Here is a 100,982-nt window from a genome sequence, read left to right on the forward strand (position 1 = left end):
TCCTCTTTCTGACGCACTCCAAACCACGGTCTCACAAGACGTGACCTAGGCCAGGCCGGGCCGGGCCGGGGATGCCGAGGGCGCCCGGCCGAGGCAGGCAGGCAGCCGCCAGGCCGCAGAGCTCCACCAGCCCGGCGCCCGCCGCCCAGGCAGGCCCGCCTAAGCTGCCCTGAGGCCGGCACACCGCGCACCACCGGCGGCGCTGGCACCGCCGCGCAGGCCTCGGGGCCTCAGGGCCGCTCAAGCCACCTGAGGTAACCCCGCACCCGGGCAGGAGGCCGCCGCCCTGCCGGCGCTGCAGCACAGCGCGCCTGAGCCGCTGCTGGCACCCGAACCCCCGCCGAGGAACCAGCCTGCCGGGACACCGTCCCACGACCCCAGACCCCCGACTCGGAGAAAGGAAGGGGCCGCCCGAGATCCCCGACGGGGCGGAGGAGAGAGCCCCCCCGCCGGGGAGGTGCGCATGCTCGTCCGTTCCGGGTGGAGAACGGCAAGACCTCCTGGCCGCCAGGGGGCGCCGCAGCTCGCCAGGTTACCCTCGGTCCCCGCCCTGCGGATTGTGGGAAGGGGGAGGGGGGCGAGGGCGTCTCCCGGCCGGCGTCACTCCCAGCATGCAGCGCGGCCCGCTCTTGCCCCTGCTGCCGCTGTCGCCGCCGCCGCCGCCGCCGCCGCTGCTGCCGGGGGGAGAAGATGGCGGAGGGAGGCGCGGCGGATCTGGAGACCCAGCGCACGGACGTGGCGGCGCTGCTCAAAACCGCCCTCCGCAAGGGCGACACCTGGTGAGGGAGGGGCGGGGGGAGGGTGGGGGAGGAGAGGGGATAGGCGGCTCCCTCCGCCCAGCCAAACGGCACCGGGGGCGGAGGGACCGACCTCCTTTCCCTCAGCCCTCCCGGTGGCGGCTCAGCCCCCGCGTAGCGCTGGGGGCGGCCGGGAAGGGGAAGGCGGGTGACGGGGAGAGGCGGGAAGCACCATTCCCTCCCTCCCCACACACGCTTCCTTCCCGCCGCTTTCAGCCCCTGTCAGGAGGGGACCGTCCGCCTCGGTGCGGTGGGGCCTTGACTTGGGCCTGAGCCGGGCCGGGCCGCGCCGCTGAGGCGCCCGGCGGGGGCAGGCACCGAGGTCAGCTCCCCGCCGGGCGGCGGGGGAGGGGAGGGAGCGGCGTGACTGGCGGGGCGCGGTGCCGGGTAGCGGCCCCGCATGGCGGCCCCGGACAGTGAGGGGCCCGGAGGCCGCGGGGGGTTGTAGGGGGCGTTTGTTTGGCCTCTCGGCGAGAAGAGCTGAAGGAGGGATTGAGGCGGAGGAGGGGGAAGAGCTCCGCTACCAGGCGTTTCTTCCATTATCTGGGCTGAAAGGAAGAAACGGCCCTGGCGTCACCTTCAAGTTGTCAGAAATTATATCTGTACCCTGGGTGGGGTGCCCTGAAGCCCGCCCGCGGCCAGGATAAACCTTAAATTTAAATTTTGTTTTGACCGTGTGTTAACTACCTAAGAAACAGCCCCCGAAGGTGCAAACAGGCCCTTATGATACCTGTACCACAATAAACGTTTAAAAAGATATGTTTTCCTAGTCGGTCAGAAAATATTTTTTAGTATGCAATACAGATTTTTAACAGGGTAATCCATGGTTGAGAAGAATTAGGTTAAATAAACGCATCTTTCTAGCGTGTATTTGGTAATTGAGCTTCTGTAGTTGTAGTTCTCCGAGGCTAGGAAATGGGACTTTTTTTTACAAGGTGGGGGGAGGGAACTGACACTTTTTCTACCACTCAACCTCTTCATCTCTTCCTGTGTGAAACTGTCGCCCAAAGACAAAGGCTGAAGCCTTAACTTACTGAAAACTAAGTATGAATACACAAAAGTAGAACTTGCCCACCTCATTTCAGCTGTCATCTCTCGCTGTTCCAGTTCTATAAAAGACTATATTTAACAGTGTTGATACTGCAGCATGTGTCAGAAGCATACATTCTGATGCATTATTCAAATACTGCTGAGTATATGTTCATTTTTGGCATACGAACAGGCTGCTCTTAAATTGAAAAAGTATGAGCAACTAGAAAAAGGAAATCAATTCACGTGGTAGTGTTGAAAATGACCAGCAGCAGTAAAAGGGTGCTCAGGTTTGTAATCTTCTACAAGATTTTTTTTTATTTTTTTGTTTCTGTTGGGTACTTCCCAAGTACTAAAAAAAATGTGTCAAACAGTTAATATTAGTCAAAGTGAAAGTAACTTTATGACAAGTTTACACGATGACTAAACTAGTAAGTTTACTGTGCTATATTTTTTTCAGTACATTAAATATTTTAACATGAAAAAATGAGTTAATTGGAACAGGCTTCTAAACATTCTCTGAAAATAAACGTATCTACCTGTGATTGTGACACTTTTATTAATCGAGTGTTTTAGAACTGAATAAGCTATGGCAAAGTCCTACTAGCTTTGACTAATCAACTATTAAATCTAACTACATGAATATGTATGCAAGTGTGTTCATAGGATTAGTACTTACAGCTATGTGTTTAACTTCATAAATTGAGGGGTATGTTTATTCCAAAGGCTTTTTTCAGAGGTATTTTGTCAATAGCTTTTTGATGTTTTGGGGCATCAGTAAGGAAACAGAACAGTTAAAATAATCGAAGTCATGATTCAGAGTTGCAGTTTTCATTCACTCTGTAGTAAATATTGCTGAAAAAAAATATGAGCAATGCCATGTCAGCTCATTCTGCTTGTTGAGTTTTAAAGCGCTATAATACAGTCCTTTTAAAATCACTGGCTTCTACTGAAAGTCTTGTCCATGCTCTTCGTAATTTAGAGTGTAGAGAACAATAAGCCATATAAGGAAAGTGTAAAGCTTTGGGGGTTTTCTCTAAGAAAAAAGGGAACTAGAGAATAGGGAAAAGAAAGGCAAGTCTTGTAATATCTTTAAGGAGGGCACTGAATTTCTTCATTAGTCCTTCATGTGCACTGTAGAGAGAAAGAAATGAAGCTGACTTGAATTGCAATGTTTTTAGATATTGGAAAAGAATTGATAAAATCGGGAAATATTTGAACAGGCAGTTTAGTAAGCTGTAGAATTTGTTTCATTGAATGTTTTTAAGAGTAGCTTGGGGATAGCATCAGTTAAAATATATTAGTTCAGTTGACAGAGACGACTAGTGTCTTTTGACTCTTCTGTCCTCGGGAGCAGGATTCTGGGCTAGTTTGTCTCAGTGGTCTTTTTTGCATTCCTTTATGGACAGTTTATAAATTAGATTACTAAACTAGGAAAGACTGAGGATTCTTCCACCTCTCCTTTTATCTTATTTTTCTAAACATACATTAAATAAATAGCAAATGTAAGCTTTTTCAATTAAGAACCTCCTTCATTTATTAGTAGTTTTAAATAATGTTGACTACTTTTATTAGTGAATTCAGCATTAAAAACCACACTGTCATTCCACGGAACTTGAATTATATGTAATTCTTTCTTCTTGCGATATTATCCAAAGGACCTTCAGGTTAGGTGGTTGGAGGACCTAGGATTTTGTTTTGGAAGAGAAGAAATGCTATATCTAATTGTATATCTCACATTTTAGGATCTGATATGATTACTTCTCAGTGTTTTGAAATTCTACTGATGCTTGGCAAATGAGAATTTTTGTTGTTTATAGAGATTTTTATCTCTCATTTGGAAAGACAAAAAATATTGTTACAGCTGCAGACTAATTTGAACTCAATCAGTGTCTTGCTGTATCTAGTCTCAGAAAGTGAAGAGCTGTTAATGTTCATCAAATTTTTAGCCACTGTATAATTTGCATGACCGACTGGTCTTGATGATGTCATTTAATGCCTTTGTAGCTGCAGTGGTATTCTTGAGAACCTTGCCAATTTTTTTTGTTTTTACAGTGTCACTGAGGTACAGTTTTCAACACTGAAAGTTATTGATCTTGGAACAATTTTCTTAAAGAAGTGATGAAGACTCTGTCAATTCTTCTGTGAATATCTCTCTAATTTCCTCCCCATATTGGCGTATTTCTTGTCTTTAAGACCACTTTCAGTCCTGCTTACCCTGTAGTTCCTGTTCTTCTGTGGCTCTCTTAGTCAGAGATGTTGTCTCAGTTACTTAAATATGACATTACAAACACTTTCATACTGTTTACTTTGCTACCTCTTAGGCATGTTGGCCCTCCATGGTCTAGAATGTAAGACCATGTTTCTTGCCATTAGGTATCACTTTCCAATAAATGGTTCATGTAATAGTGCCTAATAATGGCTAACAGCACAGCCTTAGCAGTCAGTTTCACCAATTTTTCTCTCTCCCAGAATTTCCCGACTGTGCTGCTTTCATCTGCTGCTTGCTGTAGCAATTTGTGAGCAGTTGAGAATATAGGTGTTATTTGTACTTTTAAAAGCAGTAACTTGGAAAAGAATTAGGATGTTGCAGTGGACAAATAACTGTCACAAGGAATTTATTTGGTGGCTAAGGGAACAAATGCAATCTTTAGATGTTTGAACAGGGAATACTGAGTAACAGTACAAAGATGTACTCTATACAGTAATATATTAGTTAAATCATTCATATTGTCCAGTTCTGCTGTGCACATGTCACAGAAGGGGCTCATTTGGAATAAGCTAAAAAAAAAATCTCAAAATTTAATGGAGGAGATGGAAGCTTTGCCTTTCAGAGAAAAGCTTTAAGAGCCTTTGTCTGTTTTGCTAGAATGTTGAGTCCTGCGCTGAACTACTTATATAAGAAGAAGATGTCTTCTAGGATAAGGCTTTTTAGATGAGCAGATAAAAATTTAAGACATTTAAGGAAGATGTTGATTTCCAGTCTTGCTAGCCAATGAATTTTAGTGCCAGTCATCATTTTACGGAGTGATGAGATAGATGCTTAATCTGTTCTTGATTTTTAAGACTTGCAAATTATGAAAACTACAGAAGTATAGTATTTTGTCTTCTTTCAGCTCTGTCTCTGATACGCATAACTTCTGAAGTTCTGGTGGGTCTAGAAGGAGTACTGTTGTTATACATAGAATACATTTCTTAGAAGGTTAAGAAAATATTCTCATTTTTTGCACTGTGAGAATTTTATTGTCTGTTTAATTGTAAAACTCAGTCACTGAAGAGAATAAGTAAAAATTTAAGTGGGGTAAAATTCCTTCCCAGTGAATAATAATAAGTAGATATGAAAAGTTCACCCCGAAAGGATTTCCCTTCCAGAAGTGTATTTAAAGAATTTCTCCCCCAAAAAATGTATAAGCATTTTAATTCTGGTTGCAATAAAAACTCGTGAATCTTGATGAACAGGCATACATAGCCCTACTTGAAAACCCTGCAGTGCCCGTCATTGATGATAACCTTGATGCTGAAGTGCTTAGCTTTAATAGTATTTTACAATGTGGTCTTCTCAGTGTTTTCCACATTTGATCATCCATCATTGTGCTGTACATGAACAGAATCTAGATTGAACATTAATGGAAGATTTTACTTGATTTCACTGAGAGCATGAGGAGGTGTCATGGACCTGCACCTCAATAACATTTGGAATAATATCCTAAACTGTTCTGATGGCTTCATAAAATGAGAAACAAGAACACTACGTCAGTGTTCCAAGGACAGAAATGAGAATTGGCTGCTTTTTTTTTTTTTCAAAATGAGGTCTAAGTTGCTGATCTTTGACTTTAAGACCTTGTGGTTGAAGTTTTGTGTTAGATTTGTCTCACTGCATATGGAATGGTGCAGCATTTCACCAACAGCTTATGAAGATATACAAAATATTCTGTTTTAAATTCTTCTGGGAGGATACTTGCAATGAAAATGTGTAGACAAAGATTTCTTAAAAATGGGAGCTAAGCGATATGGTTTTTTCTCTCTTTGACCCCTGGATTTTTTTCTTGTGGACTTACCTACATTTTGATCAAAATGATGGTTTGGTTTGTATGTGATAAAGTCAAATAATTATCATCATCTTGAACTTTCAAGAACTTGTTAATTCTGAAAAAAGAATTAATTTCAAAAGCATCTGTTAATCGTGAGTGTACTTAGTCAAGCAATTTTGGTTAGCCTAATCAGAGTAGAAATACAGTACAAACCCGCTCATACCTTTCTTATTTTTATAGTTGCAATTGTGCAGGAACAAAAATCGGATGCTGTACCTTTAAACAGGAGTCCTAATTTGCTTTCAGCAACACAGTTGTTCCACTTTGTTCTCAGCATTGCTTAATCTGTACTCACGAACAGTGAGGAGGGTAAAAAAAAAAAAAAAATCCTCACCTATCTCTCTGGACAATTTGCACAGTTTTGCTGTTAAAGGTGAGGTAGTTTGTGTTCAGAAGATACCATGTCTCAGCAGTACACAGTGATAGAATGAGTGACTCTCTGTGAGGTATCTTTATTGCATATTAGAGTTAACTGGTTCGATTTTGAAGTCAAAGGGCTGACCTGTCAGTCAATATAAATAAACCTAGGTTACGTGTTTTTTAATTCTGTCTATATAGAACTGAGAAATGCGTTCAGAATGCTGTTGACAGCAATGGAAAATACCAAGATCATAGTCATACTGTTCAAATATTTTTCTATCAATCTGGGTGTAAAGGTAAAGAATGAACACCGTTGTACTCTGTGATGTTGATGCTGTGTTAATAAGGTTTATTAAATCAAAATGTGCAGTAAACCACAGGTGAAGTTAAATTACGTGAAAAATTTACAAACCGTGAGAGAATTTTAGAAATCAATTAGCGACTTTCCTGCTGGTACTATTATTTTCGTTTGTTGAGAGGGCAATATCCATACATGGTCATGCATCTGTGAAATTTTAAAACTTGCGTAAATTTACTACTGGTTTTTATTATTTGTTGAATTTTTGTGTAAGAAATGAATGTGCATTTACAAGTGTAATAGTTTCATTCTTTTGTTCATGTAAATTAATTTACAAAGGCTGTAAGTAATCCCACTTTGGGCTGTCCTAAGTTTCTATACATGATTATTCATCAGGATAGTCTTTTGTTGGTAATTTTAATTGACTGGCCCAATATGAACATTTATTTGGATTTAATGCATGGCTGTCCGCTGGTAATTGTGTTTTAATACTTGAATATTTTGTATAGGAGTAAAAGGACCAAAATATTTGTTGCTGCTATGACTATATTGTGAAAGATAATAAAATAAGTACTCTGTAATTTGTAGATTATATTGCAGAAACTCTAAGTCCAGTAATTGATGAGAACACAAGCAGGAACCAGGCTAATGGCCCTTAATCACAGAGATGAGCAGTCCTTTGTAAATGCCAGAAATAATCACTATTTCATCACACTCCAGTGGGACCCAAAGAATAACAATACCTGCAGTGAACTGTTTTCTCAGTGTTGTTGTCTATAGGGGCTATATGAGGTTGGAATAATTCATCGAAACTCATCCTAAAGATAGATTTAGTCTGTTTAGTGTCTTCAGCTACATCAAGTTTAAAGTAGCTATGACTTTTAACTTTTTAATGTTGGTTTACAGTATTTCTAAACAAACCTGTTTGCCTCAAACCATGAGAATAAAGTAAAAGATCACATGTTTTTATATAGCTTTGAGGGATATAGTCTTTTACAAGAAAATAATATTAACTAAAAATAGTTTAAGGTCAAATGTAATCTGTGCTTTGAAAACAACCTAAGCATAGGAAAACAGGAAGAGGAAAGTAGATTGAAATGTTAAGCATTATGCTTTGTCAATACTTGCCAAGAAATTGTTCAACTAAAAGATTGTTTTTTAAAGAAAAGTTATGCTTAAATGGGAATATAGTATTGAAAAATAGCTTCTGTGTGGGATGAGCTAGGTATGACCAACAGTTATCATTGCTTTTCAAGGAAATGAAGTGATATGTAATATCAGAAGATATCAAAGAACATTCTAATTCTATTTTTCAACCCCTTTGTGCGATCAATGGACTCGTGCTAGCCTGAATTAAGATTGGGAGATGAGCAAATGCAATCTGTGAGGACCCTCAGACCTCAAGTTAGGCTTTTTGTCATCAGACACTGGAAGGAGAATGTGGTTGTAGCTTATATTTGCAAGGTTCAGAATTTCATCTTTTTATTCTCTGCAGTGATAACACTGAATCCATATGATATCAAAACCTGTTTTGTATCAAAGGGAGAACATATGCTTTGGTAAAATATGTTGCAATGTGCTGCACTTGTGATTGCTTAGGTTTTCTGTGTCTTTATGTTCAGAACAAATTCCACTGTTGTGGAATGTTCTAAACATACTCTGCAAATTCTGATGTGTTGCACATCTGTAAAGGTAGTATAGACCATGGTTACACAAGCTCCTCTTGTGCACTGGAAGGATATGAAATTTTCATAGAACATCTCAAGTTGGAAGGGGCCCATAAGATTGTTGAGTCCAGCTCTATGCTCCTCACAGGACTACCTAAGGCTAAACCATATGACTAAAAACATTGTCCAGATGCTCCTTGAACTCTGACAGGCTTGGTGCTGTGACCACTTCCCTGAGGACCCTGTTCCAGTGACCGACCACCCGTTCAATGAAGAACTTTTTCCTAATGTCGAATCTGAATGTCCCCTGATGCAAGTTCATTCATTTTTGTTGTATTCAGTATCTGGCATTTCAGGGGACTCGAGTATAAATTGTCCCTTGTATGTTATAATCTGCTTCAGACAGGCAAGAAACACTTCACAGATGAGAGCAGATATATCTGGTGAAGAGATCTGAAGGTCCGCTGTGGAGTGAACGCTGTGTACCGAAGTAGGCCAGACTTGACCTGGGAACATGTTCACGAACATGTTCTATAGTTTTTTGATTCTGCTTGCTCAAAGAAAATTTCAATTGCTTTAAGGATGCATGGTACAACTATGAGAAAACACCTGAAACTAATTAAACTGTACAAGTATTTCCAATGTTATTAATACCTAAAATATCATATTTAAGTATAATTTTCAGCAAATCATACATGTATAATTTTGATTACTTTTAGGTTGAGGTTTGGGGTTATTCCAGTCTTTATGTATTTCTTTTATCAACTTGTTGTCTCTGAGTGACTTTAGTATAATCAAACTTGGTTGTACTGTTTTCATCAAGCACATCAAATAAATCAGTTTTATTTAAAATGCCTATAAATGTCATGCTGATTTAATCAGTTCACCTTGTTGTGAAGTCGTCTTAGTTTTTAAGGTTTGCCCCTCAAAACATTATATCCAGAAATTTGAGACAGATCTCTCCTTCAATCTCTGCTACAAATCCTCCAGGTGTGTTTTACCTGTGAAGGTGGGTTGGTTATCTTGCTCACTGGCTTGACTGATGACATCTGAGAGCGCAATACTTGTGTTTCCTGCTTGAGTGAAATCTTGATTCCATCAGAGTTAAGTAACAAACATTTCTTAATCATCGTTTTAAAAAAGGAATAGGCCATATTTTTTAGCTTTGCTAAGGTGTCCTGGGGTAGATACCTGTAAGGTCTGCAGTTCAAAAACTCGTATAACATTAGACTGGTTCGGAACTCTTTCCTATATTGGGTAATAGTAACAAAAATAAAAGCAAAACATTGTACCAAGTTTAATGTACAGGTATTTTATGTCTCTGTTTTACTAATGCATGGTATGCTATTCTTGTATCTGGGACAGCACATATTCAGTGAAGCGTATCTGGTCTCAAGTGCATGCTACAAGTTTTTAATAATTTTCCCCTAAAGAGTGATCTAAAAAGTGATCAAAACTTATTTAAGAAATGAGGTTTTAGCACATGTAGTTCTGTTTACTTGTGGTATGTCTTTTCCTCTTAAATTACTGAATGTCCCTCTTAGGTATTACTTAGTTTTCAGGTGGTGAATTGTATCATGGATATAACAGTGATGAAAACATAAATTAAGTTGCCTTCTTATGGTTCGCCTGTTGTGTAGATGAGTGGTCTTGTTGATCTTGGTGAGAATGCTATATTGAATGTGTTTGTAGCATGAAAATCTATGGTCCATACACTTCTGATTTTTATTTTTTTTCCTTAATGCTAAGAAGGCTGGATTTTAGCTATGCACTTTAAGTGCTTCAGCAGTTTGATCCCCTAAGCTGAGTGTGGTGTAATTGCATTAACTTTTTTTGCAGCATAATATTTAACATGGTATATGCTTTTTGCGTAAAGATGAGGGAAGTGTATAGCATTTGAATGCAAATTTGTTTTCCCTAAAATGTTATTAGAAAAATAGTGTTTCATCTATTGATTAAGAACAAGTTGTTGTAAAGGAGGAAGATTACAGCTACTGTGACTATATTGCGTAGTAACTCAAAATAATTTCTCTTGCCTGTATCGGATTACTATTGAAGTAAAAACAGCAGAATGCTCATTAAAATGCCTAATATGTATAAAACGTATATATACATGTTCATATGTATGCACATACACACGTTAATTTACTGTAAGAATACACAACTACAGTGTTTGTTAGCATTTTTCAAAATGTGATATACTGAGTTTGCACTTGAGAACATCCGTCTGAGAATAAAGACTCTGTACTTCTTTAAATTAAGAAGTCTAAACAATGTTGGTAGATCCTGAGTCAAAAGCAGTTATCTCTAAATAGAAAATAAACTGATTACTGGACTTACATAAGTATTCTGCTTACTTTTGTTTATAAAGGATGTTAAAGAGCTGAATATTGAGGTAGTGAGTAAGGCAGTACTTTCTAAGCTATAATCTGTGGTCAGCAAGTAGTTCACTAGGCTCTGGTAAGACGTATAGTAATATATCGAATATATAATAGTTTTGTTTCAGGTTTGATTATTGGAGTATGATGTGGTCTGTAAGAAATCCTGAGAACTGGCAGTGGCCCATTTGCTCCTTATCCTAATAAATTGATCTACCTGGTTCATTGTATTTAAAAATTAGTACAAAGAGATAAATATATACTCTTTCATATCACAAGCAATATTAACCAAAGTATTAAGCTTTGCCCTAGAATGCACACAAATTTCATTATCTTCCCTTTTTCAGTCTTTTCATTATTCTTCAGTAGAATGCATCTTGCAAAAAATGCATGTGCACTCTTATTTATCTGAAAGCAATCAGTTTAATTATGCTTTATAGATATTAACTTATTTTTTCACAGTTGTAGAATTCAATCTTACAATAGTGTTTTGCACCAGTTAGCTTCTTTTTTTAATTGTTCCCTGCAGCTTTGTCCATATGTCCAAAATATACCAGTCTAGCAAAGTCTAACTCGGTGAATTCAAGTAAGAAAACAGGAAAGGACAAAGTAAAAGACAAAGTAGCTTTGAGTAGCTTTCAGATTTTTGGTGTTCATTCATTCTTCATTTTGCTTTTCTCCATTGTACTACTGGACAGACTTTGCTCAGGGAATCTCAAACTTCGTGTGACTTTTTTTTATGATTTGGTTGTCCTTCAGTGTTTTCTTTCCAGGACAGGAACTTGACTGTGCTGTTTAGTTCTTATCACACTTACATACTTGCATAATTTATAGGTTGCCTTTCAACTTTTTTATGCTAGAAGTATTAATCTTTTATTTGGGCATGTAAGTACAAATTCCTAAATATGAAGAGAAGTGATGTAAGTTCTTGCATTTTATGTTAGGAAACAGAAATGTTCCAACTTTTCAGTTAGAGAGGGCTGTAAAGAGACATTGCAGAGCAAAATTTGGTTGGTGGCAAAATTAATTGGATGTGCAAGAATAAAGTTGATTAACTGTTGAAATAGGTAATGGTGAACACTTAAAATCTAGGAACAGCGGGCCCCAAGCTTTCTTGCACTGTTAAGTCCAATTATCAAAATTTTCTGTAAGCCACTGTGTTACTGGTGTATGATCAGACATTTAACACGCAGCATTTGAAAATGAATATGGTTCTACAGGAGCAGTAATTTGTTAAGCATTAATTAAAACCATGGTCACTTTGCCTATATGGTAATTTCCCTTCTGTGTAAAATGATAGCTTTCCTTCTTTAAGATTCATAGTTCGTTCAAACTTAGATCAAGAAAGTAGAGGCTATGGGATCGAGTAGGGGGCAAGGCAGGCAGGTTTGGTGGTAGAATGGATGCCCGAGGGTGACTGCATTCATAACCACACGTAGTTACGGCTCTTACAGAATAGTGCTGGATGGCTGCAGCAGAAGAGAAAGGTGAGAACGCTGCTGGCCTTGAGTATGTTCATAAGGCTGAAAACTTTGTGTATAAAGCAAAAGGCAAGATTAATCAAATTCGGTATCCCTTTTTTCATTTACTAAAGAAAAATGAGTCAAATATTAAGAGGCTGTTATAAAAGGAATTGGGATTTGTACAGGCAAATGTGGGAAGAACTGCTGCTACTTGTACTTTAAAAAGAAAAAGACACAAATATCAATGATTCCATTAAAGTAACATCAGGCTTGTTCTGGCAAACTCCGGGTAAAGGGAGAATTATCTTTACTATCGGACTTCTATATTCAATTACATATGCACTGCGTAGAATAAAGTCACTTAATTTAACGTGGTCATACCAATTCAGACTTCCGGGGAGAGTCTAGTGTCTGCTTTTCTATTCCATGAAATGGAAGATAACACTCATTTAATTGCAACAGTTAGTTATTTTTTGGTGAAAATTTGTTTGTAGAGATCTGATTTTTCTTTCGTAATTTTCAAGTGACCTATCTTTGTGGTGTTCACTGAATTCTTAAATTCGTACTCATGTAGTCTTTAAATTAAATAGGCTAAATTGCCTTTTGCAGGCTTCTGTCTGCTGTATTCTCTTCCCCCCTCCCATTTCTGGGTAGTAGATGAATGTGGCATACCTTGGGCATGAATTGGACAGAGAATCTGTTACACCAAACACTTTAAAACCTTCCTGCATTCACTGTTGAGTCTGTACCTTCAAAAGCATTCTTTTCTTCATTGAACCAGGTCATATCTGAAGACATCTGCATCTGATCATTGATTGTGGAAAAGGAAGCGTGTCTTACCTCTGTAAAATGTAAACCTAATGTGTTTCATTTTTTTCTCTCCTTCTATTGCCGAATTACTTAGGAGGACTTTATGATAGTAAAAATATAATAGAAAGCTTCCAGTAACAAACACGCCAAATATTTCAAAGCATACTGGGTAGCTGTTAACGATGTTGCTTCACTTCCTTTATCTATTACATGATGGCAAACATGGTGTTTTCAAGGGACTTTTCAAGTTTTAATCTTTGTATCTTTGCTTTCATTTGATATTTAAAAAAATAATCATACTCTTTTGGGTTTGGGTTTGTGTTTTTTTGGTTTTTTTTTTTAGTGGAATGCTTGTTTAAACAAATAATAATGCCAAATTTTAAATTACATGCAGGTATCATGTAATATGCCTGTTTTCACAAACTGGTAGGTTTTGATAGTTGAAGTTGTTTCTCATGTGAGTTCTCAAACTCACAATTTGAGGTTTGTCGTTTCATAGGTTTTGCTGCAGTGATCATTAAATCTGCTACAGTGTTAGGAGAACCTGAAAAGTTAAGTTCAGAAGAGGCTTTTACATAAGACAGTAAGGCTTTATTTTGATACTTTCTTGTGTTGCAAAATGAGGTTTTCTGTACACAAAGATCTGAATTATTTTGATAAGCTCATTGCTTTGTTGGGTAGGTCTTGTAACGTCACTGAACAGCATAGACAATGGAAAGTGGTCAAGAACTCAGTGTATTCTAACTGAGTGAGCTTGATTCTTGAAGTGTGAAATATGTGTGGAACTGGAACTTACTCAGATTTGAACTAGGTAAATTTTACCTTTTTTTTCCAGCATTTATGAAGTTTAAATCTGTTTGGGTTTGTAATAGCCTGTTCTTATCTTTTTACTGTGTTTCATCCCAAATTTCACCATCTTTAGTGCAGCTTAGCCATGTCCAATCCTGTTTCCTATTACATCCTAAACATGCTCTAAACAAAACATGTCAAGGGAACTCTGCCACAAAACTGAAATAATCAGTGCTGGGCCAGGCTATTCTAGAATGATTCTCTATTGTCAAATCATAGTGAAGTTAAATATCTCGTCTTTCTGTAGTAGGACTTCAAACGGTGCTGTTTTATTACCGATTTGGTGGGACGCATTGTGGCCAAACCACCCTGCTAAGTCACTGTCTGTTTCTGAGGTTGGTAAGAGTGGAAAAGGACATTTTTGTAGGAAAATACTTTTCATGTACATTTCCTTAATAGTATTTAAAACTGATTTTTCTTTAATATATAATTTTGGTTCAAAAAGCAGTTTGAGGGTGTTTTCTGACTGCTTTAAGTGTTTAAAATTTCAGAAAGAAATAGTGTGTTGCAAGTTCAAGGACAAAGTCGTGTACAGAACAATTTCAGAAGAGATGGCAACTCGTAGCAATTGATGACTCTTGAGCAGTAGTAACAGGTTATGAAAGTAGAATAGATACAAGACCAAGTGTTACTCTGTGTGGTGGTCAAGGTACATGCTTCACAGTATGGCTGGCAATGGTGAGGGAGAAATTTGGTCCCTAACCAAAGGTCTTACACTGGCACAACTATGTCTGTAGCAGTTGAGACATGGCTCTGCCTTTGCTATTTATGTTGTTTGCTTAGGGTAGTTACAAGCTAAGGCTAGGAGTAATTTGTTCACAGACTCATTATTACTGTTGATGTAATCATATTTCGAATCAAGATTGTTTACCATGTGAATTAGGGTGGTGTTGTCATAGATGTTGTAAAGGTGCCTTTGAGACCTTAGTCTTTGATGTCTTTGAAGGATTGTAGGGGAAGTAAGCATCCAAAAGCCTGTGATTATCTTATGTATAGCTTTCTAATGCCTTCTTCCTCTTCCTTTCCAAAGGACTTTTACCTAGAGATTAACACTTAAGAATACGTTCTGTAGAAACTGAAAAATTGGTGCTTATTGAGAAAAGAAGCTGATAAGTTGACTACAAAGGATCCCACTTAATGGGATTAGTAGTATTTCCTTCTTTACCAGAAGTTTGCTAGCAGTACTTCTGGAGGCTGACTCCAGGCTTGATCTGTGTGTGTTAGAGAGAAAAACTGGACTTGAGAAGAAGAAATAAGTCAAGATTTACGTATCTTAGGTTTGTTAGTTCTTACTGTACTTAACATCATTTAGAAACACAAGTATAAGGCCCCTCTGATGTATTTTTTTTTTTTAAACCTATTCAGTAAAATGTATACTCAAGCAATGTGTGTATTTCTTTGGTTACAAGAGTTGTGGGCGTTAATGTTTTTGTTCTGTGTTTTTCCATGGTGTTTGTGAGTAACTCCTACAGAATGATTGCCTAATAACACTATATGTATTAGCAGACTAGTATTTGAATCACCAGGAAGTTCTGGTGTCTCTTAAAGGTTCAATAGCATATTATTGGTGTGCTACAAATAAGAGTTCCGTAGTCCCAAAGAAAAGAATGAGGATTACCTGTTATGTTTATAGTTTGAACTAGCATTTCATCCTGATAGTAGTATTCTGACATGTACTAGGGTAGTAGCAAAAGGGTTGGTACAGACCAGACAGAAGCAGGTGGATACTTTTAGGGAAGAGAAATAACGAACGTGGTGTCTTTTAAATAAAATAAAATCTGAGGATTATTGAACAAATCTGATATCTTGATCTTAAAGAAATTTTGGACAAAAAGATATAAAATGTAGGTATTGCTGGACTTCATATGGCAACAGTTTAATCAGGGTAGAAACACTGTGGAGCTGAGTTTAGAGATAGCCCTTTATATGTAAGTGTGAAGTTGATAATTATATGTAGGAGGAACATCTAGTACTGCCTCAAAAGCAGAATGTTTGCTGCATGTGTTGATGCTGACTCAAAGGAAGAAAACACTTAAGACTGTAGTTCTTGACAGGACACCAGAGTTCTAAGGTTTTTCAACTAGCATATGAATGTTATAGATAAAACTCCATCAGGAAAAAATATTTTATTAAAAGTTATCTCTCATTTTTTAAAGGGCTGTCCAATTATACATATTTAAGTTGAGTCTCCTGAATTCACAAATCGAGAACAGGAATTAAAGCTGATGACATTTCATGCTAAAAAGGGAAATGTTTTTTGAACTTGCCATTCTTCTACTTCTGATATGCTGTATTGGCAGTCTTGCAAAACTGTTTAGCTGCTGTGATTAGTGGGATATTTAATTGCCCACAATTAAAGTCCTTGTTGGTAGGATATGCTGATGATGGTTAGCAGTCCAGACAAAAACATTCTTCATTTTGCAAGGCTGATGGATACAAGTGCATTAATACGAATTAATTGGTACTGTAAAAAGTAGTAGCATGACAATAATTAACTTGTATGTCTTCTTCTATTTAAGGTATCTAGTGGATAGTCGCTGGTTCAAACAATGGAAAAAATATGTTGGATTTGACAGCTGGGACAAATACCAGATGGGAGATCAGAATGTGTACCCTGGTCCTATTGATAATTCTGGACTTCTCAAAGGTAACTGCTTCTGACTGTATAATAAGCCAATGCTAACCTTTGGTGCAGGTTTGTCACAGATTGTTCGTCTTTTGTAGTTGATTGTGCAAATGAGTCTCGGCATTTATGAAGGTGAAACTTTTTGTTTGTTTGTTTTCAGACCATGACAAGGGAACTGGAATAGATTTCTCTAACAAATTACAACTTTATAAATAAAATTATTGGGACTTCTTTGCAATGGTAACAGAATATTTAATAATTTACAAATTACTGGTTTAAAGTGATATTTTGGGAGCTGAAATTTAGTGAAGTTGACAAATAGCTAGCGCGAGTTCACTGAGATATTTTTTAGCTTAACTAAATTGGTTGATTTAAAATAACATTTTTTAAGTTGAACTCTAAAATTTCATTTTGTAAATGAGCCCCAAGCCCTTACTTTGATTCTGGAACAATTGAAGAGGTATTATGCAGTTCAGTGATAATATAAAGTAGTCTGAAGTGATAGAGGATAATTTCCACATTTTTTATGGTCTTCTAAGTATGGTTAAACTCTGTCACTGTAAGTACTCGGGTCTGACTGCCTTTTCCTGAACTGTAGTCAGCTTCTTGGACACAGGTCTCAGAACACTTTCCCAGATATTTTAATCCTTAGGTCAAATTCTATATTTAATATCTGGTGTTCAAATACCATTAGAGTCGTTAATATTTAATCTGCAAAATCTAGTGGATACAAAATCTAGCAGATGATTGGTTTCCTTCTTTGCAGTTGCAGGTAACGTAATAGTACTGCATAATTTCTTTGCACATAATAATACAAATTTTTACAGCTTCATGGGGTTTATGATGAACTCTGACTTTATTAATTCAAAACTTTTCAACTGTAGTTAATATCACATTATTTTACAAGTTAAAGATGATTGCTTCTTTCATAGGACTTGTCATACCATGTTGCACTAGTTGTCAGTGTGAGTGTGCAAGTCTGACAGTGACTAGTATCATTGCCTTTGAAGAAGGTCCTGTTTGTCATGCACGTCTGTATGTTCTCTTCCATCCACAAACTTAAAAGTCGTTTGCTCCAGAGGAGTGATGTGTTTTGTTTTCTGAAATGTGAGTATCTAGATCTTTCATACATTCTTGCAGTAAATCTAGCAGTGAGGCAGGCATGTTCAGGTGATACTTTTCAGTTGAAATCAGATGTGGCAAGGTTTTTTTTATCCTCAGTGAGGCAGTGTCAGTTTATTCTCTCTTTTGTGTCTACCCACTTTTAAAAAAAAGGTGATTTCTAGATGTGCAAAGAACTGTGTTAGTTGATCTGTATTATTTATAACTTGATCTACATACGTGTTCAGATTACTGTGGATGTGAAGCCTATATTAGGGTTAGCTGGCCAAATCTAGAGTCATGTTAGCCATTTTGCTAAAAACTCCTGAAAACCTGTGTTCTATCATTTTGACACTGCCAATACCCCTTTCAAAATAAACACAGCATCGAGGTTTATGAACTTCACTTTTTGCTCATTCATGGTTCTAAAACTATGGCTCTGCATTTGACAGTGATACCGTGCATCCAATTACTGTCTGACATCTACTGTTTGGTATGAAGGCAGTTTTAAAATTAAGGGCGTTAGTGCTCAGCAAGTAGTAGCTGTCTCCTTCACCTGCTGCAAATCTATGTACTAGGTTTCCTATGTAGCAGAAATTGAACCTGAAAATGTCTAGTTTTTAATGTGCCTGTCTTTGGCACATAGTATGCAGTAGTTGCTTTCATACTGCCTTCCTTAAATGTTAAGTCTGAAAATTTGCAGCTGATTTAAAGAATGAAATAATCTAAAATGGGCGTGCTTTCTCAGATATTCTGCAGTGTAATGCTCTGAAAAGGAAAACTGTTATTAATTTCAAGAAAGAGTGATTCCAGGAAACTGAAGCAGTATGTTGTACTGATATTACTTAAATGCTGCTCCCTTATTTCCACAACATTTGAATGAAGTGAAAGCAGTGGAAATTAACAGGTAGAGATTCCAGTTAATTTCAACATATGCAAAAAATGTTGTTGAGTGTAATGGAATGCACACGTACCATCTTCAAAAGAAAAGCTACATAGTCAACTTCAGGTTAACAAAGCAAGCACAAGAAGTAGTCGTTTAAAGTAGCTGATCGTTCATCATAGAAAACAGTGTTGAGTCGTCAGAGGACCTCTTTGAGGGAATAAAGTTCTGAAAAAAATTATAAACCACAGAGCCTTTAAACCAACTGAAGGTGCATCAAGTGCAGGTAGAGTAGGGAGATTTCTAGAATCTTGATAAGCTGAATCTTGTTTACTCCTCCCACCAGGAAGTGAACACATCTCTTAAATGTCCTCAGTAGTGTTGCCTTCCTACAGAAGAGGCCATGTTGAAACATGTTTTGTTAATTTCTAATACAGGAAAAAAAAAAAAAGCTGAGTTGTTATTATTAAAGGACCTTTACTTTGTAAGTGTGCCTTCTTTAATGCTCAGGATAATTTTTTTAACTGAAGTCACATTATGCTGTGTTTGTTCAATCTGCAAAGGAGAAATGAGCAGTACAGAAATGTGGTCAAACGAGAGGACCTCAGTACTTCTCATATGCACATAGCACCCACATATTTTTGTCCTTGCAGAAAAATTAAGGTAATAGTATTAGTTTCCTTAGAAGTATTACTTAAAAAAAAATCAAGAGGAAGACCAATACTTGAAGTAATTTGAGATTATTTAAGGTGACTTTTATGCTCAGTTCTAATTGTGCAGTGTAATTCTGCAGTTCATCCACATAGGACAATGAAAATAAATAGACTGTATATTTATTGCAGTCTTATTTATTCTTTATATGTAGTCTGTTTATTTTCATACCTCATTAAATGTTATCCTTATTCATTCTTTGGAGCTTAATGTGTGGGTCTCACTGTTTGATATCCCTCTGTACAGAGGGGTGTTTGCTGGCCTGTAGTTGGGTACTTCCAAACGGGAGACGGCTGCCATAATTGTCTGAGGCTCACAGTGGCTCAGATCTGAAACTCTTCCACTTACCACTGTAATAAGTATTGAACCGAAGGTAATAGCACGCTACTTATGTAAAGAGGTTGCCAAGTTGTACTTCTTTCAAGTGCTGCACTTTGCTGCCGCTGTGAAGAATTTTGTAGGGACTGTGTTTCCAGAGCACGTAGGATCCTTTAAGTAGGAGGGTTGTACCATGTTATTTTCCCAGTCTGACATTTGGGTCACAACAACCCCATGCAGCGTTACAAGCTTGGGGAAGAGTGGCTGGAAAGCTGCCTGGCAGAAAAGGACCTGGGGGTGTTGGTAAACTGCCAGCTGAATATGAGCCAGCAGTGTGCCCAGGTGGCCAAGAAGCCCAACAGCATCCTGGCCTGTATTAGAAATAGTGTGGCCAGCAGGAGTAGGGAAGTGATCGTCTCCCTGTACTTGGCACTGGTTAGGCCTCACCTCGAGTACTGTGTCCAGTTTTGGGCCCCTCACCACAAAAAAGACATTGAGATTCTGGAGCGTGTCCAGAGAAGAGCAACGAAGCTGCTGAGGGGTCTGGAGAACGAGTCTTAGGAGGAGTAGCTGAGGGTGCTGGGGTTGTTTAGCCTGGAGAAGAGGAGGCTGAGGGGAGACCTCATTGCTCTCTACAGCTACCTGAAAGGAGGTTGTAGTGAGGTGGGGGTGGGTCTCTCCTCCTAAGTAACAGGTGATAGGACAAGAGGAAATGGCCTCAAGTTGTGCCAGGGGAGGTTTAGACTGGATATTAGGAAAAGTTTTTACACTGAAAGGTTTATTAAGCATTGGAACAGGCTGCCCAGGGAAGTGGTTGTGTCACCATCCCTGGAGGTATTTAAAAGACGGGTAGACGTAGTGGTTAGAGATATAGTTTAGTGATGTTTTTTTGTCAGAGTTAGGTTGATGGTTGGACTAGATGATCTGAAAGGTCCCTTCCAACCTAGGCAATTCTATGATTCTTTAGAGTAAATGACTTCAAACTTTGTCTTGTATCTACTGTAACTACCCATTTCTGCATTTTCAGTGAAGGATGCAACGGTAGCATGAAATGGAAGTATCCATGGTGATACAGGAATATGTGTGAAGTGGGTGGAGAAATGGATTGGTTTCTCTGAAGGCTATGATGGTGTGTGATAACAAGTTAGGTGCTTATGATTGCATGAGGATATGGAGTTGTCACTTGGGTTCGGGAGTGTAGGAATGCTACCTGTAATAGGTGTGTTATGCATGAACTGGATAGCTTGCAAATAGTTTCAGAAGAGTTTTGCTTTGAATACCATAATACTGAGAACATAACTGTGACTCAGAAATTTTTTTTTCTTCTATTTAGTTGAAAAATGTTACATTAAAAACTCAAATAACAGAATTACAGCATTCAAGTAAAAATATCTTTCCCTTACAGATGGTGATTCTCAGTCTCTCAAGGAACATCTCATTGATGAGCTGGACTACATCCTTTTGCCAACTGAAGGCTGGAATAGGCTAGTTAGCTGGTACACACTGATGGAAGGTCAAGAGCCAATAGCACGCAAGGTACTCTTAAATTACCCACTGGGATGAATGTGACTCAGATATAATCCTGCAAATATGCAGGACTTGCATAGGAATTTATTAGAAGATTGTAAGTCCTTGCCTATGATAATCGTAGACAACTCCTGCTTTAGTTGTTTATAGATATCTAATTGTTATTCACATTTGAGAGGCTTAAGTTTTTAATATTGAGAAATGAGGATGCAAAGGATATAATACTTTTCTTTTTTTTTTCCTCTAATATTTCAAGAAGAACTTGCTTTAGAAGCTTCTAAGTCTATTAATGCAAATGCTTTTGTAATTAAGTATAAAACCCTAAAACTATATTGACTATATTAGTGAAAAGCCTAGCTCTAATAAAGTTAACGCTGGTAGAGTAATTGGTAGTTCATTTTCTGATAAGCAGAGTCTTCTATATTCAGCAGCTTGCTAAGGGATTTTTTTCTTTAAGCAAAAAGCTTACCTCAACACAAGTAGTAGTCCATGGTATGGTGGATACTGTGGCCCTCCATCAGTATGAGATACTTAAAAAATTAACATCTTTGATGTTAATTTTTCTTTTTTTGCTCCAGCACATACTGTCCTTATTAAGGTGATAGAACTTTTTACCAGTTTATTGATCAGATAATCTTTTTTGTTTGTATTATTTCTTAAGATTTTCAGGTTAGTGATTACAGTTGCATCCTCACTTGACTGAAGTATTTAAGTTTTAAAATATATTTTGTTATGTTTGCCATTTCTAAATTGACCATTAGGGCATATTCTTTCAGGTACAGGAATCTTTATTTTAATTACTGTAAAAGTGCTGAAAGAATATTATGACTAGAATTTAGTTTGATATGACTTATGGTGTTAATACAACTATTTTTGCCTCTATGACATGAGCATGGTCTAACTATGTGCATGCTGGTCACTTACTTGAAGTGCATTCCTTTCAAACAAGTGCCACATTTAGCCATAGAAGAAATCTTGTGTCCTCAAAATTAATTTGGTCAGCAGTATAAGTAGTTTGTTGGGGTTTTTTTAGCATACTTTTTAATACAATAAAAGAGATCTCTTTTGAGAGAGACATCCCTGGAATGTCTCTTTCTTTTTCTCTAGTTCTCTAAGAGCTGAAATCCATTAAAATGGCATGGCTCTCCTTCTTTAAAGATATATCTGTTATCAACTTGTTACTGTTTTTCCTGAAGATGGATTTCAGCAAACTGAATGCCCTTCTGTCATCATGGTAAAGTAAAAGTTCTGTAATTTTTTCACTTTGGGGGGAAAATGGAAGGAGAGAGAAGGGAAATTAGAGTAACTTGCCTTCTACTTGGAAGGAACTCACTGGAAAAATAGTGGAATGTAATGAGTGGTCAGGTAAACTGGCATAGCTTCAGTATTTTCTGCCAATATGAACAGTAGTTATCCTCTGAGATGCATATTCCAGTTTAGAATTTTTCTTTCTGATGCTTTGGTCATTTGGTCATGATTCTTTCTCCTATCTACCTTAATGTTTTTTTCATAGAGGTGGGATGATACTTTTCTTTCATCCAATTTGTTGCATCAACTTTTTTTTTTTAAATGTGGAACCAAATTTTAAATTGATACAATGTTGTATTTGATCCATGTCAAATAACATTATGAATTTATTTAATAGGATTAACACTACAGTGTCAGTTTTATTCTCAGAAATGTCTTAGCCATACTGCACAGTTTTGTTTACTTCAACTGTTTTGTTGTTACTCTAGTAGCTGAAACCCTACTAAGCTGCTCAAACTAAGACATGTTTTTGTTTAAATGTCATGGTTGTCAGTCATTTAAGCGAAGGCAAACTACTGAACAGCAGTGAAATCATTCACTAATATTTTTTTTTCCTATGGCACATACATACAAGTTATATTTGTGCAGCAGATAGCAGATCTCTCCTAGCAATTAGCTGGTAGCTTGTTGGGTTTTTTTTACCGTATTTGTCAGAAGTATCACATATCAGACTGATGGTTATTTTTGGAACAGTCTACATGACTAAGTACTGCAGTTACACTTTGGAAGATCAAAGGGAAAAACATTTAAGAGGTGACCCTGAATATTTCTTTCTACATTTTACTTTTATTAAAAAAATTCCTATATGCTTAACTATTTTGTAATAGGTGTTACAAAAATTAATATATAATAAGCAACTGTAATGAGTAGGTGAAACTTCAAATTAATGTATTCATTATCAGAATATAAGTGGAAGATTTCTAGGTCTTGTTTAAATACAGGATTTATTTAAAAATGTGACATCCAGATTTTAGTAGTGTGTATTCTGTTTTTGATAAGTATTCTTTAACTGTGAAAATTAGTGAAAACTGTGAAAACTTCCTCTGTGTTTTGAGGAAGTAGCATACAGCAAATGTGGTTTGAAATAAAAATAACTTCTGGTGTTTTTTTGTCTTTTGATCAAGTATCTTATCTTTTGGTTAACTGTATATTTTTGATTTCCACTGTACTTAACACTTTGAAAGACATCATCATTATGGGAAGAAAGTACTTTTTTGTTTCCTATATTTCTAAAAAGCTATGGAGACATTTAGTTCTCATTTTTGGCATTTGTTAAGTGTCTTACATTCGCTGAACTTCAGTTTCTTGAAGAGTTCTCAAAAATATTTTGAAGTGTGTATATGAAAACATATTTGGACTGATACCTGATCCCAATCTGTTTTTCAGGTCGTTGAACAGGGTATGTTTGTAAAGCACTGCAAAGTAGAAGTATATCTAACAGAATTAAAGCTTTGTGAAAATGGAAATATGAACAATGTTGTCACACGAAGATTTAGTAAAGCTGATACAATAGGTATGCACAACTATCTTTAACAATATATAATTGTTACTTGGTTACTTGTCTTTAATAATAGTACTTGGTAGCAAGTACTGAGTAAGTAAGTCTCTAGGTAAAATGATAGATGGGTATTGTAACCATTAAAAAGGATGGGACTGGTCTTGTTTGGATCAAAATTAAAAGATAAATGATTTGGAATGTTTAGGATTTTTAATAGGATTTTTTTTAAACTGTATGTTTTTATTATCTAGGTGTCTTGTGTTACCTCTAGAGGTTTGCACTTTTCAGGAAATGAACAGTGTGATATTTTTCATTACCTTAATTGGATTCCATAGGGCTTTTTCTTGGCTTTTGGTGTGTAAGAAATGCATTTTTTCCTGTGTTTACATTGATGACTTTCATTAGTGAAAACTTTTTTGTCCTGTATATAAAGAGAAGAGTATAGTACAAAACACAAGAATGGATTGAATTTTTGATTTAATGGCTAAAGGTGACCTACAAAGGCATTATTCTTTGGCTTGTGAAGTGGCAGGCCAGGCACTATCTTTTCCAGTACCTGACTCCTGTATTAAACCTTTCACTTATCTTTATTTGTAGTTATTTTGCCTGCTCTTTGAACATTGCGTCATTGTTTGAAACCCTATTTTGATAACATACATTTGTCTCTGAAAATAACAATCAGAACGTGTGCAAAGATACTGCTGATCATATAAACTAAATTTTTAGTGTATTTGTGCATGTGTATCTGAGATAAGAGTCTTTCAGTCAGCTATATTTGTGCATTTAGGATTGTACTTTATGCCCTTGGCACTTTATGCCCAGCCATTACTCCTTGTTTACATTCTTTGACAGCAATGTAGCCTTTTCAGGTTTTGACAATGTAGTTTTTTCAGGTTTTGCTTCTCTTTATGTTATAGGTAGTGACTTATACTTGCTACCCTTTAATGCTTTGCAGGTTGCTTGCTTTAAAAACAGAATCATTTTACTTTGTTAAATTTTAATCTTTAAGTAATCATCTGCTTGTATTAGAATAAAAAGTTAAAAATTATGAAATTTGTCCTTGAAACAAGGCTTCGGTGTTGCATGTTAATTGGCCTTTTTGAGAGCTGGTTTAACTTGGGAAGATGTACTTCATTATTCTCTAAGCAAACCCAGAAACTTAGGAAAACTAATTTAAGATTATCCTTCCCTGAGGACCAGATATAAGCTATTTTGCAGCTATACTGGATTTAATTGTATCATTAGATTTATAGGTAATGGATGAATTTCCGATATTTTCCTTCTCTGCCCAGAAGTGGGGCATTTTGGAATGGCTGTTACTTGTGGGTATATTCATTTTCTCTTAGCAATTACGAGAAAATTGCCATGAAGGGTAACGAGAAACAGTGAGGGTCACTAGCAGCCCCTTTCCAGACACTGACCTTACTTGAGAAGTGGATGACATGCTTTTGGAAGCCTTAAAAACATGCTCTTTCTGAAGATGAATTGTCTTATACAGAACACCAAGCAGGGCCGTCCTAGCCATGACACCCGAAAGAGTTTGTATCTTAGAAGAAGAGCTAGAAAAATTAAAACCACTTTTAAGAGTGAAAGAATAACTGATCCCTGCGGTTTTTCTCTTCTCATCCATTAATAAGATGGTGATTTATATTTTTTTTCATATTTTTTTCCTGTACCCTTACCTTAAGTATATTTAAAGTAGTTCTGGAATTCATCAAATATATAGCAGGGATGTTCATTATATCAATAAATAAAATGCAAGAGGAATCTTACGGAATCTTGATTCATTTTTACCCTTCCTTCTATGTGTCAGCCCCACTGAAGTGAGTGGACATAAGGTACTATGGTCTTTTCAAGAAGTTTTAATTTTTCCACCTACCATCATTGATTATATTATTTACTGCCTCAAAAGATCAAGACAAGACCTTCCTTAATTCGCATTAACAGAGAAAGTTTTGGAGCACCTTAAATACTCTGAGCACAATATAATACCTACCAGTCTTCAAATGTCTGTTATTCCTGGAATGCCTTTGCTTTTCCAGTCAAATAGAAGCTAAGCTAAGCTGTTTGTCAATAAGTTAGAAAAAATAATTAAAAAGGGCAGACCTAATAAGGACAGCTATTTTCTTGGGGTGGTACTGGAAACATTTGTTGCGTTCTTTGGACCGTCTTGGGAATCTCTTACAATTGAGGACTCTCTCCTTGGAGTCAGTGTATATTAACTTTGAGACTGATTGTTGACTTACTTTTGGGGTGGTGGTTTTTCAATTCTAAAAAGATAATGAGTTAGACAACAGATGTAGTTCAGACAGCATTTCAGTCTGGTTATTGTTGCTGATCCTAGAGAACAGGAGGGCTTGAGTGTAAATGAGTTAACGATCCATTGAAAAGTCTTAATCGTATGAAAGTATGATGAAATTAAGTCATTGTCTAATGTGTAGACCTTTTCTACCTTTATTAAAAAGTTTTACAAACCACAAAATTACAGGAAGGCTATCCATAGTCTCTATTATGGATGAATAGGGTCAGGTTATGTCTGCAATGCCATAAACAATTCCAAAACTGAGCTGGTAAACTCTGTAGAAGATTATACCAGTGGCTCTGCACCTAATGGACTTCTGGATTTTTACTAGTAAATGATCTTGGCAAATAGCTTTGATTCATCTTTCCCTTTAATTTGCTGCAGAATACAAGAATGTAAAACTTGCCACCCTTGAGGACAATTTATTCTGGCATCTCTGACTAGCCTTTTACCTTCTTTAGGAAACTGGGATTACTGTTTCATGGTATAGATTAACATTTTACTACAGTTTCCTTTAGCCAGTACTTGTGAGCGCACTAGCCTTCAGGAGCCGAGTTGTACTTGTATTAGGGTCCACTGAACTTCTCCAGCGTTTCATCAAGACTCTTCCATGTAATCTTGCCAAATAGTACTTAAATCATGCAGCTGGTTTTTTTGAGGAGTTACCTGATTTTTAACAATACAGGATATATCCTATATGGGATCCATAATCTTTAACTCTCAAATTAAACTATCTCAAATTGTGGCTATATAGCTGATGGAGGGAGAGGCATCTTTAAAGGCAGATCTTACTGTCTTTTTTAGACTTCATCCCAGTACTAATCATTTTACACATGGGATGTGCATGTAATGCTACTAGAGGAGAACCCCATACACAATATGCCTCAGACTGTACCTATTTGAATGTAATGTTTTCATTTATACTGGAACAGGTGCTTTCACTTTGGAGTATAAGCCAGCACTTCAGTGATACTTGGTGGGGGGCAGGGGGAAGAATTATAAAGTGTGCATTGGTTATGCGCATGAAAGTATGAAAAAGAACCCTAGTTTCACAGCCTCAAAACTAGCATAATAGTCAAAGTGGAACACGCTCTTCACGGAGTCTTGGACATAATGTGGATTCATCTGATAGGATTGATGCTTCCTGTCTCTCAACAGTTCTGCAGTGAAGCTGGAATATGTTAAAAGTTAACATAAATGTTAACTTAGTATTTGCAAGGAATACAAGCTGCAATGCTCAAATAAGTAGTTGTCATGGTATTAATAAGATAATGAAAAAATGTCTTTTGTAAATCCTTTTTTTAGTAAAAGTCATTGATAAATCTGGATTTTCTTTTTGGAAAATTGTTGCTGACTAGATTCATTCTTACATTCAAATATAGTTACTTGAAGCCATCGGTTGAGAATTGATTCAGAGACAGTACATGATATTTTTTTTAAAAGTCAATAAATCAAGTAACAGCCTGTTGCCTTGTTTATAGCACCTACCTTGCCTACATATCATCCGTATTACAGAAACAGATGATCGAGTCTAACACTTGCTTTCATACTCAAATACGTGTTAACTAGTATAGAGGGAAATTGTATTCAGCCTACAGTTTCTACAAATATTATATTGGCCAGTTGTCATGTATTTCACAAGCCAATGACTGGATTTTTACAAGGTACTTTGAAGTTTCAGGTTGCATTTTGACTTTTCATATTTAACATAGTGGAAGAGAAAATATAATCTTAAGGAAAATGGAGCAAGGGGAGTGCTAGAGGAGCTGAAACACTGGTGTTTTATCCTGAGATTTCAGGGGAATGTCTCTCAAAGAGCTTAGAGTGCCTATTTTTATAATTGTGTTTTCAGTGATCATCAGGAATAAACTGTACATTTCTTGACTCCTGTTTTGTTTTCTGTGTTATGAGACTTGGCTGCCATGGGCCTTTATGAGTGTACTAATTACCAAAAAAAAAAAAATCTAAGTGAAGTATAGCTATGGTATAGCACTGTACGTATTCAAATTAAATAACTCTTTAACAAACTCTACTTTTGCATAGTTATATACATGGTTATACTACCTTAAAATTATGTAACAGTGATTATATTTCTGTCAGGTAGAGTAGGAGCTGGTAGACCTTTTTATGGCAAATCTTTCAGGGACGTGAAATCTTACATCATCCTTTTAAAATAAATTTATGCACTTCAGTTTTACAGAGTAGCCTGTAATTTCAGTGAGCGTGTAAATTGAAGTTTATGCGTATTTATTGTGGTTGAACTGGGATATAGGTAGTAGAAGAGTAAAAGCCAAAGAGGATTTGATTTAGGGAGAGGAACAGAATGACTTGCACTCCCTGCACCTGATTTTGCTGCCAGGCTCACTTCTAATCATTCCCTACCCACCTACACTCCTGTGTTACCGCACTCTGAGAAATTAGTACATAGGTACCTGGGTACCTCCTGTCATCTATTATTTATCAGCTTGTTTTCACTTGCTCTGCTTTGCTAAGAGATTCAGGAGGGAATAAAATAGTCCTCTGACTGTTTACATTTTAAAGGACAGCAAACTAGAAACTTTCTGCTTGTCATACAACATGATGTAGTTGCATGGCTGTTCCTAAAGTTTAATTCATATTTTGAATATAACAAAAGAGCAGGTGATTCTGATGCTTTCTTCAGCCTTAAACTGTTTGTGTAGTGAAATGCTAAACTTGTGTTCTCTCCCTTTCAAAACAGATACAATTGAAAAAGAGATAAGAAAGATCTTCAATATTCCAGGTGAAAAAGAGACCAGATTGTGGAACAAATACATGAGTAATACTTTTGAACCTTTGAATAAACCGGACAGTACCATACAGGATGCTGGTTTATACCAGGGACAGGTACAGTGTAATATTACTTCTTTTTTTTATACGTTAATTTATTTGCTCATGAAAATGTAGCTGTACTAAATCAATTTTCCTTCTTTTAAATGAAAATTGCCTCCTAATAGATTGTGTTAGGGATAGAGGATTTTGTAAGTAAATTGATCAAAATAAAAATAGTCAGTCTTTGAGTGTATTTTTGAGATTAAAGATGAGTTTAAATCTCCTGGTGAAGTAAAACTAAATGAATGGAGGAAGGCTGACTTGAATTTGGTAAAACCTAGGATCTGGGATATGTTCCTATAATGAAAGCCAAAATTTGAAGAACTTTTTAGGTACTCTAAAAGAATAATGTCTTCTACTCAAAATTAGCTGTCCAGATTTCAGAAAGAAATTAAGAAAAAGTGAAAAGATTTCGCATAAGAACTTACAGAGACAAAAGAGCTTGAAAACCTGCTTTAGCGTGAGACTATATCATCATTTTAAAATTCCTTTATGGCAGGTTTTCTTACAAGATACTTTTTTTATCTTTCCAGATTAATATAAAACATACATATTGGATGTTAAAGCTACAGTAGTAAATGTAGTAAAGCCGCTATAAATGCAAACTGATTGAACAATTTCATCGTTAGAATAATTTTTTAGATTGTTGCATTGATTCTTTGTTTTTCAAATAGAGTTCATTTTCAACAGCTGTAGTTCATGCTGTTGTGCTACAAACATGTATGGATGAAATTTGATGGCAGTAATTGTAGGCAAAATTACATTAAAGTATTTCCTTTTGCCTTGAAATACTTGCCTCTAACCTACTTACCAGCAGTATTTATGCTGTGCTTCAGTTTTCTTTTATGGCATGGAAGGTAAGTAATCAGTGCACCAAAATAACAGCTTGAACTATTGTGCCCTTTAGCTTCATGCTGCATGCACTTAAACCCTCATACAGGTAATTGTAACGATGCAGATGTCCTGCTGGAAGAGCCCACATCTCCCATAAAAGATTTGCGTCAAAGATGTAACTTGCAAATTGCCTCTATCCCAGTGAAACATTAACTATGAAGCGAGCGTGGCCTAATAAAGCCTTTAAAAGATCTCTGGGTGACATCTGTACTTTCAGCAAAACAAATATTGTCCAAAACTGAGTTTAACCATGGTTTCTGAAAATGCTAAATGTCATATTAGACCATGTGTGTTTGGTCAGTTGCACTTGCTGACACACAAGGTTGTTATTTTTCTTGCTTAGCTTCCTAATCTAATTATAGTTATTCTGACTATTAGTCTATCTAACCTAACAGTTATTTTTTAACATGGAATTCTAAACTACATATGTAATTGAGTAAATTAATGTTTTGAATTTACCATTTGGTTTCTAAAGTGAGCCCTTAAGGGGTTTCAGTGAACTTTAAGTCTAGATCTTCACTGTATTTTGTAGTCCCTGGAAGCCAATGGAAGAAAACATGGCAGAATCTCTGTCTTACAACATTCACGAGCAAAGATAGCAGACTGTTTTTTTCAAGATAGAAAGCAGGTCATGATAGATGTCTGGTTTTCAATGTCATGTCTTAGTATATTCAGACTGAAAATGTGATTAAATCTTCAAGTGGCAGCATGACTTGTACAGGTTTTGAACATAAGTACATACGTGAATGTATGTCACTGTGTAGACACATACATAGTATGGCAGTTAATTAGCATTCTGAAACATCAGTGCGCAATTATGCAGAATTAGTTGCATTGGAAATTAAGAGTTAGATTCCGTTTAAATATTGGAGTCTAGTTGGCATTTCAGATGATCTAGGCTATCCCAGCTGTCAATCCAGAAAGGCGTGAGCTTTTTGTAGGTCCTGTGTCATATCTGCCAGCATAGGGCAGATAACCTCAAATACCGAAAGGCGTTTCAAATGGCACTTGATGCCTGTGTTTAGGACTGAGTGTTCTGTGCTCCCTTTTGTACCAATAACAACTTGAAGGAAATTAATCTCATTAGCCAACTGTCCTATTGGAATATTAATATTAGATGAATGCTTTTGCAAAAAATACAGGAGTAACCAGACAGGTATGATTTTAAGGATATTAAGGCAGAAAATGGTTTGGTTTGTTTGGATTTTTTTCCTACCGATCTGTGTTGTGCTTTATGAGAGGCAAAATTCCTTCAGGAATATCCTTCCTTAACAGGGCTGTTGTATAGGTATATGATTTCTATAGATTCATAGATGCTGTTAAGACATTGCAAATCATTTCTGACCTCTTTGATAGGTAAGGTCTTGTCATTTTATCCGTGGATTGTTGAGGCATAGAAATACTAAGCAGCTTGCCCAAAGTTGCACAAACTAAGGTGCAGGGAGAAAAAAGACATCAGTCTTTTCTGTCTCAATCACATGTCAGCAAATCCATTAAAAAGATTGGAACAGAAAGCAATCTACCGGTACTGTTATTTCAGTTTTCTTGTTACACTTTTTGTGGTAGGTACTGGTGATAGAGCAGAAGAATGAGGATGGAACATGGCCTAGAGGTCCTTCAACTCCTAAGTAAGTTGTGAATTTAAGTCATGTTATTCACTATAACTTAAATATTTTCACATGTTATTTTGCTTTAAAAAAAAACAAACCCTGTTCTTAAAATGATGCTTTCAGATGTTTTATCTGAAAATATACTGAATACTGTATTTGTTATAAGTGCTGCACATTGTAGAACGTGACACAATAATGGTGAATTCCTGCATATATGTTGCTTAATTTTGTTGATTTCAGCCAGTGATCTAAATATCCTACTTAAAAATAAATGAAAAAAAAACATAGTAGAAAACTGTAAAACTTAGATAATTTTATTTAGATTTCTGTTTCAAAGCATAGCATATCTGTTAGGTGAACATAGGTATATGTATATTATCAGTATTTTTTAATATGTAAATTTTTTCATGGATAACTTTTCCTTTTATGTCTAAAGCACAATATTTACACATAAACGTTATGCAAATTGCCGTCTACATTGCCAGCGTGTTGCTTTTGTTCTTTGTTGAGCTGTCATCAATTAAGAAGTGCAGTGGTTTTTTTCATTTATATGGATAAACTTTTGATGTTGTTTCCAGAATCTAAATCATGTTCTGTTGATTTTGAAGAACAGTTGAAACTAGTTACTAGTAAACTAACATGATCTCAGCCTTACAAATTGTTAACTGTTTTTTCCCTTTGTTGTCTGATTCTCAAGCATATCTATCATAAAAAGTTCTTTTCGGTTCCTTTTATTCCTTTTGATATTCTGTATTCATGTAGTTGAGGTTCACTGTTGTTTTAAAACATTTTTGTAGTATCATTGCTTATCATTTGAAGGACAGAAATTCTTTGATGTTTTATCTCAAGCACTTTTATTAGGAGCTCTAGCTTCTATAAAGTTGCTTAGTGAAGTCTGAGTTCAATTTAAGCTTAGTATGAGCAGTATAATCTTGCTTAGCAAGATGCTGTGACACAAAGAATTGAGAATGTAGAGCAGCAAGAGCAGAAAGAATGGGATGCAAAATACTTGAAGTTTGATCTCTAACCTCAAAAAGCATCTAATAGGGATGTAAATTCTGAGTCAAATTTTAAATGTAGATTTTGAAGGTTAAAAGAATTTAGATACTCAATGTCACGGATTCTTTTGGAAGTTTTGGTAGGAGGATATTATTGGTGGTGGTACCTGCTTTTATTCTGCCAAATTTCCATTCCACTTCATGGAAAACATTCAGGAGCAGCACACAAATTAAAGAATATCTCCTGGAAAAATGTTTGATCTGGGGACAAATAAAATGATAATTGAGAATACCCGTGTCAGAGGAGGCTTTAAGTAAAACAGCAAATGATGATGAATAGTATTACTGTGAAGCTGGGATATATGTTTTTGAGGTTTGGCACCTATCAGAAAGATTGATTTGAAATTTTATATTCAAATGCATTGTAGTAGTGGAAGTTTGCAAAATTTAGTGGATTTGAATGGAAACTATTAACAAGCAGTGAGGGGGACAGGTTTTTACATCTGTTTAAAACTTTATGAAAAACCTAATAAATGTTTAAAGGGGTAGAAATATTAAACGCTTGCTTTTGAGTCTTCTGTGTAAGATGTATTAGGAGTTTGTCATCACAAATAGTGTACATCCAGATACCTTCCTACAGTCCTGGCGTTGGTTGCACACTGGTCTCGCAGCAGTTCCTGCTGAGACTGCATCTTGTTTAAAAGTAGTATGTGTTTAAAAGAGTACAAATTGAAAACATAAATTCTGAGGACAGAGAATAAAATGCCATATTTAGAAAGGTCAAAATATAGAATATTGGAAAGTATGAAAGGTTTATACTGCTTGAAAAGGGCAGGATCATTTCAGAAAATCAGCTAAGCTTTTCACAGGATCACAGAATGGTTGTGGTTGGGAGGCATCTCTGGAGATTGTCTGGTCTAACCCACCTGCTCAAAGAAGGGTCACCTCGAGCAAGATACTCAGGATTGTATCCAGTCAGATTTGGAGCATCTCCAAGGATGGGAGGCTCCACAGCTTCCCTGGAAAACCTATTCGACTGTTTGGTGACTCTCACTCAGTGTCATACATGTCACAAACTCATCCAAACATGGAGATCGCAGTTGCTTTTGTAGCTTAGTTGCCACTGATCCCAGTCCTTGAATGAAGACCTGTGATCTGTGTGCAGACAATATTTTTTTTTAATACCTGTATCCTGCTGCAGGGGATTATTCCACAAACAGAAAAACAACCAACCAACCAACCCTATTTGAATGGTTTGTTATCGTCAAGAGGATGTTTTAAACTAAGATATAAAAAAATCTAAGGTTGTAGTTCAAGTAACTTAAGCAACTTTACTACAAAATCAAATTAATTGTGTTCAGGAAAAACTACGACAATTAAAATCTTTCATCCAATCTGTGGTTGTGAAACTTGAGACAAGGAGAAGGAAGGAGCTCAAGTTTTGAAGTTCCACAAATTACCAAATGAATAGCCAGGACAAGTTTTCTCTTAGTTTTTGGTTAAGAAGTTGTAACCTGTTTATGTGCAAATATAAAAGAAAGTTAGAGAAACATACAAAGAAGCTATTATTAACTAGAAACTCATTTCCTTCTAATTTTAGGAAGGTATTGTTTGCTATTTTCTAAGAAAACTTAATAAACAAATATTAAATCTATTGATCCATCATAGTCTTCAAAAATACTTCTTAGATGGTAAAAAAACCTAAGAATTAGATAATAAAATTATCAGATTTAATTCTGGTCCAGTTTTTTTAGACTTCATGGTGGAATAAATCATCCTAATCAATTAGCTTACTACTTTGCATAATTTACAGATGGTCTGCTGTTAACTTTAACAATTTTAGCATGTAAAAGGGAATACATTGATTTTTATTTTTTTGACCATACAAAAATTTGAGACTATACACATTCATATTTTTTTTTCTCCTTGTAATAATGAATGTTTTCTTACAATATTTGTCACGTGGAAGTTTTTCATAATTTTTTTTTTGTTGTTAAAATCTGTATACCGTTTTATCTTGGAAAAACACTAAAGGCTCGTACTTGATTCTTATTTGTTCCTGAGCTGGATGCTTTTAATGCTTTTAAGAGAAAAGAAGTCCGAATAAAAAGTGCTTAGCTATCCTTTTTGAAATAATTCAATGCTTGTGTATCCAAGTTTTATAGGAAAAAAATATCCACGAGTCTCTAAAAGAAAAACTGTGTTTGTCTACTGAAATAAAAAGTATCATCTTTAACCAGGAGATTTAAAATCTGGGGTTTTTTCCCCTGAAGCAGTTGATGTGCAGACAGGCGTGCCTTTCTACTGACTTTGCTATAAGAAAGATAATTGTGGAGAATAGAGCTAACTGGGGACTTATTCTGATGTCTTAAGTTGTAAAAGCAAGAGCTGTCAGAGCTTGTCTGCCAGTCAAGAGCTAGACTGCCACTTGCTGATGCATAATAACTTGTTAGATTGTGGTAACCATGTGTCTGAGCCCCTCTGGGTAAACATCAAACATTGGTAATGTACTACAGATGTTTTCAAGTTATTTTAACAAACATGTTCGTTATTATCAGTTAATGCAGGGTTGACAAACTCTTAACAAATGCATGCCCTGAACATTAAAGATTTTTTTGATTGATGAATGTTAAAATATCAACTTTTCATGCACACCCCCCAAGGAAGTATGATTAGCCGAATTAGTTGGTTTTTGTAAGAAGAGAATATTCTAGATGGAAGTAAGTTAAATATACTAAAGCTTGCTTTAAGATACTAAATTATGTATTAGCCTGATTATAACCACACCATTGCAGAATCAGAGTCCTTAAGAATGGAAGGACCTCTTGAGGTAATCTCATCCAGTCCCCCTACTCAGAGCAGGGGAAGCTGGAGCAGGTTGCCTAGGACTATGTCTAGGCACATTTTTAGTCTCCAGGGATGCAGGCTGCACAGCCACTCTGGTCAGACTGTTCCGATTTTTGACCACCCTCACTGTAAATTAGGTGAGAGTTTATTAGGTTTTTTTTCCCCAACTTTCTTTTTTTTGTTGTTGAACATCATCTCATGTTCAGATGGAATTTCATGTATTCCAGTTCATACCCATGGCCTTTTGTCCTTTCAGTGGGCAACACTGAGAAGGGACTTGCTCCATCTTCTTCATTCCCTCCCATTGGGTATTTATGCGCATTGATAAGATTGCCCTGGAGCCTTCTCCAGGCTAAACAGCCCCAGCTCTCTCTGTCTCTTCACGTAGGTCAGGTGCTGCAAGCCCTTGATCACTTTTGTGGCCTCTCACTGGACTGGCTCCAGTATGTCCCTGTCTCTCTGGTACCAGGGAGCCCAGAAAGTGAACCCAGCATTCCAGGGGTGTCTCACCAGTGCTGAGCAGAGGGGAAGAATCATCTCCCTTGACCTGCTGGCAGTGCTTTTCCCAATGCAGCCCACAAGGTTGTTTGTTGGCCCAAGGACACGTTGCTGGCTCATGTTCAGCTTTTTGTCCAGCAGGACCGGAGGTGCTTCTCTGCCAAGCTGCTTTCCATCTGGGCACCGTCCCCTGCCCCAGTGTGTACTGGTGGCTGGGGTTATTCTTCCCCAGGTGCCGGCCTTTGCATTTCCTTTGATGGATCTTCATGAGGTTCCTGTCTGCCCATTTCTCCAGCCTGTTGAGGTCCCTCTGAATGGCAGCACACTCACCTGATGTATCAGCCTGTCCCTAGTTTTGTATTATCTCTAATCTTGCTGAGGGTGCACTCTGTCCTGATGATCTGGTCATTAATAAAGATGTTAGAGAGTATGGGACCTAGTGTTGACCCCTGGAGCATACCACTAGTGACTGGCCTCCAACTGGACTTTGTGCTGGTGGTCAGAATCATCTGGGCTCAACCATTCAGCTGGTTTTCAATCCATTTCACTGCACACTTAAAAACCCATGTTGTCTTCTGCTTGTTATAGGACACAGTCTCAAAATCCATACTGAGGTTGAGATAAACAACATCCGTTGCTCCCCGCCATCTGCCAAGCTAGTAGTCTCATCATAGAAGGCTATCAGGCTGGCTAAGCAACATTCCCATTTCGTAAATCCATGCTGACTAGCTCTTGTCACCTTCTTGTCCTTCATATGTCTGGAAGTGGGTTCCAGGATTAGTCGCTTCATCACCTTCTGCGTGATTGAGATGAGATGGGCTAGCCAGTAGTTTCCCAGATCTTCTCTCTTGCCCTCTTGAAGACATGAGTGCCACTTGCTCTCTTTCAATCTTCAGGAACCTCTCCCAGTAGCCGGGATCTTTCAAAAATAAACAAGACTCCCATCACAGTAACATCAGCATTTGATGCACCCCATCTGGTCCCATGGTCTACAGTAAAGTCTGGGTTCTAACCTGTCTTTAGTTGGACTGTTAAAATGCTAAACTATAATAAATAATTTTGTGGGTTCCGTTTGTTAGACCATAAAAAGTTACCTGTTATAAAAAGTTATCTGTTACATAGTTCCTGATGTTTTTGCAGCTATGTTGAGAATTTGGTTTACTCTTCTGCATATGAGAAACAAGGCCCTTTAGTGATTATTGGTTTTTTTACAACGAGAGTTTTAAATTTATTATTTTTGTCAAGCAAGTAACTGTATTCTTTGGACATTAATACACGCTGAAGTTAGTATACTGCTAAAAGGTCACATACTTAGTCTTAGAACCTTGCACTTAAACCATAATTGAGTTTTTGTTGCACATTTGATTACTCTTTTTTTTTTTGTAGGAGATTCCTAAGTCATTGCAGTTGTTTTACAAGTAGATACTTTTGGTCATTCTTTTTATACAATTTTAAAGGCAGAATACATATGGCAATACATTCAGCCTTGGCACTTACTGCTTTTTAAGGGTGTTTTATTATCCTTGTTTTCATCTTATTTTTTTGTTTTAAATGGGGCAGGATTTCTGCCAATGTTGTTACGAAGTTTTCCCACAAGTATTGAAATGTATTAAAAGCTGTAAGAGCTGTGAATGAATTCTGTTCTTCTCTGTACTCAAGGTTTAGCAACGTAAGTAGCTGTAAGCAAACAGAAAGGCTGCACACCTCAGAGTAGTAGGAATCTCTTACTCTTTTACATGTTATCATCATTTGCATTTGATAGGAAATGCTATCAAAGAATAAAACTACCGATTGGCATCTTCCGTAAGAAACAAATTAACTTCTTTTTAGTCTTCAGTGCAAAGCAGCCCTTTATTTATGTAGCGTATTCTGGTTTCTTTTAATTTTTAGACAACAATTATACATTGAGCTTTTTAATTTAAAACTGTATTGCATTTAAATTTGGTTTAAATTATGTAAAAAAATTCAAATTTTTTTTTAAAAGTTCAATTTCAGTTCAAAGTGACTCAGTATAAATAGCATCTAAAATAATTGCATGTATGAATGTGGATAAATTCGATTTTGTCTTGAACTTAAGCAGGGTTAAACTTGCTGCAGGGTTAAACTTGCTTCAGTCTTACACCTTTCTTGAGGACGTAGTCTGTGTATTTTAATTCTTTGAAGATAATATTCAAAGAGGATTTAGATTGATAAAATCTACAGGAAACCTTTATGAATGTTGGTGAGAATATTTTAAAAATTAAATAACGTTTTCTTCACATAGTGATACATCTTTTCCTTTGGAAAAGGTTTATTAATAAAAAGTTGAAAATAAATTTGAAAATATCGGCAGATGGTCACTGGTGGTGTCCCCCAGGGCTCGCTATTGGAGCCTGTTCTCTTCAATATCTTTATCAAAGATCTGGACGAGGGGATCAAGTGCACCCTTGGGTCAATGGGCCGCGGCCAATGGTATGAGGTTCAACAAGGCCAAGTGCTGGGTCCTGCACTTGGGTCACAACAACCCCATGCAGCACTACAGGCTTGGGGAAGAGTGGCTGGAAAGCTGCCCAGCAGAAAAGGGCCTGGGGGTGTTGGTTGACTGCCAGCTGGATATGAGCCAGCAGTGTGCCCAGGTGGCCAAGAAGGCCAATAGCATCCTGGTGTGTATCAGAAATAGTGTGGCCAGCAGGACTAGGGAAGTGATCTTCCCAAGTACAGGGGGGAACCCTGTACTCAGGACTGGTGAAAGTGAATCTCCAATACTGTGTTCAGTTTTGGGCCCCTCACTACAAGACAGACATGGAGGTGCTGGAGCTTGTCCAGAGAAGGATGACAAAGCTGGTGAGGGGTCTGGAGAACAAGTCTTATGAGGAGCAGCTGAGGGAACTGGGGTTGTTCAGTCTGCAGAAAAAGAGGCTGAGGAGAGACCTTATCGCTCTCTACAACTACCTGAAAGGAGGCTGTAGTGAGGTGGGGGTCAGTCTTTTCTCCCAAGTAACAAGTGATGGGACAAGAGGAAACAGCCTCAAGTTGTGCCAGGGGAGGTTTAGATTGGATATGAGGAAATTTATTCACCAAAACGGTTGTCAAACATTGGAACAGGCTGCCCAGGGAAGTGGTTGTGTCACCATCCCTGGAGGTATTTTAAAAGACGTGTAGATGTGGTGCTTAGGGACATGGTTTAGTGGTGGACTTGGCAGTGTGAGGTTAACAGTTGGACTCAATGATCTTAAAGGTCTTTTCCAACCTAAACGATTCTACGATTCTATGAATATACTTGGGAAAATTCCCTGTGTAAAAATGTTTATCTTCTTGCAGAGTTTAGTTCTTGAAAGGTGCTTAAAAAAATCCTAAGCATGCAGAATTTCTTCTCTTAATATTGTGATGTGTATTTCAAAGCTTTCCAAGGACAGCTGGAGCTTTTTGCAAACCAGTTGGAGTTGCATAAGGACCACAAAAACATGAAGATTCCTAAATTTATTTGAGTATTCAGAGACTTTTCCATGGTTATCTGTGAAATTTGATCAGAAAAAGAAAAATACACTGCACAATAGTTCTGTATTGTATTTGTTACATTCAGAGGGCCTTTGTGATTAAAATTATCAATATTGTTATTTTTTAAAATAGTCTTAAACAATGGGGATGAGTGATAATGCTATTACTTTTGGCAAAAAAAAATTAAAGGTTATTTAGTATTGTGCATAATATCCTGGATTTTTTTTACACTATTAATAAAACAATTTTAATGAAATGCTTTCATGCTGCTTTTAAACTAACCTTGAAGTATGTATCTTAATAATTTTTGTATCTCATCTCAACATCCATATACAGTTAAATGAAAAATTCAGAACACTTCCATGTTAGAAATTTTACATTCTAGGTTTTAGAACATCAAAATATCTATAGTCATACTATAAACTGAAAATAATTTTTTTAGCACAGTGGTCTATGATTTTTTTTGTTTGTTTGCTTGCTTTTTGTTTCTTATAACTATTTCTTCAACATGAGATGAAAGTTTAAAGTACTGTGCAGCATTTCAAAGTTTTAAAAGATGGATTCCGAGGGCTGCGTGTCCTTGGTATTTTTAGTGCTATGCCCACTTTTAAAAAAATACTTCTTTTCCATGCTTGTTTATATGCGTTGTTCATTTATTAGCTTTCTTTCATAGTTTTTAATATCTCAGCATTTTTATCTAATTTATCATTTTCATATTTTTAAAGGTCCCCAGGTGCATCCAATTTTTCAACTTTACCAAAGATCTCTCCATCTCTATCAAATAATTATAACAACATGAACAACAGAAAGTAAGCAATGTACCTTAAAACATTATTTAATTTAATCACCCCAGTGTGACATAAACAAATTTTGATGTTTTATAGCTCCTAGCTTAAGGATTTTGATTTGTTTTACAATATTTGGATTGTTAATTGTTACTGGTCACTATTTCATAGTGTAGGTATTGTAAAGCATGATACCAGGAATTGAAACGCAGTTAAAGATGTTGGGTAACAGTCCTTAGTAGAAGAGACACTAAAATGAATGTTGAGCATTGTAAGAAAAGACTTCATTTAGAGTTTATCATGCTAAAAAGACATTATTGTTGTTGTTATTATCCTGCCTGAATTTAGATGGACAACAAAAAAAGTATAAAGTACTTACATCTATGGTGGTCAGGTTTTCCCTTATTTATTGATGCTAAGGTATTATAGCAGCATATGTGACATCACACATTGATTTGGTACCACTACAGCTGAATTGGTTTAGCTGTAGTGGTTGTCGTAGTGATTGTAGCCATTGATTAATTATCAGCAACTTAACTTGTGTGTCGTAGTGCTTAGAAGATTTGAGAGAGATCAGTCTGATAGGTGTGCTTGAATATTACAATGAGCAGCGGCTTACTAAAAGAGGCTTCCCACTTTTAAGGGTTTTCTCCTTTATGTTCCAAATCAGAAGTTTAATTAAGAATGTGATAAAACTCTAAAAGAAGAGCTTTCATATTCCAGTGGCCAACTTTGTTGTGTGTAAACTTTTTTTTGTTGAACACAACTGTAAAAAAAGTTGGTGAATATAGAAAAACGTAGAATTATTTCACTTTAACAAATAATGGAGAATCTTTCAAATGCTGAAACCAGAGAGCACTCATCTTTAACGCAAGCTGGGGGAAATTGAAGAGGCTTATTCTTACGTTTCATTCAAATTTAAAATCTTTTTCCAAACATGCATTTTGTGATCAAACATGAAGATGTTAATAAATATTAAAAAGGTGACATAAATATTAAATATCTTATACAATATCTTCCAGTTAAATACTGCATTTATCAGAAGTGATTTTTCCTAAGGGGTGAAGTGTCACTTGTGCTTCTACCAATTGTGAGTAGCCCCAACTCTCACTGTTAAACAGTTGAAATCCATGTATTTAACTGCAGTCTATTGTACTCTGTGTGTGAATGTGTAGTAAATAAAGAGTATATTGTATCTATGATTGTGTGAAAAATTACTTGACCAGAGCTGAGCCTCCACACAAGAACTAATATCTCCTTCCCCCATTGCTTATGCAAAAGACAATTGTAATGCCAAAGCCAAAGTTTAACAGTTAATTTTTCCTAGGGAGTCACCATTTTAAATCAAGCCAGCCAGGCTTTCTTCCTTTTTTGGGGTTTTTTCCTTCTTTTTTTTTTCTTTTTTTTTTTTTTTAATGTTAGCTTCTCCCTGGTGATGCTCTAGTTATTTTTAGAAGTACTTACAAAACCTGATGCCAGCTCTTGCAGCTTTTAAAGATAGTTTCCTCACTTGCTTTAGCTGATTTTATCTGTATTTTTTGGTTTATTTTGGAGCCAAAATGGGAGCTTTTAGAACTTCAGGTAAAATTCTGGGATTATTTTTTGGTTTTTTTTTAATTTGAGGTTTTCAACAGGAACACTTATTTAAAAAGAAGTGATACAAAATTCAGATTTGATAAGGAATTGGTCCTTTAAAGTGCCTGAACTATAACTTAAACACCTGTAAATCAGGTAGTAGGTACATGTTCTCTATAGTGTTATGAAACAGCCGCCATTTTTCTCTTGTAACTCAAAACGCTGTATATCTGGATGTTATTTAAGGCAGGTATTCAGTGCAGAAGTATATGGTTATCCTTACAATGCAATAATCCGATTACGATGAGTTTAAAATAACTATTTAAGAAATCACAAATTAATAATTCACTACAATGTATAATGCGGGAGAAACTTCAGCAGCTTTTCTGTCAGCATATGTATTCAAGATTAACTAGTTCAGTAATAGAGAAGTCATATCCGTTAATACACTGTGTACTTTAAATTATATACTGTTGCATTAGGAATTTTACGCTTCAAAAGCTAAATGGAAAGATAATCTCTCTATTTAATTGCATTGTAGCATTCTGGGTTAAGATGAGTTTCTTTCTATGTTCTGCTTTTCTTGCAAATATCTCCTTGTCTAAGAAAGCGCTTCTTTTCCATTAGTTAATGGCATCTTCTTTTCATTACTTTCTTAATTAACTAACTATGTCAGCTTTGCCTGGAATTTATTTTCATGTTTCTGCCTTATTGTGTCTTACATTGCACGTTATCTTTAGCAGAGTAGCACAAATCATACATTTGTGGCTTTCCGGGATCCACTGGCTCCTCCATATGGACATGAGATGCTGTATGACTCTAAAAGAAATACCAGTATTTGTTTTGAAGATAATTTTAGCTGACAAAGCTGATTTGTAAGGCAGAAAAAGCAAACAACAGGTTGTGTGTAGTAATAGTGATAAATGTTAGTCATTGCAAGCCTGGTTTTGCAATTATTATAGCTCAGCTATAGAGTACAAATTATGTTAAAACTCTAGAAAGTATCATGTTTCTTCATATGATACACATTTTGGTAATACTTGTCTAATCCAGGAGGTGTTCTGAGTAATAGTAAGCCTCAAATTGATAAATACTTAATTGTGTGGTGAGCTAGTCGTAATAGAAATAGCTTGCGCAAATTTTACCAGGTCCAAAGCCTTCATTTCTGTAGATGTGAGTTTACATTTGATGGAATGGAGGATTCCAAATAATTGATCATTGATGTTCTTTTGCCTTTACAGGTGATCTTGTTGAAAGAGTAACATAGGAGGATTAGCATAATATGTGTTAGTGGATTCAGAAGAGCAGGGAGAGACACGCATCATTTAGGTCTTACTGGAATTTCTGTTTATTGCTGTTATAAAGCAATACGTTTCATGTCACATATGGTATTTTTTTAAATTATGTGGGGAAGGGATAAAAAGCATTTGAATAGGGAATTTGCTTGGGGAATTAAGAGAAAAGTTGTTTCGTTTTCATCACTTTTAACCATTGTTTCAGGCTCCTAAAATGACTTGCCTCATCATTCAGTAGTGTCAGCTTATCAGAAGACAGCCAGTTGGCAGCTTTGTTCGCATGCTTGGTATATTTCAATATGCTTATTTCAAGAAGTGTAAATGTTAATTACATCACCTGTAGAATCAGTTTCTTCATGTTGCACCTGACACATAGGCAAATACTATGAGGAAGGTGAATTTTATTTTATTTTTTTTACTTGATTTGAATAGATTATAATGTTATATTTTGCTCTGGAGATGATGATCATGAACAATAACAAAAACAGTACTCTTTGTGTAGTGACATGGAACCCAATTATGGGTTTGTTAAAGTGGCTGGTAACAAAAACACATCGGCAGTGCATTAAGGTGGTTGAGATATTACAGAGCTCAATAAGTGTTCCAAACTTTTAATTTTCTGAGCTTGTCCTTGCAAATCAAATTCCTTTTGCAGCACCTGTTGTTGGTATATGGCGCACTGCTGTCAAATTGTGTACTTTGCAAAGCTAGTGATGCTTTTCCAAACTTCTCCACACTTCCCCGAAGTCCAACTACACAATGAGTGCTCTGGGTTCATCATCATCTGAAAGCTGCTTTGAGGTTTATAGGCAGGATATAGACAGTACATATAAGTAATTTCACATATGGCACATAGAACTCAAAATTTATAGATTTACAGATAATAAAATCTCATTCAGAAACCTCCCTTCACCATTTTCACTACTTCAGGAACCCTGTCTAATTGTTCAAGGGTCCGAAGAAGGTTTCGGTTTTTTAAGTCTTGCATTATTTTTTGTTTTCTTTCTGTTATTGCCTTTACCTAAGCACCCCATTCTAATACTGCCCCTCTGCTTTTCCATGCATTGTTCCTTTGTTAAAGGCAACTTTCTAAAGGTTTTGCAGGAAAAGCAGATGGAGGTTAGGGACATGCTGTCACAAGTTACTTTTTCTAGGGCATTTCTGTTTGAATGAAGTTTATGTAGACTTGCCCTTGCATCTTTGCTTGCTTTCTATTGTTAACCATTTACTACTGACTATTAATAATACTTTATTTTTTGTCCAGTCTCAAAAGCATGAAAAGCAGAGGCACAATGTAATTTAAATAAAAATAATTCTTCCAGAAAAAACTAAGTTTGCAGACTGATAAAGCTGTAGAGAGACATCTCCTAGTCTCCTGCACGTAGTCAGCACTGTATTTTGTTTGATATGTTTTGATAAAGTATCACAGAAACCTGAAAGAAAAATATATAAGTAGACCTGACTCACGGGATGAGTGTGGTAACCACATTCTCTAAACCCCTGAAATGTATTTCTGTGGGCCAGTACAGAAGATGAAGGAGCTCAGAAATGGCTTTCCCTTTTGAGAAGTAAACTCTGACAGTTTGTCCCTTAGAGCAAACCAACACTGGGGATCTATCTGCATTACAATTATCTTGAATTAAATTATCATGATGTTACTCAACTAATTTGAGGAGGTCTTTCATGTGAATGCACAATAGCCAAAGGACTCCAGTTGCATTTCCTAGCTTTCTAGTGTCCCTCCTAAGGTGGCAGTTTGCGAAGGGAGGAAAAAGAAGGAACTGTTGAGCTGGGTCAGGGGGTTGGCTGTATTGTGGAGGTTGCGTTTACCACCAATGGCAAGCTTGTGCTTTTTCTTCTTGGGGGGACTAAGGCTTGCCAACTTAAGGGAACTGGGGTTCATTGCAATAGCTGGAATGCAGCTGCAAAGGGTGATGGAAGGTAATTTTTCCTGGGGATCTCTCATGTGTGGGTGAACCAGGGACTAATGATAGGGAAGGGCTGACCACAGAAGCAAGCTTGAAGGGTGTGTGGGCCCCGAAGTTCAAAAAGTATCTTGTGTAAACGAGGGTGAAGCATTAAGTTAGGATTAATCTGAACAGGCAAAACTAACTTTATGGGGATTTTTCCCAGAAAAATACCAGCAAACACAATGCCACTTAGCTAGTTTGGGGGCCAGCCAGAGAGCAGAGAAAATGCACTTGTATGGAAGAGGGAAGGATTGCTAGGAAAGTCAACTATTAAAAATAAATGATCAGATGTAAAAGTTTGAGAGCAGCAGCTTTATGGACAGCGAAGCTGTAAACTGCACAGATTTCTGAAGCTGTCAGGAGAGGGAGAAACTTTCTTCCCCTTCTGTTTGAAATTTTCAATAAATCTTGTGATTAAAGTAAAACAGCTGTTATTCATGAAAAGTGAGTAATTGTGCACTGAGGGGACAGTTGGAATTCAGTTGGATGTAAAGAGTGTGGTAGCGTTCAGGAATAATGGCTGTAGTGTGCCATTGGGCACTTGCATCCTCAGACTTTTACAATTATAAATCTCAATTATTTATCAGAATTCATTCTTTGCACTGCATATTTTTCCTTGTAATTCTCAGCAACTGGGTTCACGTTGTTGTTCAAGTTGCTTCTAATGTGAATAATGCTTAGTAACTGCAGAAATACTCTTGAACTTTAGCTAAAGCTACTATCACGCAGGTTTCACTACAATCGGTGCCTGAAATAGTTTAAGAAAAGAGTTTAACCTTTCTGGTTGGTTGTTTTTTCTAACATCTGTAGTATTACAGAGCATTCTCTTAGAAGATTCTTTTGCCTTTCTCGTGTTCTTGGATATGCTTACTTTACTGTTTTGAGGGTTATTCTGTATTTATTATTTGCATGATTTCATCTGGAAACAAATTGCCTTAAATCTTACCATTTTACCTATTTCAGTCTTCTCCAGTTTCTCCAAACAGATGCATCATAGCGATTTATAATGAAGTTGTTGCAAGGCATTTTGCGCATTCTTTTGCGTCTCAAGGCTTTCCTGCATTTGCATGCTGGATTGTGCTGTCCTAGCAGGGAAGCTATAAATAGACTCTCTGATGCAGTGAGGCAGCTATGCCACAGTGGCCTTGGAAATCTCAGCTTTCACCTGTAACTCTGCATTCCCATTCCCACCGACCTCACTCTTGCAGTAGCAGGATGCAAAAGGGACGTAAATGATTGATTGCTGCTGGTGGTGTCTAAAATCTGAGTGTATTAAATTTGATGGAGCAATGAAGAATAGAGTAAGCTGTGAAGCTGCTCCTATCAAAAAGGGGTAGGGATATAATAATTACAGTTATTGCAGTACATTAGATTTTGGTGACTTTTAAACTGAAATTAATGTTATTACATTAGTTAAATACTTCTTTAAAATCCTTTCTTGTTCACAGAAGTTACTGTAACATCTTTAATCATTTAAGCTTATAAAGTACTTGTATGTATTAAAGTACTATAGAGTACATGTTTACATTTTGAAAGATGTTTTGTTTTTTTACAGTGTGAAAAATTCAAACTATTGTCTCCCATCATATACTGCTTATAAGAATTATGATTATTCAGAGCCAGGAAGACACAATGAGCAGCCAGGCCTATGTGGCCTGAGTAACTTGGGGAATACATGTTTCATGAATTCAGCAATTCAGGTACGTACTTTAGGATAAAATGAGCTTGTCTTATTACTTGGAAACTAATATCTTGTTATCTTTTGTCATGTTTGGAAACTAATATTAAGAGACTGCGTTAAGTAGCAGGGTAGGATTAAAAGTGAAGAAATAATATATCTATATTGGTATACTAGAAAAGTTGTTTTACATAGCTGCATTCATTGTTTCCCCTGTGTCATGCACAGTGATCAACGTCAGAAAGAGATCTGACCAGCATTCTACATGAGTGAACCCTCACTTGGGATTCTTTGTTTTTTTGTAATGATTGCCATGCATGCATGTCATGAAAAATACTTTTTTATTTTTGAGATGCGCTTGAGTACAGATTGTAGTGCTCAAGTGTCAGAAAGTAGATAACTGGTGCATTAGTGGGCCTTTATTTCAAACTAATTACTATGTACTTTTATTGCACAGGTTAACATGCAGGGAACCTTTGGTCATATTTCCCTTCGACCTTTCCCCTTTGAATAGCTGCTATTTCACGGATGAGATATTTTACAGGAATGTAATAGCGCGTTTCTTTGTTGTGATCGCAAGAGAAATACTAGTATACCTAGTGTTACTCTTACAAAGACAAAAAAAAAAACTTAATCCTTTTAAGTGGAAGCTGCAGTGATAGCTTAATTAATGACCAGAAAGAACTAGTAGTTTAATTTGGCTTTGTTTAGTTCTGGAACTTCTGTTTTGTAATTAAAGCAGTCTTTTAGTTGAGGTTTGCGTTCTAAATCATGTCAGCTTTGACTGCATTGCATTTCAGTTATATCTAGGGAATCAAGTGTTCAAATAAGTTCTGAGAAACTGTAGTGTAAATTAATAAATACAATTTTGCTGATTCACAAGACAGTGCTTTGGGTAAGAAAATGAGGTGTTTATTGAGCAGTGCAGCTTTTAGTTTGGCATGGTACCTTTAGTATGTCGTTGATGGTGTGTTTTTTCAAATGCATTATTTGCCAACTTTCTTAGCAAGGAAGTGTAAAGTATCTTTCAATTCCATCTTCTGTATCACTCAAAGAAAGTATTGTTCAGAGTTTAATGTTCTCCAAGAAATCCACAAAAGTGCTTTTTAGTGGAAGTATGTCATGTTCTTAACACACTAAGGTCTCACAGACTGCAAGTTCTACTGTCTTCTTCCTCCTTGCCACCAGTTGACTTCTGCCTTATTTCCAATTACGCTGAAAGCATAAATTAACGGCAAATCAGTGCAGTAAAATGTCACCTTCTACTGTTAACAGAGTAACCTCGGATTATTCTGGCTAGAGGTGTAATGCCTATAGCCAAAGCACTCTGAACACATTAGATGTTGTCTAATCTCTGAAGCAACGAAGGGGTGGCCCCGAATAGTACATGGATGGCAGACTGGGGAATTCTGCTTGGGAATATTGGGTGCTCTAGGCTTTTACACGGATGATGGAACAGAGTGCACCCTCAGCAGGATTAGAGATGATACAAAACTGGAAGGAGGGACTGATATACCAGATGGGTATATCTCAGATCTTCGTCCTTTCCAGACAGCGTTGAGGCCCCTTTTGTTCACATAAGAGACATTTCTGCTTCAAAAACCACTTCATTTCTCAGACAGCTTCTCTTTCTCTCGTCTCATGTACAGTGAAGATGGTTTTCATCAGAACTGTTATCAGTGTTCCTTGAAGAAGAGGGCCAGATCGTTGCACATCTTGCTATCCAGAGTCTGACAAACTTGTCTGAAGGATTTTGTACTGTAACCGTACTAGGTAGAAATGTGATAATTTTGGCAGTTCTTAAATCTTGTTGCCAGTTCATTAATAGTTTGTCAATCCACGGGTAAGGTTAGGCTTGCCTCTTCATCCTTCTAAGTGATTGTTGTAGAGACTCTTGCTTTTCCAAGTAGGGGCTTTGGGTGTTACAAAGCTCAAGATGACTAGAGGAGAGATGGTGAAGAACTGGGTAAAATCCTCCGCGGTATCACAGACAGCTGCAAGCTGAGTAGGAATAAGGCCAAGAAGGTTAAGATACCATTGTATTTCTCCCCAAGCACTGTTGTCTTGTCACTGTTTCTTATTTTAAAAGGCAGTAATTCAATATTATTTCATTTTTTGTTGTATTGGAACTTTTGTATAGATTTCCCAGATTCTTTTGAAGGGGTGTTCCATGTATCTAATTTTAATTTACTTCAGTGCTAACACCTAAGGCTTGACTGTTATTATTAAGGCCTAAATGTCTGCTTTTGCAGATCTGAGCATTATATAAAACAGGAAAGACAAAAGGGAGCTTGTGGACTTTATGAAAACATTATTATGAATGCTTGAAACCGTATTAAAAAAAAAAAGTATTTGGCAAGTAGATGTTTTATTCACATTTACTTATGTACATGGCTATGTTCAAAGCTGAAAAAAAAAAATTAATCTCATGAAGCATTGCTGTGCTGCCACCTGTGGATGTTTCCCAAGTATTGCTTTGCCTTTTTGGTGGGATACTAGTGAGTAGAGCTCTGTAGGAAATTATGGGGTTTTTTTCTTTTGCAGTGATAACCTGAGAGTTCACAAAGTTTTCATTTTGTAATTCAAAAATAGGAGAAGAATGAAAGCAAATGTTTTAATTGAAAACACTTCTCACTTCTTCCCCTCGCATTTTCAGTTTTGTTTTTTCCATCAGTGTGGATATATATACTTGACTTTCGAACAGCAGCTGTTGAGAGCTTTGTAATGTGGTATTTCAACAGTTTTCCTTCTTTAGACAGCTGATACACGTTCCCTGTACAGTTCCTTATGGCTATGAGTTTATCCAGGCAAAACGTAACATCTTTCACTGAAACCTGAAATGATTAAGTTTTTAGTGCTCTGTTTCAGTTGCCATTGGCATTCGGAGTTTGGGTTAAGGGGTACATTAGCTGAGTACTTTTCACCACGTCTCACACTAAGTGCTTCAGACAAAAGTAGGATAGACAAGTGTAAAGTAATTAATTTTTTCTCCTATGGCATCTTTCAGTCAGTCAGCTTTTGGTCTTCTATTGGAAAGCTGAAATACAAAATTTCAATGTCCCTTGTTTAAAATTTTTTTTAAGTAGGACAGCTGAGGAACCATGATACTTATAGAAACATTCAATTTTTAGCTCCATTTCATGATTGTATTGTCTGCTTCTCATTTCCCCAGCTCACTGGCATAATAGGTAATGATGTTTTCTTTGCTTTGAAATGTTATTTTTAACATTATTTCTGTGTAACATCCCTTATGGGATGTGAATAAATGTTTCATTGTTACCATAGGATTATAGAACAATTTGGATTAGAAAGAACTTCAGGAGGTTTCTGGTGCAACCTCCTGCCCAAAAAGGAGGTCAGCTCTGAGGTCAGACCATGTTGCCCAGGACTTTATCCAGTTGAGTCTTGAAAACCTCCAAGAAGGCTGTGCAGCCTCCCAGCTCCACTGCTTGACTGTTCTTACAGTGAAAACTTCTTCCCTTATATCCTTAACCTCTCTTGTTTCAGCTTATCCCATTGTTTTTTGTCATCCCACTGTGCACCACTGTGAAAAGCCTAGTTCCATCTTCTCCTTAGCTTCCCTGTAGGTACTAGAAGGCTGCTGATAGGTTTCCATGAAACAGCCTCTTCTGCACGCTGAACAAGTTCCCGTGCTTCAGCCTTTTCTCACAGGGCAAGTGCTCCCAGGCCACTGTCTGTCTTGGTGGCCCTCTTTCTTCATTCATTTTATTTTCTTTTTATCAATTAAATAATCAGAGTCCTTGCAAAGTCTTTCAGCAGAGTTTTCTCATATTTAAATTATGTGGATTTAGAGAAGTACAACATGACTATTTTTATTATTATGTTTCCACCTATATTAAGGTTTTATAGGACAGGTAGACTTGCTAAACAAGATCATAGTCTCGTATTGGAATTACAGTATTCCAGTGAGGCTACAGCATTGGTGTATCTACGTAAGGCACTAAAAATGAAGATTATTTATTGTTCATTTTCCTATGCATCATAATACCTCCCACACAGTTACAGCTGTGCTCTATAAACAGTAGACTGTATGTGTCTTTACGGGTGATTAGGTCTCCTTTTTGACTCAATGGTTTAGAATTCTTCCAGGGTGTTTGTACGCATGTGTATGTACGTCAGCAGTGCATGCAGTGTTGCGTAATGCAGTCGATGCACAAATTGCGTGAAGCATTGTTTCATCCAGTCGTATTGTTTGACTAATTTTCTTGGAGGTTGATTATGATCCTTTGATACCGATTACATAAATAGTTGTTATCCACGGATTGCTCTGCTACAGAAAAATATTTTTTTCCTTTTTTTCCAAGTAATTAATATGTAACATGGAACTATAATTTCAGTGTTAAACTTTGTCATGCTGAAGACTGATCCTTCTCTTCTGTGGTTTGTCTCATAGCTGGTCTTGGAGTTTCTACATTCTATTCCATCTTTTCCCATGATCATTTAGCTAAACAACCAGTTTAGGTTCAGCAACTGAGCACTTCACAGGAGTTTTGTTGGTTAAAGGAAACTTGCGGAGACTGCAGTACCTGAAATGAAGTGCCGTTCTGTTACCTCTTTAGTTCACAGACTGTGTTCTGTAGTTGTATTGTATTTGTTTAGCTTTTTTGTATTCTATTATTCTTCATTTGTGGGTATACTTGTTAGTTTACCTATGTCTGTGTTTTAAAACAAACAAAAAACCAGTAGGTTGAACAGGGCACATAGATCTGATGACTTTGCTATCTAGTAGATTGTCTTGGTTCTAAGAGTTTGGGGTTGGGTTTTTTTGTTGTTGTTGTTTTATTGGTTTTTTTTTTATTGATGCTTTCCATAAGGTTCCTTGATAACCTACAACATACCACATCATGAGAAAATAAGAATATAGGCTTCCTTTCAAAGGCTCCAAACATCCAGGCTTCTGCATGCTTTTTTCCCTGTGGTTCTAATCATGATCAGCATTTTCAAGATGTAAACAACATTTGTAATTATTTAGCTTTGTCAGTTACATTGAAAAGATCAGTGGATATGTGGACAACTGTATTAGTTCCTTTAGCAGCTACTTTTTTAAAAGTTGTGGCGTCTGATTTTTTAGAAAAGGTGTCAGCTCTATATCTCAGAAATTGCCATGTTCAGATAGATCCTTGTGCATTCTAGTACTACCATCATTGTCATCTTATGTCGGAATGTGGACGTTGTTATAAGGAAAAATAGAAATTATCTGTAGTGATCTTCTTGACTTATACATCCAAATATAAATTAATATTCTGAGAAAGTGACAAAACTAATTTATCAGGTGAAAACTAGGAGAAGATAAATTCGGGTTTTCGTGCAACAATACACTGTCAGCACATTGTGTAGTGCTTGACTAAGAATGTGTAGAAAAATTTACTATTTTGCACTATTTAGTTCCTTGTCCTGGACATTCCTCACGCTAAGCTGATCAGCTGAACTGATTTGATTTCCTAAACGAGACCAAAAGTAATCCTGAGGAAAAGTGGGGAGGAAAAATATTTTTTCGACAGTTTAGTGAGATTAATATCTTTATTGTGCAATCAGATGGGGGTCAGCAGAGAAGGGGCAGATCTTCTTTGGGCAGTAGGGTTTGTCACATCACTCAGATTGAACATGCAATTCTACCTAAAGTGTAGTTTTATTTATTGTTAATTTCTTATGCAAAACTCTGATTGACCGTGTCTGTTTGGATTTGAGAGACCAAGTGTTTCTCCTCTTAGCTGCATGGATCAGTTCAGAACTGACAAGACACATCTGTGGCTTGGGATCACCACTACTAGGAATAAAAGCTCTTTGCCGTGTAGCAAGAGAAAAAATGAGCTTTCTTCAACCCTCAGTGTCCAAAAGGGTCTGTAATATCAGGATTTTTTTGCAGTGTTGGCAGCTCATGAAAGGTTCAGGTGAGATGGGAGAAAAAGAAAGGAGTGCGATACAGGCATGAAACTCATCTCTCTACAGCATTATGACTGGGTTTGCTTTGTGATATTACATGGGTATGATAGGCAGAAATAGGAAACTTTTTTTGCCTCGCTCAGTAAAGTTGTAAGTTGTAATTCTTCCAGTCTCAATTGCTGCATCTTATGCAGTAGCGTAGATGAAGGTAAAATTTTCTGTTATTCCCTTTATTTGCAGAGAGGCAGATGAGACTGATTAAATATTTGACCTTTCTTGAAATCTTTAATAGAAGAAAGAATGCAGAAAAGCTTATAATATTTAATGAAGAAACTTTGCTAAACCTATTTGCTAAGGCATGGCATGAGGATCATTTCCAAGTGATGGAAAAGTTTTTGTTTAAAGGAGCGCAAGGAGTAGCACACAAAAATTCAAAGTGGTTTCCTAAAGTTGTAAATCGTACTTCAGTGATTACATCCTGCTATCTCTAAGTGCTGACAGAAGAGACAAACTGGTACAGAGGATAAGTCATTATCTCGGTCTAAAACAAGGCCCTTGCTTTCCTTGAACTACTTTCAGCTCTAAACAGCTTCACAAAACTTAAAAGAACATAGGAAGGGCTGCACCAATTCAAAGTCAAGTCCATCTAGCATAGATTGCTGTCTTCAACAGCATCCATAAGCAGGTGCCTCGGAAGAGAAGGAGTAGGGCAAGCATCCTCACCTTCCCCTCCCTCCCACCCCTGCCAAAAAAAATTATATCTCGGTTTTCAACTATTTTCTGCTCACATGGTGTGCTGAATGTGGTGTTAATTTCATATAATAAGCCCTATTGGCTCTCTCTTCCAAGTGTCTATGCAGTCTCTCCTTGAGACCCTCTAAACTTTGTGGATCTGTAACAACTTTCAGCAAGGAGTTTCATAAAGATACTATTCATGTATCAAGAACCACCTTGTTTTGTTTGTTTTGAACCTCGATACAAACTGTCCTGTCACACTGTGGTTGGCTGGACTACTGTGTATATTAAATTTTGATGTAAAGCTTTTGAAAAATATTATCTGTGGATAACTTGTAATGATAGCTGCAGCCAGTCTTGGTTTAAAACCATTATCTGCTTCTGGAATTGACCTTTTTTTTTTTTTTTTTCACATCTGCTTTAACGAAGTTCAGACATTCTTTGTTTGAACAAATTCAAATCACTGTTCTAAAAATCTTGTATTTCTCTTTACAGTGTCTGAGCAACACACCTCCTCTTACAGAATACTTCCTCAATGATAAATACCAAGAAGAGCTGAATTTTGACAATCCTTTAGGAATGCGAGGTGAAATAGCAAAATCTTACGCAGAACTTATCAAGCAAATGTGGTCAGGAAAATACAGCTATGTTACCCCAAGAGCATTCAAGGTCAGTAGGGAATTTAACCTGAATGTACATTGTCATTTTTGGTTTTGTAGTTTAAGTATACAAAACTTAAAGAAATATGCAAGAATAAGAATGTAAAGTAATATTCATCAGTATGCAGTCCATTCATTTACCTATTAAAACACTTGGATGTATATTTAAATAAGTGTCAACTGTCCTAGTGCTTTGGTCTTTGAGAATTAGTTTTGGCTTCCTGTCACTGTTGAAAAGCTTATCTTTTATAACTTTTTACATTTTACCTTTTCAACTTTCTGCTGTAGCATCTCAGAATTAAGGTACCAGAAGTATATTTGTATTTATTTTTTTTTAGACACAAGTGGGACGATTTGCCCCACAATTTTCTGGTTATCAGCAACAAGATTGTCAAGAGCTACTGGCTTTTCTGTTAGATGGATTACATGAGGATTTGAATCGCATTAGGAAAAAGCCTTACATTCAGTTAAAGGATGCAGACGGGAGACCAGACAAGGTAGTGTTTTTGGTGTTGGTTGTCTTGATTTTATTCAAGGCTATACGTTGCAAGATACCTCCACATGATTGTGCACTGGAAGGTCGGGACACTGGTAACGTATTGCTTGTTCTGGAAGAGATTTCAGAAAATAAGCCAAGACCTTAAAATGGAGATCTTGTTCAAGTACCTGTGTAAATTTCTGTTTATTTGGAAGATAACTGGGGGCATGGAAGCGTGTTAAGACCTTTATGTTCAATTCAGTGTTGAGTTCAGTTGGAGATTTCCGTTCTGTTGTTCTTTTGTTCTTATATCCGCAGGATGCAGCATTCTCTCTCTCTCCAGTACTCTTACTTTAGGGACACTCTTCTAGCGTTGAGCTACAAGCATATAGACAATTTCTTTTGTTACGGGTATGAGTTACTTCAGGTGGAATTTTTAGTTATATTTGCTTTTGTCTTGCCCCAAGCCACTTGAAGTCTCTCTCAGAATACATAATAAGACTGACAGAATATCTGTCCTAGAAAAAGCAAACATCTTTTAACCTGTGATCCCGATAGTAGTAACATATCTTACAGGATCCTTTGGATTCAGATTTCTATGTTTAGGTGGTAACTGAGAATGTTCTATCAAGCGCTCTTACTAGTAATTCTCGCTATTCGTTTCCTCCTACTTTGTCATAACCTAAGTCGTGCTTTAATTACAGGTGGTTGCTGAAGAAGCCTGGGAAAACCATTTAAAAAGAAATGATTCCATCATTGTAGATATATTTCATGGCCTTTTTAAATCCACCCTAGTTTGTCCTGAATGTGCTAAGATATCTGTAACCTTTGATCCCTTTTGTTACTTGACACTTCCATTACCCATGAAAAAAGAACGCACTTTGGAAGTTTATTTAGTTAGAATGGATCCACTTGCAAAGCCTATGCAGGTAAGCCTCTTAGTTTATGTACAAAACTCATGATTCATATAGCATTAACAATGAACCTGAGTTCCTTTACGTTTTTTAAATTTATAAGTACAATAGCAAATCCAACAAGCTTTAGTTTTCTTGTATGTATTCTGGACTCCCACTTAGAAAGCCTGAGGAAGACTATACATACCTTCTTAGATTTCTACCAGTTTCAAGGAAGATATTGGTAATTTCTTTATGGTTGTGTTAATAAGGCTTCTTAATCTTTAAAATGTATGCTGTCCTCATTTTTTATTCTAGTGTCACTATAATGAATTTGTATGGTTATAAAAAAAAGTATACACTTAATCCAGACTTAATTTCTCAGTTTCTTAGCTGAAGTTCTTAGCCTCAGGAGGCAAATAATGGTAAAAGTGCTGCAAAAAAAACCCCATGACTAAATATATCAGGTAGTCCTGAATTCTTCTGTGCTATCACTTAATAGTCAAAAGAAAAAAATTGAGATGAGATTTCTTTTTAATGAGTATCTCTTGCCTGTTTTAGGAAGGATGGTATTATACACCTTAGAATGGCATGAAACAATGTACATAGATTATGGTAACAACATCATGATTAAATGGTTCTAGCTGTACCTTATGGGCTAAGCAAGGATAGGTGAAATAAATAAGACATGAGCAGTTAGGCAGACTTGCAAAAAGGGTTTAATGTCTGAAATCAGAGTACTGTAAGAAGGAAAGTGGGGAGAAACAGGGGGTGCTCTCAAAGGCAATGTGAGTTAGGGAAGTCAAAGATAAAGGGACATGTATTAACTAGCAGGAGATGAGCCTGCTAGAAATTTAATTATTTGTGAGAACAGGTTTGCACAAGGGACACCCGGTAGTTGAAGATCACCCTATATGACGTGTGATACGGTTATGCAGGAATGAATAGAGTTTGGGAAGTGTCCAAGTTCAGTAGAGCTTTTGTGAGTCTAAATAGCTATAAGACTTATGGAGATACCAAACACATGTTATACTTGGCAATTAATTGCATAGTTATAATACGTTATTTCTAATTAATCCTGTCTTCATTTATCATGCAAATAACAGGTAATAGTCCTGTGTGGAGTTTCATTACAAACTGCAGGTGTACTGCACTAAGGGAAGCCACAGAGAGGTTTTCTTTAACTGTTAATCATCAGGCTCTCTTTCTGCATGTGAAATTAGAATTCAGTCTTTATCTATTACCACTGGATAAAAAAGCCATTGCTTTTTTTCCCCAGTAATACTTTATAAACAGTTTGTGTTGTATTGCAAATTTAAGAATCCAGTCAATAGCATGTGTACTATTTAAATACTTATTTAAGTAGGTGCAGTTGAAATATAAATCTAAGTAATTGGTGCTGTTAGTCTTTTTATGGAGAAAGTAAAATAACATTAAAAAGCATTGTATAAACTAACAAATATACTATTCAAAGCGTGTGTGTTTGTATGAGTAAAGTTGTGAAGGTTACTACTGCGTTTTCAGCAGCTGTCAGAATTTGTGTTAGTTGATTTACATACTTTATACCTTAAGTTCAAGAATCTGAAAGAAGTACATGAAGTATGCTGAATATGTGATAAGTTGTTTGGGTTTTTTCTCATGCACGCTTGTTCTCTTAAGAAATTTAAGTGACAGTTGTTTGGGTTTTTTTTTTTTTTAGTACAAAGTAGTTGTTCCCAAAATTGGCAATATATTGGATCTTTGCACAGCATTGGCGTCTTTGTCTGGTGTTGCTGCAGATAAGGTAAGAGTGATTTGTTATATGAAGTACAACAGTGAACAGTTTAACACATATTGGACCTGATTTAATGATGTATACTCTGTTCTCTTTTTAGATGATTGTTACTGATATATACAATCACAGGTTCCACAGGATATTTGGCATGGATGAAAATCTAAGTAGTATTATGGAACGTGATGATATTTACGTGTAAGTAGAGATAACAAGCTTCATGTCTCTGCCGTTTGTTTAGTTATTTGCAAAAGATTAAAACCTAATTATAAGATAAAGACAAATCTTGGGGGGGTTATTATTTTTTAGTTTTTCCCCTTTCTAGCCTTTTAAATGACAGTTGTCTTTTCTATTTCTGATTGTTTTTCTTCTAGATTTGAAATTGCTATCAATAGAACAGAAGATACAGAGCAAGTTATAATTCCTGTTTGTTTAAGGGAAAAGTGCAGGCACACTAGCTACAGCCATAGTGGTTCTTCACTGTTTGGTCAACCTTTTCTCATAGCAGTGCCTAGAAACAATACGGAAGATAAACTGTATAACCTGCTGCTGCTAAGAATGTGGTAAGGTTATTGTTTAAAGAAAAATGCATTTGTTATGAATAGTGTTAGTAGTTGGAATCAGTAGGCACTTACTTTTACATGCATTGCTAACAAACTGATTAGATTTGAGTACTTAGTCTTTTATTTGCTTTCTGTTAAATATATTAACTCTAAAAATTTAGCCACTTGAAATGTGAACCAGTATGGTTTTTAATTTGATTTTTTGTTAGCGTGACCTCATTCAGAAATTATTTGAGAAGACAGCAGAGAGTCAATCTGTATTGTCAGTTTAGGGGAATTAATCCTGCTGTATACATAGCTGTTTGTTAGGGCTTGGTAAAATGGAAATGCTGTGCCAATTATTCTGCTCTGGTTATACCTCTTGTATCTACTGTACAAATTTATATACTAATTCATGTTGTGAAACTACGTGGTGGACACTTTCTGAAACTAGACTGTAATACGTGTCATTATGTGGAAGAAATTAGAATCATATAACCTCCAATTTAAATTTATGCTTAGTTTTCTGTTGATGTAACTTCCTCTGTAAGTGAACCCACTTTTTTTTTTGGTGTAAAAAATACTGTTAACGAACAGTTAAAGTAGTGGTTTCTGGACAGAGACTAATACCAAGAATCAAGTTGTATAAAATCAAGTAACTGCCAAACACATAAGATCATAGGCAAGCAGAATTTCAGATGTGCCCATAACAGTAGACATGTTAGGCAATAAAACTACTAATTCTGAATAAATCAGAAAGGAGTGCAGGATTTGTTATAACCATTTAATTATCTGGCTTGAACAGCGTAAATATTTAAATCCATTGATTCTAACTGTTGCTTTAATTTGTCATATTTAGCCGATATGTAAAAACATGTACTGAAAGTGAAGACACTGAAGGATCCCTACATTGCTGTAAGGACCATGGTATCAACGGTAATGGCCCAAATGGAATACATGAAGAAGGATCTCCAAGTAAGACTGGAATATCTAAACTTTTTTAGTATTTTGTGCTCAATTTGAAACTGAAGTTAATTCTGTAGTGTCTTTCAGTTATTGTTATTCCGTGGCTCATTTCTTTCTCCTTATTCTTACGATTGTTTCAGGTGAAATGGAAACAGATGAACAAGATGATGAATCCAGCCAGGATCAGGAACTTCCTTCAGAGAATGAAAACAGCCAGTCAGAAGACTCAGTTGGAGGTGACAATGACTCTGAAAATGGATTATGTACTGAGGATACTTGCAAAGGTCAACCACTCACGGGACACAAAAAGCGATTGTTTACATTCCAGTTCAATAATTTAGGCAATACTGACATAAACTACATCAAAGATGATACCAGGCATATTAGATTTGATGATAGGCAACCTAGGCTTGATGGTAAGTTATGGGGAACAGGTTGGGCAACGTTTCATTCTGATACTTTCTTCTGACTCCAATTCCATAGAATAGTGTTTCATTCTCTCTGTGTGCTATTTGATAGATCTTTTTTTCCAACTGTAAATTCTGTATAAATAATTAATTTGTTACTGTAATTAACTCTTAGAAATGCGGAAATTGTGCTTCAATTTTTCGTCTTAAATTCATGCTCGCATTGTTAAATTCATTTTGAAGAGTGCCCAAAGTTAATACAATTTCATGTAAAGCAAGAAATAATACTAAGAGAAGACATGTTTTTAATCTTAGAAAGATCTTTCCTTGCTTTGGATTGGGATCCTGAATTGAAGAAGAGATATTTTGATGATAGTGCAGCAGAGGTAAGCTGTTTACGTTGCTCCACTTTCCAGCACTAATAAAACTTAAATGTGAAAAATACAGCTCAATTAATGTGACATAAGAGATTGTAAGTCTTCAAAAGAAGCTAGTATATCTTTTTTTTTTTTTTACATTTTTTTTGTAGTAAATCTGTTGTCATAAATAAACTTCATTTACACATCTAAGAAATTAGCAAATCTGAGGCTTACTAATTTGGAAGTAAATCTGAAGCCATGAAAACTTTTTGCTTGAATGGTTTCTGATCAGTTTTTCCATATATAGGAGCTTTGTAGTTACTGTTTATAGTAAGACGACATCACTAAAATGAGTTTTGTTTCATTTGTTCTCTTAACTCAAGAAATACTTCTCTTTAGGATTTTGAAAAACATGAAAGTGTGGAGTATAAGCCTCCCAAAAAGCCTTTTGTGAAATTAAAAGACTGCATTGAGCTGTTCACAACAAAGGAAAAACTAGGTGCTGAAGACCCTTGGTAAGGACAAAAAATTAAAATTACTTTCTATGCTGTATTTCTCAAAAAGTAATCAAAAACACACTTGAACACTAACAGACATACCTAATTGATTTCTTAATGGTATTTTGAATCTTGTTATTTCAAGCGTAGTGTAAAATTCTCAAATTTTTTTCTGTTTTGATCCATTGCTTAACTAAAATTGTTACCATATAGAGGAGGTTGTATTTGTACAGGAGACAACTAATGCATTCAGAATTAGGAGGAAGAGTAGATCCATAAGGTATTCTAGTCTGTAAACTGTGATCCACAGTGAATCAATAATACTGTGCCAAATCCAACACAGTGGTTTAAACAAACATTCCCTTCTGAGATTAGAAAGGTGGGTGCATACTGAAGTAACTTGCCTTGCATTGATATATGAAATAGGGATGCGCTTAAACAGTGGGCTTCTGGAATGGAGGATGTCTGTAGTGAGTAGAACCTCTCAAATTCGTGTTCCAACCATTAAGTTTTTAGCAGAGACTTTTATTCTGATTCATGGTTCTTCCAAATTATGATTTGGAAACATATCTGAATATTCACAAGTATGTCCCATAAGATCCTTCTTGTCCAGGAATCTTCTAGCAGATAAGAATCTTTCATCAACACCTGAAGCTCAGAATTAAGTTTGAAAAGAGGGTCTGACACTTTTTCTTTTGTAAATACTCAAGTTTTGATGACTTACAAACTTTGTCACCAGATATCCTCCTGTATTTGGGCAGAGGAGTGGGCTGACTTACAAGTTCTCATTTTTTTTCTGGGTTGGCTAGATTATACAACACTGGAGACACTATTTGAGATACTGTATAACTCAAGTATGGTGAAGAGCTTCCATTTTTGCAGCACATTTTAAGCAGAGTATTTAAACTACAAAATACAATTAGTGCTGAAGTCAAGCAGTTGCTACTAGATACGTCTCACCAGAGGTCATTAATCACATTCTTTCTTCAATTGCCGGGTATTCACAGGTCTAATCTACAAGAGCTCATCATCCCTAGTCCAGTGCTATTTATATTCCAGATACTCTAAGCCAACTGGGAAAACAGTTCTTCAATTACAGCCTGCCCTCACAGTTATCCTGATTTCTTGTCTTCATCTGATGTTGCTATGTAAAGACACTCGCACAGTCTTTTTGAATTAGGGCTCATCCCTTTTTTCTTAAATCTTTACTAGTTAGATACCAAGATGTAGAATTATGCGTTGACCACAGAAGAGTTGCTTCCATGCATTGTTCCTGCCTTTCCTCCCTGAGCCTTAGTTCTTGAAAGATTGAAATATGCATTGCAGGGAACAGAAATGAGTAAGTCACAGCCTGTTTAGTACTTGCCTACTAAGGAGGCACGTTTTTTTTAGTAAGGAGTTTTTTCAGGTTCCAGTAGTCACTGTTACCTGGGTTTAGTGGTAGGTGGGATGGGGCAGGAGATGGTTGAATTTGGAAAATGGAAACTTGGAAGAACCACAGTTGTCTCTTATTTATGGCTTTTCATATAGTCAGCTTTCCTGAAGTATTTTCATAACCCTTCCATCTTTTTTCATAAAATATGAGAAAGCTGTGCTTTAACTAAAGGTACAGGGACTACTATAGGAAAGGAGAATCCTATAACGGGGGGTGCTACATTTGTGCTTAAAATGCTGTCGAGCTTCACTGTGAGCACGCTTGCACACTACCCCCTCACGTTTTAAACTGGAAGGGATATCAGTGGCAGAATTTGGAACGTGTGTGTGTGTTTCAGCTTTTGCTCATTCAGTTCCTACCATGTTACTGGCTTTCTCTATGGTAATGTATTTTCACATACATACAGCCTGCAGTTATTTAAAATTGTTTGGTTTTTTTTCTTTTAGGTATTGTCCAAACTGTAAAGAGCATCAGCAAGCTACCAAGAAGTTAGACTTGTGGTCACTGCCCCCTGTACTGGTAGTTCATCTGAAGCGCTTTTCCTACAGCAGATACATGAGGGACAAGTTGGATACATTGGTTGACTTTCCAGTAAAGTAAGAAACCTAAATATCTTGGTGCTAGAAGTGTAGAAGTTAGCGTGACTAGGGTACGTGTTTGATCCAGCAATTATGTAAAATGGTTTTGTTCTCAGCTTCCACATGTGGATCCAGTAAACACTGATGACAAAATGCTTGTAGGTGAAAAGTATGAACTTGGAAAAATAATAATAGTAGATAAGTATGAAAGGACTCTGTTAATAGCTTTGGCTGACTGGTTCCTGTTCCACTCCTCCCAGGGTGAAAGAGATGCACTGTCAGCGTAGTCTGGTGTGTGTGGTTTTTGTGAGGAATATAAAATAAAGGGCTCAAAGACCACCAGAATGCGAAATGGTTAAAAATATATTAACGTGACCTTCTTTTGGTTGTTTTATTTGTGTGTGTTTGGTTTTTTTTTAAACAGCGACTTGGACATGTCAGAGTTCCTTATTAATCCCAATGCAGGGCCTTGCCGCTACAACTTGATCGCTGTCTCCAACCACTATGGAGGAATGGGAGGAGGGCATTGTAAGTTGATTTCAAATATTATCATTCTCTGTGTCGGCTCCCTGTCCATGTTTATTTTGATTTAAGTACTGATGGCTTTAAATCAATGTCATTTTTTAATGGCTGAGGGACAGGTTTTTTTCATTACATTGAAATGCTTTCACAAGTATTCTAACACAAAAACCTATTTGAAATGAGCTTTCAGGGATAATTGTAGGTTCTTTCATACTTCTAGCTGTGCATATTGTGAAAAGAGACAACGTCAGAGCTCCGTAAGAGCTACTGTACTCGTACAACTGATTTTGTCTTACTTGTCTGTTGTTTTGTACATTGCGCATCTCCTTGAAAGAAGAGAGAAAAATGAAAAAGCGATTGAGGGATTTTGACTGTCTTTTCTCACTATACGTTCTCTTTAGAAGGGGAATGTTACTGGTTAAGCTTTCTTTACTTAAAAAAAAAAAAAAAAAAAAAAAGGGTGACAGTATGAGTCAAATAGCGATAATAGGTTTTAGTTAGTTAAACGTCAAGTGTTTGACAGTAACAGACTGTAGGAACTGATTGTATTACATCTATGAAGATACAAAGTCCTTAGACATTGTACTTTCTTCTCCTAGATACTGCTTTTGCAAAAAATAAGGATGATGGAAAATGGTACTACTTTGATGACAGTAGTGTGTCCCCTGCGTGTGAGGACCAAATAGTGGCAAGTACCTTTTGTGTTTCTAAAATTGGGACGGTTGATGATGTTTTCTTCTTGAGGGAAGAAAAATGAAGAATAAATCCTGAACCTTGCAGTAGTAAATTTGTGGGTAGTAGTTTGTGTTCTTTCAAAGGACAGTAGAAAACAAAAATGGTTTGCTCCAACATGCAAAAATAACTTACATGAGAGCTTTGGGTTTCTTTGTAATTTTACCTTGTAGACTTGGAAGAAGAAAAAAAAAAAAAAACCAACAACAGCTTGGATTGTGAATGTTTTGTCTGGAGCCTCATGAGCATATTACACTTCTCTCTTTTACAGTCCAAAGCAGCATATGTGCTCTTCTACCAGAGACAGGACACGATCAGTGGAACTGGCTTTTTCCCTCTTGACCGGGAAACTAAACAAGGTGCTTCAGCTGCCACAGGCATCCCACTAGAAAGCGATGAAGACAGCAATGAAAACGATAATGATATAGAAAATGAAAATTGTATGCACACTAACTAATGGAAGAACTAGAAGCCATAAAAGAGACTTTCTTACAGGGGATACCTATTGAAAGAGTGAAATTGCCCACCAAATTAAGAATAAAAATCTGAGATGGGGAATTTCAGATAACAGAATGTAAATCTTTATTACATTTTAACATGTGCAGTACTTGAAGTGAAACAATAAAAACTTAAACAGAAATTGTCTCTAATGCATTTACAGTCTTGTATTCACAAGCTATATATAGGAAATCACAAATAAACCCCTTTTAAGTTTTCAGCTGCTGTTCTGATGGATTATGTTTTCTTTTGTTTTGGATGTGAGTTAATAACTAAAATGTTAATGTGGACTTCTGACTTTTGTTTTCTTAGTACTGCAAGAATACTACTGCCAAGTCTCGTTTCTGGATGAATATGTACATGTTCCTTAGGCTGTCACACAGACTACGAGTAAAAATGTCATAAATACAGAAGCAGTAGTTTTCTTGAAACAGCAAATTTTTGTTTCTCCCTAAAAATTAATTAACTTTTGGTTTTGTTTTTTTTTTTTAATTCGGTCACAATAGAAGAAATAGCTTGAAAAGGTGTTTTAACCTTTTGTGATATAGTTGAGCATCCAGAATATTATGTTCATCTTACTGCTGCTGTGGAACAGGTTCTGGATTTCATGCTGCATTAACAGAAAGTTTTTCAATTAAATGTAAGTATCCTTTGTTGCTTGTTGGAATCTACTCTGCAGACATAATTCCTGTTATCTTGCTTATAAAACACGCATAATTTTAATCTGGTGTAAGTCCAAAATTTAAAATTGTGCTGTAAGTTCTCTCTCCCCAGTTTTTGTAGTTTGACAGCTTGCAAACTACTCTGTAATAGGGTCAGAGTTACTAGTATTCTGTATCCATAGTAATGACTGTGTATCGGGCTTAGATGAGAATTTTTTCAATATAACCTGCCTTTAAATTGTTAATAAACAAAAGGACTTTAAAGGTAGGCCTGTTAATTTCCTCTGTGTGTTCCTGATGGAATTCACCATAGCCTTACAGCATATCTGAAGAGGTAACTCGTTATTAAGAGAATTGGCATTTGCATGTTCAAGTCAGAACCTGTACAGTATATAAGGCATACAGACTTTGAATTGGATTTTAGTTGACTATGTTCAGGGGTCCAGGATGCCAAAATAAGTGTGACAGTTCGAAACATTTTTTAATTTGCTGCTTTCCCTTTGATCTAGTTGGAAGAATGTATTGTTGATTTGTATACAATACTGCCTTTGAGAGGGGCTCTTCAGTGCAGGGGCACACGTCACATATCTACTACCTGGAGAATTGCTTTGTGTCCCACTGGTGAAACAAATAATTTAAAAAAGAAAAAAAGCAAAAAGTATGATGTTCTTCACTTGAACTAATCAAATACAATAGGTTATAAATTGTGTATTGTAAATAAAAGTTCACTCTGTGAGTGCACATTTTGGTAAATTATTTATTTATGTTAGCATTAAAAAGTTTAAAAAATTGCATTTGACCAGGATATAAATGAGGTATGTTGGACATGGCTTTGCTTTATACCTTGATATTAAAACTGGTGTTTCATCCTGGTATTTTAAAGCTGCTTTGAGGTTTTTTTTTTTTTTTTAAATGTAAACTAACCTCCTGCATGACAGAGGTTAAAATTTTGTCTGCACTTGAGTTCACTTGGGTTTACATTTGAAATGCGCATGTTTATTTATACAGATTTCAATAAAGCTATTCAAGGCCTTATTTAGTCTTCCATTTTCTTACAAAATTCTTTTCCCACAGTGTTTGTGTAATGCGTAGTCTTCATCTAAAACTCATATCATCGGTTACAAAATGGCTATTTAATGAACAACACAGAATAAGATTAATAGTATTTTCATAAGATAGTATGTATAAAAGGGATTCTCTCCTGTCATTGTCTGTGAAAACATTTATAAGGCTGCAAAAAACCTGTTTATTGTCATAAAAACGTATTATTTGGTTTTTAAAAGTAATACTGTAACAATAATTAATCAAATGTAAAAATACTGACTCTGAGATGGTTGGTGAAATGAGGCAATATATTTAAGATCAGACAAACTGATACAGTGGGGGGGAAATGACAGAAGCTTTTGGCTTAAAACCTTGTATTTAGGTGTGGAATACAGTAACCCGGTACAAAGCCATGTACTAAACAGCTTGTGAGCTTAACTTGCTTATTTTAATCAGAGCACTTGAGAATGAGATTTATCTGTGCAGCAGAGGAAGTAATCCTAGAGAAGTGATCATCTCTGAATAACACGCACAGAGAGCCCCCCGACAGTCATCCTCCCATTGATTTTTCCCAATTCATGTTAGCCTAGAACTTGCTTGGAAAACTCAGGAAGGAGCAAAGGATCTGGTTTGACTTACCAAAGTATCACTTTGGAGTTTGTAGATCGGAGCTTTAATATCTGATAACTCGGTCTCCTGACGCACTTCATTCTCCATTTGAAAATGCAGAGATAGACATATAGATATACGTACATGGGTTCTTAAATTTGAAGGAATGTTCTTAACCTACTAATAGCTGGATCATCCAGATAGAGTTTAAAAGATGTAGAAACATCTGCATCTACAGCTACTTGCTAATGGGAAGGCCACAACCCCGTCTAGCTTTCCCAGCAAGTTAGTGCTGTGTTACGGAGTGCAGTGTATTTTTTAAGAGTGTTGAATTCTTCAGAAGGAAGTCACTACGGCAGGCAAAGAAATTCATTGGCAAACCAGTTTTCCTCAAAAATTATGCCGCCTTTGATATCAGACTCTAATTTCAGAGCATAGTATCTCATTGTTTCTGAGTACGAGTTACTTTGACCAAAAAAAATAAAATCACCATAAGCGCAGTGAAACAATATGAAAGCTATATTTCACAGAATAAGCATATTCCTAGTCTGCAGGCAAATTGCTGTCTTGAGATTTTTTTTAATTCTTCTTCCTTGACGGGGGGTAAACTAAGTGTGAAAACAGTTCCACTTAGTTCCAACATTGCATGCTCTACTGGCACAACGTGTTCCTCAGGCAGGCAGAGACACCTCTCTTAGTGAAAAGAAATTAAATCTTGGAGTAGCCTGGAAACCCCAGAAGAGTCCAAATGTGATGAATTTATGATCAATTAGCCCATTAACGAGGGAATGAGGTGGGTTACTATATGCCAGGTAGCATTAACAGTCACCCTGGGCCAAATCATGCAAAAGCTGATACAGGACTCAAAGAATTCACATCAGTATGGTTTTATTAAAAGTAAGTTTTGTTATTTGGGGGGTTAGTAATTGAAAAAGAGAGTTGATAAAGATTATAATATAGGTGCACCTAGAATTATTTAAGTGCTTGGCACTTAATTATCACCTTAAGCATCACATTACTCTCATCAAAACATGAGTGTTAGGCAGTATTGACTGATACAAAGTTTATGAACTGACCAACAATCTCAAAATAGTTTCCATTAGGAAATCACTGTGGAATAGGGGTGTTACTGGACAAGTTAGCGGCACTTGGTCTTAAATGAAAGTTTTTATTCAGCATGTAAAACATTCAGCTCATAGCTACAGAGGGTGGAAAGTGGTAAGTAGCCCTAAATCTTGTGCAGTGCTGGTGGACAAGCAATTCAGCATGAGCTGCCAGCGTGAAACAGTGGCCTAAGAACTTGACCTTGGATACATAAGGATCCTGGTAAAATACACCATTTGAGTTACTACCTTTTAAAAGTTCAGATTGTAACCCGGGAGACGTTATAGAAAAAAAGTTACAACCCCAGAGTAAATGCATTTGCACTAACAGATCTAAAGAAGAACTGTTTTCTCAGAAAGACTAGACAGAAGGGCCTCAATTTGTGTGCGACACCTTAACGAGGCGGGGGAGAAATAACTGGATGTATGCAAGGGGGTAGTGGAGTGGAGAGACAAATTCAAAGAACTAATGATTCAAAACCGAAACCAGACAATCTGAAAACAGAGAGAGGTGTGGGAGTCTTTTCTGCAATTGCCTTTTAAGGAGGAGAAGGAAGACCCCGGCGAAGGCCCAGCGGAGGCAGGTGGTGGGTGCCGAGTTAACTCTGGGCTGGATGCTGGCCCCGGGCTAAGGAGGGAGGAGGCCGGGACATGCAGTGGCCCTTCCCCTGCCAGGATGGAGACGTAGTCTGAGCCATCTGCCCCGGCTTTGAGATCTATGAATCCATAAATACCCTGTTCTTTTCAGAGGACTGTTCCTCCCTCTTCAGACCTAACGGCACCCCTTAAAAATCACTTAAAAGTTTTGAATAGAGGCCTGAATCATTAATAGGGGAATAAAACCCATGCTCTTGTTTGAAGGTAGCAAACAATATGATTTTTCTTCCCTTCCTGCGCCATTGCTAACTTAAATCAAGGTCATGAAGCCACTCCAAATCCCATCTGAACGACCTCTTCGATTTATTGTCACTTGCTCAAAGTAACTCTTCCCCCCGGTTACCGCCTAATCTGAAACACACGTCTGTCTCCCTTCTCCTTCCTTCTTTGTGATGCTGGAAGAGCATCCCTGCTTTTCCGTGACAATTTCTGTCAAAGCCCCATGACCAGTTCAGCCATGTCCCTGTTGAAAAATGCACGGTTCCTCAAAAATGAAAATTAAAACCTACGCATTGTGCAACTGAAACATGGTCTGCAGCCGGCTCTGGGGGCACCGAGGCCTTTTCCAGAACACAGCAAAGGGTATCTGGAAAGAATTCAGAGGAGCTATGCTTGTTTTCAACATCTGTCAATGTTATAAAATACTGAACTGTGCCGTGGGTGTTGTGTGAATGTGAGCGTCTCTCAGCTGAGGAGAGTCTGCAAACAGAAGGGACAGTAATTACTAACTCTGTCTCATCTACACCTATTAAAAACGAATACAAAGAACATCCCTTCTGCTAACTCAGATGTTTGTTTCTCAGTGATATGAAATACAGAGTTTAGGACTGCTCACACGGGACTGGTTTCCTTGGGCAATTTGCTGAGTAAGAGGGAAAGGTATTTGGATCCAATTTGAGTCCTGCTCCCCCTGTTCCAACAGGGAAAGAGCAGCTTCCATAAACCCCAACGTAATTCAATCGCAAGTGAACAGGTCCATAAAAAAAAAACCAGGGCCGCAGCATTGCTACTCTATAGATGCATTTGCCAAATCAAATAGAACCTATTAGTCATGTTGACTAATTTCGCATTACCTAATAGCTGCTCTATGAATTAAACGCAGCGTCTAAATAACCTATTTATTTGGCAAGACTGATGTCCTGAATAACTTTGCCATGTACGACATGGATCCTAAATACAACTTGTAGAGCTGAGTCCAACATTCAGACACATTTTTCAGAAGTGTAGCAGGACTGTCGAGAACGGCACTTTGATTTTCACCTTTTACTTTTAAAAAATTCTCTGCCACCAATGAGCTTCTGGCCTCTGAAACTATGTGAATGTTTTTGGGTTTTACTGTAAAATAAAATAATTTATATACTAAATTTTTTTTGCTTTCCAAATTCTAAATTAAAAAACATGTGAACATTTTAGATTAATGAACTACAGTTGGGGAACAAAGTCAGTGGAAATGTTCTGATCAAGCATAAGAAAAATATTCAGATTTCTGATGCCTATAATACACAATAATCACAATCAAGTGATGGGATGGGGACAGCAGAACTTGCTTCGTAAGATATCCTGAACTGCTGAATTCACTTATTTTTACACTATTGGAGGAAATTAGATGTACAAGTTGATTTTTGGTATAGGAAATAATGCCTTAGAAGTTGTCTTCAGGAAATGTAACCTTAGACATTTCTGTAATATTTTTCAGATCAGGTGGCAAAGATTAAGAGATAAATCAAAAAAGTTTGTAGAACTACTTACTATGGGAAGCCTTTGGTTATCCTCTCTCTCTAATCTTTGGATTTCTGTTTGGTTAACATCATGCTCAGCCTGAGATTGTCACTTAGAAAGCTCATTTTTACGGCATAAATCGCTCCCTTAATATTGTGATGGATTATAATGTCCCCATTTTCCCAGTAGCATTTGACAACATTATTACCATTTGACAGACAAGATATTCTTTCCGTGACACAAAAAGCCTAGACAGATATACCAACTTAATTTATTTAACCGATAAAAATCTTCCCCAAAACTTCTGTGAACAAATGTGCAGTTAAAAAGAAAAGGAAACAAACCACATTTAAGATTTACATTTCCATACTCCATTCCAGAACAAACACATCAGGTGATCCAATGTGACTCTACACAAAAGCAATAGAACCGATGGCAAAGAGGAAGAAATTGTGCAGAACTGTGAATGTATGTAAAAATGATGAATCACAGCTAAGACAAGGGCAGGAGTATGGAAAAGCCTTTGCTGCACGAATAGAAAAGATGAATGTAATGAGAAAGTAGCTGCAGGATACTAATAAGGAGGTGGTAGAGAATTTCAAATACATTCTAAAAGAAAGCAGAGTCCTTTGTTTAAAAAATAAACCAAATACTGCAGAAGTCACTAACAAGTGACTGAGAATTAAAACCTTTGATAGGTGTGGGTTGCCTTGAAGGGAAAAAAAACAAAAGTAATGTAGTTCCCAGCAATGGATTTAACTTCTTAGTGAAAGACAGAGAAAACCCCGAGAAAGCAAACAATCTAGAGGTGATCCTTCCACATTATTAGGACTTTTTTTTTAATAAGAAAATAATAGAATAGCCATACTATTTTTTGACGTGAGTCCTCACCTAGTCATTATCTAGTAAACTGCAATGTATGTGTCCAAATATTGGAAAATGTCTTGACAACAGTAGATGTGTTCATAACACTGAGGAACACGTTCACAAAGGAAGGCTCCAAATGTCCTGAAGGAGGGAAAAAATCCATGAAGTGTCAAGTTTTTTGAAACCCTACTGTAACTTTTGGTAATGCTGGTCCTGGCTTTCTATGATCTTGCCTCCAACAAAATAAGACATTCAAGCCCACCATACCAAAGTGCGGCTGAGCTGGTCAGGAGCACAGCCATCTGGTAAAGATTTTGTCAATACTGAGTACATGTTAACTGCTAATTTCATAATTAAATTGCTTATCACATCTTCTTAGGTCGTGACGTAGTTTTGTTAGTTAAGACTGGAGCAGGGAAGTAGGGCCCCTAGAAATAAACAGCCAGAGGAATCTCCTGATGACCGTGCTGCCAAAGGGAAATAAGGTCTCAGACTGGCTGAACAAGTTTCAGGTCCCACTTAATGATCCATTCAGCAGCTCCAGGGCTTGGCTCCCAGCTGGAACAGCTGACCTGGAATTTCCTATGCTCCAGCCAGTGGCTGGCCAAGAGCACATCCACACACCAGCGTGAGGAGGAGGACAAGCTCATCCACCGTGGCCTGGGAGCAGGTTCCAGAAAGGGGCTCCCATTTGTGAAATACTGAAGACGACTTTTAGAAATGCTTCCAAAATACCAGTATTAACTATGAAATTCCCACATATATGCATCCTTGGATATGGATGTACCAGCATGCACATGACCCAGGGCATGGATACATACTATGGTATAGCCCTGCTTTACCGGGAACACGTATTCACATGTGGAGGTGATCTGTGTAGTCATTTTACTACAAAGGAAAGCGTTTGGCTCTTTATGATTAGATTTCTTTGGCCATCTTCCAAATTCCCTAAGAAGTACCTTCATTCTGTTTATCTGTTTTGACTCAACCCGAGTAACAATATTTCTTTCAGACTGCTGCTTATAAACACAGCCACGCACAAAGCCATACAAATATTCACAGCAAGGGTAAAGCCCTCTAAATGAAAGAAGAGGTCTATGATCTTCATAAAGCAACAGAGATGAGTGCAACATATAAAGTAAATCAACGCCTCTGTACCAAAGAGTTCTTCATCAGGATCTCTTCCATAAGAAATCTTTAATCCTTGTGGTTTATCAAAAGAACTGCCTGTAAAATAACAGTCCTCACGCTTCAGTGATTTTTGTGAACAGTTGTGCTGGAGGCTCTTGAAAGTACCTGGCCACACTGAGTCTTTTCTAGGCTGCTCTGAGGTAGCTACAAATGAGGATGGTCGTGCTGGCAGTGTCGCCGTGGCAGTGCAACAGAAGAAGAACACCTACATAGTGCGCTGGCCTCCATCCTACTTATCATAGAATCACAGAATGGTTCGGGTTGGAAGGGTCCTTAAAGATCACCCAGTTCCAACCCCCCTGCCATGGGCAGGGACACCTCCCACTAGACCAGGCTGCTCAAAGCCCCATCCAGCCTGGCCTCGAACACTTCCAGGGATGGGGCATCCACAGCTTCCCTGGGCAACCTGTTCCAGTGCCTCACCACCCTCACAGTAAAGAATTTCTTCCTGATATCCAATCTAAATCTACCCTCCTTCAGTTTGAAACTGTTACCCCTCATCCTATCATTACACTCCCTGATAAAGAGTCCCTCCCCATCCTTCCTGTAGGCCCCCTTCAGGTACTGGGAGGGGCTATAACATCTCCCCAGAGCCTTATGTGAGTATAGTGAGCGTATCTATTTTTATAATTATTTTCTGCATTTTATAGACGTGACTGCAATGCTTTCCACACAGACAGAGGCCACCCCTAACACAAAGGATCAAACATCCATCCGGTCGATGGAAACTCTCCCGTGGTAATGGTATCACTCGGCAGCCCCAGGGCCGCCATCTGGAACAATTATCTTAAGTCGCCAGATTTAAGATTCTCCAGAGCCTGGGGGAAGCATCCAGTGGCTTCTCCGCTCTGCTGCAGCAGCCAAACAGAATTATTTTTATACAGGGGAACACCCTTCTCCTCTGTGGTGTTGCTTTGTAATTAGCAGATTGTCTGTAGGCTACTAGGTGTCTGGAAATATTTCCATAATTTTCGTACAAGCTGAAGAGGAGATAAAAAGGAAACAATTAAAAAGATAGAGAAACCTTTTTGGTAAATAGATGAGAGCGCAGCAAAATAAACAGACTGCAGCACAGTGCGTATTTCTGACTTTCTTGACGAGCAGTTTTATGATATGCATCCTGCAGTCAGAACCAGATACTCGGGAAAAGACTTCTCCCGAGAGCGCAGCTGATCCACTGCCCACTGCAAGAGCTCTGGATCAAAGAACACTGCCTACAATCACAATTATTTTGCTTCAGCACGTCTCTGCCTTCATTTCTAAACCAAAATTCCTGACAACGGACATGAAGACTGCAGTAGATTCTGATCAGAAGCGCAACATCGCTGAAGTTTCTCCATCCTCTGCCTGTGCCCCCAGGCTGTGCTAATTGTCGAGATGGTGGCAGGGATGGTCAGCAAGGGGTTCTTCATTGCAAACCACCGTCAAGTAAAATCTCCATCGTGGTTTTGGTATTTCCTACGCTTGGCAGAAAAAAAAAACCTGTTATCATGAATGCAGCACGTTACATACCATGCAGGGAAAAATCAGAGGTGCTGCCTGAAGAGATAATAATTCCATTATCAAATAAATACTATTTATTGTGTAAGGGAATGAAAGGCAGATTCAGTTTAATGCACAGAGTAAGGTTTGTTTCCCAAGCCAGCCACATACTTCCTGTGTGAGCTGAAAAAGTTATTTCATCTGTCCTGACTCACGCTCAGCTGTAAGTATGAAGGGTATGGGAGCTGCTGATAAGATTTTGTGAATACCATGTATCGGTTTGTCTGTCGTTACGCTGCCAGCTCGGAGACAGCACTACATTAATTCAAGCAGTGGACAGCAGTTCTTTCTCAGAAAAGATGTTAACAGATTCAGATGATTCAATTACCAGTGCTTGAAAAGGCAATGCCAAAAAAAAAAAAACCAAACCCAAAAAAACACTGCTTTGAGAAGCTGTTTGGACAAGGTTCAAGCAGGAAAAATTGGAAAACCAGCTTTGCTGGCTCGTTATGCAAGAGTCATGGCAGCCTCTAAGCCTCCGGTTGAGAGATCTGTGTGTGGGGCCTGAACCGATCGTACAGGGAATCGCTGCTGAGTACCCAGTACGTGTCATGGGTCTGACATTCTGCGCATTGCTACTCAACATTTTTGTCAGTGACCTCAAAGATAATGTGACATAATTACTGACAGTTTGCTAACGACAAAGAGGATGATTCACTGATGGACAGCAGCTGGGATTGCTCTTCTAGTTGACTAAACAAAATAAAATGTGTATTAACACGCAAATATACAAACAAAATGCGTACTAACATGTAACCACGTGCTCACACCTACGCAAAAGGAACACAGGCTAAATTCACAAGAAGGGGAGATCCTGCTGGAAAAAGAAGTATTTTCCAGTTTGCTGCTAGATCTAACTTCCTCAGACAGCCACATCCTAAAGAAACAAGGGCTTTGCTTCCATCCCATAAAAACAGGAATACCAGGTGCTAGAGAGAAGGTTATTACCTCTGCTTTTAATCCATTTGTGGCTACAACAGAAATACTGTCTTGCCCGATTTATTGTGTCCACAATTTAAGCTTTTGAAGTGTTCACGTAGTAAAGCATGTGTATAGGGCTTCTTTGTGCTTAGACAGACCAATACAACACACAGGTTTTTATACAGGACTATGGGAAGTATTTTATATTAATCTATCCTTCACTGCCTTCTAATTTAAAATTTAACTTTGCCTTTTGATATCAGTGTCTATGTTCAATCCACTATGAGGCAAAATTCTCTCCATCACGACTCTTAACTCTGTAGTGGAAAAAAGTACCAGAGATGCCTGCAAACATCTTTACGTGACCACAAAATTGATGATATTTCATATCCTGAAGTTCGTTTAGTACTGTTACTATGTATAGATTCCGATCAGTTATAGAAGTAGACAGGAGTGTTAGTAGAGTAAACTCAGAGGAAAAGTCACAATTCTTCCCATCAGCGTGAAACCAATTGATTGCCACCGTGAAATCTGATAGTTTTGCCCCTGTACAACACAGCGACAGAACCCTGGTCTCATCCTGAAAGCCTGCATCTGCACACATCGCTCAGGATGGACTAGAGCTAGGAGCAAACACCTGGAATTACTACAGCCGGGTGCTATCCCATGCTCAATTGTATCAAAAGGACTGATGCACATCATTGGGAATGAACATGCACACTGTTTCCAAAAGGTAATTTAATGAATCACAACAGGTCTCATGAGCATTTTTGTTGGTAATTAGGGCCATAAAGCTACAGGGAATGATTTCAATCACCCACTGTCCATCAGAAAATAACACATAATTTAATAACAAAGCAAACAACAATATAATAATTGCAGCTTAACAGCTAACTCGCATTTTTAGCTTGCTAGTCAAAAACGTGCCCTCAGAGATGTCCGCAGACGCTGCTCCACTTTCTGACTCAAAAGCAACTGGAATGGAAACTGAGGCATTTAAAACACATCAAAAGACAGGCAAGCGCTCTTACTCAGGGTTAGGAATGCACGCAATAGTATGTATTGCAATGAAATGCAACTACAGTAAGTCACATTCACGATCAAATCTGTGCCACTTAAAAGGATCCTGGCTAGTTTAAATAGTTTAACTGCTGTGGTTTAGCTTAACTAACAACAGCTAACAAAAACCTGCTGCATTTACAAAAGGTTCACATCAAAACAGTGAGAAAGATCATCTTGTTTTTAAGAGACGCACCTGAGATTCAGGCATGTGTATAGTTCCCAGTTCTCATATTCAGCAGATCTGAAAGAGTTTTCAATTCTGCAACCATTTGTATGATTAATTTCCAAACCCAAGAGCAATCCTGCTGTATTTGGCTGGCAGTGCTCCGCAGACTTAGCGTCAAAGCTGGTACCTGGAAAGACATGTATGATAAACATAAATGATAAAAATTGATGTATGCAAATAGGACATATTTTAAACTAAGTCACTGAGACTTAAATATCAAACACAGAACGGCCTTCAGACAAGATGGAGACTGCACTTTTAACCTAAAAAATCCCTTTTAATTAATAGACATGTTGCTTATTAAATTAATTCAATACCCAATTTCCTAAGATCCTGAATTACAGCAGGTCTCACCAAATCCACGAGTGCTCTGCTTGGTTCAAAAAGTGTCACAATGTATAAATAGAAACTACGTGATACTGAAAAGTCATAATTATCTCAATCTTAGAAGCAGATGAAATGCTCCAGAATACATTGTTACAATATTTGATGATTAATTTTGCATTCCAGTACTGTGAGCTGGGTACTATTACAATTGTAAGCCCAATTTTGTCTGATACAGCTAAAGCAGGGTGCTGATAATCTGCAGAGAGGACAGTGGAAGACTGAAAGCTACACTCTGGGCACCACAACAGACACCTGTAGAGCTGCAGTAAAATTTTTTTTCCCCTGCATCTCAACAGACTATTAAATCTAAGATTCTATAATGTAATAAGAAGAGAAAATTATTTTAAGAATCAAGAATGTTAGTATTTTTTGCTTATGAGAGGGGTAGCATACAGTCCTTTTTTTCCTGATCTACAAAACAGAGCATTGAGCAAATTGAGAGTAGTGAAAAGGGTGGAACATCAGCCAGAAACAGGTTTAAAAAAAAAATAGAGGTGGCAGGCTTGGTGTCACGCTGTTACAAATACGGAAAGCCTGAAGCATGCTCCCTGTTCTATGCCACTACACAGGCAGAATAAGAAAGGGCGGATAATCAGCAGGTACAAGCTAGTATGATAAAAACAATTAACATCAGGAAATAAACTGATTTTTCTCAAAAACCCCATAATTTTACACAAACAGTATAAATTACAAGACAAAGAATACAATACAAAAAACATTTCTTCCTAAGAGGTGTAATAGTTTATATTCCAAAATATTTATCACTACTGTTGATAAATATTTTTACAATTTTTTACATAGTCCCTATCAAAAAATTCATACAGCAACAAGCTGTTATTTTACTCAACATTTTTACAATTTTACTCAAATACAGTAATCACCTACTTCCTCAGTACTCGTTGGCATTGCTCTGAGAGGAAGGGTAGACAAATTTACTGCTAGGGCTTTGATTAAAGAAAACACCATCTATTTTTTCATATAAGTTAACTCATCAGGCCTTCACAATCTAAAAGTAGTCCCCCATTCAAACTGAATGGTTACAGTAGTCTGGTTGGTTAAACAGAACAGTAGGATTTGCAGGAAACTAGTATGCAGAATCTAATACATACTAATTTGCTGCTTTTAAATGCAATTAATCTCAATTCTTCTTACTTGTCTCACCATTGTTAACAGGGAAATACGGCCATATGACAGTTTTCCTCATCTTCCTCATTGTGATTACAGGGATAACAACAGTGGGATGCTTTAAGTCAAGATGTCGCACTCAGACAAATTCTGCCCAAAACACTTGCTCCCTTTTCGTAAGAAAGGCAGTGTTATGAAACAGTGTACTGACCCTGAAATTTCACAAGAAATTTCACTTGTTTTAGTTTAGGCAGGCAAGTAGATTCAGGGAGTACCAGTATGCCCACAGCTCACTATGTAGAGTAAATCGGTGGAAAATTCCAAACAGCAAAGAGGAAGTAAATCGTTAAAGTGTACTTAAGAAATACCTATGCATAGTCAATAATTAATTGACTCATTCTCCTAGCAAATCATCCATGTTTCTTATGACGGTATTTGGATTGGTCCATGAATTGCCATCAGGATTGAAGCCCAGAACGGAAGCACTTAAGACGCTAAAGTCCTTAGGAAGACGCTTATTGGTTAAGCACAGAAATAGTTCTACTGAAGACAACAGTCTTGGGTTTTGTTTTTTTAAATAAGCATATAAAAATCAAAGCTTTTGAGAATACACAGACCAATGGATTTTGAAAGCGTTAACAATGATGCAGAATGATGGGTTTGATTTTACTGAGCAGAGGGGTGAAATCCTAATTCCTTGTCTGAAGGCACATCAAGTTTGACCACCTAATTCAATTGTGCCAGTATTACACGCAGTTTTAAAAACTCACATCCATTTATCCAGTTCTGTCAACACCCAGTAATTTGAAAAGGATGTAAAAATGAAGATCTTAAAATAATAAATTACTCAAAAAGCAATTCCGCACTCTCTGCCTCATAAAGCACACCTAAAGATTCATGTCTACAGGCACAGTGTACAGTGCTGTGCCAGTGGGAGCCTGTTTATGATTTGCAATGTATCTCACAGCAAATGAACCCCAACATACAAGTAAGGATGCTCAAATTTATGAGAAGTTCTTTTCCCTTTTTCATTACAAGACACGCACGCACAGAGAAAAGACGAAAAGAAATCTTAGAACGTTCTCCGAATAAGACTGAAGACTTTCAGGAAAGTCTGGAGAAAAGCCACTATTTAAAATACAATTATTTTAAATACTAAGGCAGTAAAAAATTATTCTCTGTTATCATTCTTCATAACTTTTTTTCCAAGATTCCCAAGTTTAAAAAGTACAGACTGTGGAAACTCAACCATGTTTTCCAACTCCCTGGGTTTATGGAATGGTAACGGAACCGTGCTGCATTACAGGCAGGCAGCCACCGCTGTACAGGATTTACAGCAACCGGAATATGGAAAAATAATTCTTGCAGCGACCAAAACCTTCGTGAAATGTTAACTGTTCGATGACGAATGGTGTCCTCCAGAAGGGAGGGAAGCCTTTGCCGTGGCTGAAGTTAGGCAGGGAGCGTTACTACAAGCAACAAGGCACTGGCTGAACATCTTACGCTCGCTGTTGGGGTGCCTGTTTTCGAAATGGGTTAAAAACAGCTGGTTGGAAAGCTTTTGAATTTCAGAGGGACACTACTGAGCAGCTGCGAGTGACAAGGAAGGTACCTGGGACCCGACTGCCCCCCTTGTCGCCTTGGTTTTGCCCTGGGTTTATCCTAAACTTCTCAACGAAGGCTTCAGCCTGACTTCGCGCACACAGACACAGACACAGACACACATCCCCACACACGGATCGCGAAGGACAAAAACCTTCCCCTCCTGCAGAAGAAAGCAAAGAACTTCACAATTCACAAGGAAAACATAACAGTCTGCCCCGCTTTTTCGTTCTCTAAACCTCATTCAGCGCCGACCCCCCACCCCCGCCCCAGGATCCGGACTCGGGGAGAGGGGCGTCCTCCAGCTGCTCGGCCGGGCGGTGGCCGCTGAGGGCCACCTGCACTGACCCTCGGCCTGGGCCCCAGCGCCGCCTCCCGCCCCCCTTCAATGCCGGCCCGGTTTCAGCGACACAGTGGGGCAGGGCCATCGGTTCCCGCGCCGGCTCAGCTCGGGTCCGGAGGCTGTGGACGGGTTCCGCCTCCCGGCGGCCGCCGCTCTCCCCGCCCCCGGGCCGTGTGTGCGGAAGCGGCCCTGACGCGCGGCGCTGGCGGCGCCCGGGATTGTGGGAGCGGGGGGGTCGGCGGCGGGGAAGGGGCCGAGGCCGGAGCTGACGGGTTCCGGTGTCGGGCGCAGACGTGTCGGCCGGGGCTCCGGAGCGAGAGGCGCTGCCCCTGCCCGCTCGGAACAGCGTCCGGCCCAGGGCCGGCTCGGCCCGGCCCGGCGGCGCCGCCATGTCCGGGACCAGCAGTCCCGAAGCCGTGAAGAAGCTGCTGGAAAACATGCAGGGAGACCTGCGGGGCCTCAGCCTGGAGTGCCGGAAAAAATTCCCCCCCGTCAAGGAGGTGAGGGGCGGGATGAGCCGGGGCGGGCCGGGCGCTGGGCGCTGCTGCGAAGGGGCCTCCCTGGCCGCGGGGCCCGGCCGGAGCGGAGGCGGCCGGCAGCGTCCCCTCAGCCCGGTGCCGCTCCCGCTGAGGTCCGTCCTCCATGGCCGCGGGTCGCCGAGCGCTCTCTGCGCCGAGACGGGGCTTTGCCGGTCGCGTTTGCTCGTGGGTCGTTGTTTTTAGTGCGGTAGCGAGGGAGGGGGGGCGGCCCGGGCCAGTTCACCTCAGGGGGCGGGGGCTGGGGAGAGAGATCATCTGTTGACAGGGGCAAAACGGGGGCAGCCCCTCTTAACCCCAGCCTCCTCCCGGGGCAGAAGCACCAGAGTTCGGCGTGGCTGTCTCGGCATCTCCCCCCGAAACCCGTCCCGGGGGCGCGGGGCCTCGCAGGTCTCCCGTGGGGTCTGTGTCCCACCCGCGCAAGGAGCCCACAGGCTCGCCAGAGCGCGGCTCCCGAGTCAGGCTTCCTTATTTATTACTTAATTTCTTCCTTATTTATTACTTAATTTCTTCCTTATTTCTCTGTCTGCCTGGCTGCGCGGGTCTCCGGTGATCGCTGGTGTACCCCGTCATGTTGGGGTTACGTGGCTTTCCCATGGGGTATGGTTACAACTGGGGAAGCTTGGAAGAGACGTAGGCTTAGGTTACCTTTTTCTCTCTGTTTAAAAATTCCATCAATAAACTCATGCCAGTAGGAGCGTTACATTTTATTTTTCCAACCTCGGTTTACTCGGTGTGTAGCTGGAGACTTCAATAAGTCCTGATGAGCAGGATTGCTTGAACTGAATTTTTCTCTCTATTTTGAAGTATACATTTTAACTGTGTTTTTCTCTAGTGTGTTTACACAGTCAGTTTAACTTTTTCCCTATCAGTAGTTTGCCACTTTTTAAAAAATATTATTTCTATGCAATAGCGAGAGGAAAAATACTAATGTATTAACTCAGACTAAGATGCAGAACCAGCAGCAGGGAAAATAAGATAAAGACTCTGTCAGTTTGGAAGAAAGGAATTACGTATGTAATGTGACTTTAGTTCCAAACAAGTGATAGCATATTTAATGTTGTGTGAAGTATTATACACTTGAACAGATGAATTGAAGCTAATGAATCTGCTTGTTTTGAAAGGCATGAAACGACACGCCGTAGGCATAGCGCATTATATATGATTGTAGGTTGCAGAGGAACGCCGGTGCGTTTGAGAAACTGTGTGTGGTCACAGAAAAACAAGAGAAAGTTGTGATCAGTTCAGAGAAATTTGTGTGTAGTCACATGTAAATAAGAAAAAGTTGTGGTGAGTTGAACAGAAATTTGTGTGTGTGTTTTGCAAGGAGGCGTGGGTACTGCTTCCACTTTCTCCTGTGTATTACTCTGTGACTCTGAGTAAGTTGTTTGGTCTCTGAACAAGTTTCCCCACTGTGTTAATGTTTACTTTATTCAAGATCTACAAAGGAGATGGGCAATGTAGTTCTTAAGTTAGCATTTTTAGTAATGCTTCATTGTATTTGCCATCCTAAAGGTTAGAGTAACTACTGCATGTGCTGTTCTTGATACTTGTTCAGCATATTTATCTTGTGTAAGTATGACTGTTTGTGTGGTGTTCCCTTTTACATCTCGACAACAACTTGCATAGCTTCATTAAAAACACTTAACAAAGTTTTTCACAGTTGTTTGGAGTTTGGGTAGGTTTACGGAATAAGGCTGGAAGGTGTTTATAAAGAGATGTGACTCTTTCTGCTATGAGTTGTGGGCTCTTACAGAGAGGTCTGAGGTGAGAGCAGTCCTACAGTAGGATGTATGATACAGTCGCAGGAAACGATCTTACTTCCTCGCTTCTGGAAGCCATTTTTTTTGTTGTTCTGGTTTTGAAGGACACGGGTCTCCTTTTCTGTCAAATTTCAACTGCTAAACAGGTATTTTAATCGCATGCATTTGGTCTGATTGTGATTAGGTTTGGCTAGAGTGATCAGAGGAATGGCATGTTCTTCTTGCTGATTTGGAACAGCACCAGCTTTTTAAACCATGCTTAAACACAGGCTTTTTGAAACAAATTCCTACTACTTATACTCTCACTTTTTCACTTGCAGCGTAACTAGACTTATCCTCATTACTACCACTTATGTTGTAATTTATGAGTTTATCTTGCAGCTGATGTGTATGCTTCCATGTCACTTAATAAACTTATCATACTGTGATAAAGCTATTGAAAAACTCCTAGTCCAAAATTAATAGACCTGTATTGTAGTTGTTAGATTTGATAGGTACTTTATGAAGTAAGCTGCTTCTAAATAATCTTTTCAATTTCTGATGTAATCTAAAATTTTGCTCACACCTATTTGTTATCATCAGCCATTTCTAAAATGATTTGTCTATTCTGTTTTTTTGATTTTTATATTAATACTGTTAAAATTCTGCAAAATGAATATAGCTGATAGGTTTGCTGCTGATAAAAGTAGTAGTGTAGTTCTCAATTCTACTTGATGGTCAAATGATTAATTTGAGCAAATCCTGTTTTAATCAATACTTCAAGGAGTTAGAAAGCAGTATGATCAGAAAAATAGACCCTGGTTTGTTGGTTTTTTTTTTTTAAATTAAATAGGGTTTTAGTTTTCACTACTTAAGATCTTTGTAATGCATATGTTATTACAAACTAATGCCATATCTATTAGGTACAGAGAGACCAAAGCGATATTAAATGATTCTTTGAACAGGCAGGTAGATAACACAGCTGAAGACCTTTATCTCTTTTTTTTTTTTTTTTTTTTTGGGGGGGCTGGGGGTGGGGGGAGCATGAAGTGAAGGGGGATGGATGCAGCAGAAAAGGGGACAGCTGGCTGTGGGATCCTACAGACTGGGATTTAGACCTTATCCTCAGTTGGGAGCTGGAAGTAAGGTCTTAAACCCTTATTGGAAATGGAACTTGAACGCTTCACTGTTTTAAGCACTTTCATCTCATACGTTTTCTGTTACTTCTGAGTCTGTAAAGTTTTCTTAGTAGGTCACATTTATGTGGAAATCATGTAGTTGTGAGTCCAGTCACTTACAACTGGATTCTGAGGTTTTTGCTCACTCTGATAATCTGTTAAGAAACACTGAAATTACTGAGTTTCTCACAAAGTTAAATTTATGACACAAATATGTGGCAAACTTCCTTCGCTTTAGTTAGAGCTTTTAACTAAGAAATAGGAGAATGTGTTGTTGGCCCCAAAGCAATCCACGCCTCATCTTTGCTCTGTGTGACAAATAATACCTGAGTAAGATTTTCCTAGGTGGTGCTACTTAATGCATGGAGAATGGGAGCTGCGGAAAGAATCTGTGGGTTTGAAGTTGTGTTGCTGGTGATGTTTGGGGATTAACTACCTTGTTAGACTTATTTTTCTTAAGGGTGTGGGGAATACCAGTCACTGTTAGACTTCAGACCCATGTCTGTTTGTTGCTATGTGGTTTTTCTCTTTGATACTTCCTCAGATCATCACTGACTAGAGAAGTATACTAAACATGAAAGCTATATACTATGATCAAGGAGTGATTTGGTGGTTATGTTGGTGATATGTCAAAACTGTTTATATTGGCAGATGTGTGAATAATGATATTACTGAAAAATGTATTGGTATTTTCACAATATGTTTCTGTTTCCCAGTTATAAAAACAGACACCAACCATGGCTGTGATAGGTCTCAGGGCAAGCGTAAATTAAACAGCATCTTTTGGAGCCTGAAATTACAGAGGATGAAGCAGTCTTTGGTACAGACATCAATGCTTATGTTATCTTGAGTAATCTGGCATTGCTTCTGGAAAACAATACTACTTGGTCATTATTCTGTTTGTAGTATGGTGGGCTCTAAGCTTTGCTCTGTACTAGAGAGCATCGTAATGCTTCTAACTCTGGACTGAATTGCGTGGCACACGCATAGAGCTTTATAAACTTAAACTCCTAGCGACTGGAGTTTTCGATATCCTGTGCTGGGCATGTGGCAAGCTGGCGGTGCTCTCTTTAGGGAGCTGGAGTAAGAATTTTGTCTTATCACAAAATTGAAAATAAGTTTAGTGTGCTAAATAGGTTACCTGCTGCTTCTTATTACTGAATGAAGATATTGTTCTGTAAGTTGCATGTGATTTGGTTAGATAGTTTCACTGCGTAAGAAACCTTAGAAATACAAGGGGAAAATACTTATAATGAGCAGAAATAATGGAGTTAAAAGGGGAAATGCATATACCCAAAAAGTTCTTTTCAGCCTCAGTTCCAGTTGTATGTAACTCATTATTGTTTACACAAATCCAGCTCAAGAGTCTCAGCTTTCTAGGAGGCTTGTAGTCTCTATGTTGACTCAGTTTTTGTTTTTTTTTCTTGACTTTTAAATAACAGTGAAAGCAAAATGAGCTTTGAAAAGCACATGAAAAAAATGAACTCTTACGCAGCTCCCTGCACAGCTACGGGCACGCTTGTGCTGGTAGGAGAGGGCAGGCAGGGACTGCATCCTCCCATGGCAGGATCTGCTTGGCCCGTTGTGGGACGGGGTGTGCCCTGCGCTTAGCAGTTGTGCAATGGATTGCAGGTTTCTATATGTTTTAGGATGTTTGCTGCTGCAGTAATTTGGAATAATAGGGCTGGAAAAGAAATAGTGTTCAGCTTCCCTCAGCCTGGAAGAGCAGCACAGTTTTAGCTTTGAATACTTTGGTCAGTTGAAGCACTCCCTTGAGGCTCCTGAAAGATAGCTTTTGATAGCCTCTCTGTACTGCTTCTTTTCCAGATCTTTGTTTGAAACAGCAGTATTGCTTTTGTTTAGCTATTTATTGAGTTGTGTATGCCTTTGACCTACAGACATATTTTTGAAACTGTATTGTAAATTAATTTGCTGTATCTAGGAAAGATAATAGAATCCAACTTTGCAGTCTTATTTTCCTTCTTTTATAAATAACTCTACTTGCAGGCCTTACAAAATTATTTCGGTAAAAGTTAAAGAATCCAGATTTGAGTGACTTCTGGACAAAGCAAACTTTAAATTATTCAATTACAGTAGGAGTGGTGTGGGCTGGGCTGAGCTGAGCCAAGGGACAGGATTTGCCCTTTCTGAGGGGCTATCCATTGTGTTCTGTGAACACAGGTTTTATTCATGTATTTCTTCCTTTGGAGCCCGCCCCTGTCAGCACCAAGTGACATACATGACAGTTTCATCCCCTTGGTTAAATCATTCTTATTTTGGAATGATACGCTGATCCTGAACACATCCTGGGGCTAATGCCAAAACATTAGTTGGGAAGCTTGTCCTTCCAGGCAACCTTCCTGATGTCATTGAGTAGCTGTATGAAACTAAGTATGAGAATGTATTGCGAAATTTAAACATATGTTAAAGATACAGATCAGTTAATTTAATTTATAATCTCAAAGTGATCTTTAGGATTCTTAACGCAACTGGAAGGAACAGTTAAAAAAAAAAGTGTGAATATCAGCTGTTTGTTCTGTAGCAGTAACAACATTTCAGAAAATCTGTTAGATATAGTGCAGTACACAAATCAGAGAAGGCTAAGAAAGAAAACAACATGCTGAAATGCCTTGTGATTTGGGCATTTGAGTCACTTGATGTATTACTAGCATTGAATGGTTTGTGAGAGCTCTGCTTTCATGCTACTCTAGTGGTAAAAAGATGAGCCAAATCGACCTGGCAAAGAACAAACCTTTGCACATAGACCATTTTCTGTAGGAGTAACCAAGGTTTTCGGTTTCCTGCTTTATTTTTTTGAATAAAATAGATTAAATAATTTTGACAGCCTACAGGGAACTTAACCTACACTGAACTTTCCAGGTTGGTTAATTTTCAGGTCTTTGCAGCATTAGTTCAGAAGGATGCAAATACTGTAGGGGTTTTTGTTTGCTTTAATGGGTATTCACTTAACTAATATTTTAAAGGTTCTTTTGAAATAGAGAGACTATGCTCTGTAAAATGCATATTGTCATAATTAGGCAGCTTGCACTCAAGCATGTGTTTTGTGCATGTGACTGGAGATTATTCTGTAGCATTCTTTAGTTGCCAGCCCGTAGCTGAGCTTGTAACTTGAAACAGGCAATCCCTAATATTTCCTTTTATAATTCCTGATTTTTACCAATCGCTGTGACTTCTAGCTTCATGTTTGGAATCCATTCTTTTTACAGTGTTTTTTTTTATTCAATATTGATCTATGTACAGTAGTAGTTTTCAAAATTATGTTTTTAAAAGTGTACTGTTATGTTTCTAGGGGACCGTCATCTATTCAAATGTGCTCTAATTCAAGATTTATTATAAATCCCAAATTTCATGTAGTGATTTTAGTCTTTGGTAAGAAATGTCATGTGTTCAAAAATGATTCACATCATGCACATAGATCCAATTTCTCCATCAAGTAATACCTTGCAATTTAATGAATGAAAAAAATGACTAAAATTTTCTGTATCTCAGTCTGTCTGTAAACTTCTCAAGTTAGGTTCCAGTGCAGGATTAAGGTGTCTAAGTTCCCTTCATTGATTGTGCAGGCTCGGTTTGTTATGGAAATACTGTCAATAGAGCTGAATAGAGCTATTCAAAGGATCTTGTTGCCAGGGGACTGAGTCATTCTGTCACCTACACGTTAGGTATCTTTACCACTTGAGATACATTAATGTTTCTTCCTTGGCTTCCAGCAGCTGGTCCAGAAGAGCGTGAGGTCTTCTACTGTCTGCACGTCGTTGTCTTGCATACAGAGGCCTAAGGTTAGACCTCTGTATTGAGCCCTACCAGCAAGTCAGCTGAATTAGCTTAAGGAGAGGCTTTAAGAATTAAGGCACATTCAGTAGAGACTAAATCCCCATTGTAATGGGAGTCTAAATATTTAAATTTGTGGATCTTAATCTCTGATTTAATCCCCATCTGCCTCTCTTGGCTTCCTGAAGATTATAAAGGAAACCTGTAGCAGAAGTTGGAAGTTCATGGTGACTCCAGTTCTCAACTAGTGCCCAAACTGTCTTTGTTGTTTCTTTTTACCAGGTGCCTGGCAAAGAGGCATTGCTGTCTCTGACTGGGTGACTCTGAATATGGTATTTGTGGCAAAGCCTCAGGAGTTCCCTAGTCCCATCTGTTCTGATCAACAAGCTTGAAGGCAAAATTAGTTTGAACTTCAAGTGTACATCTCCTAAAGCTCTGAAATGGGATGTTGTTTGTTTTTTTTTTAATGTAGAATGGTGATTGTTGTGCAAAAGTAGGTAATGAAAATTCAAGTGCTCAATTTCAGTGACTTATAATCAGTAGTGTTGTACTTGATGGATCACTCAGAAATTCGTTAATGGTAGACATGGACTCTCTCAAGATATCCACGCACTACATATATATATATATATATTAATATTATATATGTAAAATATAGTGTAGATGTATAATTTATATATAATCTAATACAAAATACAGCGTACATCCTGATTCTATCCTGAATCTATCTGATTTTATTTACATCAGGTTCTATCTGACTGTGGAAGTATAACTTAAGAATTTGTTGCTAATTGGCTGTGTTTCTTTTGTATCAAGTCTTGGTTAGCTTTTTTTTTCTTTCGGTCTACATCAGTGCTGTTCAATAATGAGTTTTCTTATGTTATTCATTCTTATTTATTCTGTTGATTTATGTGTGATGGTTTTTCCAACTGAGGTGTAACATTTTGTTTGTCAAATGAAAATTCTTGATGTTAAATATTTGTATTTAATTATCTTTACCTTCGCATTCGTGTTAAATTATGTACCTCCAGAGGTAACAGCTCTGAAGCAATTTAGATAACAATGGCACCTTTCCTGGCATTATTGACTATTAACCTTCAGGATTCTGAATTGGTTGCTGATACTGCAAACTGACAATTTCAGAAGATTAATGGACCAGAGGAGTAGTCACTTCTGTCAAGAGAAAGAGCACTTTTAATATGAGGCCAACTAATATAGTTGCACTAAAGATGGAAATGAACAAGGTTGTGTGTTTTTAAAATACAAAAACTGCAGTATCATAAATCTTGAATCAGTGGAGAAAGTGTGTAATAGAATCAGTTAATGCTTTTATTTTTTTCTCAAAGCATTGGAGCTCTGGTAATTGAGAGTGGCACCATCCTTGAGTAGTATTAAGTGTATCAGGAGTTAGTTTGGTATCTTCAGTTGTTGTTGTGCCAGTTGTTGGGATCAGAAATGTACGCTATTTATTTCCTTCATTGAGCACAAGTAAATCATGATGTAGAATAAACCAGAGCAGTTTTCTTTCTGTTTCAGCTAAAGTGTGAACCGCTGAAGAAACTACTTTGTATATGAATAGAGACTGATGGTCTGTTTGCAATTTGTTGTCTTTGTATGCTAAATGAAGGTAATACAAACAAAAGCAGCAAATATTTTAATTTCTCGATTGAAAAAAAAAGTAGGTTAATTAGGTTGTTCAACTATTCAAATAAATCAGACATTCCAAACTTAAAAAATTGGAAAACTGTAACTGGTTTTGTATTGAAGGTTTTGTGATGGTGAAAGTGGTTTACCAAAATACAGTCTTCAATTTATAGGAAAATTAGTACTATTTTACCATGATAGCTAAGATTCTGTGGAAGAAAAATTATAGCGAGAAACTTGTGGAGGAATTGCAGAACATGAAGTGTTTTGAAAGGAGCATTATTGCCTTCAGTGTTCCCTTCTTTCTTTCTCTATTTGTACATATATCCAGGGTGGAGTATACATCTGAACAGCGAATGCAAACTGCTTCATGTTCACTATAGCCTCCCTTTAGGCAGCTGTGGACATTAACAAGCCCTCCCCTTAGTCTCGTGTTCTTCAGGCTGAACAAGTGCAACTCTTCCAGCATCTCCTTCTCTATTGTTCTCCATTCCCCAGCCATCTCGATAGACCTCCGCTAGACTTGCCCTAACACGTCAATGGCTTTCTTGCACTGGGCAGGCTAAAACTGGACGTATTCCTCCAGCAGCAGTTCCACAAGAGCCGAAGAGAGGGAATGACTCCCTTCCCTTGACCTGCTGCCTATGTTCTTGCTAATGCAGCCCAGCATGAAGTTGGCCACCTTTGTTACCAGGGCTCATTGCTGGATCTTGTTTCCACTTTGCTGTCTACCAGGACCCTGGGTCATTTTCTGCAAAGCTGCTTTGCTGTCTGCAAAGCCATCCCCCAGCCTGTACTGGTGCATGGAGCTGGACTTTGCAGTGGCCTTTGTTGAATCTCATGAGGTTCATACCAGTCCATTTCTCAGCCTACCTGGGCTCCTCTGAATCTCTGCCTTCCCCCCCAGTATGTTGAACAGTACCCTGAATTTAAATTTGTCTGCAGACTCTATGCTATAAGGATGTTAAATGGTATTAGCCCCAGTATCCGTCCCTGAGGAGCACTACCAGTAACTGGTTACCAGCTGGACTTTATACCATTTGTAATAAACCTTTGAGACAAGCTTCCGCCCACTTTACTGTCTACTTGTCCTTATCTCACCAATTAGACTATAAGGATGCAATTGCAGATGTCATCAAAGGCTTTGCTGTAGTCAAGGTATAAGATATGTAGTGATCTCCTCTTACCCACACAGCCCATCATCTCATTGTAGAAGGTAGTTGGGTTGGTGAGACTCATGCTAAATTTGTGTTGGCTGTTCCTAATAATCTTCCTGTCCTGCATGTGCCTAGAAGTGTCTTCCAGGAGGATTTGTTCCATAACCTTCCCAGAGAGTGACATGAAGCTGTAGTGCCCCAAAAGCTCTTCCCTGCCCTCCCTTGAGATGTGTGTGGTGCTTACTTCTCCCCAGTCATCAATAACCTTCCCCAGTCACCGTGACCCTGATAGAGGGTGTCCTTTCAATGACGTTGGCCTTTGGGTGTATGGGCTTATATGTGCCCAGTTGATTTAAGTTCTTGGTTTGTGTACTCACTGCCTGTATCTGCCTTTACGGTGGGTGGTGCTCCATTCCCAGAGACTCTGCTGGTAGGCTTTGCCCCAAGCCAGTAGAATGTGAGCAACCTCTAACCCGAATACGTTAAATCATTCAATATAATAAATCCCTGAGAGTGCACAGTGCTGTCAGATCAGAACTGGCATTTCACCAGTTTAAATCACAGGTAGAATGAGTATATATAAAAGAGAAAGGTCTGAGTAGGGATTGTACTCCTGGGGAGAAAGATAAAAATACAGAAGGCAAGTACAGTGCTTTTTCACACAAATGTGGTATACTGAAGTGCTTTCATGAGGTTGATTTAGTGTGGAGCTTTTTCTGAGTGTGTCCTTTTCCAAATAATAGTTTAGCAGTTCAGTAACAGTCCAGAATGTGCTTTTGCAAAGCAAGCCAGAATAACAATGAAGTGAATCTGTACTTTAGACAGGAGGATCTCTTATCTAAACTATTGGATGTAGGGTTGGTGTTCCAGTTGGAAAGGCAGATAATGATGAATAGGAAAAAATTGCTCTTTTTATTTCACGTAATAGGTGTGGAAGTGACCATAGATGACACATATTACTCTCATCCAATCTCAGTAAAAGGTTGGCAAACAATATAATGTAAATACCAACATAGACCATCATTCCTGAAAGCTTTTCTTTTTAGAAGAGAGAAATCAAAAGCTTGTGTAGTGAGAGCTGCAAACCTTACAGCAATTTTGGTATTTCTGGAGATAGCAATTTGCTCTGAACATGCAATCAGAACACAAATGGTCATTCAAAACATTAGTGGTGAAAATTCTTTATTTTATTACTTTTTGGTAACAACACGATCACATTTAGAAGTTCATCAAAAAATATATTTAATGTTGGATCAATCCTTAGTAGAAATTAGTACATGCCTGGTTAATACATTAAGTATTTTTATGCGTGTGTATAATTTTTGGTTAAAAAAAAAAAAAAGGGTGCTAATTGCGAGATACCAGTTTCTTTGAAGATCAGCCAGTTGATCCTTTTTAAAACCTTTTTAAAAACTCCTTTTTGAAATTTTTAAAAAATTGCTGATGCGGTAGAGACAGTGGGTACTCTTTTCACTTTCTGAAAAGGGTCACTGGTAAGAGAGAGATCTGAGATTCAAGTTTTGTGTCTTCTTTCCCTTATGAAAAGTTAACTACGTTGTTATTTTTCAATGAAAGAAGGGTAGCTCTTTCACATTTACCACAGAGTAAGGGCTGTAGGGATTGCTGTGGAGCAATTGATATGCTGTCGGATCACATCCCAGCTGACCCTGCGGTCACCCTCTGGTATCTTGTTTGCCTGTCTATGTGCATTGCGATAGGGCTCCATGATGTCTTTGCCCGTGAGAAGTAAACCACTAAATAATTATACAGTTATGTGTTCAAGCATACGCCATGCCATGATTCCTTGTGGCCATTCTTGGGCTGCCAGTTAAGATTATCATCATCATGGAGTTAGCTATAGTGGTATCTTTCACAGACTGATCCACTGCAGTTGGGTTTGCGAGCTTTCAGTGTCCCTGAAAGACAGATTTGAGGAACTGATGCCTTTTAGATGCCCTTATTGCTCTGCTGCTGATATGGGTAGCTTGCCTTTACATCATCCTGACCAGTATGTAGTAGATCATCCTAATACCTCCATATGTTATTTATGAGTTATAGATCTTTATAGTCTGTGTGCACATATTTTACATGGAGAAACTTAGCTCTGGGACTTGAATGTTACCTGGTTGTTGGAAAATGTTGATTCTGCTTAAGGGAGTCTTTGCTTGCTGAGTGCCTGAGCAGAAATTACCTGTCTCTGGTACCTGGTTGGTGGTTTTAGCCCTACACAAGAGTTGAAATTTCTGAAAAGTTGGAAGATGCACACATTGCATCTAATGTGTGCATCTAACGCCAGGAAGGCTGAAGTTCTTCCTTGTTTGAACTGAGAACTGAGAAATCCGTGAGGAGGGGAAGAGTTTTGGATCTGTGAAACTCTTAAAACTGAGGTTGAGAGTCTTTACAAATTTCCACATCCCGGGGTGTCTTATGCAGAGAACATATGTCTATACAGTAGCTTTAAGGTGAGGTTCTTGGGAAGCTGTGACTGTTGTTGTCAGACCATAACTTGGGAGAGGAACTTCGAGACCAGGAGGCAGATATTATGCCTAGGCTTCTTTTCAGTTTACTTGCAATGGCACTACGTGTGTCTTGGGTTTTTTTGGTACATAAATTCTCCATTTGCCTTACTTTGGTTTCTGTGAAGGGTGATTTCCACGTGATCAGCAAATACTTGGTAAGTTCCAAGGAAGCAGAAAGATGATGGGGCAAGTGCTTGAGCCTGGAGGGTCCTGTTGAATTTTGCTGTGAGATTATTGACTGCTTGTTTAAAGGCAAATCAAAGTATTCAGAAGAGATTGACCTGAATATGTGCTATCACCGAGAATCAATTTCTGTTCTTCATCAATATTTCCCCTCACCAAACAGGGTGCTGTGGTTGCTTCAGGAGAAACATGAAACAAACCCAAATAATGGCAAGCATGTGTTTGAGACACTGTATTTCTGTCCATTTCACAGTTGTTAAAAGTAGCAGAATAGGAAATATAATTGATGGAAGGTTTCAGTCTTGAGCTGTGTTATGTTACAGGAATTACCTGTATTTGCTTCCTCTTAAAATTAAAGAGATAACTCGCTCATTAATTGCGGTGCTAAGAGAAACTCTGATAATGTTACTTTAAAAAGTGGCGACTGCTTTAAAAACATGGTGGCTTATATTTGTGTGGAAGTAAATTATCATATTTATACCCATAAATGCACAGTATGATGCTGGCCATCTCCTCGATTAGTGTTTTTATAAGATTCGTTCCTAATGGGGCGGTGTCCTGGAGAATGCTATAGTAATTTCAAATTGATGTAAATTTATAAACTTAGTAACTTGGCAAATTGAAAGAGATATGAACAGGTAAATTGATGCAATCCAAATACACTTTTACACTGATGTAAGCAGAATAGCCAGATAACTATTTAGAGTCTCATTTTTTTCCTACTGGTTATTCGTGATCAACCGAAGTAATTTTTTGTAAATGTTAATATGTGGTCTTTTTTACATCTATAGTGGAGTAGTGGGGGTTTTTTTGGTAGGATGTGTGCAGTGTAATTAGTTTTCAATTGTAATCATTTTGAATTGGGATTCTAAATAGAAACCAGAGCATAATGCAGATAATCATAGAATTTCCTACATCTCATGGAGGAAAAAATATCTGTTATATTCAGAGCAGTAGTTGTTGTTTTTCTAGTAGCTGTTGTTTTGTTCTACCTTAGTTTTAGAAAAATACATGCTATTTTATGTAAAGCTAGCATGGAAACAACTAACTGGGAGACATTATGTTGGAAATAATTTTTTCCTTCTTCATGCAGAGTGCACAGCATTTGTGAATGTCACGTGTGTGGGCAGGCTTAATATTTCCTTGGTTCAGAGTGAGTTCGTCACTCCTGGCAAGAAAGAAATCGATTGCCAGTAGATGGTGATGAGGTTTAGTTTGAAGATAATTGAAGTTGGACTGTGACAAATCCTTCATATTAATTAATAGGAACAATTTGTTGTGACAAGATCCCCCCTAATTAGCTGACAGTTTATAACTGAAGAAGAACGGGGATTGACTTGAAATTTAGACACTTCGACACATTAAGTTAACGTAATTAAAATAAATGAGAACTGCATTTGGCACTCCTCATTTTAATTATGTGAAAGATATATTTGCATGTCTCTCTGTGCTCATTTGAGCGTCTTGTATGTTAGTTCAGGCACTGTGGATATTATTCTGTCTGTATTTTTAAAGTAGAAACACTGCGTTCAGCAAAGCTTAAATAATTTCCCAGAATTTCATGAATCTCTTCAGTGATGCTAAGGCACTCTTTCTATGTTTGTTTTGGGAAATGGAGGGGGGAAAAAAAAAAAAGGAAGTTGAAAATTTCAGTTCCACATTTCTAATATAGCTATTTTGAGAAATATGTATATAAACTCTTAATTAAAATATTTGATTTTCGGTTTATACAGTCATCTTAACCTGACTTTCTGGGAAATCTTGTTGGAGTAGTGTTTGATGGAGGGGAAGTATTACTGCTTGGTAGAACTTCATGTACTGTTGCTTTCTTATTTCTGCTGCCGCAGCTTGTCTGCTTCTCTAATCTGTTTTCTACAGTGATGTCACATTTCTTTAAATAGTAGTATCAGAGGAAAAATGGAAATGTTTGGTGTGGGAAGTACACAGAAATATGAAGCTGAAATAAAAGGGGAAATGTACTTTCAAATTTCAAAATACTTTCAAAGAGTATTTTCCAGCAATTTGTGTCCTATTGCTTGGGAAAACCTGTTGCATTTATTTTGGCGCACAGTGTATTGAACATGATTCTTTTAATTGTTTCCAGAAGTTTAAGGGAATTAAAAAATGGAAATTTGCAATGTATTTTTCTGCTTTTTACACAAAACTTGACAGAAATCATAATTTTGAAATACGAAGCCTCGGCGTGATGTTTTCGATGTGGCTTGATTTCATTAGAAAACATGACTATAGTGATTTCTGCCGGGAGGTGTTTGTGGACAATTGAAGAGAGAAGTGCTTGTCCCTGGCAGCAGTAGGTGATCTTCTCAGTGGGCTGCTCAGCTCTGCAGCTCCTGGTTGGGGTCCAGCCAGTCCGCGTGCTCCCATCCCTCAACACGCGCGTCTGCGGCCCCTGGTCCCGCTGCAGGGGTGCACGAGGGAGAGGAGGATGCTGTTGGTCTTACGGTCGGACTTACGGGGAAAGGGGAGGAGCTGTTCGTGTGGATTGTATGGCACGTCAGGAAGATTGGAGAGTGTTGTTAGGAAGGTTTCTTCATGGCACTGCCCTGGGATAATTTGTATAAGGAATTCGGGGTACAAAATCCATGGGAAAATCGCTTCCATTCTGATACTCGTAGTTAGTAAAAATTAGCTGTCAAACAGAAAATACTGCTACCCAATTGGAAGAACAGTGATGAATATTCAAGTTTTGTGCACCACATCCAGTTTATTAACTGGATTTCATTGCTTAAGTGTCAAATATTAAGCATTGATGTAATTACTGATATTCTCAGTTTCTTTAGTATTTCAATCTGATGAATGTGACAGATTATATGTTGTGGTAGTTGTTTCACAGTTTGAAGTTGTTTTTATGTTTACTGGAGATTTTTCTCAGCATTTGTAGACTGAAAAGTAATAAAATAAAAATTGTGTTTTCTAAAAATTCTAAACCTCAGAATATACCCCTTCCTGTGGAATTCTGGAAGGGAATTCCAGAAGCTACAGATTTCACTTCTGCACTAGCTCTGCTTACTGAAAACACTATAAAAATGTTTTTGCTTTGAGACAATACACTTTTATTTATTATAGGTATGCTTATTTCTTTCCAGATATTGATGTAGGAAATAGCATCTAAACTACTTATTTTCTTTCTCTTACAGGCTGCTGAATCAGGAATAATAAAAGTGAAAACAATAGCTGCAAGGAACACTGACATTTTGGCAGGTAATTATTTGCAAGGCAATGGGAAAAATAAATCTGGGTTACAGATCAAAATGTTAAAAAGATGTCTTGGGTATGTGTAATAATTCTACATGTCTTTTAGTGTGTGCTATATCAGGGATGCTTTACTTTTTGGCACCTAGCAAAAAATACAGTAGCATGAGAATTTTTGAATCCTACTTCTGTTTATTTCTTGTTAGTCCCATACTGATGCTGAGGAAGGTCTCCATTTTCAGTTGTAGCTCTACAAAAGTAACCATCCACTTATTAAAATAGGATTAAATGCTTAGGCTCCAAATTATCAATATCTTATTCACTGTGTACGTTCACCACAGCTGTTGTTGAGTGCTCTGTGTGGAGTTCTGCAGTGCGATCCTCATCTGTGTGTTCAGTATGAGAGTCTAGCCTTTGGAGACTTGTACCTGGCAGGCAAAGTTCCCTCTTAATCTGCGACAAAGTCATTCAATTTAAGATGTACCATTGCCTTGAGGGACAGGAGATATCTTGTGAGTTGCAGCTTTGTAAGTGCTTAAAACAGTATCTCTGATTTTCTTCAGCTTTATTAAATAGCATGTAAATTGATGGCTTCTTGCCAATTGCTGGTGAAGCCTTCGGCCAGATTTGAATGTCCCTGTATTAATATTTGAGTGTCTACTCCATCTGTAGTCAAAATCCTTAAAACACTAAATTATCTAAAAGGTCTAAATGAAATAGATGTATAACTATTTCTTGTTTTGAGGTATGTAAATCAGATATTGATAAGGAGGCACTTTCTAGAATTATTTGAAGTAGCAGTCCCACCCCTCAGTATTTCACTTTAATGCCTCTTTTTTATTTGTTTATTTTCTTTGTTTTTACTGCTGTCATGAATGCTGACATAAGTGGGAAAACTATGCCAGGTAATGTCAGCTATGCATCAAAATACACAAATGAACAAGAGAGATCTCTAGTTAGCCATTTGGGAAGCTGTCAACATTCTTTGGCATATTACTGTGTAAAGAACTTTATATTTTAGAAAGCTAGTTTGTAATCCTGCAAAACTCTTTGTTTTTTAGTCTTAATTTCAAAGCAAAGAGATGTGAAAGATCATTGATTTTGGGCATGGAGACACAGTCTTTACTTTTATCTTTCTGAGGGTACATTTTCTGGTATTTTGTCCAATTTTGTAAGTACTTTTTCCTTTGGAAGGTTTAAGATAGACTGTAGTTGGTATTTGTTTCATTCATCAAAAAAATTGCACAGATTTGTTGTTACGAGGTTTGGAAAACCAGCAGGTCCTAAAAGTTATTTTGATTAGTTAATCTTTGCTAATAGCATAATAACCTTTTTCCCAGTAAGAAACTGCAGAAACAGAGGGGAACATATACTTTGCCTGCACATTATCTTAACTTTCCACGGTTTAAACACAATACCATTAAATATTCCTAATTCTTTATGGACTCTTATATTTTCTAAAGTATCATCACTTGTAACCTCATCTTGTAGATAAGTTAATGTCAAGATCTCTGTTGTCTTCCTACCTGCTATTTAAAAGTTTTTTTGGAGGAAGGTAGTATGTATGTTTTAGTAATAATAAAGCTGCAAAAGGCTACTGTAATTGTGAAAGCTAGTGAAGTAAATAATTTTTGACTGCTAGATGATTTAGGAACATCTACTAGACATTCTAGTAATCCAAATAAATATTTTGATCAAGATATGGTTTTTCTTTATATGTTGATGTAAACTGTCATTTCACTCAAATAGATGAGAACAACTGTATCAGGTTGTTTTGTGTAAGCTGACCTGATGCTTTCTTGAAGCGTTACAACATGTAAGATTATAATTATTAGGAAAATAGGTGATAATTATTAGGAAATGACAAATACACAGAGGTATTACTATGTCTGGTGAGTTGCGTTTAACTTGCCAGAACTCTAAAGTCATTGATCTAACTTCTTTTTTTCTTTTGGAAAAGTTAAGTTGAGCAGTTTCAAAGTCTTCATTCTTGGAAGTCTGTGTATGCTTTATAATTCATTTATGAGAATTTGAATAATTCCAAAAGAGAAGTCAACTTGTGCTTTGTATCACAAGAGATACATGTGAAAATTCATTTCCACATAGCTCTGAGATGTGCAATTCATACTTTTGTTTTAGTTCTTTATTTAGTTCTTTTAAAAAATTAGAGTTATAATCTTATCAATGGAATGAAGGAGTAAGTTTTACTTTCCCAAAACTTCTATTTTGATGTGGTTCATTATGATAGATTTCTTTTTCAATATATTTTTACAAAATTTTGGTAGCAAAATGGAAACAGACCTGGATATAAGAAAAATTTGGTGTATTTCAAGACTGATGGTAATAAAATGATCGGTACCAAACCAGATCTACGAAACATTAATTTTTAAGCTTCATAAAAATCCTTGTCTAAATCCTGTTGTGAGATTATTGTTTTTAATGGATTATAGGAAGAACACTGTGAAAGGTTTAAATTTTTCTGTCTTGTTATCTGTTAACTCTCATGCCATTTTTGCCATTCAGAACTTTATCATGAGTCTTATGTTAAGGATAAATGTTTTGCGGTATCTTTTTAAAAATTTTGCTTCCTTCTTTCTGCTTGATGGTTAAAATTTAGTGGCAATTCAGAAACTTATATGAGTGAAGAAGCATTTGTGCCCATGTTAGAATGAACTCTCTAGGCTCAGTCAGCCACGTGTTGTAGGTGTTCATAGATGATAAAGGCAGCTTAAACATCTAGCTCACATGTAGACACTGACAATTAGATGCCTAAATTACATGTCTTAATTCAGAACAAACTTCCATATTTGATGAAGTAGCCAATGTTTTGGTTTTAATCCGAGAATCGTGGGGTGTTTCATAAGAGAATGGCATTGGTGGATATGGTTTTACTGTATATTTTAAAAGCAGATTTATTTGCTTTGTAGTTCAATAAAAAAAAAAGTTGACATCAAAGCAGATTGTTAAACAGGCAGTGAACTGATGTATTCATTCACATTTATGCTCACAGTTTAGCATTTGGTGCAAGGTCAGCCTCTGTCAACTGGACATAGAGCCTATACTGGCTCTGAAGAGACTGACGAAACTATGGACTGTATATGTGTTAATATCACCCTGTAAGAGCTATTACCTTATAGAAAGTTGGCATCTATAATTTATACAAGTCTTATTATTTTCATAGAAACTTGTTAGTCATGTTAGTTAATGCCTCAGTTTAAAAATATCACTAAAATATATTTTTGTAGCTTTTATCTTGATATTATTTTTTTTCCAAATCAGTTGTAGTCATACTTAATGGCTCTTGAGAGCCAAACTTCAAATTGTTCAACAGAAAAAAATGAAATTGATCATGTTTGCATTTTTATGTGATAATGTATCTTTTGTTTGTTTGTGGTAAGATCTGTGCTCTAAAAATGTGTGTGAAACTTTTTCATGAACGTATTTATCTTATTACACGTAGACTAAAACACAGTGGATGACATCCAGTATAAGAACACACAATGAACTTTCAACTGTGAGGAAGTTTTTAGTATCTGTAATGGTGATGAACAGCTAAAATCTTAAGTTTTCATGAATGAACAGCTACACACAAACAGAAAAACACTCACTGGTCTGAGTCATGCTTTCCATTCATATTTCAGAAATATTGTCTTCCTCTTTTTTTTTCATTTTGTGAAGCTTATCTCAGATTTCTAAAATTACTTGTGTGGGGAAAAACTTTTTAAAATGTCAGTGTGGAATGTTGTATTCATTGTGAAGATTTTTTTTTTTTTTTTTTCTAAAAGGTTGAAAAATTTGCAGCCAGATTTATGTACCCAGGATACAAACAGCCCAGTCTCTTTCTCCTCCTCTTTTGTCAGTAGCATTCTGCTATCAGCCTGGAGAAAAGAAGGCTCCGGGGAGACCTTATAGCAGTCTTTCAGTACTTAGAGGCGTATAGGAAAGATGGGGAGGGACTCTTTATTAGGGAGTGTGGCAATAGGACGAGGGGTAATGGTTTTAAACTGAAAGAGGGGAGATTTAGATTAGATACTAGGAAGAAATTATTTACTCTGGGTGTGGTGCGACACTGGCACAGGTTGCCCAGGGAAGCTGTGAATGCCCCATCCCTGGAAGTGTTCAAGGCCAGGCTGGATGGGGCTTTGAGCAACGTGGTCTAATGGGAGGTGTCCCTGTCCATGGCAGGAGGGTTGGAACTAGATGATCTTCAAGATCCCTTCCAACTCTAACCATTCTATGATTCTCTTCCCCCTTGTTCCATGTGCTCTTCGTGCCATGCTTTGTGTTGCTTTTGAATTCGGTGCTGAGGTGAAGCAGAGCAGGAGAAGGCTAACAGTCTAAAGCTGCTCACCACTCCAAGGCCAGAGAAAGCTCTGGGGTGGGCAGAGCCTTACAGCTTCTTACTAACCAAATGGGCTCTTAAGTGGACATTTTGGATTTGGAAAGAGAAAGTCACTTGAGTGTGTAAGAGTGCTTGAAGGTGCTTGGGATTTGAGCCTCAGCCAGGGTAATTATGGAAGTGAGCTGTGGCAGCCCAATGTCTGTCTTCACTTGGCTTTTCCCTGTGGTGCAAGGGTAAATCCCAAACTTCCAAGACTGGAGATTGCTTTTTGTTAATAGATATGATTAACAAATTTTGCATTGTATTTTTCAAAGTATTAACTGTTGACTGCTTCCATATCTCTTTTTGAAAGCATTGAAAGAGAACAGCTCAGAGGTAGTGCAGCCTTTTCTAATGGGTTGTGGAACAAAGGAACCAAAGATCACTCAGCTGTGTCTAGCAGCCATACAGAGGCTCATGTCCCATGAAGTTGTTTCAGAGGTAAGATTAATCTTTTCATAAATACATAAATATTTCAGTGTGAGAAATACAGAACTCAACCTGAAGGCGAATGCTTGATTTTAGAAGGCTGCTTATATTATAATGAACATAGTCTGGAAAATATTTTACTCATATCTGGTTTTAAAAAATTGTAATTTAAAAGAAAACCTTTTTGACCATTTAAAAAAAAAAAAAAGAGATGAGGAAGCATTAGTAATTTCTAGAAGGAAATCCATGAAAATTCAAACTAGCTCATTTCATTTGCATTCTAACACTGCAGGAACAGAATATGTAATGATCCTGGATAAATATAATTCTTAAAGTTGCATCCACAAAATTTACTCCGTATGATAACATACTTATACTCTATATGATATTGTCTTTTTGTTACATTTTACTTTAAAAAATAAGATAAAATGGATGCACATTTCTCATGATTGTAAATGTCATGGTGTGTTATGGTACTGCATATATAGTGTGTGAAGAAGCTGATGAAAAAATAATGTTAAAATATACTGTCAGTTGTGCTCGCATAATGTTAAATTACACTGTTTTTTTGCTCTGATATGAATGAATTTTGAGGGTAAAATGTCTTTGTACTGTCTCTTCTATATCTCCAAGTAGAAAATGAAGTGCACACTTTGATTTTAACTAAACATTAGAGATTTCTGTCAATTCTTTAAAAATATTTTGGGAAGTTTGTGACAATGAAATTGGCTTTATGTTCTCAATGTAGGCCTGTGGTATAGACAAACATGCAAATTCAGTTATGATATGCATTTATGAGAGTGCTATTCTTACATATGTACACATGATATACCAGTATGTAAATATCTTAATTGGTGGCAAAAAATTATTTCTTTGTAGGCTGCAGCAGGAAACATTATTAATATGCTTTGGCAACTGATGGAAAATAGTCTTGAAGAACTTAAACTGCTCCAGACAGTTCTTGTACTTTTAACAACCAATACAGTTGTGCATGATGAAGCACTGTCCAAGGTAAGAACTTGTTATTGCCAGCTATAGTACTTCAAATATTCAGGAGGAAAAACAGGGAGAAATTTTACGTATGAAGCATCTGGAAATAATGGAATAGAAGGGAGCTTTCTTCATTCTGTTGTGCCCCTATTATCTTTATATCTACACTTTGAAAATGGGATTGCTTTTAGGTTCCTTTTCAATCTGTTTTTTTTTTTTTAATTCCTCCACCATAATACATTTCTGACTTAACGGGAACCTTAAATAAAAACACTGGGCTAATGCCCATCTTTCTTATCTGCTAAATTCGTTGTATGTATGTTTTCAAACTGAAATCAGAGCACATAGTGCGATGTAAGCTCTCACTAATAAAGCAAATATTAGAAGAAGCTGCCTGCCACCCTGCCTTAAATCTCTTTCAGAAGCAGTCCAGTTATTGCTCTTTCAGTCAGAACTGAAATAACTTTATTGTATGATTTTAAACATGTAATATTTTAAATATTATGTTTCAACTAAAACAAAAAATAAGGATTCAGATCGATTTTAATTTTAAATTACAAGACACTTTGCTTGTGTACAATGTTGTTTACCCATCTGTGGATTGTGGTGATGTGTTTAAAATAAATTCCTCTTCTAGATTACATTTAATATTTTTTTTGTCTTTAAAGTGAGAAAGACTTTTTATTTTT

The 100,982-nt window shown here is 37.5% G+C and overlaps 2 protein-coding genes and 1 long non-coding RNA gene across 9 annotated transcripts in view; 2 read left to right on the forward strand and 1 right to left on the reverse strand.

Annotated features, from left to right (window-relative positions):
* Positions 1 to 571: 571 nt before the first annotated feature.
* On the forward strand, positions 572 to 65,166 carry USP15 (ubiquitin specific peptidase 15). 5 transcript variants are annotated; one of them, XR_012585086.1, is made up of 22 exons: positions 572 to 779; positions 16,262 to 16,389; positions 20,787 to 20,917; positions 23,603 to 23,729; positions 28,736 to 28,881; positions 31,327 to 31,388; positions 39,916 to 39,999; positions 46,371 to 46,515; positions 53,628 to 53,801; positions 54,130 to 54,288; positions 54,974 to 55,198; positions 56,862 to 56,945; positions 57,037 to 57,131; positions 57,308 to 57,496; positions 58,335 to 58,450; positions 58,582 to 58,857; positions 59,164 to 59,234; positions 59,591 to 59,722; positions 61,586 to 61,735; positions 62,142 to 62,245; positions 62,839 to 62,927; positions 63,243 to 65,166. XR_012585086.1 is itself a non-coding variant. In XM_074571310.1 (22 exons), the coding sequence occupies exons 1-22, from the start codon at positions 691 to 693 to the stop codon at positions 63,426 to 63,428; spliced, it is 2,946 nt and encodes a 981-aa protein (XP_074427411.1). In that variant the 5' UTR covers positions 572 to 690; the 3' UTR covers positions 63,429 to 65,166. The 5 variants fall into 5 exon arrangements, 4 of the variants coding, with proteins under 4 accessions (XP_074427411.1, XP_074427480.1, XP_074427551.1 ...); XM_074571310.1 differs by having other exon boundaries at positions 59,607 to 59,722; XM_074571379.1 differs by lacking the exon at positions 39,916 to 39,999 and having other exon boundaries at positions 59,607 to 59,722.
* Positions 65,167 to 69,520: 4,354 nt separating this feature from the next.
* On the reverse strand, positions 69,521 to 78,702 carry LOC141737100 (uncharacterized). Of its 2 annotated transcripts, none has more exons than XR_012585157.1 (3): positions 78,535 to 78,702; positions 75,040 to 75,199; positions 69,521 to 72,779 (listed from the first exon to the last, which is right to left on the reverse strand). It is a non-coding gene; the product is annotated as an uncharacterized LOC141737100 (long non-coding RNA). The 2 variants fall into 2 exon arrangements; XR_012585145.1 differs by having other exon boundaries at positions 78,341 to 78,700.
* A 4-nt stretch (positions 78,703 to 78,706) lies between these two features.
* Positions 78,707 to 100,982, forward strand: part of MON2 (MON2 homolog, regulator of endosome-to-Golgi trafficking) — a 74,603-nt gene continuing 52,327 nt past the window's right edge. For both annotated transcript variants that reach the window (XM_074571643.1, XM_074571668.1), the window contains exons 1-4: positions 78,707 to 79,029; positions 94,439 to 94,502; positions 99,188 to 99,315; positions 100,183 to 100,314. In XM_074571643.1, the coding sequence (XP_074427744.1) occupies positions 78,919 to 79,029; positions 94,439 to 94,502; positions 99,188 to 99,315; positions 100,183 to 100,314 (435 nt within the window). In that variant the 5' untranslated portion in view covers positions 78,707 to 78,918. The remainder of the gene's footprint in view (positions 79,030 to 94,438; positions 94,503 to 99,187; positions 99,316 to 100,182; positions 100,315 to 100,982) is intronic.

Source organism: Larus michahellis, chromosome 1 (genome assembly GCF_964199755.1).
Source record: "Larus michahellis chromosome 1, bLarMic1.1, whole genome shotgun sequence".
Classification (NCBI taxonomy): domain Eukaryota; kingdom Metazoa; phylum Chordata; class Aves; order Charadriiformes; family Laridae; genus Larus; species Larus michahellis.

Excerpts from the sequence above, each read along its gene's own strand:
- USP15 (XM_074571310.1), top strand. The coding sequence starts at position 691 with ATGGCGGAGGGAGGCGCGGCGGATCTGGAGACCCAGCGCACGGACGTG. Across the intron at positions 40,000-46,370 it reads AACAACATGAACAACAGAAA|TGTGAAAAATTCAAACTATT; the intron begins GTAAGCAATGTA and ends GTTTTTTTACAG. Across the intron at positions 57,497-58,334 it reads CTGCTGCTGCTAAGAATGTG|CCGATATGTAAAAACATGTA; the intron begins GTAAGGTTATTG and ends TGTCATATTTAG.